Source organism: Urocitellus parryii, chromosome 13 (assembly GCF_045843805.1).
Source record: "Urocitellus parryii isolate mUroPar1 chromosome 13, mUroPar1.hap1, whole genome shotgun sequence".
Classification (NCBI taxonomy): Eukaryota; Metazoa; Chordata; class Mammalia; order Rodentia; family Sciuridae; genus Urocitellus; species Urocitellus parryii.
This window is the reverse complement of record NC_135543.1, coordinates 4219918-4364096: the sequence shown is the minus strand read 5'-3', so window position 1 is coordinate 4364096 and position 144179 is coordinate 4219918. Positions and strand designations below refer to the sequence as shown.

General features: G+C 41.7%; 3 protein-coding genes across 4 annotated transcripts; 1 reads left to right on the top strand and 2 right to left on the bottom strand.

Moving 5' to 3' along the window:
• Nucleotides 1-52430: 52430 nt before the first annotated feature.
• LOC113178436 (cullin-4B-like) lies at nucleotides 52431-56434 on the bottom strand. Its single transcript, XM_077792384.1, has 2 exons — nucleotides 56332-56434; nucleotides 52431-55140 (listed from the first exon to the last, which is right to left on the bottom strand). Exons 1-2 carry the CDS (start codon nucleotides 56432-56434, stop codon nucleotides 52463-52465), a joined length of 2781 nt encoding a protein of 926 aa, XP_077648510.1. The 3' UTR covers nucleotides 52431-52462.
• A 4625-nt stretch (nucleotides 56435-61059) lies between these two features.
• On the bottom strand, nucleotides 61060-90453 carry Cyb5a (cytochrome b5 type A). Of its 2 annotated transcripts, XR_003300778.2 has the most exons (6): nucleotides 90205-90453; nucleotides 68578-68706; nucleotides 66750-66779; nucleotides 63646-63669; nucleotides 62606-62640; nucleotides 61060-61171 (listed from the first exon to the last, which is right to left on the bottom strand). XR_003300778.2 is itself a non-coding variant. In XM_026388685.2 (5 exons), the coding sequence occupies exons 1-5, from the start codon at nucleotides 90400-90402 to the stop codon at nucleotides 61090-61092; spliced, it is 474 nt and encodes a 157-aa protein (XP_026244470.2). In that variant the 5' UTR covers nucleotides 90403-90453; the 3' UTR covers nucleotides 61060-61089. The 2 variants fall into 2 exon arrangements, 1 of the variants encoding a protein (XP_026244470.2); XM_026388685.2 differs by lacking the exon at nucleotides 63646-63669.
• A 4843-nt stretch (nucleotides 90454-95296) lies between these two features.
• On the top strand, nucleotides 95297-137161 carry C13H18orf63 (chromosome 13 C18orf63 homolog). The gene is given in 13 exon segments (XM_026388669.2): nucleotides 95297-95430; nucleotides 98340-98418; nucleotides 102223-102279; nucleotides 109302-109413; nucleotides 109953-109994; nucleotides 111740-111816; nucleotides 118513-118622; nucleotides 122312-122408; nucleotides 122518-122603; nucleotides 123800-123983; nucleotides 135593-136570; nucleotides 136572-136595; nucleotides 137150-137161. Coding segments are annotated over 13 exon segments (1992 nt in total).
• Nucleotides 137162-144179: the final 7018 nt, after the last annotated feature.

Below are 144179 nucleotides of genomic sequence, written 5' to 3'. Positions count from 1 at the left end.
CTCTCCTGGTGAGAGTCAAAGCCCCATGCCCTTGATGCAATTTATGTGGCTTCCCATGTGCCTGAGGGGGAGGGGCAGGAAGGTGAGGCCCGGTTTCCAGACTCTCCCAGCTGAGCCCTCCCAGGCCCCAAGGGGAGGAGCCATTAGGAGTGGGATACGAAAATTAATAGGGTCTTCCTAATAGCGCCACACACACACACACACACACACACACACACACATATATATGTATATATATAATATTGAAGAAAGAAAAGAATTTTTAAAAAAACATAATTTAAAAATTTAGAAGACCAGAAGAAAACCTTGACACTCAGAGCTATTTCATTTTTTTCCCCTTAAAACCGTGAAGCCAGAGCTGGATGACATTTCACAGATACAGTGCTCTCTCCATTGTGGCTGAACAGACATCAGGAGCCTGGATTAGAAGCACCAGGGTGTTCCTCAGCGCATTAGCACCAAGCCACCCCTCTGCTGAGGCTAGAGTACACTTCATTTCCTGCTCAAAGGAGAACTTAGGTCTTTGTTCACCTTACTGCCTTGTACAGCTGTCACCATAAACTCCTTTGCCATCAGTGCCAGAGAGCAATCCCAGACGTGACTTTAGAAATACCCTTGGTTCTTTGTGGAAATGATGATATTATGAGGAAGTGTTCATAGAAACTAACTGTTCATTACCATTCACAGGAGACCCATATTCAAATTTAAACATATTTTCAGAATGAAAAGGAAATTTTGATTTGTTTAATGTGCTTTTAAAAAGAGTTTAGCTTAATTAGATTCTGTCATCTGGTCAAAATAGTTCACATAACAAAAAAAAAAAGAAAAAGAAAAAGGAAATAAATCCCTGGCTCTGAAGGACTTTTAATATGCCACTCATTTACCTTGTTTGAATTATATTGAGCAGAACTATTTGGAGAGGTGCTAAAGTTACTCTGCTTATCTTTTTAAAACCTTGTGATAGAGTCTAACTGTGTTCTAAGCGTTATGCTGGGATTTACCACTGGAAAGGAGAAACGGTTTCTTTTTGCTGTGGAATCTTTTCTCATACATTACACCGTGAATATAACATTTTCCTTTATCACTGTGTTACTTTCTCCCACTGCCTTGTTCATTGCTAAGATTTTCCTTGTAGGAGTCCTGTTCTGCTCCCAGCTGTGATTGTTTTCCCGTTGAGAGAACATGAGCTCCTTGGTCTCTGATGCACAAGGGAGCAGGAGGTCAGACAGTTCTGATCCCATTTCCTTACCCTGTGCTGGACATGAGATCATCCAGTGGGGGTTGGAGGGGACCCAGGAGCTTTCCTGTGCATCATGGAAGGAGCAACATAGAAATCAGTTGTCACACTGGAAACCTATAGTCATATTTTTCAGGGAAAGAGATCTTGATAGTACCTTGAAAATCAGGAGTCTTAGACTATGACTTGCAAATTTCAAAGTTATTATAGTTGAACAGTTGGGGACAAAGCTTAGAGCAAAACAAACCAAGGAATGAAATCCTAGCTCTGCCACTGACTGGAGTGACACGGACAATTTCACTCAACCTCTCTGAGTCTCAGTTTATCTGTAGATAACAAAGGGACCCAGAAGGACATGAAGATCAGAGGTAAAAACATATCCAGCTGAACAAGAGGGCAGCGATGTGCCAAGCCCCATGGACATCAGCTACAGTGTCACACATGCTCACACGTTTCCACAGTGACCGGTGGCACATGAGAAGATGGTCCCAGAAGGTTGTAGAGGAGTTGAAAATTTCCAATGGCCCAGTGATGCCTCACGTTTAGCCACACTGCAATGCACTACTCACCTGTTCCTGGTGACACCACTGCAAACAAACCTACTGCACTACCTGTTGTATAAAAGATAGCAAGTCAACTATGAATAGCACACCATCCTTGATAATGATGATAAATGACTGTCGTGGGCTCTTGTATCTAATACATATACTTCTATAGCTATTTTAATGTATTCTACTTAGTTTTTTAAAGGAAAGTCCCTTTGGAGGAGTTCCAGAAGACCTCACAGGAGGTGATGGATCCCTGCCTGTTACGGTCCCTTAGAACTTTCGGTAGGACAAGACATGGAGGTGGAAGACAGTGATATTTATGATTCTGACCCTGTGTAGGGCCAGGCTAATGAAACTATTTTTGCCTTAGTCTCTTAACAAAAATGTTTAAAAATAAAATATAGATTGCACCATACAGCCCAGGTGTGTAGTGGGTAGCTCCTTCTGGAATGTTTGTGTTAGCATAGTGCACTCCGGGACATTTGCATAAAATGACATCACTGCAGCTGGGGATGTAGCTCTGTCATAGAGGCTCACCTAGCATGCATGAGTTGTGGGTTCAATTCCCAGTACTGGAAAAAAAAAAAGAAGTCACCTAAGGATGCATTTCTCACTCTACTAGTGATCTGGCATTGCTCTAACCTAATCCTACGAAATTACAAAGACAAGAAGTTTTGCAGTTAAAGGCCACATTTTTCCACAGAGCAAAGATGTGTCCACAGATGTTCAATATTATTTTCCAGGGACAGCTTAATACTTGAAACCCATGGGGTCTCAAAATGCAAAGAATAATACAAATTGAGAAATTGGGGGGAAATCTCAACAACAAATCAGTATTTAACTCTATTTAAAGAAAAAGTAAAACCTTTATTGCCTATTTATTTTATTAAACACCATTTTCTAAAGAACTCCCGTGTTTCCTTATTATTTACCTCTCAGATTGGTCTTCCTCTTAGTGATAGCTAACCTGAAGATATTTTTAAATACTTGAAGACTAGAAAAACTTTAACTTATTTAAACTTGAGGCTGTGAAAATCTAATCATTTGTGATCTTATCTTATTTAGCAATTCAGAGCTAACTTCATAACTTACCCAAAGGGAATACATCTTATAAGGAAATTCTCCCTGTAATTTCCTTTTTCAATCAGCCCATTATCAGGTATGCTGCTTCTCTTTCATTGCCACAAATTCTCAAACTGCTACATAAGAGATGACACTAAGAACTTTAGCCTGAACAATTATGGTTAATGAGGCCTCCGACCCAGTGAGGATCTAGGAATGGACCTGGCTGGCAGTAGACACAGGGACAGAATGATGATGTGTTCCTGCTGGGCTTGCTGGACTACAACATCAGGCAGGCCAGCATGGAGGACACCAGTTGTGTCTCTACTGGACTATTGCACAGATGGGACTGGAGACCTAGAATCTTTGTCATCCAAACACATGCTTCAAGTACCCAGTGCTCAAAGCCATGAGAAAGGGAGTAAGCATCATGAGATGGTACACATAGCACAAGAGTCTGGCAGACTCCCTCATCAAGAGCTGACAGTATGTCGGGAGGCAGAGGCAAGGCTCACCTTAGACACTGTGCTCAGTTAAGTAGCATCCCCAACATGCACCAGGAGCTGTGGAATGTGTCCTTAACTGGAAACCAGGACTTTGTAGATGTAATTAAGGTAAGGCTGGAGAGGGAGCATAATGAATCAGGGTGGCCCTGATTAGACATCCTAATAAGAAAGAGAAAAGGACACCGAGACACAAGAAGGCCACGTGAAGATGGAGGCAGAGAATGGAGTGAGGCAGCCACAAGCCAAGGCACACCAGGGGTGCTGGAAAGGACCCTCCTTGGAGCCTGCACAGGGAGTGTGGCCTACCAAAGCCATAATTTTGGACTTCTGGCCTCCTGAACTCTGAAAGGGTGAATTTCTAAATTTTTAAACCACCCAGTTTGTGGTGCTTTGTAAGAGCAGCTCCAGTAAATGAACCCAGAAACCAATACAGTGGGGACATTAGGAAGTGAATGGGGAGCAGTGTCCACGTTTCACAGGGATCAAGCAGAGAAGACTAAGAGTGACATCACAAAAGACCTTCAAGGGGACATTTTCACAGAGCAGAGGGAGGGGCAATGAGGGATGGTGGGGAAAAAGGTGTTGCAAATCAAGGGTGCAACAAAACATTCCTGGTGACTCAGGCAGCAAGGAGAAGGGTGCCTCACTGGACACAGCAGAAGATACTGGGAGGGCAGAGGTGGGGATTTTAAGGTAGACAGGGTTACGTCTGAAGGCAACCAAAGACTTACAAACTTGCTCTAGACTAGACTTGTAAGAGTCACAGAAAAGATGGTTAAATAGCTTGATCGACAAGCAAAGATCAATTTACACTTTTCCATTGTAATCCAGATTCTGTATTTCATGAAACCAAGAATGCAGCCCACCAAAAGGACATACGTATTTCAGCCCTCTGGAGGCATCTCATGTGTACACCAGATTGCCCAAAAGGTGTCTCTTTGTTTCATTTGTGGCTGGTGGAGGGACAGGGAGGTGAAGGGGCTGGTGCATCCTGGGACCACCAGTAGGAGCCTTGGAATAGCAGGGTTCCTGCCACGTGCTATTGGTGACTCCTAGCAACTTTAGGTTCCAGGGTGTTTTGTTCGTTTCTTGGTCTTTTGTTTGTTTTGTTTGTTTGTTTGTTTTGTGTGTGTATGTCTGTGTGTTGTTTGCTTATTTGTTTTGGTGCTGAAGATCAAACCCAGGGCCATGCACCTGTTAGGCTACACCTCCAGCCCTACGATCTTGAATGAGATGTGACAAAGTGAAATTCCAGAACTAGCATATAATTCTAGGGGTGGCCCAAAGCAGGGTGCCAATGAACAGGATGTCCAGAAGTGGGGATGTGGCCTGTGTAGGGACCAGAACCCAAGCAGAATAAGAAGAGCATCCCTAGGGTGGGTGGGGGGCTTCATGGGTATGGAAGCTCAAGTAGCGGGGAGGGGGCAATTGAGTATAAGAGTATCGAGCCTGGACAGGTGAGGAAGGGCCTTAAGAGGGGCTACAGGGACACTGACCACATATGGAAAAACTGGTGGAATGACTGAATCTATGAAAGACGGCAGAAGCTACTCCTCTTGCTGATGGGGAAAAGAGCTGTTAATATGAAAGGGGCAAAACCAAGAAAGAACCCTGTACAATTGGATCAGAATTAAAAATACTATTGAGAACCTGTGGCTGTTAATTCATACAGATAGGTTTGGAGATGTAGATACCAATATGCATGTGTATATACACCAGAGTCCTCTAGAGAAATGGAAGATTCCAGGCCTGGGGCCAAGTTTGAGATGAGCTGAGAACACATTATGTCAAAACTCAAGAGAGTTCTCCAAGAATGATGAGAGCAGGTCCAAGGAACACAGAAACTCCCTGAAAGGAACTTCCACTGGATAAACCTGGGATAACTGGCACATGGAGGTGAACAGGGAAAGCAGCAAGATACAGCTCTTTGAACAAAACAGAATCCTGAGTCCACACTGATGAAAACGCATGAATGAGAAAATGCAAAGTCAAATGAGGAAAAAAAATATATATATATATGTGTGTGTGTGTGTGTGTATATATATATATTTGTTTGTGTATAAATGTCCTCTTCTTGTACCACTATAAATCACATAGGATTGGTGTACACCCTAATTTTACCTTAATTACCTTTTATGGAATAATGTCTTAATATCATTACATTTTGAGGTCCCGGGGGTTGGAACTTCAACATGTGAATTTGGTTAGATAAGGGCACCATAATTCATCTCATAAAAGTAGAAGATCCACTTGGTGTGGTGGCCCATGCCTATTACTTCAGCTGTTAGAAAGGCTCAGGCAGGAGGATCACAAGTTCAAGACAGCCTGGGCAATTGAGTGAGATTCTATCTTGAAATGTAATTAAAAGAAAAAAATCCGGCAGTGCTGGGGGTGGGGTGTAATTCAGTGGTAGAGTTCTTGCTGCACACACAGGAGCCACAGTGCTGCGAAATAAACAGCAGGAAAATACCCTGGTCTGCAGGGAATGTGCTCTAAAGTGTATGGCAGTATTGTGGCATCCTCTCAGAAGTTCACTCCCAGTTGGTGCTGGAACAGGGTTCATGTATTGCATTTACAAATTTCTATAAGAAGATTATATATATTAAAGAAAAATAATTGGTGAAGGGCATGTACAATTTTCATCGCTGGGTGGGTGAGTCAACCAAGCTCAGTTAAATGGCACAACAGCTCTTTGACATCTCAGCTCATCCCATCTTTCTCTAACGTAATTGTTTCTCTCAGTAAAACATTCTTCAGTGTCTCTATTGTCAAACGTTGGCATGAATTCTTAATATTCTGGAAAAAATGATCCTGGAAAGTATAAAATATTTACAGCCTGCTGTCTGTTCTGCCTCACTTGAGGGAAATCCTCATCTGCACACATGTATTCTTTGATTTTGAGGAACAGACGGTGAAGAGCAATAAAAAGACTGAAAAATCAGAAGGCAGCATTGGAGCAGGATGCCCAGCAGAGAGGTTCCCCCCGCCCGCCGACCCCCGGCAGCAAGTGCCTCCATGTTCTTCAAAGAACCTGGACTCAGCTTTAATCCATCAGGCTCTGCCCATGGCTCCTCTCAATTTCATACTCACTTCCTCCCTGTTCCCACCCGTTATCCATTACCCAAGGAAGCTGCTACACTGCCCATTATCATCCTGAAGCCATGGATCAGGAATGTCACATTGTTGTGACATTACTAATGCCCTCCCCTGAGCGGGAAGCCTGGTTTAATGGAGAGGTGATATTTGGTTCTCCTACCAGGAACTGTCCATCCCCCCGCCATGGTCTTCCGCATTCACCTCTTTAAGAATTTCTGCAGCCCAACCCTGAGACCCTGTCCTACCTCCTACTTTCTTCAGGTCCATCTGACCTGAACATGATACTGCCATCTTAACCGGTATCTGCCCTCAGGGGAGCCACTCTCATACAACAAGCTGCCTTTGGGACCTCATAGATTCATGCTCCTCGCAGGTGAAGCAGGCAGGAGGGCTGGGGGTACTTTCCCACCTGAGTCAACTATTGGACGAGGAATATGTTAGATATATTTATTCCTTGCACATCAGCAAGACTTTCTCTGGGATCAGACTCTTAGTTTATTTGGCAGGTGACCAGGGGACACAAGCAGGGCAGGGAAGTGAGACAGAAAAGGCAGGTCCCCTCTTCAGGCCCATGAGAGCCACCCTCAGGCCTCTGGAGGGTACTGCAGAATGTGCTGGGCATTATCCTCCAGGGCAGGGGCTAGGGTGGTCCCCTGCCCAGGTGTTTGGTGGCCAGACCCCTCAGTTTTCAAGTCGCTCTGTGTGGACCTCATCCTGTCCTCCCTGCCCCTCCAGCCATCCCAGCGGAGGCTCCAGATCCGCTCCAGCTCTGCCATTGGGAGGCTACCCCACAAGGCTCCGTCTGCCTTAGCAGTTGACGCAGCCGAGTCCTTTCCTTGGTGTCTGGAAAGCCAGGTTTGAGGCAGGCTCGCTGCTCCTGTCTTTCAATGAAGGAAACAGCTTTCAATTTTTACAAGGCCTCAGTCATGATGGTGTGTTACATTTCTCTAGGCATACTGGGAAGACTCTGCCAGCTTGCCTCATTACTCTTTAGCGCATGCCTCTAAGTAAATGAGCCTTGATTCTCAGAAGAATGAGAAGAAATCCCTCTTCTGGCGGGTAGACAGCTGGCCGACTTGAAGAGGGCAATTGACTTCACCTTATTTTCTTCTTACTTACTGTTCTTCTCTGAAGAATTACAAATGTGCCAAGAAGATTCGCAACTCAGGATTCCTCTCCCCTTCAAAGATTTCATCTTAGTTTATTTTACAAAAGAAAGGCCTTCATTACATTTAGTTATGATTTATACACTGTGATTATATAAATAGTCTTACCGAGGTGTGACATTAATTTCTGTGATGACACAGAAAGGTGGACCTCTTCCCTCACCTGGCAGTGTCCTTGGAGCCTGGAACTGGGTGGCTTACCTCTGCCCATTACAGAGTTTTAGGAAGTTCTGGGGAGCCTAGGCGTGGCTTAGGGTCCTGGCAGCCCCTGAAGACCAGGATGAGCTGGGAAGGGAGGGAGTGTGGGCCTCCTCTGTGGGATAGTAAATGCTGTAATTTGGACATTTTGAGGCTTGGATGTGATGCTTAGAGCCACTGTGAAACAACAAACTTGGGCAGGTCTGTGTTCCCATGGCAGATTGGTATCAGGTTTTGTTAAATAATTTTTAAAATCCCCTAAGATAAGATTCTGCTAGGTAGACAAATGGTTCTGTTTGATTTTACAACAATAATGGGCATATACTGAATATTTAATAAGTAACTTGAGTTTTGTTAATTGTCTCAGTATATTTTTTAAAATAGGCCATGCTGGTGCCATTATTACCTTGACTTTACAAATGAGAAACTCAGGGTGCAGAGGAGGTACCCATGGAAGGTCACAGGGCGGTGGCTTTAGGTTACAGGCAGGGCCTTAGGGAGGAGGTCTGGGAGGCTGGACCACCCTCATGGTGCTCCCCACTGCAACGTGAGCATCGACATCCTCGATAACACGCGTTGCACACTTAGTTTGTTTGGATCATCCCGAGGCCTCCTGGACCCTGACATCTCTCTGCTCCCAGAGTTGGCAATAACTGCTCTTCCCACATGCCCTCCTGCTGTCCCTCTCCCTCTGTCCACTTTGACCCTTTCCCTATTCCCACATCCCCTTCTGCTGTCCCTGTCCCTCTGTTCCTCATCTCGATATTTCATTGATGTAAAATTCATATCATACATTTAGATTAATTTATACCCTCAGAATTTCACAAAATGAAAATAATTTTAAATAAACAATGCATTTTTTGTCTTCAAATTATTTCATTATAAGATTCTTCAGGCATACAAAAAATGTCATAATAATTTAAAAAATACTCACATGTGCACCTAATCTGGCCTGAATATCTTCTAAATCTTCTCCATTCAATTTTCTCCTATGGGATAGCCGGCTCCAGTCATCTTGCCTGCCTGCCGCAGTCTGGCTGGGCACAAATCACGAGCCACTGAAGCAGGAACAAACTTTATTTCTGAACTCCACCAGCACACTCCACACACGCTCCCCGGGAATCCTCCCGAACACCACGCCCGAGGCTCCTCCCAGAACCACCAACCGGAAATCCCCCTCTGGCACTTCCCCAACCAATGGGAATTCTCCGGGAATCCCCAGAGAACTCCAAAGTAGCAGGAGAACTCCAAAGGAGCAGGCCCGAGGCGGACAGCAGGGGTCTAATATAAACAGCTTAACATAACCATTATCATCTCAATGGCTTGCTGGCGTCACCTCTCAACCACTCCGTACCACTCCCTTCTGGCAAAAATGCCATGCGTCATTGAGACTCGGCTGTGGCTCTCAGCACCTGCCTTCAGAAAACTTGACCACATCCACCAGCAGCCATGAGGGCCTTGGCCGTCTTCTCTCATCTTGCACGATGCTATTTTCACAGGCCCCCTGGGTCCTCTCTGCTGTCATTCATCATAGGCTCTGCTGGCTTATCCTTCTCTGTTACCTTTACCTGATGGGCCACCAGTGCCCTAGTCCATACCTTCTCTCTTGTCTTCACTTGCTCCTCAGTTGCTCTCTTTTGGTCCAAATCTGACTCTTGTTTATCATCAGCACTGAGGTTGTTTCTAGCAACAGATTCTATCACATCTGCACTTGGATATTTAAGGGACATCTTTAATTTTAATATGTGCAAAACAAAACAGTTAATTTTTGCTACTCAAAAAAATCCCATACTCAGGCCTTCCTTTCCTGGGTGAGTGGCATCTTGGACCTGACTTTTCAACAAGGTTTACCAGCTTTGCCTTCCAAATGTCAGACCCTCTCTGGTCTCCACCGTGACTTCTCTGGCCAAACTGCCACTGCCCTTTTCCTGCCCAGCCTGCTAACCTCTACCCCTTTCTTCTTCCCTCTGTTTCCACACATCCAAAGAGAGAATCGTGTGAATCAAATCATTGCTCTACACCTAAACTCATGAAGAAAGTCGAAGCAATTAACAGAGTCACACTCCTCCTGGGGAATATTAAAATTCTTGGGCAGAATCCTTTGAGTAACAGCTGCAGTGTCCTGATCACCAGTACAGATACCTGGCAAGAGTTTGCTCTACCAAAGTGCAGCTGGCCTCCCAGGCCTCTGTGAGGAGCCCCTAGTTGGCTTTTAGGAGGGACAGCTCAGGTGGGTGCCACCCTGACTCAGCAGGTACGGTCTCCAGCGAGCCAACACCTCCCTCTTCATTCTCTGCGGAAGGCTGCTCGGCCCTGCAAGGGCTGCTCCCATGTTCAACTGTGGTGGTGTGGATCTGGACGCCCCCCCCCAAAGCTCTGTGTTGAAATCAAGGTCCTCGAGGCAGCAAGGTCGGGAGGTAGGCTGTTAGACAAGGACTCGGCTCTCAGGGGCTGTAACCAACAGTGGATCACTCCATCTAAGAGTTTAAGCACATCACAGAGTGTCAGAGTAGCTACAGTTGGGATAGCTAGAGAAATGGGCACCAGAGAATGCCCTTAGACCCTATCTTGTCCCTGACTCATTCTCCCCCCCTCTCATTCTGGCTGTACTGAGCTGAGCAGCTTTGAAAAGCCCGCCGCCATGGCGCCCTTCCGCTCTCACTTCAGGGCCGCAGCGATGGAGTCAGCCAGCCATGGACTGTATTAGAAACCATACGCCAAAATAAACTTCTTCTTCTCTAGGTTGTTCTTGGCTGGTGTTTTGGTCACATGACAAAAAAGGCTAACTAACAGCATCTGTATCTAAAGAATTTCCCACAAAGAGAGATTCATCTTCAAGAGTACTCCCAAATTCCTAGTCATTATTTATGAAACCTTAGGAGTTGGACACTTTCAATAAGATTAGAATTAAGTATAAAATTTATTAAGACTTTCCCATTCTGACATATAAACCACTTACTTCCCTTCTGAATTGTTATTCTCCCACTCAGAAATATGCCATGGTTCTAAATTACCTCTCAAAGTCAAATATCAACACTTTATCCCATAGTTCTACAAATTTCAAACTCCTTTTATTCTAGATGTCTAACTTTCTACAATATCATCTCAGAGTTGGCTACAATTGAGCCTTACATCCTTACACCTTCTCCCACTCTTTGGAAGAATGCTGTCTTCTTCACCCAGAAACCATACCTTCAGCCAGATTGATCACCCTCATTGCATCTAAAAATAAAACTCAAATCTGTTTCATAAGAGCCTCCATCCTCTGAGGACTCTTCCAATTGCTCCAACAATAATTTCAGCACACACCTGCAAAAAAAAAAAATTTGTCCCTTTCTTTGTGTCACACATACATATGCCCATATGCGCACGCACACACACACACCTTTAACATCTAAAACAAAGAAATATGCACTAACACAAAGCCTGAGTTATAAGAAGTCATTCAAAAACTATCATTGTGTGATTATCTTCCTCAAGTAGTTTTTTAAAACTATAGTTTCAATTCAACCACCAAATCTATAGAAAACACCCCAGAATCAGAGCCAACTAAAAAGTTAAATGTCACTATTCAAAACAATGGTGCAAATAACTACAAAGGTCATCTGCCAACAAGGAATTGAAGCTCTCTTGAGTGAAGTTACAGTATAAAAACTCCTTTGATTCATTCATTCCACAAGCTTTGAGTCCTCACCTTACACCAGGCTTTGGCCTCAGCTAGGAACAGACAGATGAGAAGAATCTGTCTCCATCCTGGGGGAAACTGCACATTCTGTGGGGAAGGCATTTGAGTGGGAGGCAATTACCCTGAGTCTAGCACCTTCTCTAGCAAGGGTCAGTACTGTCACAGCAGGACTGCAGGACTTGGTGGCTTCCACTGTGTAGACCACAGGCATCCACACCAGGGGTACCATTCCCATTGTGGTCAGCTTACACTAAGAACTTTTATATATTTTATTACAATTTTGTTAGTACCAAAGATGGGCATTTTTATATTTATAAAAAACATTCTGACGGATTTCCATCTGTCAGAATGACTAGTTCTAACAAAGAAGAACTAACAATCGCAGCAACTTCCTGAATATGGAAATGAGGTACAGCATTCTAATAGGGGTGAGAGGTAGAGCTAGGTGATCCCTAGCTGGCTAGATGGATAGATCATTTCCCTCCCCAAGGGATGGAGTGACATTGGCAAACCACAGATGACCCACACTCTGAGCACTGCCCATCCACTACATCTGGTACTATATTGATTTTCTTTGGCTGCCATAAAATGACCACAAACTTAGAGGCTTAAACAATGCAAACATATCACCTTGCAGATTTGTAGGTCAGAAGTCCAACACGGATGCTATAAAGCTAAACCAAGGTGTGGGCAGGGCTGTACCCTGTTCTCCCAGCTCTCGGGAAGGGTCTGTTTCCTAGGATCTTTAGGTTGTAGGTGAATTCCGTCTACCAGGTTGTAGGACCAACAACAACGACTGAGTTCCTCACACTGTGAACTGTCCTCTCCCTCCTGCCTCGTCTGTCCCTGCCAGGAGTGGTTCTTCAGTGCTAAGGACTCACAGTGACAGGAGGTAAGCCATGAGGTTTGCCATGAGTCAGGCACCAAGTAAGCAGTGAAACCCAGGTGCCCAGCTCAGAGGCTGAGCCACCCCAAGAACCCACAGAGAAGACTGGGCAGTGCCCTGCCAGTGGGAGATGAGGACAAACAGGAAACCAGAGCTGCTGACCCTGCCCTTGCTTCAAGGATCGATATTTTGCTTATATGTACAATTGGTGTTAATTTTTATTTTTAAAAATGTTTTATAAAAATGTTATCTTGATAACTGAGTTTTAAGCACTTCTTAAATTGTATGTACACAGTGGGTACCTCACCGGCCTCTCACTGAGGGAAAGTCACCCACTGCTGAGCACCTTTTAAGCGAATTGAGGTATGCAAACACCTGTCCCAAATCCAGGTTCATAAACTGCTTAAAATAATAAAACATTTCCATATTACCAAAATGGGAATGAAGCCAAAGGTGTTCACGGTTCTCGGGATCCTGAAACACACAGAGCTTCGGGTTTCCCACGGGCCCAGGGAAGACCAAGAAAGCAGAATCGTTCTGTCTCCCACTGCTGCGCCCAACACCCCAAAGCAGGTCAGCACACTGCTGTGTTTGGTCAAAAGAGGGAGCCATAGCTCGCCTTTGTCGCACCCCCAGTCGGTGATCTTTTTCATTTCTAAATGGACGGGCAGTAGTAAGGATCCCGAGGGAAAAGCTAAGGCACCCGTGAGTCCGTACCACTGTTGTCGCTTTACACATTTCTTTTGCCACTGTTTTACCTGTTTGGAAGCTGATGTGCCTGCTCCATCTCAGCCATCCTGAGAGAAAGGTGGTTTCCAGAACATTGACACTCTAAGCCTCAGGCCACTAGGGGCCACTGCCACCACCCAAATGAGTGGACACCAGATTCAGACGATAAGTTGTAATCATTTACACTGTAGGGGCCCTTGACACACAACTGTTTCTTTAGATATAATTTCAAAGACATTTATTTCTTTAAGACTCATTTTATATAATATTTGTCTAAATTTCAAGGTCCCCTAGTTAGTCCACTTAAATATTTAGGAACAAATTATTTACATAACCTCTCTGCATCAACAAATGTCTAACTCTTACAGCCTGCATTCTCCAAGCCTGTGCTACGCAGTGAGGACACAAAATTGAGGAAGACCCAACCCCTGTCTTCCACAATAGGTGAATTGGAAGCACACAGACTGATCTATAATGAGTGTCAGCAACGACCTATGCACAGGCAAAGGAGGGGCTCTTTGGGGAAAGAGGGGGTTCAGCTAAGTGCATGCGATATTGACCAGTATATAAAGAGACGTGTGTTAATATGGAAAGTCAGGCAGACTATCTGGTCTCAACCTGTTTCTTACATGGGGTGTAGAAAGCGTGAAATCATTTTCCACTCCCAAAGGGCACATTGTGTTCACCATTGGATCTACCAAAGAAGAAAGAAAAGGGGGTTCCTGAAGATCTAATGGCACCAAGAAACACCTCCAAAATGTTTTTCCCCATAAAAACTTAAAAATTATTTGAAAACCTTTTTAAAATATTTTTTAATTTGAGTTTTTTTTTTTTTTTTTTTTCATATATTCTCTCCAAAGTACCTGCCTCACGGGATGAGAAGCCAGCTGACCTAAAAAGGCCTGGAATGCCCTGCCCCAGGGTCTCCAACTTCGGAAGGGGGCATGTTGCCTCTGTTTTGCATGATGAGAGCTAAAAGGGTCACTAAAGTCAAGAGGGAAGAATAAAAAGCAGAAATTCCTGCCAGTCCAAAGACCTGGACACTTCCCTTTGTGCCACTTACCTCTGCCCTGGGCATTGAGCTAAAAATTAACCAGCTCAGAGGAGCACTCGGGTGACTCCGGGGCCCCAGGAGTAGTTCAGTCCTCTCTGTCCAGGAGACTCCCAGGATTGTAAGCCAGGGCACAGGACAGCAGGACATAGGAGACAACTTGGAAGCACTAGGTTGCCCTCAGCCAGTGTTCACGCACCAACCAGCAACCAGGAAGTGCCCCCTGCCATGATTCCCGACCCCAGGGCCATGGGGGTCCTGGCTAGCCACTGTCATCATGTCACTACTGAAGGACATGCTCTTTGTACTTCACGAGCTAAAATACAGTTCAGTTGTGAGTTTGTTCAGAGTTTGGGTTTGTGAGACAGAATGAAATTCGCAATACAAAAGAGCAATACGTGCGCAACCATTGGGGCTGCGGTTCCTGTGGAATTCACAGTGTTTGGGCCCAAATGGTACCACTGCTAGGGCTCCATGACTTTGGGGTAAGCTTGTCACAGTGATTTTAGACAATTTGGCATAAACAAGTAGAGCTTGTTATCACTAATCCTCACAGGGATGGTTTAAGATATGGGTGGGCTGTATACTCTGCTAGTGGGTTTAAAAATCATAGCAATTTTTATTATAGCATAGACTCCTGAATTTAGTAATATGTCTGCAAGAAGTGTGGACCCAGCCACTAGCTTCCACGTGTGCACGTGATAGTCTCAGCTGGAGGTGGCAGAGGGTAACTTTACTGTAAATGCTCCTATGTGTGCCGATCACAGGAGGCTATCAGCAGTGTGGTAGTGTCTGAGCCCAGCAGTGGCAAAGACATAGTAGGAAGTTTAGGGAGCTGGCAGATTAGGGACAAATTAATGCCATGAGCAGAGGTCATGAGCCAGTCAGTGTGAAAACAGGAAGTAAATGATGGTGTTTCCTTGTCCTGGATGACTTCCTCACTAGGAAGCAGTGGTCAGATTGGGCTCAGTGTTGCTGAAAGAGTATAGAATAGAGGCCCTTCCGCTGCCGTGAAGTTCACCAGGAGGGACATCGGCAGAACAGCTGGTGTTTACCAACCAGAGGCCCCCACAGAGCAGGTGTGCCCTCACAGAGCAGGTGTGCCCCACAGAGCAGGTGTGTCCTCACAGAGCAGGTGTGTCCTCACAGAGCAGGTGTGCCCCACAGAGCAGGTGTGCTCTCACAGAGCAGGTGTGTCTTCACAGAGCAGGTGTGCCCTCACAGAGCAGGTGTGTCCTCACAGATCAGGTGTGTCCCCCACAGAGCAGGTGTGTCCCCCACAGAGCAGGTGTGCCCTCACAGAGCAGGTGTGCCCTCACAGATCAGGTGTGCCCGACAGAGCAGGTGTGTCCTCACAGAGCAGGTGTGCCCTCACAGAGCAGGTGTGTGCCCCACAGAGCAGGTGTGCCCTCACAGAGCAGGTGTGCCCTCACAGAGCAGGTGTGCCCGACAGAGCAGGTGTGTCCTCACAGAGCAGGTGTGTCCTCACAGATCAGGTGTGTCCTCACAGAGCAGGTGTGTCCCCACAGAGCAGGTGTGTCCCCCACAGAGCAGGTGTGTCCTCCACAGAGCAGGTGTGCCCTCACAGATCAGGTGTGCCCGACAGAGCAGGTGTGCCCTCACAGAGCAGGTGTGTCCCTCACAGAGCAGGTGTGTCCCTCACAGAGCAGGTGTGTCCCCCACAGAGCAGGTGTGTCCTCACAGAGCAGGTGTGCCCTCACAGAGCAGGTGTGTTCCCCACAGAGCAGGTGTGTCCCCCACAGAGCAGGTGTGCCATCACAGAGCAGGTGTGTCCTCACAGAGCAGGTGTGTCCCCCACAGAGCAGGTGTGTCCCCCACAGAGCAGGTGTGTCCTCCACAGAGCAGGTGTGCCCTCACAGATCAGGTGTGTCCTCACAGAGCAGGTGTGCCCTCACAGAGCAGGTGTGTCCTCACAGAGCAGGTGTGTCCCCCACAGAGCAGGTGTGTCCCCCACAGAGCAGGTGTGTCCTCCACAGAGCAGATGTGCCCTCACAGATCAGGTGTGCCCGACAGAGCAGGTGTGTCCTCACAGAGCAGGTGTGTCCCTCACAGAGCAGGTGTGTCCTCACAGAGCAGGTGTGTCCCCCACAGAGCAGGTGTGTCCCCCACAGAGCAGGTGTGTCCTCACAGAGCAGGTGTGTCCTCATAGAGCAGGTGTGTCCCCACAGAGCAGGTGTGCCTCCACAGAGCAGGTGTGTCCCCCACAGAGCAGGTGTGCCCTCACAGAGCAGGTGTGCCCTCACAGAGCAGGTGTGTTCCCCACAGAGCAGGTGTGTCCCCCACAGAGCAGGTGTGCCATTACAGAGCAGGTGTGTCCCCACAGAGCAGGTGTGTCCCCACAGAGCAGGTGTGCCCTCACAGAGCAGGTGTGTCCTCACAGAATAGGTGTGTTCCCCACAGAGCAGGTGTGCCCTCACAGAGCAGGTGTGTCCTCCACAGAGCAGGTGTGTCCTCACAGAGCAGGTGTGTCCCCCACAGAGCAGGTGTGTCCTCCACAGAGCAGGTGTGTCCTCACAGAGCAGCTGTGTCCCCCACAGAGCAGCTTTTTCCCCACAGAGCAGGTGTGTCCTCACAGAGCAGGTGTGTCCCTCACAGAGCAGGTGTGTCCCCCACAGAGCAGGTGTGTCCCCCACAGAGCAGGTGTGCCTCCACAGAGCAGGTGTGCCCTCACAGAGCAGGTGTGTCCTCACAGAGCAGGTGTGCCCCACAGAGCAGGTGTGCTCTCACAGAGCAGGTGTGTCCTCACAAAGCAGGTGTGCCCTCACAGAGCAGGTGTGTCCTCACAGAGCAGGTGTGTCCTCACAGAGCAGGTGTGTTCCCCACAGAGCAGGTGTGTCCCCCACAGAGCAGGTGTGCCCTCACAGAGCAGGTGTGCCCTCACAGAGCAGGTGTGTCCCCCACAGAGCAGGTGTGTCCTCACAGAGCAGGTGTGTCCCCCACAGAGCAGGTGTGTCCTCACAGAGCAGGTGTGTCCCCCACAGAGCAGGTGTGCCTCCACAGAGCAGGTGTGCCCTCACAGAGCAGGTGTGTCCTCACAGAGCAGGTGTGTCCTCACAGAGCAGGTGTGCCTCCACAGAGCAGGTGTGTCCTCACAGAGCAGGTGTGTCCCCCACAGAGCAGGTGTGCCCTCACAGAGCAGGTGTGTCCCCCACAGAGCAGGTGTGTCCTCACAGAGCAGGTGTGTCCCCCACAGAGCAGGTGTCCCCCACAGAGCAGGTGTCTCCCCCACAGAGCAGGTGTGTCCTCACAGAGCAGGTGTGTCCTCATAGAGCAGGTGTGTCCCCCACAGAGCAGGTGTGCCTCCACAGAGCAGGTGTGTCCCCCACAGAGCATGTGTGCCCTAACAGAGCAGGTGTGCCCCCCACAGAGCAGGTGTGTCCTCACAGAGCAGGTGTGTCCTCACAGAGCAGGTGTGTCCCCACAGAGCAGGTGTGTCCCCCACAGAGCAGGTGTGCCCTCACAGAGCAGGTATGTCCTCACAGAGCAGGTGTGTCCCCACAGAGCAGGTGTGCCCTCACAGAGCAGGTGTGTCCTCACAGAGCAGGTGTGTTCACCACAGAGCAGGTGTGCCCTCACAGAGCAGGTGTGTCCTCCACAGAGCAGGTGTGTCCTCACAGAGCAGGTGTGTCCCCCACAGAGCAGGTGTGTCCTCCACAGAGCAGGTGTGTCCCCCACAGAGCAGGTGTGTCCTCCACAGAGCAGGTGTGTCCCCCACAGAGCAGGTGTGTCCTCCACAGAGCAGGTGTGTCCCCCACAGAGCAGGTGTGCCTCCACAGAGCAGGTGTGCCCTCACAGAGCAGGTGTGTCCTCACAGAGCAGGTGTGTCCTCACAGAGCAGGTTTGTTCCCCACAGAGCAGGTGTGCCCTCACAGAGCAGGTGTGCCCCCCACAGAGCAGGTGTGCCCTCCACAGAGCAGGTGTGTCCTCACAGAGCAGGTGTGCCCCCCACAGAGCAGGTGTGTCCTCACAGAGCAGGTGTGTCCTCCACCGAGCAGGTGTGTCCTCACAGAGCAGGTGTGTCCCCCACAGAGCAGGTGTGCCCTCACAGAGCAGGTGTGTCCTCACAGAGCAGGTGTGTCCCCCACAGAGCAGGTGTGTCCTCACAGAGCAGGTGTGCCTCCACAGAGCAGGTGTGTCCTCACAGAGCAGGTGTGTCCCCCACAGAGCAGGTGTGCCCTCACAGAGCAGGTGTGCCCCACAGAGCAGGTGTGTCCTCACAGAGCAGGTGTGTCCCCCACAGAGCAGGTGTGTCCTCACAGAGCAGGTGTGTCCCCCACAGAGCAGGTGTGCCCTCCCAGAGCAGGTGTGTCCTCACAGAGCAGGTGTGTCCCCCACAGAGCAGGTGTGTCCTCACAGAGCAGGTGTGCCTCCACAGAGCAGGTGTGTCCTCACAGAGCAGGTGTGTCCCCCACAGAGCAGGTGTGCCCTCACAGAACAGGTGTGCCCTCACAGAGCAGGTGTGTCCTCACAGAGCAGGTGTACCCCACAGAGCAGGTGTGCTCTCACAGAGCAGGTGTGTCCTCACAGAGCAGGTGTGCCCTCACAGAGCAGGTGTGTCCTCACAGATCAGGTGTGTCCTCACAGAGCAGGTGTGTTCCCCACAGAGCAGGTGTGTCCCCCACCTAGCAGGTGTGCCCTCACAGAGCAGGTGTGCCCTCACAGATCAGGTGTGCCCGACAGAGCAGGTGTGTCCTCACAGAGCAGGTGTGTCCCCCACAGAGCAGGTGTGCCCTCACAGAGCAGGTGTGTCCTCACAGAGCAGGTGTGTCCCCCACAGAGCAGGTGTGCCTCCACAGAGCAGGTGTGCCCTCACAGAGCAGGTGTGTCCTCACAGAGCAGGTGTGTCCTCACAGAGCAGGTGTGTTCCCCACAGAGCAGGTGTGCCCTCACAGAGCAGGTGTGCCCCCCACAGAGCAGGTGTGCCCTCCACAGAGCAGGTGTGTCCTCACAGAGCAGGTGTGTCCCCCACAGAGCAGGTGTGTCCTCACAGAGCAGGTGTGTCCCCCACAGCGCAGGTGTGCCCTCCCAGAGCAGGTGTGTCCTCACAGAGCAGGTGTGTCCCCCACAGAGCAGGTGTGTCCTCACATAGCAGGTGTGCCTCCACAGAGCAGGTGTGTCCCCCACAGAGCAGGTGTGTCCCCCACAGAGCAGGTGTGCCTCCACAGAGCAGGTGTGTCCCCCACAGAGCAGGTGTGTCCCCCACAGAGCAGGTGTGCCCCACAGAGCAGGTGTGTCCTCACAGAGCAGGTGTGTCCCCCACAGAGCAGGTGTGCCCTCACAGAGCAGGTGTGCCCCACAGAGCAGGTGTGCCCCCACAGAGCAGGTGTGTCCTCACAGAGCAGGTGTGTCCCCCACAGAGCAGGTGTGTCCTCACAGAGCAGGTGTGCCCCACAGAGCAGGTGTGTCCTCACAGAGCAGGTGTGCTCTCACAGAGCAGGTGTGTCCTCACAGAGCAGGTGTGCCCTCACAGAGCAGGTGTGTCCTCACAGAGCAGGTGTGTCCCCCACAGAGCATGTGTGCCCTCACAGAGCAGGTGTGCCCCACAGAGCAGGTGTGTCCCCCACAGAGCAGGTGTGTCCTCACAGAGCAGGTGTGTCCTCCACAGAGCAGGTGTGTCCTCACAGAGCAGGTGTGTCCCCCACAGGGCAGGTGTGTCCCCCACAGAGCAGGTGTGTCCTCACAGAGCAGGTGTGTCCCCCACAGGGCAGGTGTGTCCCCCACAGAGCAGGTGTGTCCCCCACAGAGCAGGTGTGTCCTCACAGAGCAGGTGTGCCCTCACAGAGCAGGTGTGTCCTCACAGAGCAGGTGTGTCCTCACAGAGCAGGTGTGCCCTCCACAGGTGTGATGTCTGAGTGATGAGAGAGCTGAGGAATGTAGACTTACAAATGACTGCAATGTTCTAGGGATAACGGAGACAGGCAGTCACAGAAGAGCTTGGTTTGGAAAGTGGTGAATGAACAAATCTGGGACAAGGGCTAATATAAAGCCCTGAAAATCCTGATAAATAATGTCTATCAAATAGACATCAGTGATAATCATAAAATAGTCCAGGAGAGTGTTAGGGCCCTGAGTTAACGTACACATCACATATCAGAAGATCAGTAGATGACACACCAATTATAAAAAAATGCTCTAACCAATTTAAACAGACTAAAACATTCAATTCATCCCTTCAGCACTTAAAGATACTTTTGAAATTGCATGTACATCATTAAGCTTTTCTGTCAGTGGAAATAAATTTCCTGGTCAAAGCTGAGCTTTAGACCATCCACACTGAGACAAATCCATGAAGACTGAGCTTACTTCTCTGATGATTTGACAGACATCTCAATGAAAGCCAAAAGGAGACGCCCTGGGCTACTGGAGAATAGAATTCTGGTCATGCAACCAACGGTTAGAAGGCAGAGTGAAGAATCTTACGTTTCACATCCCAAGGTCAAAGTGGAATCCTTATTCCTCTAAAGACAGAATCTTTGTTCCTAGAACATTTTTTTCTTCAATTTTGAATTTCGTGTGCTTATTTTCCATTTTAATATAATTAAGTCCCCCCAAAAAGAGGTTTATAAGCCCCCAACATTTCAATTAGGGCCCCAGCCAAGGGCACTAAGGATGGCCAGCAGCCCCCAGGAACTAGAGGAGAGGCCCGGGACAGTCTCCCCTGATCTGGAAGGAGAGCTCTCTGCCCACACCTGTTCTCAGACGTCTGCTCTCAGAGCTGTGAGAGAGTGAGTCCCTGATGTTGAAGCCAGATGTGGTGATGGTTTCTCTGGCCAGTTCCAGAAAGAGACACCCCTCTGTGGGCCTCCACGGCACAGATGGAGTTGGCAACAGAGGAGCTGGGGGGTTAGCGAGCCCTGGGATCAGACCCAGGCCCTGCTCGGCCTGGAAGGTGTAAGCCTGGCCACTACTCCGTGCCTCCGCACCTGTGACCTTCACCTGGCTGACAGGATCGGTGTGAATAAAGTTGCATAACGTATACCTTTCATGGCCCCCACGCGTGTGTAAGATCACGCTGAACACTCTTCTAACCCGTCAATGCTGGAGAAAGTCTGGGAGTAGTATTTTTGGTACAGCAACCTGAGCTGGAAAATGGCCCCTCTGGCGTGGAGTGATGGGGGTGAGGAGGGCTGGGGCTGGGGTGGAGTGTCTCAGAGTGGCGCTGAGTCCTGCAGCCACCGCAGCCTGGGGAGCATTCCAGACAGTGCTCAGGGAAGGAGCAAGGCGCCCTGTGGAAACCTTCCTTACCCTTGGCACTTCCTCAAGACCTGTTTCTGTGGGAACTTAAGAGGCAGGGGATCCCAGGACACTCAGGACAGTCATCGAGGTTACCGCTCAGCTTCAGGGGAAAGTAGGCAGCTCATCTGAAAACATAAGAAAACACATCCAAGAAGACAAGGCACTTGTGAAAGCAAGTTGATGTGTCGGGAGACCTCTAGTTTTCTATAGTTGAGCAGTTAAATAACGTGCCATGGAGAAGGGTTCCCCAAAGGAGATTTCTCTCCTGAGCAACAGAATCATGTCAAAAGCTCACTGCTCACTCACTCCCACTCAGGACAGACCATTCCTAAACGGGCCACACTCCCCTTGTGGACCCCACACACTCAATTCAACGAGTTCTTAAATTGAGTTCTTAGAAAAAGGAAGGGGTTGGAGTTGCAGATTCTTTCCTGCTCCCTTCTGGAACCCCCGGGTCACAGTATGTAAGGACTGGCCCCAGGATCGCACAGGGTGTGATTTATGGAGGAAATTATCAGTGGAAACACGGCCCTGGGCAGCAACAGCAGGACTTCTCGGATCTTTTCAATTTGGGTGAGAAGGAGAGGCACGTTCATGGGTTAGGACAAAAGTGACTGCATTCTTGCTGGAATGTACGTGGTTTATCTTAAGGTTATCAGAGGTCCAGGCACGTCCCTGGAGCCAGTGTCCAGATGTGGAGCGCCATGGTAATGGGTGACACCCGGGCCTGGAAGTAAGAATAGTGTCATGAGATTTAGCGCCTGGGACAGTAGCGTTTTTCACCCCTTCCTAGTATCTGACTTCCCCTGGGAATCTAACTACTCCTTAGAAGTGTGAAGGCCTCTGTGGAGGCTACACCCAAGGCTAGAGATTTATCTAAGGCCTCCTAAGAGGAGCCGGTCCTTCCCTTTATCACAGTCTGCTTCTGTAAACATGCTTCCAGCTAGAAACTCATTTAGACTAGAAAAGTTATGACACTATATAGCTTATTTAAAAAAAAAAAAAAAGAATTGATCTTTATTTGTTTACGTGTGGTGCTAAAATTGAACCCAGTGCCCCACACATGCCAGGCAAGTGCTTTACCATTGAGCTACAGCCCCGGTCCCAAGAGAGCTTATAAATGTTACGAAAACCTAGTGATGAGCACTCAGAATTTGGAGTCTGATCTCCTTTGGGCCCAACAGTGTAAAATAAAGTTTGGAGTTCTCTCCGAGGGCTGCTTGCTGCTTCTCAACCAGTCTGTTTCCTGCAACAGAACCACTGCAAAAGTTTTGTCTATTAGAGTTTGCTGGGAAGCTGCAGAAAAAACTGACGAGGACAGTCCTGGCAGTCACAACCAAGATGGCTGTGGCCATGTCACCTTGGTTCACACATGCTCTTACATGGCTTAATTGATGTAGTAGGGTCTGAGACGACAGTCACGGTGAACCCACATACCAGGAAAAAAGATTCAGTCCATCCTGAGACGATTCCTGCGTGAGCTCTCTAAAAGAGGCAAGTTCAACGTCTTCTCTCAGAAATGAATCGATTCATTTTAAGTTGCCATTACATAATTGGTAAATGCAAAAGGTACACATTTTTTGACAGTTTTGCTGAATTCTAGGCACATCCATTTACTACAGAGGGCTCTTCAACCGCCTTGTCTCCCCAACCCCATTCTAGCTTATTGAAACTTAAAATTTCACCACTAGAAAATGATTGCTTTATCTTAACCTTAACACAACATTTTTGCCTCTGTTATACAAAAGCTTCTGATATTAGACAACAGAAATCTTATCTCCTATTTACATCCTTCAAGTTCCCAAGGGAAGGATTCAAACATGTAAAGCTTGTGGATAAAGGATACAGAAATGCGAATCATAGGTGTATTTCTACATCCTTATTTCTATGCTGTTCGTGTTTTTCAGAAAATAAGCCAAAAATTATTCACAGATCTCCTCAGCAGGGCTTCCTCCAGGCAATTTCTTAACAGGAAAAGGAAATAATTTTTAAGGAGCCCTGAATGTTTTTTTTTTTTTCCCTGTGGTAATAATGCAAGTTAAAATCTTTGGTTCTGGTCAATCCATCCTCACTATTTCTGGTGCAGTGGGTGCCTTTTTGCCCCCTGTCTCCACTAGTGCTTTTTCCTAACTGGAAGTTTCTGATATTTTTCTTTCATGTTTCCACTGTGCTTTTATTGGAGTGAACCACTCATAAAGTCAGATGCATAAGGCTCGGTGAATTTTCCCTAAATGAGCACCCTGTGTATTCACCTCCCAGAGCAGATCTCCAGATCCTTCAGCACCCTAGAAACCCTTCTGTGGCTCTATTGTCTTCTGAATGTGGGACATGCTAATTAGACCAGCAAAAAACAGATTAACAGGATTAAAACACTGAGCTTACTTACATGTGCAATGTCCATGCCCACGGGAAAAGAATCAGTGATGAGTGCTGTGGTGGCAGCACCGGTTTCTTCCAAAATTCATGTGTTGGAACCCAATTCCAATGTGAAAGTTCTAAGAGATGGGGGCCTTTGAGGACTTGATCAAGTCATTAGGGCTCTGCCCTTATGAATGAGATTAGTGCCACTATAAAAGGGGTTGAAGGGATCTGTCTTGCTCCTTCGGCTATGTGAAGGTCCATAGGTGGTGTCATCTAGGAAGAGAAGTCCTTCACTAGCACCAAATCTGACAGTGGATTGACATCTTCCCAGCCGTGAGCAATACCTTTCTGTTGTTCATAAATTACCAGTCTACAGAATTCTGCTACAGCAGCGTGGATGAACTCACACAATGGGAAACTCGGAGGGTGACTGGAATTTGAGTCTTACGTGCCATCTTAACACAGTGGATAAATTGTGGCAACGTGATACCTCCAGGTACGGGTGACGAGTCCTGCTTCCTCAGACGTTGAAGTATAACATTAGAGAAGCCCGCCAAGGCAAGCATATAAAGCAGGATTCATTTAAAAAGGGGTAACATAGACTTCTTCTGGGAGGGAGAAGGGGGCCATAGCTGGTGTCCTGGTGTCCCCAGAATTGAAGGTGTTCTGCCTTTTTTATATGTCCTGGGCTTCCTTAGCTCTCCTGCTCTCTTCCCCTTCTCTCTCTCCCTCCTGCATACTTGACTAAGCCCAGGAGATGCTCAGGTGGGATGGCCAAAAGGGGAGAAGCATATGGGCTGGAGGGGCCAAGCAGGAAGGGGGCATAACAACTCCCTGAGGGACAATCCCTGGGACAGGTTACCTTAGCAACAGGTAAGAGCAGGGGCAGGTCACCTTGATTAGTGTGGAGGAAGGACTCTGAAGGCATTATTATTTCAATCTCTTTCCAACTTCCCAGACCCAGATTGGCCTCCCTGATAGGATCTGACCCCATGTACCTACCTCTACTGACTGCCTCTTTTCATTCTGGCTTCAATATGACTAAACAAAAGAAGAGGAGGTGGGCTCCTGGGGGTGGTAAGTTGTGAAAAGGTGACTGGGAAATGTATGGTGGATGGGGTTTGCTTATTGGGATGGTTGTGCAGGTAAATCACACTCTTCCTTACCTAGGAGAAGGGAACATCTTTATCATTGGAAAGAATGTCACCTTTACAAAGAGAATCCAGGCCTGCTTCTTAGGCAAACGGGGGAGACCAGAGAGTTTACCCTGTGCTTTCTAAGCCATCCTTCTGCTAAACTGGCATTTTTAAGGTGGCACATTTGATCCCCCTCATCTTTCAGTTTCTAGCACATCCTTCTCCCTCATGGTGATCACTAGCTGAGCATCTACCATGATTGTTCCAACTGCTTTTGAAACTTATTCAACAGAAACATAGAGTATGTGATTTTTCTAAAAAAAAAAAAAGTATTCCTTCTTTTTAGTTATACATGACAGTAGAGTATATTTGACATATTTATAGATACACGGAGTAAATCTTATTCTAATTAGGATCCCAGTCTTGTGGTTATACATGATGTGGCGATTCACTGTGGTATATTATCAAATATACATTTTAAACCAGGTCTAAGTGGAAAAGGATGTTATTACACCAGGAAACGTGTGCAGAGGCAGGTGAGCGGCATGGCACCTGCAGCAGGAATGGCTCTGGTCAGCGAGAACATGCAGGTAGAGAAGCAGAGTGTCTCTGGCGTGTGTAACCTTCCTCAGAATGCACCACAGGAGACACACAATGCTGCTCCCTAGAGTGCTCAGACCCCTCTCACCTGCTAATCCCTAGCTCCATTTTTCTGCTCAAATACAGCAGGTATGCCTCTCCAGATGCAATTTAATAATAAACTGCTGACATCTTACCTGACCAATTAATCTTGCCTACATCAGGCATTTTTAGTTTCAACTATCAGAAACCCAAATCAGGCAAACTCAGTATTAAAAGAAATTTAACAGCCTCAGAATCTAATAGGAAAGGTTGGAGAGTCAAAGGCACAAGGCCATGACTGCAGCTGGACTCAAGGATCACTGGGAGCAGCCTTGACGGGGCCAGAAATCTCCCTGCACGTGGGCTCCGCTCCCTGTCTGTGCAGCTAGCTTCCTTGGCTGGCCAGAAACAAGGACACCTGTGAGGCCAGGGTCTGGCTTCTCCTCAGTCCTACTTCAGTCACAAGTCCTTGCAGATGCTGCAGCTGTGGCTCAGGGACGGGGGTCAAGGAGAAGCCCATAGCTCTGCCAAAGCCACATGGTTAGACCCAGGAGGAGCAGGAGAGGGAGCCACTACCCAGATAAGTGACAAGTTCTTGGGTGGGGGCCAGAGAGAGGGGGAGGATTCCAGCCAAGCAACTGAGTGGACAGCCACCAGTCTGTGGTCAGTCAGCCCTGCTGCTCTTGGCCCCCAGGAGAAGCAGCCTATCATGGTGGGGAGCCCCTGGCTCATAACTATAGAAATATGTGTTTTTTAAAACATGGCACCTCATGGCCAGGAAGCAAGAGAGGAAGAGGAAGGGGCCAGGATCACACCACCCCCTCAGGGCCCACCTCAGACAACCAGAAGACTTCTCCCTAGACCTCATCTCTGTAGTGTCCACTGCCTCTCCATGTTGCCAAGCTGGGCACCGAGGCTTCCACACACAGGCCTTTGGGGAACACTTCAGATCCAGCCAGAGCAGGCAGGCCTAGCGACTGCAGGTATTAGGGCAGCTGCCTGGGGTCCAGGAGGAGGATCATCCTGTCCTCAGGATGCTCTCTTGATGGTCCCTGGGAAAGTTACTGATGACCTCATTGTTTTTCACCAGAAAAACTGAGATAACTGACCCCACCTTCCTAGTTGCAATTGGACACCATCATTCATACCCACTCCCCTCTAATGCTTCCCAGATCATTTATGACTTACAACTTGTCCACGTTTTTTTTGTTTGTTTTATTTGATTTCAATTCCAACTTATGGCACAGGCATGGATAAGTGAGTTGATAAGGAAATTAGATGAATTACGACTTGTCAGTGTTATTCATGTAATGTATTTACTAAGGTATTTCAGCTTTGGAAGTCCAATTATGGCTAATCTTGTTTTCCTGCAGTATCCCACAATATTAATTTGTAACACATACGTGATATTTCAATTGCGATTGATAGTTTGGGACATTTTACCTAACTAAGCCAGTTAATTGCCCCAACTATTTTGAATAATGAGAGGCTTAATATACTAATGGCAGAATGACATGAAAAATTAAATTGTTGGAAATGAAGTTAAAGAAATCAGAGTTTAAAAACTATGTAGAATATTTTTAATTTTCAATGTGAACAACATCATCCATGATAAGAAAATCCACATGTGTGCAATGAGGTAGACTTTGACCCTCTTGAATTATGTTTAATTTTTAGCCAAAACTTAATAAGAAATTTGAAAGGTCTTATTAAGAGGTAATTGGCTACAAACATCAGGTTTTAAGAGCATTTCTGAACTTCCTGGTAACTAAAAGCTGCCACACCTACGAGATAGGCGAGCCGAGCATCTCACCTTCTCTCAGGCCATGCCATCAACAAGAACTGTCTTTCATTGGCTGTGACTGAGCACCAGAGAACTCTTCTAGAAAGTTCCACTTTATACAGGGGTTGCAGCAATGATGGGATTGGGGGTGACATGATAGGCAGTGGATAGTGGAGTTCCCCAGGAAGCTTACAGAAAGACACTGACAGCAATCAGATTGTAAGACGTTTTGTGGGGGTTTCCCCTAAAAAAAAAAAAAAAGACAAAAAAAAAAAAAAAACAGCTGCTTTTAGATTCTCCTGAGTGCTGTTAACCCAACATGAATTAGTAGAGAGAGTGAGAAATGGCATTCTGCAAAAACACTGTGCTACCTGTGGGAACTGAGAATATTATGCCTCAGCCCAGGAGGAACAGACCGTGAACAAGCTAAAGAGGGCAGCCGTGTTGTGCTAATGAGAAAATCTGGAACAACAAGGCCCAGCAGGGTTGGGTCTGGTCAACAGGGAGCTGGGAAGCCAGAGCCAGAAGCAGAAGCAGCTTAAGAAAATCAACATACACATTTCAAAAGGAAAATCTGGTGTGTTTCACAGTAGCCTTGCCTGGTCCCTTGTAAACAGTCATCCAAAAGGTGGTCTCAATTCACTCTGCTGCACACACTCAGGATTAATTGAGCATCTTCATGGGAGTGAAGTAAGTCAAAATGATCAAATTCTTGCAAAATTTTTAAGTCAAGCTGGTGCAGGCTGTATAATTCATATTTACTTTTGAAAATGCAACTATATATCAAAATAGACATTGTTTTAACTACGGGAGATGATGTATTAAAGAAATCCTAGTTTCAGATTTGAATGTCCAATAATGGTCTTGTTATTTCAATCTTAGCCAGGATTCCAGATTTAGAATATTTTCTACTGTCCAAATATGACGTGTATAGGCATATGAAATCCTGCTCAACAAAGGTGTTAAAATACAAAGTCCCAGATACAGTACACGTACATTCAAGGGGAGTCCCCTCGGCCATGATTCACTGTTTAGGTCCCACAAGTATAAACATGGTAGAATTCTGACCCAGAATGGGTACAAAGATAAATGTCACCTCATGGCCAAATCCTGACAATAACATTGAACACGTACTAAGAACCCTGGAATGTTCCAGGCACCTCTCATGAAGTAACTCATTTAATTCTCTTCTCATGATGACTTAAAAACAAATACCAAATGACTCCTTTGATATAAGGGGAGTAAACAAGGACAGGGTAGGGACGAAGAGCTTGAGAAGAAGATTTACATTAAACAGGGATGAGAGGTGGGAGGGAAAGGGAGTGAGAAGGGAAATCGCATGGTAATGGAAAGCGATCCTCAGGGTTATACAAAAATGACATATAAGAGGAAAGGAGGGGTAAGACAAGATAATACAAATGGAAGAAATGATCTACAGTAGAAGGGGTAGAGAGAGAAAAGGGGAAGGGAGGGGAGGGGAGGGGAGGGGAGGGGGGATAGTAGAGAATAGGACAGACAGCAGAATACATCAGACAAGAGAAAGGCAATATGTCAATCAATGGAAGGGTAACTGATGTGATACAGCAATCTGTATACGGGGTAAAATTGGGAGTTCATAACCCACTTGAATCAAACTGTGAAATATGATGTATTAAGAACTATGTAATGTTTTGAATGACCAACAATAAAAAAAAAAAAAAAAAAAAAAAGAAGTAGGTGCCTCTTTTTCTGTGAGAGGACTAAGAATCGCCACACCTTACCCAAGTTTGCACAGCTGGAGAGGGATGAGCCAGGCGGCGTGGCCCCAAGCACAGGCACTGACGTCCCCAGGTGCAGGTCCTGAGCACCATGCAGGTGCCCATGCTTGCTCCGCACCCCCAGAGCCCTGCCAGAAGCTCCCAGTGGACCTCACCCATCCCCACGGACTGTGCACCCTTTCAAAGCTCACCTGGAGATCACAGAAGGACGCGGAGCTGGGCATCAGAATGATGGATTCTACAGGAAGTAGCTGTGTGGTATGCAGTTTGGCTTGTGGGGACAACATCTTAAACACTGGGGACTCCAGCAGAATGACTTTCTTTCAGGGTAGATGCAGGCCACAGTCTCCCTATGGGAACAAAGGACCCCAGAGCCAACCTCCAGCCTCTCCTGACTCCCAAGGAACCCCAGCAAGCCCACCTGTACCACAGGCCCCTCCCTGTGGCCGTCACCACTGCTCCCCTGGGGCTGGGACCCCAAGGGAGTCTGAAAGAGGAAGCAGGCCTTCCCCTCCCTGTCCGGACCCCAGCAAGAGAAGTTGAGAATGGGGCCTTGGCACTCTTGACCTGGCAAAGGCTGCAGCACTGGGCAGGGCCTTGCTCTGCTCTCTGGCTCTGCAAGGGCCTTAGAGGCTGAGGAAGCCACACCCACCCCTCTTCTCAGCTGGACCCCAGTGTGACATGGAGTTAGGCATGGTCCTTTGTCAGGTCCTTTGTCTCCTGAATTCAAGGAATGAAACCCCAGGGCCCAAGTGTGAGAGCAAAGTCACAGGATTTTTTAGAGGAATAGAAAGAAAGCAGAGCTCCTGAGGGGAAAGTTCTGAGAGAGGGCTGCCCAAGGTGTCTGTTGTCCAGGGGTTTTAAAGGCATATCTGATGGCCCAGTGCAGGTGATTGGTGGGGTGAGGGATGCCAGCGTGGACCAGTCAAGCTCTTCAAGCTCCAAGCCAATCAGAAGTGTATAATCCCCTATTTACATAATTAGGAGAATGGGTCCATCCTTGCAGCTTGACCCGTCTGTTGGAAAGAGGGGGCCTTTTACCTTACCATTTAGGTGTCTGCTTTGTGGTCGGCCGTTGCTAGGGGTAGGGGCAAGGGTGACTGGGGAAGGGCCTCTGCGGCTGCTGTGGTTGCAGCTGTGAGAACAGAGGCAGGTGTTCTGACTCAGAAGGAGGCCTGTGGTCATCGCTGGAGGGAGCAGGAGCCGCAGGATGTCTCACCTGCTGTCTCCTCTCAGGTTGGCATGATGTCCCCCTCCCCACGTCCTTCTCCAAGGCCCTCGTCCTGGATGCCTGTGGGAGACCTCTCTTCCCGCCTCTGTGGGATGCTCAGCTGGTAGAGCTCCCTCACCAGGCGGTGCCTCCTGGAACTGTAGTGAAAACCAGCAGCAGTCAACAGAGACCGGCCTCCTCCCTTGCCTGAGCTGACCTCCTGCTGCTGCCCTATCTGTAGCTTCTCTTCCATTCAGCTAACTTCATGTGGAGGCTGAATGACGGTTTTCCAAGCTCAGCCTTTCCCCCAGGTGATCAAACATGGCATTACCCCAACTTCAGAGCTTCACAGATGCCCAAAACATAGATAGGCAAAGTTGGAAACGCTGCTTTCATTTCAAAATAAAATGAATAAAAGGTCAAGAGAGCAAAGAGGGAACTTGCAGAAGCTGAGTGGTGGACACACTGGGTTCTCCTGTGCCCAAAGGTGGCCCAGCTGAGTTGCTCCCTGTTCCGAAGTTCTGAGGGTTTCAAGGACGGAGCACAACGGCAGCTCTGGACAGCTGCATCCCACAGGGCATGTGTCCTTTGGCCTCTTCTACAGACAGTGTTTGAAACACACATGCTCATTACCTCCCCCACACCCACACACACAGAGAAAGAACAGATAGAGAGAAAACCCCTCTTCTCTTGGGATTCACAGATCCCTTGCTCCCCAAACTATCCATCTCATAAAGCTCTCTTCTGTGAAGGTCGATGCAATTGTAAATACTTGACTTACAAATGCTTTTTTAGCCATTAATTTGTCTGTAATACCAAACAGTGAAAAGAAATAAACTTCCAAAGGGTATCATGGTTCTTGCTGGCTGTATTGCAGAAAAGACTGTTCAGTAAAGAAATAATAATTTTTAAAAACATAAGTGACTCTGGATGATTTTGTTTGATTAAATTAGGGGTAAAATATAGATATTCAGCTTAATTTGAATGTCAGGTAAACAACAAATGAGATTTTCATATAAGTGTTCCTAAAATATCTATTAGCCAAATATTATATGGGATACACTCATGCTAAAAAAAAATCATTGCTTACCCATAATTCAACTTGAACTGGAAATGCTCTATTTTTATTTGCTAAATCTGATATCTGTCAATAGCATTTTGTCCTAAGATGTTCCTGACAAAGAAGAAAAATTTTTGAGTCTCAGAAACAGAAAACTGATGTGTGTTCTGAACTCAAAATACACATTTACAAACAAATAAGAGTGTCCAAGCCAGTTGCGGATCGAGGCTAGCCCCACAGATGCTGCCCAGCTCCATGTGTGGGTGAAATACCACCTGACATTGGAGGGAGAGTTCAAAACGGTCGCCGATTTAGTAACCAGATAAAAGAGGGCTTTTCCTTTTTTACGTACTTATTTTTTAATTAGTTTTTAAAATCTCGAGTGCTGGTTTTGAGGACAGGCAGGTTTCCCTGAAGGTAAGTTGGTGTGCTAGAGACGTCTGCTGTGGGAAGAGAACTGCTGCGCCTCACCTAGGACTCCCAGCTCAGTCCCTGTCCCCTTCTTACTGTGCCTCGCCTTGCTCCTTGGGCCACATGGATGGCCCTGGGAACAACACAGCGGAGAAGGCAGGAGGGGCACATGACTGCCGACAGGCCCAGGGCCAGCCTGGTGACCCCTTTAATCCTTAGGGCCGATTCCTCCCCTGCTCAGTGTAACTCACACCTCCACAGCACAAGTGGGCCACTGCACAGGTGGAGGTCCCACCCCTATGAGGGAGGGGACATGCACACCCTCCTGCAGGACTAACAACCAATCAGTGAAGCCCTGGGGGTAGGCTTGCTAGAACCAGAGGGACCAGCCTGGCAGAGGGACAGGCAAGGGCACGGCCATGGTGCCACCAGTCTGAACGGCAGCTGGTCACAAAGCCAAAGTCATGCAGTCAATCCTTGTTGGAGAATTCGTGTTGCAAATTTACCCTCTCCATAAAACTTACCTGTAAGCCCAAGATCAGTTCTTGGAGAATTCCACAGTCATTCGTGGACATGCGTAGAGCGGCGAGTTGTGTTTCCCAACCCGCCCCTTCCCCTTCTGCCCTCTTGTTTCAGCTCAGATAGCAAACAAGTGTTCTTTTTCAGTCTGTTTAGTGCCACGTTTTACACATTTTTGTGGTTTTGTTGTTGTTGGTGGTGGTGATTCAGTTTTTTAAAGTGTCCCCAAGTGAAGTGCCAAATGCTGCCTAGTGAGTGCTCCTGAGCACAAAGAGACAGGCATGTGCCTTAGAGCAAAAGCACACGTGTCAGATAAAAGCTTCATTCCAGCCGAGCTAGGGCACTCTGTGTCCTCAGTTCAGTGCTTGGGTATGGATGATATCTGGTGCATGGGGGACTTCCAGCAGCACCCATTAAACAAGGTTACCCTTAGAGCACTTGGCGACCATGTGACCAAAGCTCCCAGGAAGGTAACCCTATGCTCAGTGTTCACAGTCACTGCTCAGTGTTCACCGAGACTTCAGGAGACAACGGTGCATGGTGAGAGTCGGCTGCAATAGCTCTTTCTTTTTCTCCCATCCCCTCCACTTCCTTCCCTTGGCAGTGCCTGCAGCTGCGGGGCTCTTTACCTGGGGTTCTGGCCCTTTGTGAGCCCGTATCTATCGGGTTACTGAAGCGTCTCACTACCTGCACAGTACATGGAGCACGACGAGGCATCTCAGTAATTCCCGGCACCCCGTCATCCTCCTCCCTGTCCCCACTGGGGAGTGGCAACCCCATACCTCTCAAAAGTGGGATCAACCAACCAAAGCTTTAGAGCACCCCATCTGGGACTTAGGATCAGTGGCCCATGGAACTCAGGAATGTCAGGTGGGGAATCTGGCTTCCAGAGGGATGAAACTGTGGCGCTGAAATGAGCACACGACACTCAGCCTCGGGTTTGAGGTTGTGTGGTCACTGCTCTCAGGTACGTGTATTATCCTGGAGACCCAATCCCAACATTAGGGTGTTGCCCCTCAGCTGTCAGGACTGCTCCTGTCACTCTAGGGCCCTGTGGGGTGCGTGGGAAGGTGTGATGCCCGTCACTGCAGGTGTGCATTTGTGCAGAGAACGGTCCCGTGCACAGGACACCACAGCCCTGCACAAGGCCTGGTGCAGTCTGAAAGCTTTTCAGTCCAGGAAGGTGCTGTGGTTTGGACATGGTTTCAGTGTCCCCGAGGCTTCTTGTGTTGAAATTTAATCCTCACTGGGAGATTTTGAATGGGTGGGAACTTAATCCAACTGTGCTGTTTCGAGGTGGGACTTTGGGAGACGATTAGGGTTACATAAGATCATTAGGGTGGAGCCCATGACTAAATCCTAGTGGCTTTATAGGAAAAGGAAAAGAGACAGGAGAGATATATGTGCACACTTCCTGTGCCACCTCAGGACACTGCCTCAAGAAGACTATCATGAGAGGCTGGCCTTCAACCTTGTGCCTCTAGAACTGTGAGCCCTGATGAACCTTCTTTCTTTCTTTCTTTCTTTCTTTCTTTCTTTCTTTCTTTCTTTCTTTCTTTCTTTCTTTCTTTCTTTTCTTTCTTTTTTTAATTGTAGATGAAAACAATACCTTTATTGTAATTTTTTAATGTGGTACTGAGAATCAAACCCAGTGCCTCACATGTGCTAGGCAAGTGCTCTACCACTGAGCCACAACCTCAGCCCTAAATATCCTTTCTTCACAACTCACCAAGTCCCTGTTATTGTGTCATTAGCAACAGAAAATGAACTATAAAGGTAAATCCTAAAAGGATGCCTGCAGCCACAGATGAACCAGCAAGGGTGTGAGCAGACGAGTCCCAGGGAGTCAGCTTGCCACTAGCTCTGGCAGCAGCCCACCCTGGCCACGGGAGTTCAAAACCCACGAACACTGCAGAGCTTGAGCCACTGCCTGTGAATCAGGGTGAATCCTAGCCCTGGCCATGTCCCCCAGGCAAAAGGAACCAACAGGCACCCGCCCCAGAGTTCTGCCTTTGGGGCGTCTCCTTCACCCCTCACTCTCAGGGCTGACTGGCTCAGGCTATGATGAGATGGCAGTCTCGCCGAGCACAGTGGAGTCGGCCTCCGCTGCACCCAGAGTTTTCTCATTCAACCAACAGGTGAGAGCCATCGCATGCTGCTTCCTCTGGCACTAAATCTTGAGTCTCCCATGAGTGTGTCCAGACCATGTGCGGTCCACTCCAAAGCTACCTGGCATCCTACTCAGTATAAGACCCAGAGGATCTAGTCCAGAATATATAGCCTGGGGTTAAAAATTAGCAAACTTGTTGGTGGAAGAACCTGCCTGCTGGGGAAGGAAACCTTGAAATCCTCCCTTCCAGAGGAATTGGGACAGAGTGTTGGGTTCTCAGCTCCACAGGCTCCCCAGATGTGTCTTCCCATCTCCTGTCCACCTCGTCCCCCCTGATGCCAGTCCTAAGGATATAAGAATGTCGTTGTTGATGTAGCCACACTACACACCCACCAGATGCCCATCAATGCCTGCCTGGTGCTTCTAGTGATCCATGACAGTTTTAAGACTAATATCTGGAAACATTTGTGCCTTGAACCAGGAGTTGCAGCTCTGAATCACCACTGTTTTTCTGAAACTCTCTAGGATAATAAGATATCCCATCACCCTGTGACCATCATAACTGGAACATCAGTCAAATGCCGCCTGTATTTGGTCTCCCGAAGCCTTGACCCTGGCCAGCCCTTCAACCCAGGCAAGTCAGTGATGATGTGGCAATCGTGATGCAACTCTGTGCAAGTTTCCGGGACCCCTCCTCCATCTATCAGATAGAACACTATCTCTTGTGCTCAAACAGGTGGGCAGCCTAGACAAGAGCCTTATTACTCAACATCCAACTTGAGAAACACAGATCATTCCAGCATTTAAAACAGAAGGAATCTAAGGAAGGGATTTGGTTACACAGGTGACAGACGAGCAGAGAAACCAAACCAAAGATTCAACCAGAGATTAATGACAAAACTAGACACCACTCCGGGGTGGAGGGAGGGGCTCCTGGAGCACAGGGTGCAGGGTCACCTGGTGGGGGTGGGGACCACAGCAGGACTAGCAGACAGAAGCTCAGACCACAGACATGATGCCACAACTAACTGGGACGCGGCGCCAGATGCAGAGAGGAAAAACACTGGCTTTCCCTCCCTCTCTGTCCTGTCGCCTACTGTTGACCCATTGGACAAATCAGCTGCTCTGAGAGTTTGGGAAATGCAGCCTGAAAGGGTTACCCCCAAAGGATGCAGAGTTGAGTTGGGGACAGGGGAGGAAGATCTGGTGGATGGCAGGGTGCCAAGGACCAGCACCCAGGTGGCAGGAGCAGGGTGGCTGCAGCCACACTCCTGCAGCATTTACACCCCAAACACTTAGCAGTGGCGGGTGCAGGCCCTGGCGGGAAGGTTTGAACAACAATGCAGCAAATCGGGAGGTTGAGGCAGGAGGATCCCAAGTTCAAGGCCAGCCTCAGCTTAGACTCTTATGACTTGTGACCAGAACGATGACATGTGAATAAATCAAAGGCAAGAAAAATATCATGTGAGAGAAATCAAACAAGCCAATATCTATGTTGGATAGAGTTTGTCATTTCCAGTGTGGTGTTCTGGACACGGCGGATCTCTTTAGTATGCAAAATAGGTGAGGTGGACACTGCTTAAAGTTGAAATGGCCTGGGGGTCTCACCACCCACCTCATGTCCACAGGGTGCTGCGGGTATACTGTGACTCCAGGAAGGCCCCTCCATGTCAGGCCTAACGCACAGTTTTGGCAACACTGTAGGTAACCTTTTCAAGACATACCAAGAATCTCAAGAGATGTCAAATTAAATCCTTGGGGTTTAATACCACGTGGGTTTAAAATAGTGAGAGCCAGACAGAAAGCTGGACTCCGTCTTCTGTGTGAACTTGTCTGTGAATGCGCAGCTGATGCCACAGAGTCTAACTTCAGGAGGAAGAGATGGCGAGTATTGAGCTCCAAGGCAGACAGAATGGCAATTCCTGGCTTTAAAAGTTTCTACTTCTGATTGGGTAGAGAGAGGTGATGGGAGAGGAGGGGAGGGGGGATAGGAAGGGCAGCAGAATACAACAGACACTAATATCTGGAGGCTAGTCCTGCTCGCCGTAGATCCTGAAGAAAAGCTAGTGGAAATCTCTTCATTCAGACATCTTTTTTTTCACATTAGAAAGCACATCTCAGATATCAGAATCATTTTCACCTAATTTTATGAATCACTTCAAATCCTGAAGAAATATTATCTTACAAGTTTCAAGTCTTAGTTTAGAATGATCCATGTATTCATTCAGCAAATATTTGAATCTCTGCTATATAATAAGCAGCATGCTGGATCCTGGTGAAGGAAACCTGAAAAGTCCAACCAACTCTACCTCCTGGAATTCAGGATCTACCCAGATGATGCCATGGGATATTTTATATATTCTTCACAATCCAGGGCAATCTGAAAACTATGCTTTATGCCTTTCCTATCTACACAAAACATTCGGCTATTGAATTGACCTCCAGCAGAGGTGCTTTGAAAATCGGAAGCAGGGAACCTCAAGTAATCCCTTTACATAACTTTTAAGCACATACAAGGAAATTGAGGTTATTGGCTAAAATTACCTTTATGTCTCAATCCTGTTCAATATCAAGAACAATAGTGTGCCACACAGGAGTTCATTTAAATATATATATATATATATATATATATATATATATATATATACATATGGAATGAACTTCAAAATTATAGAAAAGTTCTAAGAAAAATAATTGCTCAAAAAACATCCTTATCCCCCTCAACCCAGGTGACCCACGGTTCACATTTATACATGGAGTTTCCTAAACCACTTGAGAGTAAGCTGCGTTCATCTGACCTTTCCCCTAGAATATGCTTCCTCAGAACTGAGGTGGTCCTTACGGGACTGAGGTGCCACCTTCACCAAGGTCACTGCACACACTCTGCCTGTGCCTGTGCTCTTCCACTTCTGACAGTGTCCTGTCTCCCTGGCCACCTGCAGTCTGGGACATTCCCGCAGCCCTGGTTTAACTTTGTGGCATCACATGCTGAAGGAGAGCCCTCCTCTCCCTTCCTTATCAGAACCACCCCCACTGGGGAGCTGCCGGGTGCTCCCTGCTTGTCCGCACTTCTGGTCAGTAGACTACCCTAGAGCTGCTGTCCTGCTGGGCGTCCTGCCTGGAGACATTCTGTGGGAGCCCGAGCCCCAGCATCCCTCTGCGCACAGTAGCTATTGGTTCCCTGCAGGGATCAGCAGTCCAGGGAAGCACCAGAAAACCACACAGACTCTGATCCTCAAACTCCCCTTGGGCTTAGCATCCTTCCAAGATTCTTGCCTGAATCAGTCCTCAAGGCGATGGCTACAAATAATTTCCCATCTCCTGCACCCCTCCACATTTACCAGTCCTGTGAGTAAGAGCCCCCCTGCTCTTCCATCTATCCCTTTGATTATCACTAATGAATGCGGGGTTCCATTTCTCTTCCATGGCTTGTAAGTCATTTCTTTACTGTTCCAGTGCTACCGTTGTGCAGGTTCGGCCAGTGGGAGCCCCTCAGGCAGGCCTGTGAGCTTTTGGTGTTCTTCTTTTTAATCGCTCTTTATGTTGTGGCACGATAAGGCCTTCCACACCCACACTGCCCTGGCCAGGAAATTCCTGTCTCTGCAGGGAAGAGCACTAACCACCACCACAGTCTGCACCCTAGGTGAGCTTGTGGCTGTGGAGGCATAGTGGCCTCCAGGACCTGCCAGAGGACACAGAGACCACAATTCCTGGCAGAACAAACACATCAGTACATTTCTGTTCGTCAAGAGATAAACTTTCCAAGGGTCAAGTTTATCTGAACCAGCATTATAAAACAAGTCTGTGTTCTTTCTCCAGAACAAAGAGTACGAAAGTTCAGGCTAAGAAAGGAAAATCAATGAAAATGCCGTGATAATGGGCCAGAGCTCACTGGGCACAGGGTGTTGGCATGTATGGCTCCACAGCAAGGGAGTCACTGTGACACGAGGCCCCCGTCAGAACAAAGCTTTCACAGTCGGATCTGGCTCTGCTCACTGGGTTTTTGCCTTTGCAGGATTTTGGGCCACAAGGCATTGGGTTATTTGAAATAAAAAACAGTGATGCCCTTTATGGGACCCTCTGGGAACACGGGAGTCTACTTGATTCTTCATTTGCCCTTGTGTGGATCAAATGAATTCAGTGACACCCAGGATGCTCCATGCCACATGCACCCTCACAAGCATGAATTGAAGCAAGCGGAAGATGCCAGGGGACAAGAGTTAAGGGCAGAAGAGGAGAGGCCCTTGGGCAGGCATCACTGCTGGCTGCTGGGTCAGCTCTTGCGGTCACCCAGCTTTTCTGACTGTCTGTGGAAGGAGGCAGGCACAGGCTGTGTCAGGTTGCAGTGAGGACTGGTTGAGATGACAGACACAGGGTGCTGACCTAGCTCACAGTGCCCTGCAGCTGGGGTGCTCACCTACCTCGGGGCAGCCCAGGAAGGCACAGAGGAGGGTCAAACCTGACCACAGGACACACCCCCCGGAGGGAAGGGGACCCTGCTTCCTCATGGCTCTCAGGGTACCCTGAGGTGGCGAGGGCACTGCCCAGACAGGCCCAGCGGGGTTGTGATTCCTGTGGTGGGCAGAGAGGACCCAAAGGAGGGTGGCCTCACTCAGCCCAGCTGCAGGTCAGTTGCAGGAGCACAGAGAAGCCACCAAGATGTGTGTTTGTTTGAAATGAAGACCCGTACGTAGGAACCATCACAGACCACAGCACCTCGGCCAGCTGTTCTCGGGGGAAGCTGAATCTGAGGTCTGCGCTGTTGGATGGACATGGAAAAACCGAACCCGATTTCCACCTAACTTAGGTGTGTGCAGTGTGTGTGGGAAAGGTGAGAGAGGCTGTCGTGGTGTGAAGATATTCCTGAGGGGAAGAGCCTGGTCGCCCAGAGGAGCAAGGTGGGGAGAATGGAGTCACGGTGCCCGTGCCTGCAAGGACACAGACACAGGGGCTGTCCACGGCGCTCATCAAGGGAGGCTAACAAGGGGAGAGTGGTCTCGAGATGTGTGGTCACTAACGCACCTTCTCCTCTGGAGCCACAGACCCCACGCACACAGAAACGAGCCAGAAGCCCAAGAGCTGCAACACCAGGGCAGAGGGGGCAGAGTGAGTTCGCAGTCTGCACCAGGTGCTTCAGGGGCTCATCCCAGCCAGCCAGACAGCTCCGGCAGAGCAGGAGTTCACAACGATGCGTGACAGACCAGCCTTGTATCAAAGGTCTAAATGACAGGACAGGAACCAGGAGCAAATAAATAACCACCACACTGCTAAGAAACAGGTATAAAAAAATCATTCCCCAGTGCCTCCACCAACCCACCTGGCTCAGCACACATTATTCCCACCCAAATGACTCACCCCGCGGCCCGAAGGAGGTCACCTTACACTCAGCACCTGGAAATCAGAGGTCTGCCACAGATTCCAGTAGAAGAGTCTCCCCAAAGTGTCAGAGGCTTTTAAAACTTTAGGGCCCACACCCAAAACATAAGAAAAAGGGCCCTGGTTCTTTGAAATAGTTCATATTCATACATAACAGATGTGTGAGCTACAAGTTCTTCTGAGGTCTTTCTAAGGCAACTATTTTGTAATTCCATCCTAATCTGAAATGAAATTTATAGATGATATAACTTACATTCACTTTTTTTCTTGACCTAAATCTAACATCAATGAAAATCAACATGAAGGCAACTTATAATTAAATGATATTATTGGTTTCAACGTGTGAGTGCTGGGGTACAGTCATACCAGAAGACAAAAGGTTCCCACACATGTCCACGGGGCCCCAGGAAGGTGGAAGACCCACCGGGGAGTGAGCTGCAGGGAGTAGCCTGTGGCCGATCCGATCACGTGGCCAGGAACAGCAGGCATCGTGGCAGAAGGTGCCAAGCCAGTGACTGGCAGAGCCAGGAAGACAGCACCCCAGGCAGGGTGCAGGGAATGCAAAGCACATCTGCCTGCAGGTCTAAGGAGAGAACCTGCTACAGGTAACACCCAGGAGAGAGGCTCAGCAGGGAAACAGAACACTGGCCTTGGGCCCGGCTCCCGTCCTGCTGGTCTCCAGGGCTATGTCCTCCCTTTTTAAAAAGTTTGCTGACTCACGTTCTGTACTTAAAGCCCACATGGTCAACATTTTAGAGTGAAAGGGAGATTTAGTGAGTTTCTTTCCCAGACGGTTGGAAAGCCTGTCCTGAGAACTCATGGTAACAGGCAGGTGGCCTCCAGCGGTGGCCGGAGGTCCTCTTTAGTTCTTTGTCAAGAACTAATACAGAGCTTCAGGCAGAGTCCTACAGTCCATCATGACCCATGCCCCTTCCCCTTCGAAGGACTGGAACTGGGCGAGCTGCCTGTGACTGCCTCCAGGTGTTGGAGCCTCCCGGCCACGCCTGCACACACCTGCCGTACACAGGGTACCCACGAAGCCTGGCCTGATCTTGCCCATTGCCACAGGTGCTTCTGGAAACTTTCTGCTCCAAAGTAGGCACAGGGTGGGGACTGCCCTGCAGGGGACACCAGGTAGGCACAGGGCTTTCCACCTGGAAGGAGCAGGAGAGCCCAGAGAAGTCACCTCCGGCTCCAACCCAGTAGAGGCCGATTCGCAACACGGCCGTGTGGGGATTGGTCTCAGTGCTAGGCAAGGTGTTCAGCTTTTAACCTCCAAGGGGAAGAAGTTACAACAAGAATGATTTCTTCATCTGAATGTCACACACTGTCACAATTATGGGAAGTCCGATTTCCACACCAAACAGGTAAGTGCTGGGACGCTGAGAACCCAGGCGCTTCTTCATGCTGCTCCCCGTAGCAGTGGACTGCGTAACTTGTAATCAGTTTTGAACTTCAGCCCTTGCCTTGAAAGTGATTTCCTAACATAGATATCAACAAGGTAAGCTGTCTTTTGTATGTCTTGGCTCAGTAAGGAGCACATGAACTTTTCCCTGGGGTTAGAGGTTGGAAACAGGCAAATCAGAAGGTGGACAGAAAAGTGACAATGTTTAACTAATGAACACAGTTGAACCTCGTCTTGAGTCGAGCCACAGGGCCCTTCCATCTGAGAGGCAGGAGCTCCTGGGTGTGTTGGCAATGTCCTTTGATGGCAGGGAAAGCAAGAGGCACTAGTGGCCTCTGCTGACCTTTGTCAGGCTGAGAGCCAGAGTTTCACCCATCAAGACTCAGCAAACAGGTTACTGCCCAGCTGCTCTCCCAACAGGGCCGAGGGGAGATGGGGAGGTGTGTGGCCCTTCGGGAGGACCATTTCCCTCTTCCCAGGAACTCCAGCCTGCCCTGCGATGGCCTGGGATAGACTCTCAGGAAGCACAAATGAATCGGGAGATAAATCACCCCGAGAAGCGCTTCTAAACTCCGACATGATCTCTCCTCCCAGCAGAAGGCAAAAGGCTGCGGACCTGAGAGACGAGGTGTGTTCACCACACTTAATTTTGACTCCCAGCTCAGCCTGCGGTGCCTTTGGTGAAAAAGAAACCGGTTGAGCAACCCCAGGAGGAATGATGACAGTTTAAGTCTCTTGTACCCTAACCTAGAGAAAACGTCCCTAGGCCCACAAAACTGGCATGGGTCTAACTCACCACACCCAAATCCCCTCCGGCCATGACTCAGCAGGAACCTGAACACCCTCAGGTGTCTGCTGGCAACTCCAGGTCCCTTCTGTTCATTCTCTAAGGAGTGTATGGAAGGCACGGATTTCAGGCTGTACTGTGTCTAAGGTGAGGGGACAGCCTCATCAGCCACAGTCCCAGCAGAGGCTGGCTGTCATCTCTTACACAAAATGGAACTCTTGAGCGTCCACTTGCTCCCGTTGCTAACCTGAGCTGGGTTTTTGCTCAGTATCATCTTCCATCTGGGTTGGGACTGACTCCCTGGGGACCACCAGGACCAATTCCTTTGGAAACCTGAGGCCAGCTCAGCGGATCCCTGCTCTTGGACTTGGCCATGGGAGCCAGTGGTCGTCACTGCAGAAGCCATCCCTGGCACTTCTTTGCTTTGCCAGAGTTTCCACAGCAAGCCCAGAGACAGCACCGCAGCACAGGCAGGCTCTGGAGCAATCAGCCCCGGGGGGTTGGAGCTCCCGCCTTTCTCCCCTGGAGCTGGAGGCTAAGTTCTAGGTTGTATTAGCCAGAGGTTTTTGAGTTGCAAGTGATATATAAACAAATAACAACAACAACAACAACGAAAACACCTTCAATCAACTTAGAAATCAAAAGAATTTATGAGTTTCAGCTCTCAGGTTAAGCTGAAAGGCACTGACATTCTTATGGTCGACATTCACTAATTATCAGCAATATCTTATGCTTTCGATCTAATAAAAATCCCCAAAGATGGAGCCTCAGGAAAGCCATGATCCAGCCCCTCAGCCAGTATCCCCATGGTCTTCATCTTCTCAGTCTTTCTAATCTGCCCTTTGTGGGGAAAGGCTTCGCCTCGATGTCCCTGAGCTCCTCCCCAGAAGACTAGGCACTCATCATGTCAAAATGACAGCAGAGTTCCAGACATGCAGGGGAAGGAAAGCACCTCTTTTGACAGCACTCGGAGAAGGGGGAAGCGGGTTTCCCGTCCCATGAGCAGTGGCCAGCACCTCTTCTGCCTCCTTGGTTCCCACAGAATGGAATGGTTTCCCACTGTGGCCAGGAGATGGGATAGGTGTCAGCTCAAGTTCCTCCCAACTCATTGCAGAGTTGGGGGTGGGGTCCATGGCCGAGAAGGAGAGCAGTGGGCTTCCTGAGGTTAATGCAGAGTGGACATCTGGTGACCAAGAGATGCTCAGGCACCGGCTAGCACTGAGACGAGCACAAACAGAGCTAGTCTTCGGCCCAGTGAGACTGCTGGGGGCTAGGAGGCACTTCAAGGAGGAAGACCCCAGGGACAACGGACCTGGCCTCCTGATAAGGGGCATGTGGAGCCTCAAGCTGGTCTGTGAGTAGAAACAGGGTAAGAAACTTGTGCTCCGGCTCCGGCACCAGTGCGCACCATAGATGGTGGTCTCTGATCTGTGGGCCTCATGGAAATATCCCACATCTCTGTCACCTGTCCCCACATTTGCAGAATTGTCACAGCCTCCCCTTCCTCTCTCTACCATCTCCCCCTTACGCTTGGTGGGAGGCTTCAGGAACGGAGGAGAATGGGGGTGAAGTGCCAGTTTCCCTTTTCCTTCATTCCCCAACACCAGGGACATCTTGCTTCCCTGGCCTTTCCAGGACAGAGGGCGCTTCTCCTCCGGAGGCAGAGTCAAGCTCCAGGACTGTTCTCCTGCCCAGGGACCTTGACTACCAGGCAGCCTCCCCTTCCCCAGCCTCAATGTCAGCATGGAAACCTACATGCAGATCTCCTGCCTTTGGAATCAGGCTGCCACTGGCCTGCTCATCCCTGCTGCAGGTCCCAGTCCTGGTTCTTGAAGTCACAGCCCTGCTACTCCAGTCTCCTGGAACCTGCCTCCTGGCCCTTCCTCTGCCCCTGCAGGCTACCTGGGGCAGACCACTGGGCGGTTCCAGGAGGCACACAGGGTACTGGCAGGGACTGAGGAGCCACACTGCAAAGCTTGAATCTCTGGGCTCACTTAGGTGGGATCTTGGAAGACTGCACTGTGCCTTTGTGGCTGTGTTCTTCAAATGGAGATAACGGAAGGTTCCTCCTCTTGCAGGTGCTACGAGGATTAGATGAGGTCATAATTGCAGCACCTGTCATGGCTGCCGGGCTCTGTCAGCTCTGCACCTTGCTGTGATATGGCACGCCCCCTTCTCTCTGGCCTCCCAGTGGCATTGAGTTCTGCCCAGCACCTGTGCAGCCCTGGCAAGATCTCTGCAGCCCAGAGCCCCACTCTCCTGCCTACCTGCCCTGGGGCCACCTATGCTCAGCACCCTCACCCCCAGCTCTACCTCTTCCTTATCCAGTTTCTTCTCAAAGGCTAGCATGAGGTTCCACACGCCCTTAGCAGTAGGTCAGGTCTCTTGTCCCTGGGGCCTTCCTCCTTGAGGTGCTCCTGACCAGGGTCCTGCTGAGCTGGAGGCTTGCTCCTCATCTGATAGGCCTTCCCTCCTGGCCTCTCGCATCTTCTCCTTCCACACTCTCCTCCCAGAGGGCAGCAGCTTCACCAGGCTTCAGTGACCGTGGCTGATGTCCCTCCCAGTTTCATCCCCAACTGTTGAGGCTGTTGCCACCTCCCGGAAGTCTTTCCCATGTCTGACCACCTCCCGGAAGTCTTTCCCATGTCTGACCACCTCCCGGAAGTCTTTCCCATGTCTGACCACCTCCCGGAAGTCTTTCCCATGTCTGAAACAGCTCCCGGGCACTCAGGGAGACAAGCCTCTTGATCATCACCTGCCCTCGGGAGCTTTCTACGAAAACTAACATGGAAGTTTTTGAGCAAGTTGGCTGGCTGGATGGTTGAGGGCTGGGTGGATGGACAGATGATGGGTGAGTGGAGTGTCTGGGTGGCTGTGTGGATGGCTGGGAGAATGGAGGGCAGATGATGGGTGGAGGGATAGATGACTGACTGGCTGAATAGTGGTTTCTAGTTAAGATATTCAGAATAAAAATATCGTCACAAGATAATACTTGAAGTCCTAAAAGAAGTTGATATTGTCAAGGAAGGATGAATAGAGAAGAGCAGATGCCACAACAGACAGAGCCTCAGGGAACAGCTCCCTTGTGGGAATGGAAGAAGATTCCTCTACAGGCCTCCTGGCAGCCACATTGAGGCCAGGGACTCTCCTGCTACAGGCTGGGGCCCCAGGCTCCCCAGGCCTCTGGACCAGCTCATTGGTACTCAGCTGCTGGGCCGGAACCCACTTTGGGTAGCCAGGGTTCACCCTTGCTGACCTCCTTTAAAGATGAGCACATGTACACTTTAGCACGTAAGAAACAATAACGACACAAAATGCACTCCACCTGATGATAATGTAGCCCCTTGGCTTGTTTATAAAAGCATATTTCTATAATATATTGTTAAGTAAAAAAACAATCTTTCCGATATAATTTCATTTTTCTAATGGAGTATGAAAAGTAATTCTGGAAGGATATACATTAAAATAATCCAAGTTGTCATTTTCTTTAGATGACGAACAAGTGATTAAGATTCAAATTTCTTTTTATACATTTGGCTCATGTCTTTTTTTCTATTACTATGTATAAAAGTACTAATTCTATAATTTAAAATTTCCATTTAAAATTTTAAATACATGAAAAATGTCTTTCTTTACAAATACAAATATTTCTTCCTAGACTTAGCGAGTATTTCCCAGCATTTCATTGTGCTTGCTCTTGGCCTCCTACAGTCTATGGACTCAGCTCTTCCCATGTAAACCAGATGGTATCTGTTAAAGTCAGGCTGACCTCCTTGTTCTTCTTCAAACGCCAGGTGTGCTGCTGCCTCAGGCCCTTTGCACCTGTGGCCCCTCCCCTCAGGACTGATTTTCATCAGATATTTTCATGGCTCATTCTCACCCTTCATGATCTCCCATCTGGTCTCCACCCAGATGTTCCCAGTACACAGAGGACTTCCCGGTCACACTAATGAAAATTGCATTCCTTCTGTCCTGATATCAATCCCCAAATCATTCTGCTCCAATGCTTTTCACTGACCGATGTCCCAAAAATGTCTCTTTGCTGACCTAGACCTTGCAAGCCTCTCTGCTAGAATGTAGCTTCCCAGGGGCAGGGACTGTGGATGGATGTCTTGTTCAAGGACTTGTCCCCATGCTGAGGATAAGGACACTGAGCACTCAGTAGCTGCCCAATGCAGGGCTGGGGGTGAATTTCAGGAACAGTTGTGAACCAAAGAGGGATTTTTCCCTCCATTCTTTATATATATATAAAATTTGGTGGTGGGGGGTATTAGAGGGGATTGAACCCAGAAGTGCTATTAACCTCTGAGCTACATCTCCAGCCCTTTTTATTTATTCATTGCTAAGTCGCTGAGGCTGGCCTCAGACTTGCAACCCTCCTGCCTCAGCCTCCTGAATCTCTGGAATGACAGGCATGTGCCACCATGCCCGGCTCTTTCTTTCATTCTTAACAAGCTCTTCTCAGTCTTAATGGGAGGAGGCTCAGCTGTCAGAGTCACTGACACCACCCAGTGCTTTTCTTCCCTCAAAAGGACAAAGCCACTTACAGGCAGGGATTCTTGTCTTTAGGGTTCACAGACGCCTTAAGAAATGCCATCAATATTCTTCTTAGAACACTTCAGGGCTTGTGCCCTGGAGCTGCGTTTTGAAGCTCATATCTGCTGCTCTACGTTTCAGGCTGTACTCACTGAAGCATAACTGCTATCTGACTGGGCAGGAAACTACTAGAAAGATCACTGAGAGACAGATAACTACTTTCATAGGATGGCAATAGTTTATGAGAGAGCACACAGAACACCAAAAATTACAAATGCAAATTTGGAAGTGGAGCTTGAGATGGTGAGAAAAAATCAATAACCCAGTTCAGCAGAATAAACTGTAGACACCCCACCAGCTCATCTCAGCCTACTCACAGGATCACCTGTCCCCACATCCTCTGGAAGACAAGCAGCCAAGCCACAGCTCACTGCATGGCACGGTCAGGTCTGCCTTCTTGGTGGCCAGCACATGCCTGGTTTAACTGGCCCGCTGTCAGCGTATCATTCACAACCTGCTGTATCAGCTCCAAATGTCACTGCAGTTGCTCAGAGCACAGCAGAACCGGGAAACAAAGATGGTAAAGGAGGAAGACCCTAAAGAGGAAGCTGAATGCTGTTGGGAGCTTTGACAGGGTGGTGAGAGGCAGGTAGGAGACTCCAGGACTGCTGGGGTTTAGAGACGGCACCTCACGCCACCTTCAAGAAAGGGAAAGGGGACTTTTAAAGGCTGCCCTATGGATACAGAGTTCTAATCTGGATCCAAACTCAAAGAAAAGTTCCTGACAAACAAATTAACATTCAAATGAACTTAGGATGAGTTAAAACAAAGTGGTCCTGATTTTCTCCTTCACCTGACTCTGAGCATCAACCATCTACTATAGAGCTGGGGGGCTCCACTGCCCTCTGAAAACAGGGGGAGGAGACAGCCACCCTGAGAATCAGGGGAAGGAGCGGAGCTGGAGCACCTGCAGCAGGTCTTCTGAAGCAGAAGTGCCACCAGGCTGGTTCTGCACTTGTCCTGGTGCAGTCCTGGCTCAGGGAAAGGGCAGAGGGGATCCATCATCCTGAGGACAGAGCCCTGCAGCTGAAGGGAAACCAATGAAAGGGAACAAGAGGAACTATGTATTGGAGACAAAGTGGAAATTCTGCTCACAGTTTCCCTAAAAGGATTTTGTTTGCTCTAATATATGAAACATCAGCCCAAGCATTGAGCTGTTTGAATTTGCATCCCCTGGGATCCCGAGGTTGCTCAGTGATCAGCTCCACACCAACAGGAGACAAGAGGGCCTCTTAGCTATTGCCAGGCCCAGCAGGGGGCCTTGAGCTGGATGATCCTGTTGCATTTCCATTTCCTGGAGGAGGGTTCACTTGAGAGCTCCAACAACCAGCAGGTTTTAATTGAAAGCTGTTGGGACAGGGCATGTGGCCTGACCTTCTCAGCATGGACTGAGGCCTGGGCTGGCGTGCGTGAGGGAATGGGGAGATAGAGCGGCTCTGCAGAGATAAAGAGTAACTGTGCAGAAGTTATCACACTCAGGTCCAAAGCACAGAACTTCCTTGACCTCCCTGAACTTACCAGGCCCTGCCCTCCTTCTTGTTCGCTGCTGATAACCTCCCAGCCTCCCTGGCCCTCCCGATAACGGACAGATTCCAAGATCCAGGCAGGCGCTGAGCCCTCCTGCATCTCACACTGCAGGTGGATCTCAGAGCCCACCTTTCCGCCTCCTGCCATGCTGAGAAACTACTCAGTCGAAACTCAGACTAGGGCTTCTGGCCTGCCGTTCTCAAAGTCTTCATCCTTAAAGGATAAGGAATATTCTGAGGGGCAAGGAGCCTTTAGGTGCAGCTTGAACTTGGTGCCCTCAGCAAAGCCTGCGGGAAAGAATGATGTCAACTAAGAATAACCCAGTGATAATGAGAATGAAAGACTGGAAATACAGACTAGAGGTGAGAGGCCCATTAGGAGACTTGGGTTATTTGTTAGTTTAGCTATTCAGTCAACAAACACCCTCCAAGTCCCTGGAGGAGACTGAAGATAAGGAGACAATGGCCGGGACAGATCAGGTGAGACTAGTGAACACCTGTGGCGGTAACCGAGAAGGGATGAGCTGAAGACTTGGTCTAAGGCCAGGGCATTGGAGGCAGAGAGGGGAGATGAGTGTCAGAGTGGACAGACCACCAGGGCCATCTAAAGAACCTAGAAATGAAAGCTCTGTCCTCAATTGCAAAAGTTGTCTTTTCAAGACTATATAAGTAAGCAAGGCATAAAACAAAGGGCTTCCCTCCAGCTTTAGATCTGACCCTCAAGGAGGCCACTTGGGACAGACTGGGGAGAGTAGGAAGCAACGCAGAGGGGGAGGACCAGAGGAGGAGGACTCCCACTGCTGGCATGGACTGGATGGATGACCAGGGACAGGGAACACTGGAGAGGACGATTTCTAGGGCACAGATGAGTTTCCTTTGACATGTGGAATTTTTGTATAAGAGCTTTATTGAAATAAAATTCCCATATCCTATAGTTCTCCCATGTAAAGTATGGAATTCAATGACTTTTAGTATATTCTGAGTTGTATAACCATCAGCATAATCATTTCAGAACATTTCCATACCTCCAAGAGAAACCATGCCCATCAGCAGCCACCCATTTCCCCAGCCCTCCTTCCTGGCCCTAGGTAGCCACATTGCCCCCATGGATTGGCGTATTGTGAACATTCATATTAAGGGATTCACACAAAATGTGGCATTTTATAAATGACGCCTTTCACTTAGCATGCTTTAAAGATTTAGCCATGTGGTGGCCTGTATATAAACTTTATTATCAGGTAATATTTTGTTGTGCAGATAGAATACATCTTGTCTATCCTCCCACCAATAGATGATATCTGGGTTGTTTCCACGTTGTGGTTATTGTGAACAGTGCCACGAGCACTCGTGCACAAGCATCTGTCTGAACACCTGTTTTGCCTTCATTTAGGCCTGTACCTAGCAGTGCAATTGTCGGGTAATGCTAATTCTACGTGTCTTTTTGTAAGGAATTGACAGTTTTCCACAGAGGGTGCACCATTTTACCCCCCAAGCCTCCATGCCCACTTCTTTGTCAAAAATGTTGTCTTTTTAGATAACAACCTACCTAGTGGGGGTGAAGTGACATCTCACGGGGGTGAGACTTGCCTTTCCTCTGTTTAATGATGTTGAGCATGCTAAGGATGTTGACAGGTCTTCAGTGTAAGCTCACTACAGAACTTTTGCCTACTTTGAAATTTGGTATTTTATTGAGTGATAAGTTTTTTAATATATAAATTAAAGCTACAAGTCCACTACAGAACTTTTGCCTACTTTGAAATTTGGTATTTTATTGAGTGATAAGTTTTTTAATATATAAATTAAAGCTGCAAGTCCCTCAGATAGTCTGCAATTATTTTGTACAGTACTGTGCTGTGTACTGTCTTCTCACTTACTTGAGGGTGTCCTTTGAAACGGAGGTTTTTTTAAATTTTGAATTTTGAATATATTTTTTTGTCGTTTGTGCTTTTGGTGTTACCACCTAAGAACCCTTACCTAACCCCAAATCACTAAGATCTAGGTCTCTGTTTTCTTCCAAGATTATGAATCTTTCCTCATGTCCCTGAATTTATACCAACATTAAAATGTTTCCATCTGTCAATTCTCAAATGAGCCCTCACTGAACAGCTTTTGGCTTTTAAAACGTGACAAGCATAATCATAAAGGTGAAGAAATTCAATCTAGCAATAGAATGTTAGAATAATGAACCAGAAGTTTTCAGTTACAGAAGGTCCTCCACAGAACAATGGCAGTTTAAATTATTATAGGAATCTCAGATTCTTTTTTTTTTTTTTAAATAAAAGTTTTATTGGAGAAAAATAGAACCACCACGTACACAGGGAAAAGAGCACAAAAATTCAACTGATACAGAACAACTGAAAGTCACAATTATCCAATGTAGTCTGCAATTACTTTTTAGTTTTCTTAAACAATTCCCCTTAATTTTTAATAATCTTGCTAATTTTTCAGCTGAAACAGCATCAAGTTTTCAAAGAATTAAGAACTTCAAGGAAGGGACCCACTTTCAAGATACTGAAGGTGACATCAAGAGTCTCCTTCTAATAGGACCAACTCTTTCTAAAAATCGTTCAAGAGTAATTAGTGATTCTGGTGTAATGGTCTACATATCTCAAAAGACCATCATGGGTGAGTTAGAACACTGATGGAGATAGATGGTTCAGTACGGAGAGGGGGCAAACAAAATAGCCACATTTCCTTGTCAGATGAGCTCCTGTGAGGCTGAAAAAATATAGGCAATGGCAGCTCAAAAAGAATTAAGAAGGAATTCTAAAATACTATATGCAGTTAGACAACAGTGTGCAAGTTGACGCAATTAGAGAAAAAAGAGGCAACTTAAAAAATATATATATATATAGCTGGCCACAGGTCTTTGAGAACTCAATAAAATAATCAATAGTAGACAGAAGAGTCCCAAGTCTCCTCAATTGAAGGTTAGGAACTAGGCTTCTTTCCTAATGGCTCCAAACAGGAAGGAAATATGCTGTTGCCAAAAGCATTAAAGAAGTTCTAATTAAAAAAAAAAAAACAAACAAAAAAAAAACTTTCTGCATCTTCCATGACTGATACCCTTCAAGGAAAAAACAAACGAGGAGACAAAACAAAATCCCACTGATGGTAATGAAGCCTTTTACTCACATTATCAATTGAAGAACAATACTATGTGTGAACAGTCTTGGGACATTCCCTGAAAAGGTGTCCAGTGGCTATGAGAACTCTTTAACTTCAAGCAACTTTGAAAGGAATACAGAACTTGAAATTGAAATTTCCAAATAGGGGTTGTGTGGGGAAAATGAGGGAAGACCTTTATATCTAGGGTTTTAAGATGTTAGCAAAATGGTTTAAAAGGCTCATTTATCAAAGAGAAGAACTGGGATGCTTAAAAAAAAAAATCCACACTTTGGTAGAGAAAATTGGAATGCTAAATCCTAGGAAGCCTGTAACAATCTACAATTGGTCCAAGATAAAGACAGAACTGTCCAAAAACATTTAAAGTCTAAATCAAGTTGAAAACTAGCTGATGAATTTTCACTCCTGTAATAATTTACAGAACATGATGATTTTGGTCTCTTTTGCAATTTTTATATTGTATGCACTTTTAATATGAAGAAAGAGTTGGATTTTTCTTTCCTCTGATGTTCCTCTAATATGACTGATCAGCGATCTTTTAATTTTAGCTATTTTATAAGTACCTGTTAATCAGCACAGTAAACTTGGGGCTAAACCATATATACACATCCCATACTCATAAATGGAAAATTTTAGGATGTGAATATACAAGATACTATGTAAGCAACTGTTACCCTACTTGAAAACTTGTTTCCAAATAAGCTTTTTTTAAAACATCCCCTTCAGTGTAACAGAACATTACCTAGTAAAATATCAATAGCTATGACAACTTATTTTTCTTTTCAAGGGAAATCACGAAACAGGTGAACAACCAAGTCCAGGGTGGTTTTTCTATTTGATAAATACATCCAGAACTCTGTACAGTAAATAAAGTTTGCATGCAGTTTAAGTATCTTTAAATGAGAATTTAAGCAAATAAACATTTTGCTTCATAATGGTGTATAAGAACCCCCCGCCCTTTATAATAGCCATAGGGACCTCTTCCCCAGTTCCAAAGAGGAATCACGAAGACCGGGTACTTTCTTAAAGAGTTTTCTGCACATCATACTAAATAACATGCAAAGAGTTCAACAACATTCTTCTTAAGGTAAGTATTACTCTTTAAATGGGCATGTTAACCACTGAGAAAAAGTCCACTCAACTATTTCCATTACAATGCTTCATTTGGTCATCGGTAGTATAAAAGAAGTCAAATAATATAGGATCAACAAGTTAGTTTATCCACTGTCTACTGCATATGATACCAAGGTCAACATTCTATGCAATATAGTTGTACTGGTTTGGGTTTTCTTTATCTCTTTCCATGTAGTCCCGGTCAATTAAGGATTCTATTCTCTTCTTAAGATCAGCAGGCTTAACTGGAAATTTTAACTGGTTGTACACTTCAGAAACAAGGAGATTGTGACTAAGTGTCTTCCTCATCTTCATAATCCGAACAATTGCAGCATCAATTTGATACTGTCTATCTTGAAATACTCTTTCTGTAGTGCTTGCTTGCTCCTCAACCGTTTCTTTCATCTGGATTTGATTGATCTTTATCCTGAAAAGTTTGTGTTTGAAATCATCATTACAAATGAACTTGTCACCATCTTCGATATCTTTGCCCTTTGGATTTTTTGCCAGAACTCTAGCTTTGCCACAGACTAATGATTGCAGTGTTCTCCTTAACTCTCCATCCTCTATTCCAGTAGCTTGCTTGATCTCTTCTAAACTGAACTCCTCTCCCTCATTAAACATTAGCAGCACCAGTGTTTGAAAAAGAGAGACCTGGAGTTCTTTTTTACCCTCTTTAAATTCTGCTTTTAGCACACAGTGACCTAGGGTTGATTGCCACTGAAGTTTCCTGCCACTATGTTTGCCTAGGTAAAATGTCTTGAAAATTTCCTGAAGTTTTACCATCTCCTGTGGCAAATGGACTTCCATAGGCACATATGTTGGCCAATAACCCATTGTCAGGATATTCACAGTTAATTCAATATTCCCAGGTACATTCTGATTCTGCATATACTGTTTGAACTGAATCATGATGTCTTTAGAAAGTTCCATGTCTTTAAACATTCCTTCAAGTTTGCTGGTAAAAGCAGCTCCACATTCATGTTTAAGTTTGGACAGCATTGATTTTTCAGCATCTACGGATGCACTCTTTCCAACTAATAGGCGCTTGGCTAAATCCTTCTTATAGAAGGCTTCAAAAACATCCTTCCCATAGATAAATCTAAATATGATCATAATTTTATCCAACATTTTCTCAAGTTCTTCATCTGTAGCTTCTTTGTTTCCTGCACGAAGCTTTGAATCTACATACTTAGCTATAAGTTCAGCAGGTTTATTTGGTCTTTTGTTAATGAATGTTTCAAAAGCTTCTTTCATAGCATTGATAAATTTTTCATTCTTCAGAAAACAGATATCAATTATATGGTCAACCTTATCTTTAAAATCTAGCAATTCTTGAACCATAGTTTTATCTTTTTCAGGATTAATAACAATAGTGCTCCCAAATGCCTTGATATATTCAATCCATTGTTGCAAGAGCACCTGAACGCCACCTCGAACTCTGCTAAAGAGTTGATACAGGAGAGATAAATCTTGAATTCGGTTTTCATCAAGAAGATTATTTAAACCTTTTTGAAGAATAGCTGTTAAGTGTTCACCTAGAAGTTGTTTTTCTACAGTAGCAATTAATGACTTCTGGGTAGTCTGATCTAAGTAAGTAATAAGTCTGTCTGCTTCTTCTTCTAGACGTTTGTTAACATGATGAAGATATTCAGGAACCTCTCTTTCTTGCATCAACTTTTGGCCTTCAGCTGCATAGAGCCGATTAGTTTCTTCCAAAAATCGTTGTTCAAAAGAATCTTGATAAATTTGCAAATCAGAGAGCATACTTAAAAGACTTCGGAGTAAACTTCTATCAATTGCTTCACCATTTCTTTCTCTCTCGATCAAGAGAAGAATGCCATCAATTGTCTTATTTTGGACTTTCTGATCACTTATAATATGAGCCCTAAATAACTCCAGTCCCATGTCCCAAATAGAGGGTAGCATTGAATTCTGAAGAACATAAGTTCTATCCAGAAACAAAAAAATGCTCCTGATCATGATCATTTGCCTACAATGATTCTGCCAGCATCTGTCAATCTTCTTTAGAAAAAGAACACTATCCAATGAATCCTCTCTGAACTGATGAATCTGTGCTTTGATATGATCTTCACAAATCTGTCTCAGCTGTTTGTACAAGTTTGCAGAAATCTTGTAAGAACAGAGATTTTCTACAGCCTGGTAGAGTTCTTCTAAATTGTATTTAATTGAAGTACTATTCTGAATAGCTTCCACTGCTTCTTTCAGTTTCTGCCATGTTTCATCTGTGTAGTTTTCTGGTAATTTAGGTTTATCTTTAAAGTTCTTGATCACTAACTTCTTAGCAGAGCCAGGCTTGCTGTTAGCAAAGCTAGAGACGGTGGTAGATGATTTGGCTAGGCCGTTTGCATGATGCACCGAAGCCACAGAAGAGATTAATATACTCTTATTTTTAAGTTGCTGCTGCTGCTGAGATGTTGCAGCAGTTGGTGAAGATGAGGAGGAGGAGGAGGATTCCTCAGCCATCTTCGCATCAAACCCTACAAACTCCAGGGTGTCTTCAAAACGCAGCTTCTTCTGTATCGGTACGTGGCTGGAAGCAGCCACTGAAACCCCCAAGCAGTAGGACGAGGTTGAAGGGGATGCCGAATCCCTGGGTTGTAAAGGAGGAGTGGAGGAGGAGGAAGACGTGGAATCAAAGTCTTCTCTCTCGTTACTACTGTTACTGCTGCTACTGCTGCTGCTGCTGTTTAACTTTCTCTTCTTGGCAGAGGTGGGCGGAGTGGTGCTGGTATTACCATCAGTGGCAGATCTGACCTCCTGAGCAGCAGCAGCAGCTGAGGGATTGGGGGAAGAAAAACCTCAAATGCTCTTGTTAGTTCGTTCCGGCTCCTGTTCTCTCTCCCCTTCCCTGCCATCTTCCTCCCCAAACCCACCCATAACTCCCACCCCTTCCTTAACGGTCCCGCGGGGAGCTTCGCCTCAGATTCTTTCTACTAGAACTTCTAATTATCCAGCTACTAATTATCCAGAATTCTCACAGTGCTCCAAGGACATTAAAACAGATCTTTCTCATCTAAAAATGACAACATGGCATTTTAGTGGTTTTGTATGTTATTGGGATTGGAGGTTGAATTTTTGCAACAACTCCTTCACATTGTTTTCCGGAAGGGTCAAAGTTGTAAACACAGATTCCTTCCACTTGCTCCTTTCTGTTTTGAAGGCAATGGTGATCTTGGAGCACTCATCATGCCCAGCCCTGCATGGATACTTGCTTCTAGACCAACCCAGAAACCTCCAGTCATCTCTGGCCTGGCCTTCGAGGTCCCAAGCACAGCCAGATGCAAAGCTGCTGCCTAGGAATGGAGAACCCCCCTGGGTCAGAGAGGCCTGCTGCCCGGCCCCCCTTCCTTTACTTAAGGTGCACTCCCAAACTCAACAGGCTTTGGTGCACGTAGAACCTCATAACTTCGTGGGTTCTTTGTGTTGTCAGCTTCACTGGGGGAAAAAAGTGACCAGAAAGACACCAGGGTGGGAGGAAAGAGAAGAAAGCAGGAAAATCAGCTTCGTCTGTTTTTGCCTTTTTAAGGACTTTCCCTGAAATATGTCTTCTTCCCACTCACAACAGGGGTTTCATTTTCTTTTTTCTTTTCTTTTTTTTAAAATATTTCTTAGTTGTTGGTGGACCTTTATTTTATTTATTTATATGTGGGGCTGAGACTCTAACCCAGTGCCTCACGCATGCTAGCCAGGCGCTCTTCCACCGAGCTACAACTCCAGCCTCAGGGGTTTCATTTTCTATCTTGAAAATGATCATATTTCAATCAAAAAATGAGTACAACTGCGACTTAGGTTTCAGGACTTACATAATGATCTCATTGTCAATCTCTCAAACATATATTTATTGATTGATTGCAAAATACATCTTATAGAAGCCTCTCAACCCCACCTCCACACCTGTGGGAGTTCCTGGTGCCCCTTCCTGCTGCTCCTGAGACTGACTGTAGGCTGCCGAGGGACAGCAAGCGCCTTCCTTCCCGGTGAACCCTCACCTGAGTGCACGGTCTCTAGGCGGCTAGATGTGCAGGCATGGACCACCGACTCTCGCCTTCTGTGTCCACTCCTGGCAACTTGAGCTCTGCAAACAGGAACCATTTCCTTCCTGGTCACATTCTCTATAAGCTTCCCATTGGGAAATGCTGATGACAGTGCAAAATGATCTCCTGTGAGCGGCCACGTGACATGACAAGCATAATGCAAATATAAAGCAATTTCTTTATTGAATATTTTGAAAGCAATAAAAATGTTCAGGCACCCTGATGTTTAAACATACAGCACATAACTCCACTTAATATACACTATCAAGGAAAAATGTAAGGACAGGTCTACAAGAGAGGGTCTCCACATGTTCTACCTAAAATCACTCCTTAAAAGAATTTGAAAAATACTTTCAATTGTCATTTACAATTTTTCATCTTGAGTTTAAATCTTTACAAATAGTTCTGGTGTATTTTAAATATTGACTTAAAATAAAAGCTGTGACTTGTTTAAATATACTCCGTGGCATTTAAATATCATGAAGACTTGCCATCACTGCCCTTAAGAAGTGTTTGCTCTTTCTTGGTAGACAGAAATGACACTGTTCCTTTTTCTATTTCCATTTCTTCTACCCAGAATTAGAAATTCTGTTAGGCCCTAATGTCTTTTTTCAATCCATCATACCTCTCAACAACAGAAATACACACCAGGGGAATAAAATTCTGGTTTTCTGTGAACCTGTCACCAAAAGACGACCATACCATCAGCTGACACAGTCTCCTGGGGCAGTCTTCAGGGGGTGAAGGAGGCAGGGCTCTGGCTCAGTGCAGATTGCTTCCCCACTGCTGACCACGTGCCACATCTGAAACCACAACCAACAGGCTGCTGCCCCATTCCTGCACCACCCCAGCCACGCAGGTCAGACAGGAAACGGGAAGGGCAGAGCCCACCTCGAGGGCACAGTCTCCAGTGTGCAGGGTTCCCACTGCCCCACTCTTCATGCCCCAGGGCAATGAGCTCTCAGCTCCAGATGGAGGGGAAATCTGCCTCCCCAGTTCACATGTGGGACCCTCTTCCCCACGAGAGGGAGGTGAGGACTGTGTGTAGTCAGGAGGGCCACCCATGAATGGCATCAGTGTCCTTACAGCAGCCCCAGGAGAGCCTGCTTCCTCTCTCCCCACTGAGGACACAGGAAGCAGCCCTTGGCAGACCCAAATCTGCAGGCACCTTGACCTTGGACTTGCTATCTCCAGAACTGTGAGAACAAATGTTTGTTGCTCACTCTCCCCCTGATCCTGTCCCCCAGCAGAAGTTGAGACAGCCTCTTTCCTGAAAAGTCAGGAGAGAGGGAGCTCAGGGCAGTAAATAGAGAGGAGTTGGCATGACTGCCACATCCATTTCAGAAGAAAATGTTCCATGGGTTGATCTGTGTTCCCAGAAGATGCCAAGTCCCAACCCCTGGCACCTTATTGAGTGGAGATGTGATCACTTGAGATGAGGTCACAAACTGGTAAGAAGGTCTATGCAACAGAGACAGAGGGGGCGGAGTCAGAGGAGGAGTCCACAGCACCCGAAAGACCACCGCCTTGTTGAAAGCTGCAGCTAGGACTTGAGTGCTGACGTGGGTGCTGCTTTGCCCAGGCAGCCCCGAGACACTGACAGATTCCACACTGAGGGTGTGGAAAGAGATCCTCTCCACACCAGCAAGTCCACACAATGTTCAGAAAGGCTACTCTTCATAAGGGAATCAGCTTCCAGAAGGTTCCAGAGATCTCCTAATGGAAGGGAAGCAGACACCTGCTCCAGTTTCTCACTCGGAAGTGAGAAACAGAGTTTTGGGAACCTTCACACTCTCCTAAGGGAAAGGAAGTACTTTTTTTTTTTTTTAACCTGACATTCTGGCTGCACAAACTCTAAATGTTGAAAGTACCATAAACAATTTCCTTCTCCTTTATTCCACACACATAAAGAAAAACCAACAGCCAAGGCAACAAACTGCTAAGTCAGCAATAAAAACACCAAAGCTCAACTGTAGATTACGGCTCTGAAAGTAAACAGAAGTTAAAAATTACTTACAAACTGATCCTTTCCACAGAGGGTACGTTACACTCACTTCAATTCACTTCACAGCCAATTTAGGAGCAAGGGCTTAAAAAGTACTAAAATTTGAAGACTTAAAGCTAGAAACCACAACCTAAAAAACTTAACTATCTGCAGAGGTCCTTTAACAAGTGTTGTGGTTTATTTTGAAATACACATGGGGTCATCAATTTCAGCCCTTTATCCTACGGTGTGCTTTATTCTGGGCAGTACACCTGGAGGTACACGTTGAGGGCAGAGGAAATGGGGTGACTGCACAGAGCAGAGCAGAGACATCAGCAGTGTCACCCTGTGCAGGACAGGCCCTTCCCCATCTCCTCAGCCTGTCCAGAGTCCAAGAGGCAAGCAGCTTCTCTCAGATATGCCACGGCATCTTATGACCTGGTTCACCACTGCCTTTACCTACTCTCACAACTACTGTGCAAAGGCAGCTTCTGATATCAGGATTCCCGAAGGCCTCCATTCTGTGTCCCTGCATCACACCCAGCACCTGGCCCCTGGCCCCAGGGCGCGAGTCAGTAATGAGCACACAAGCCTCCCTTGTTTTTTTTTTTTTTTTAATAGAGGTAAAGGAGTCTTACAAGCCTAAGTTGAAACTCCCCGCTCTGCTATTGCACCCCAAGAATTCTGCAGGGATTATGAGGACAGATGACAGGACCACCTGAGACAGGGCGTGACTTCCAGACAGGACTCGAAATTGTCAGCTAATGAAAGTGATAGTAATGGCACATATAAACCCAATGACCACACACATTGTCATTAGAGCACGTTACATTCACCTAACCGTTCATGAACACAAGAGTGATAATACAAGACATTTAGAGTAAAACGTACTTGTATAATCTCCAACATTAGTAAGTTCTTGAGGATAAACTTTAGCAAACTAAACCAAGTTCACAACCAAACTCTTCCAGATAAAAATAAAGGGAAAACCAGCGACAACAAAACTCTCACCAGGAATAATTATAAAACTTGAAAATAATCACTCAAGAGAAATCTTCAAGCGCCTCAGAGTTTCATCTCCCCAGCATGGTATTCACCAGACACCCTCTGCCTTCCTGGGGGTCCTGGAAGTGTGGACTACAGAAAGCACTGGTAAGAAGCACCCACTGATGACCTCCAGGCCTGTGGTGTCCCACTCACCTCCCAGACAACCCTTTCCTAATGATGCTGAAAGGTCATGTCTGAGAGGAATTTTGCATGGACAGCCACACTGCATCGAAGCTTATCCAGTCTGTCGTCACAGGCATTTTTCATTGACTGCTGTCCTACTGTGACTAACAGGCCTCACAGCACATGCACACCAGAGCTTACTGACTTAATACCTGCCAAGTGTCAAAGTTCAGAGGTGCTGGTGTCAAAGAATGCCCCCAAGTCCATGGTTTTGTTAGAGACATGTTTATTAAAATCTGAACATGAAATCCCGTGTCTATGAGATGCTTTCTCCTGAAAGATGTTTCCCTTGCGATACAGCCACCTTTCCACATCCCTCGCCCAACTTTCACTGCTTCAGTGACACAAAAGGCAAAGGGTAATGCATGCCATTGATTATAAAAACCCATACTCTATTATAATAAAATTTCAATGTATTTAGCTATTTTTGAAGAATGTCACCAATGTCCAGTCCCCTAATAGGCTAGCAGAAATGTGCAGGATAGATCCCATCTTGTTACAAACTTACTAGTGATCAAGAAAATTACTCCCGTGAGGTTCTATTTTTGAAAGGAAATAGCCTAACAATAATACATGAGGCAGAGAACCACAAATGGAAAAGGAGATGACCCAGTCAATCCAGAGCTCTAAAAAGGAAGTAAGCCAACCAGGGTTCCTCGTGGCCCATCACCTACAGCTACACTGCTTCAAAATTAGATAAAATGTCCCTAATCTCCTCCAACTGTTTTGACAAGTCAGGTAATTAGCACCTCCTCAGGCGAGGAAATAAACTGCTTTCACCTCTGAAGGAGGACTCTCAGAACTTGGGAAAGGGTAACGCTGGGAGCCTCTTTGGGGTGATGTTTTTAAAGTGATAGAATGAGCAGCTGCCGGGCTCTCACAGGCCGTGGGTCCTTGTTATGCTGCTGGCATTTTTCTATCAAAGAAGACAGGCAGTCTCTCTTGTATCCTGGAGACTACTTTCTCTTTTTTCATGTGTTTTAAGCAAACCAATTATTATAAATTCTTGAGCTATAATTTCTGAGCCTTTATTAATATCCTTGAAAAAGAAATGGCATTGGAAATAGGGGGTGACTGCATATGAACTGCTCAACAATGTCGAGGATGCTCCAAGGGCTGTGCCCTCGCCTCAAGTCACATATGAGCTGGACCTCCATGACCAGAGATCTTAACCACTGAAGAAAAGCCCACACTGAACAGACAGGCAACATGGTGGTATATTTTAAAAGCCAGATATATTTTTATAAGATCATGCTTACAATAAGTAAATTACACAGTGAGAAAACATCAAAACAAAGCTGATGAATAAAAAGGCACATTTGAAAAGTTTAAGAGTAGAAAGAACAGTTCTTTTCATTTTGTTTCTAGTGTAGGAAGAAGAGGAACATATTAAAATTATTTTTTCAGGCGAAGGTTTCTATCAGTCGAAGTAATTAACATTGGCTTCTTTTCTCCTTTTTCCAAAGCAGCCTTTTCCTTCTACGGCTTCTGAGAGTCATTCAGTCCTCTGCCATGTAGAGGCGATACATCAGGGCTACAGCCAGGGCTGAGATGGCTGGGATCACCCAGTTGGTCCACCAACTAGAAAGATGCAGGAGGTGTTCAGTGCAGGAACTCAAATCCTTGCTCCTTATAATAAAAGGTTACTGTGGACCTTTTCTCACCTCTATAACCAATTTAGCTAAAAAGGCAACTTAGCTTTGCTAGAATTGAAGTGAGCACAGTTAATGAGTGCCTGAGAACACTGGCAATTGCTTTATCCTGCTAGCTTTAATCTATTTCCACAAACTTTATACAGAGAGACTCTCCCAGGAATAGGAATTTTCTTGTGGGCATGGACTACAGGTTATGAATTACAAGGTAATAAAAGTGAATATTCCTGACATGTTTTATTCTACTCACATACATTAAGAATTTCAAATGACATGAAGTGGAGAATCAGAAGGCCAAGGTTCACAGAGGGGTGGGCCGTCAGCCAGCTCGAAGCCAAGGGCAGGTCAGGTAGCCTGAGCTGCCCAGTGAAGGCCTCCGGGCCACAGGAGTGCTCCGGTTGCTACCTTCACCTCAGTTTCAGCACTCTGAGATTCTGTTTTTAAAACCTAATCTTGACACCTGTGCTTGGTGGATTTAAACTTGAAGAACTGAACACATAGAGTTCTGAGTCAGTGATCTACAGGCTTAAATTCACAAAAATGCATGGCCTACATATTGTTCAGTTTGAAGCATACAGTTTGGATTGACTATCAATTACAGATGATGGGTCAAATCAACAACAGAATGGAAAGAGCTTCAATTTAGACATGAACCTTTAAATTAATTAGCTCACTCGAAGCTCAAGCTCAGTATAAAGAGTTGAAGTACGGAAGGAACAAGTGCAACCTTGGTCTCAATGAGGCTTTTCAGTTCCCTTCAGGAGGAAGCCACACGTCGGTGAAGAGCAGGTGAAGTACTGGCAGTAGGAATGGGAATATTGCAGAACACCAGAGATGGGGCAGTTATATTTGACAGGGCCAAATACAAATATGTTGTTTTGAGCTTGGTCAAAAAGGGGCTGGGAGCCATAATATAAGTCAATAAGGTAGAGCTGCCAGAAATGTTAATAAAGAAATCTGGTCTTGAAAGCCAGTAACATGACACTCAGATTACTGGTTCAGCTTCAGGGCCTACTAATGACAAAGGAAGGAATCATGCCCAGGGAAATAGGCACCACAACTGAAGCTGACCATGGGCCAAGAGGGAGGACAAGGGCCTCCGTCTGGTGGAGCAGCCATGGGACTGGTTACTAGAAGGGCTGTCACAGGGGCAAGACCTGGGGTCGCTGTGGAGAGCGTGTGCCACCGCTGCAGCTGACAGTTCAGAATGGCAAGCCCCACAGAGCAGAGCCTGTCGGCCCCAGGATGATCACTGAGGAAGCCATGGGAAGTCAAGTACACAAGTTATCGGGGAGAAGCCCTGTCCACCTCTGACTCAGGAGCCCTCCACCCACCACCGCTGTAGAAGAAAACCACCACATACCTGGAATTAGACTCAACAGTAGTAATAAGAGATTCCTGGAACACAAGAGAAAAAGTTAAAGCAGTGTCCAAGCATTTATTCCATTAACTGAACACCTGTTTTAAAATATGACCAGAGTACTTTATTCAATGTCATTTTTAAAAAATGTTGAAAAGGAAAATTATATTATAAACCTCTTTTCACTAAAATCCTAGCTTCATCAATTTCCCCAGAACACAAAAGTTTAAGAATTACGTATTTAAATTATCTAAGAATATAATCTAGATAATTTTAAAACGTCAAATACTAACTCTGATTTTTAAAAACATCCTGCACACAATAGGCACCTAAAAGCTTTGACAGAAACTAAAAACAGAGACACGGAAACACACACACAACCCCACTGTCATCTCTACGAGGGTCAGTTCAGCTCTTCAAAAACAAGAAGTACTAGTAAAAACAAATTATTTTGTTCAAATCTTGCAGGATATTAATGTGTATCTAATTTAAATTAAATATATGTCAACCAAAAAGAAAAAATAAGAGCTATCAGTTCAAGTTCTAACATTCTACCACATTTTCCCAGCCTGCTTTGACTCTGACCAGACAGTACCAGCAAGATCCCTGATGGGCCTCAGGGACTGCTCTGCCTGACTGCCAAATAAGCCCTGTTTTATCTTCCAGTGCCTTTCAGAGCAGCTCCTCTCTGAGTACCATAAAGTGAGCTGACAACGTCTCTGGAAAAATGCTAAGTTCTCCAAACAGCTGAAAAACTAAGGCTTGGTAAAACATGAACTTCTCTGGGCTCAAGGTCATGTTAAAAAGCATTTTTAATATTCCACACCAGCAAAAGTATTAGTGCTTCAAACAAAAGTGGCCATGAAGGAGGCAGCTTCATCAGGTCCTGCCTGCGGTTCCCAGCAGCACAGGTATAAGCATTAGTGAAGCAGTCAGCGGTCTGCAGGGAGCACAGCTACACTCTGCAAAGCACCTGGAGACTCCAGGAAAAGGCAGAAGCCCCTCAGGAAAGTGCAAGCAATGCAGCTATGAAACCGACCAACCTTGAAACATCGCCTTTAAGATTCCTGACACAGTGGGGAAAAAATTAGTCATTTAAAAGTAAAACTTTATGTTTATTATCTATTTAAGCAATTTTAAATCTCAGTGTCTTTAAGAAGTATTCATAACTATTACAAGATTTTTAAAATTTTGTTTATGCAAATAAAATTTGTAAGCATACTAAAAACCATCAAAATATGCAAGTAATGTTACTACAGTTAAAAGAAAAACACACTCAGTTCTGAAACCAACAAGCTCACTAAAGGTCAAACAGTACTATCACACTGAAAAGTCAGGCATAAACATCAAACAGAGGGCAAACATCAACACACACCACGTCACACCAGGCACAAGCATGTACGTTTTACCAAACTTGCTGAAAGCTCTGTATAATCTCTCCCTTCCCTTCTTGGTTGCCATAAGAACTAATGTGATAACACTGCTATAAAGTTAGATTGCTGCTATGTTAAAACACAGCTAGCACATCACCACAAAGAGCAACAGCAATTCTATAAGGAACAGAACCTAAAGAAAATCATGTAGCTTTTTTCTTATTATCTTAGCCCTATAACCCAGGATGCTTGAGAATCAAAGCAAGCTCGAAGTACCACTTAGCACCTGGATGAAAAGCAAGTTGCTTTAGTGACCACTGCTCTGTGGTGCCTCAGTTGAGTTTGGAGATGAAGCTATCAGATCCATCCACGATGAACAGGGAGAGAAGACTCTAGCCTTTATGAAAGCTCCCCACCTGTTTACTCCTGGAGTTAATACAGGTTAACAACTAAACTGGTTAAGTCATGTATAATGACTTATGTAAATCAATGTTATGACAAGCTCCATATATAAACATGCAAAGCCCAACAAACCTTTGCTAAGCCAGTGTCATCTCATGTATAAGTTCATCTAGCTTAGCTCGGTCCTTGGTCTTTCTATGGCAGACTTTCTCCCTGAAAATACTGAGAGTGATGCTTCATGTGAAGCCCAGAGCCTTCAGAAGCTTAAGCCATTGTGTCCCATCATCCCAGATTAAAGCTTAAATATAGTATATATTGGATTTACATAATAATGAGAGTATAATTACAATACTGCAGATGAGCTCTAAATTATTATTTCCAACCAATTTTAATGCACCTTCTCTCCCTGAAATAGTTGTAGAATTGCAAACTTGGGACTTTATGGGTTAAGAGTCTTCAGCTGACAAGCCTTGGTTGTGTGCTAGACTCCATTCTGGATCTGACTTTGAGCAAGACAAACTTCATTGTCTTTATCACCCTTGGCAAGTCTGAGAGGATCTTACTGGGACACTGTAAGAGCCACAGAGAAATTCATATCACAATGGTTTGAAAATTATAACCAATAAAGGGTACTTTCTCCATAAGCAAAGTTGATAGATTTAATTAAAAATGTGTAATTTCCCTGTCTACGAATATCTTAAACTTGGCAATCTGATATCAAGCTTTCCCTTGGGCAGATTTAAGCTAATAATCTTTGGTACATCTCGGTACATCTCACTTCAAAACTCAACTAGACATTTTAAGAAGCAACGTGGTTCTTTTTTTCTCTTTTATGTGGTGTTAGGGATCATACCCAGGACCGTGTGTGTGCCAGGACACCATTCGACCACCATGCTACATTCCCAGCCCAAGCAGGTAACATTTTAAGATCAGACCACAGAGGACATTTTCCAGACTAGAGACAGATGGCAACTCAGATACATAAGTAAAAAACATCTAAGGTCCCTCTTTTCTTCTGGTAAACTGAAAGCACAAGGAAGACAGACCTAGAAAAAGTGATCATACTTCATCTGCCTCTCAGACAGCCAGCAAGTTCTTGCCACACCCTCCTTCAGCTTTGTTCTAATTTAAGCAAAAACTCCATAGAGAGGCTTAAAAAAAAAAAAAAAAAAACTCAAAAGTTGATATACCTATAAAGTCTCTGAAGAGAGTAACTGTATCTAGTTTTAAAAGTTCCTGTGCTTAAGATGGGAGTCAGATCTGGAAACCATAGAGTGGTGAGGCTCCTCACACCCTTGTTTCCTGCAGCTGAATGACTTTGCTTCAAGGTTATTAACACCCTGAACACCAGGCAGGAAAATCTAGGGTTCTATGTAACTGTTGCAAATGCCATTTAAAGTTTGAAGTCTATTCTTCCTGGAGTACTCATATCACCAACATGGAACTTAAGACTTTTTGAAGAGGGAAAAAAGAAAATATAAATGAAATTTCATTGTACCAAACAGCACTACCCAAGGCTTTCATTGTACTGAGTGTTGAGGTGAAGATGGCCTTTACACTTACGCTACTGAATTGATAACTTTGTGTTATAAATTAAAGACAAAGTCCTGTGGCCACAGCTAGGCTGTGAGTTCACCAGTTTTGGGTACAAGCTTAGTAGAGTCTTGTTTGTGCTCTCTACAGAAAACCAACAGTATACCAAAATGGAAAAATCATACTTTCCCATCATTTGAAGCAGATTTTCCTCCTCAGTTCTTTAATCACAGGCCTACATGCACGTCTCAGGATCTTCTGCTATTCCCATCAATTCTTACCCCAGGGTTATTTTCAAATACAAAAGAGGTGGTCAGCTCAGAGGTGAGAGCTAGGAATCAGAGTGTAAATGAGCACATACTGCACACTCAGTACACCCCAGGAGATGCCGAGAAGGAGACAAGGGCAGTGACCTCAAGGATCTAGGTGGAAAGGCCTCCACTCAATCACATTTTACCTTCTCTGAAAGAAAGGCTTCTGTCAAATCTTCTAGTTAAGAAGTGCTAATAGCTTTTCATAGTTTTAAAATCTATTTATTTAGTTAGTTTTTGCAGTGCTGAGGTTTAAACCAAGTGCCTCCTGCATGCTAGGCAAGCACTCTACCACTGAGCTGTACCACCAGTCCTCAAAGATATTTATTGATAATTACAATGAATAGCTCAAGTATTGAGAGTTATATAAAATAAACACACAGCTGTCCTCAGAAAACACCAACTGATCCATACTAAAGTACACAAACCTTTGCAGGTCTCAGAGAGGTAAAAGACCTTTGTCTGACAGATTTTAAATATAATGAAGATACTACCATCCTCTGATACATTTGAGAAGGCCACACTTACCGAAGGCTTGGCTAACTTAGATCTGTCATCCTGAAAAAAAAAAAAAAAGAAAAAAATTAAAATTAAGTGAAAAAATAAGGAACATTGAAAAATGATAAACTATCTACAAAAAGTGCTCACTTTTAATGAGATTTTTTAAAACATTATTTAGTAACTGGCAATTTGGGTTTACTATTCAGCTGTTAAACACAAAGTTTGATAAATCAGGCTTAACAGCAAAAAGGAACAGCAGATTCAGTGCCAAAGGTATTTTCTATCTGGAGTTTCACAGTTCAGAATGGCACTATGACAGTTCCATTACTCTGTCAACCGTGTTTTCATTTATTAGACTTGGACTGAGATCTTTAACTTAGGGAGCAGCTGAAAACACAACTCTTCCCCTTTCCTCTTGAATTCCCTTGGAGATGCATATCTATCCCTTAGTCATGTGATGTCCTCCATGAATCCCTGCGATCTCCGGATTATAGGGTCATAAACTATTTAAACCTCAGTTGAGGCTGTCAAAAACCCAGGGTGTGCAAAGGCTGAGTCAGGGAAGCCCTGCAGGCTAGTGAAGCAGAAGCACCAGGGCCCAGGCCTGAAACCTGCCCTCCAAACCCTGTGGCACAGGACTGCACAGAATAAGGATGGGCTGGGCCATGTTTAAGGACAGACCTCACCAATTACCACTAATTCACTTCTGGGACACACGACGATGAAAACATGGGCAAATAAACCCCCCAGATAATGAAGCCAACTCCCTCACTACATATGTCCTACCACCAAAAACAACAAAATCTTCGCTACTCAGTGGAAGTTGCTCTAAAGGATTTTCTATTCCCAGGCCTTCGACAAAGCGCCTCTTTAACGTTTCCCTCATTCAGTCATTACAGGAAGCATAGTTTACATGAAATAAAACTTTTCATATTTTATTAAAAAATAGTTCCTCAGTTTGCTCACTTAAAATGAACTGGAAGATATTTGTTTCTCTTTAGTAAGAGCCGGCTCCTGGCAGCTCTTCTGCCCCTGGCTGGCTACTTGTAACACACCAGAGCCAGGGAAGCAGGAAGGGGCCAGGCACTCTCTCTCAAGGGACAGAGCCTGAGTCCCCCTGTCTACTCTGAAACCCAGGGAACTCAGAGACACCCTCCCAAGTTTTCAGTTACATTCCCACAATTTAGGTGATACTTAGGTGATAGACAAGTAAAGTTCCACAAAGTCATTTAAAACTGCCACAGAAGGGCCTAAGTTCATATCATAGCCCCGAGTTTATATAAAATGCAAAAGCAGCCAGTTTTTTTCCAAAAGCCAGCCAATGGACTAGAACCAAAGCCAACACTCCCAAAAGTCTTGGGTAAAGTGAGGAGGATAATATGCTAGTTTCACATGAGGCACAGCTTATTCATTTAACAGAACACAATTTCAGAACCATGTTTAGAATTAAAATATTCTCAAGACTAATGAAAGTAGAAGGGAGGTTCTTAAGAAAAATATTTTGGTGGAAAAAAAAAAAAACAAGAAACAAAAAATGTCATACCGGGTTTGATACCTCCACCTTTTAAAATTTACTGCTCCATGGACTTTCAAAGACTGAGAATTGCTCCCTAGAACAGGGCCTCGGCCAGGACATTCGGACTCTAAGTGTCCATGAAAAACACAATCATGAAATGCAAAGACTTTAAGATCGATTTACTGATGCCAAAAATGGTGTTCTAAAATCAGGAGGATTTGTTTTTGCTTTATTCCTTTCTAAGTTCTGTGCAGATTCAAATCTAAACTTAGGTAAGGTCAATCAGTAGCCTTAAAAAGGAATGAGAAAAACTCCCCTTCCCCTAAAAAAAGTCCTTACTGGATGGAGCTCCCCGATGATGTATGTCTTGGACAGTTCTCTAGCATCAGTAGAGTGCCCGACATCCTCGAAGTTCTCCGTAGCATCACCCCCAGCTTGTTCTCTTAAGACCTCTTCTCCACCAGGATGCTGTTCAAAGGGCACATAGAATGCAAATCAGTATTTTTTCATACAAATGAACAAAGGAAGCAGCCAGCTTATTTAGCCAGTGCCTCCTCCAGAAGTCACAGGTGGTGATGTGTGACTGTGTCCATGTGTAGGTTAGCCATATTCCTCTGCATTCAGTCTGCTCTGTGAATGTGTAGAGCTTTCCTCCATTACGATGTCACACCTGGAAGAACTTTAGGCAGGTTCAGTTACATCTGTTTTGCTTTTCCATTAAGTTCTCAAAACTGCCCCCTTTCATCTGGCCCAATCTATTTCCTACGTCTTCCACCTGAGACTCCACCTCCTACCTGTGACTGCTTCAGTCTAAGTGTGGACCTGGGAGAGGCCACTGGTCTGAAATGATAAGGGGTGGGGCAGGGTGGGCAGGCCGTTTCCCTGCACAGGTGGCCCTGCTGGACAGACTGTTGACGCTCTGCCTGGGCAGTGTAAGCTTTCCAGAAGGAGGAAAAGGAAAGCAGGTAATTTGTCCAAGAAGCTGCCATCAGGATAGGGAAAAATAGGGCAAAGAGCTCAGAGGTCAGCTCTACTGGAGAAGCGTGGGAAGCGCCTTTTGTGTGACAGAAGCATTTTAGTGCTTTTAGCTGCTTTAATTAGTAAACAAAGGATGGTCATAACAGCTAGGGGGATTTTTTTTCTCTAAGATGATTGACAAGGGGGTCCAGTCACTGAACATAAGTGACAAGATCTAGAGATTCTCAGGCAAGGGAAGGAGTTCTCGGACAAGGAAAAAGAAAATGAACTTCTTTTTTTTTTTTTTTTTTTTTTGAGAATTTTTAATATTTATTTTTTTTAGTTCTCGGCGGACACAACATCTTTGTTGGTATGTGGTGCTGAGGATCGAACCCGGGCCGCACGCATGCCAGGCGAGCGCGCTACCGCTGAGCCACATCTCCAGCCCGAAAATGAACTTCTTAAACTGAGTTTGAGTATCATCTCAGATTCAAATTCACCCTGGCTTTAAGTAAATCACCTAGAAGAGGCCAACAACTGAACAAAACCAATCTCCTCTGTATAACTGACTATAGTCAGTTCTTAATTTCTCCCACTAATGGGAGACAGAGGCTCTGCTACTGTAGAAAAGTGGATAATGATTCTGTTTTGAAATTTGTTCCTGCTCCTTCTGGGAGAGACAGTGTTGGCTAGTAATTATCACTCACTATGTGAACTTGGGAAAATAACAGCATTTAGTTCACATAGTTTTATAGGCTAAGTATGAACATATGTGTCTGGTACATATCATATGCTTGATAAACGTTACCCAGTATGTTTTTAAACATTTCCAACATCACTAAGGCTCTTTCCTCTATGTATTCTGAAATAGTGACATATTGGGTCAGCATTTCCCAATTTCCGAAGTGTCTTCCACGGGGGTCATTGAGATTACACACCCCCTGTGATGAGCACACTGGAGCTACAAGCAGCTGAAGGGCTTAACTTGAAGCCAGGTTGAAGCTTCTGGATGCAGCTCCCAGGCTGGGGCAGTCAGAACAAGGCTGGGTTGATTCTGCAATAGACTGCACAGAGAAGCAGTGAGGTGGGATTCAGAGTGACTCACTTACCCAGCACCCATTAGTCATGAATCCACAGACTTGCTCCTCACCTGATGGCTCACGAGTCAGTAACTAGTCACCCCCCCCCCCCCCCCCGTTCAGGACATGAAGATACAGGGGGAGGGACCGAGGAGCAGAGATAGAATGCAGAGCCAGAGGTAAGAGGGTCAGAGTCACAGCAGGAACGTCCTGTAGTACAGGGCCTCCCTGGGTTCAGGAATGGGGAAAGGCCAGCCCTGGAGCCCAGTCAGAGCTTCCAGGCCACTTTAAAGATTTTCATCTTCTCCTGTGACCCACAGAAACCACTGAAAGAATCTAAGCAGAGAAGGTAACAAAATCAAATTTAATTATGAAAATATAACCCAGTCATCAGGATGCCAACAGACACATAGGGAAAGAGAGTATGAGGGAAGACTATTCTCTAAGGCCAGTACAGTGACCCAGGCAAGAAATGATGGTAGCTCAGCCCAGGGCATGAGACATAGAATGAGATGAAAAGGTGTGAATGGGTGAGAGATGGAGTGAGATGAAGAAGGGTGAATGGGTTAGAGAGAGATGGAGTGAGATGGAGGGGGTGAATGCACATGAGAGATGGAGTGAGATGGAGAGGGGTGAATGGACATGAGAGATAGAGTGAAAAGGAGATGGGGGAATGGGTGAGAGTGATGGAGATGAAGAGGGATGAATGGACATGAGAGATGGAGTGAGAAGGAGATGGGGGAATGGTGAGAGAGTTGAGATAAAGAGGAATGAATGAACATGAGAGATGGTGTGAATGGACATGAGAGATGGAGTGAGATGGAGATGGGGGAATGGGTGAGAGTGATCGAGATGAAGAGGGGTGAATGTACATGAGAGATGGAGAATGATAGAGAGGTGTGATTGGACATGGGAGTGAGATGGAGATGGAGGAATGGGTGAGAGAGATGGAGATGAAGAGGGGTGAATGGGTTAGAGAGAGATGGAGTGAGATGAAGGGGGTGAATGGACATGAGAGATGGAATGAGATGGAGATGGGGGAATGGGTGAGAGAGATGGAGATGAAGAGGGGTGAATGAACATGAGAGATGGAGTGAGATGGAGAGGGGTGAATGGACATGAGAGATGGAGTGAGATGGAGAGGGGTGAATGGACATGAGAGATGGAGTGAGCTGGAGATGGGGAAATAGGTGAGAGAGATGGAGATGAAGAGGGGTGAATGAACATGAGAGATGGAGTGAGATGAAGAGGGGTGAATGAACATGAGAGATGGAGTGAGATGGAGAGGGGTGAATGGACATGAGAGATGGAGTGAGCTGGAGATGGGGAAATGGGTGAGAGAGATGGAGATGAAGAGGGGTGAATGAACATGACTGATGGAGAGTGATAGAGAGGTGTGAATGGACATGGGAGTGAGATGGAGTTGGGGGAATGGGTGAGAGAGATGGAGATGAAGAGGGGTGAATGAACATGAGAGATGGAGAGTGATAGAGAGGTGTGAATGGACATGAGAGATGGAGTGAGATGGAGATGGGGGAATGGGTGAGAGAGATGGAGATAAAGAGGGGTGAATGAACATGAGAGATGGAGTGAGATGGAGAGGGGTGAATGGACATGAGAGATGGAGAGTGATAGAGAGGGGTGAATGGACATGAGAGATGGAGTGAGCTGGAGATGGGGAAATGGGTGAGAGAGATGGAGATAAACAGGGGTGAATGAACATGACTGATGGAGAGTGATAGAGAGGTGTGAATGGACATGGGAGTGAGATGGAGTTGGGGGAATGGGTGAGAGAGATGGAGATGAAGAGGGGTGAATGAACATGAGAGATGGAGAGTGATAGAGAGGTGTGAATGGACATGGGAGTGAGATGGAGTTGGGGGAATGGGTGAGAGAGATGGAGATAAAGAGGGGTGAATGAGCATGAGAGATGGAGTGTGATAGAGAGGTGTGAATGGACATGAGAGATGGAGTGAGATGGAGATGGGGGAATGGGTGAGAGTGATGCAGATGAAGAGTTGTGAATGGGTGAAAGATGGAGGGAAATGAAGAGGTGTGAGTGGTTTTAGAGACGAAGCCAGATGAAGAGGTGCAAGTGGGCTCTAGAGACAGAGCAGATCATAGGACTTTCTGATAGAGTCAAGGTGGTGGGACAAAGAGGCAGCACCAGGATACCTCCAGTGCTTGTTTCATACAATTGAATGGACAATGGTACCAACTCCTGAGCAGAGAACAAGAGTCTTGAAAAGAGACCAGGTTTAGGAAATAAGCTGATTACTAGAACACCTCCCAAATACATGGTGTCTACATATATCATTAGCTTGTAATTCCTTTGGTGTGCTTTTTCAAAATCTCAACTTTATGTTACTCAAATATATTTTTGCTCCTAATAGCACCTATAAATCAGGAAAACTAATATAATACTGGAAATAGAAGAAGTAGTTTTATTTTTCATCTATTATTTAAGGGTTATTTATAGGAAAGTAAAACGAAATAGGTTTTAAAAGATTAAAGGTTAGAATCATCTACAATTCATAAGACATTAATTTCCACATTTTGACCCAGTAATAGATACTCCCAAAGAAGACTTAGTACAAGCTGAGCATTCCTAATTCAAAAATCCAAAGTCCTCCAAAATCCAAAACTTTTTGAGCAACAACATGATGCCACAGTGGAAAAAAACACATCTGACTTCATGTAATGGGCACAATCAAAACATAAGCACACTAACAATATTTTAGGCTACACATATACCTTCAGGTTACATGTATAAGAAGTATATGAAATAAACAAACTTTGTGTTTAGACTTGAGGTCCTATGCCTAAAATACCTCATTATATGTATGCAAATGCTCTCATCCCAAGCATCTCTAATAAGGGACACTGAACTTATACCTCCCATATTATAAACATTTAATGTTGGCTTCCAGCTCCTGAAATGACAGCTGGCTATACTGTTCATGGTATGAGAGTGTTCAGCAAAATTTCCCACAGTGGAAAGGGATGATGATAGTGTGGTCTAGGCTGGATGAACAAAAGAGGTGCAGAGAGGAAGAGGTTGAAATGCCTTCTTCACCTAACTTCCAGAACAGGCTCTCCTAGCTGCTACCCAGGCCACCAGGACAAACCCAGTCTCTACATGCAAACACAGGAGCACCCTGGGGCTCAGTCCTTGGCCATATGCCCTTCTCTACCCATAGGAGTTTTCCTGGTCATCTTATCTAGTGATCCACTTCAAAAATCATCTAGCCCCTATTGAATGAAGTTGAGTAAAAACCTCTGACTTCCCCAGCTCCAGACTCCTCCCATGTACAAGTCTACTTAACTCCTTCATTCAATATTCAATACACATCATATACCATGACCCAAATGTTTCACAGACAAGCCTTGGGTGATTAACTAAAGAGGACAGGTTTCCATCCAGTCTTTGCCATTTCTTACACAGCCCTCCTGTTCACTGGGCATTCCTGGGGGCTGCCAGTTTATGCTTCGGCAGTCCTCAAATTTGCCAAATTCATTTCCCATGTCAGAAACTTCCTGCTTGGGATGCTCAGCTACCAGACCCTTGTAAAACTTCATCTCACTCACACTGTGCTCCAATGGCAACTTTTCAGAATCCTGCCCTGACTTCCCCATCCCAAGTGGCCCACCCCATAACCCTGTAACACCTTCTCTGCCTAGTCTTGTTTTTCTTTCTATCAAAGCACTTATTACTGTCTGACATTATATTCCATGTCAATTTCTTTGTAAGATTCATGGGGACAGAGACTTTTGTCTGTCTTGTTCATCACTATTTCTCCTATACCTAGTTCAAAGCCTAAGTATTTGTTAGATAAATGAAGGAGATAAATAGGTCTTTACACATTGATTTTGGAACTATAACATATAACCAGCTCAGTAGTTGATATGAACTTGCTCTTTCATTTCAACCAGTTCATACAACCCTCCTTACCCCAAACTAAAATAGTTCTTACCAGTCAGTTCATGACTTCATACTTAATCAAAAGAATGCCTTGTACTGCCTGCTATACACAAGGCATTGTGTGGGACACAGGAAGTACATGAAAAACTCAATGTGATGGATTCTGAAGAAGCATGCAATTCATTTGGGGTAAAAAAAAAAAAAATTAACAGAAAAGACCTGTGGCCTTCTCTGATACAGCTTCACAGTTTTGTCTATCCATGAATGACCCAAGGGGTCCTAAAAATGGAGTTTCTATGTGTGCACTATTACCACTATGGCACAAATAAACTGTGCTCACTGTAACAGCACAGAAGAGCCCCTCAGCTCCCTGGTATGTCATACTCTCTCCAGCACCCATGTCACAGGGCAGGCAGATGACTCTCATCTCTTTTCTAATTAAAAAAAAAATTCCCCCCAGCTTTATGAAGGTATAATTGACAAATAAATTTATTTATACCTCTGGTACACAGTGTAATGTTCTGACATACATATACATTATGAAATGATGCAATCAACCTAATTATCCTATCCATCACCTCACACTTATTGATTTTTTTTTTACAGGGAGAACATTAAAGATCTACCCTCTTAGCAATTTTAAAGTATATGCCATTATTAACAACGTCACTATGCTGCACAATACATCAGCACAAAGCAAACTGCTCTGGAAGAAAAAGCTTCTGCCAACTGACTCACTCCACAGGAGAGGCCAACATACAAGGAGCAGATGGCCAAGGACCAAATGACTACTCTGAGACTATGGTACAGGTTTTAGATCAAGCCAGACCTGTTTTGCCACCTTGCCAATCCTAGGGCATTAAAAGGTAAGAAAAAGTTCTTGCCTATATCATGCAATAAAAGCTTACATAACATCATTTATTTATATTAATGTAATGCAAATGTAAAAATTTATGGCTTTAGTTGTTATAGTCACTAAAGGTCTAAAGTAGTCTCTTAACCTTTTCAGTTACACTGTATTTGAGAAATACATCTGTCATCATACTTGTAATACAAATAAATAAGGCAAGAAACAGAATGTTAAATGAAGGATATCAACAAATTCAAAGAAAAGATAAGTCATTTCAGTTAGCAACAAAATAAATCTCAATATGCTGAATGACAGGGAAAATAAAGTTATCCTTCTGTTCATTAACTGGTCAATCCAATTAATAGCATTTGTTGAGCCTGTGTGGTATGTGATGATATAAAAAGTACACACTTGGCTTTCCAATTTAAGAGCTTTTAAAAAAGAATAAAATATTATAAAACTGAGGAATTATTCCACTGCATACAAACATCCACAATGAATTAAACACTATTTACAGACCTCCATACAATGCTAACAGATTCCCATTTTACCTTTCATTAACAGTGCCATGCAAATATTTTCTGATAAACACTGTTGAGTAACCTGCTGTGAAAAATCAACACTCTTGGAACTATGATCAACATATCACCTTTCTTATAAAGTACGCTATGACCCTACCTGCTCCACCTATTTCCAATAAACCCTAGTGGTAAAATTTTGCTTTAATCTGAAAAACACTGAATGTGGGAGGAACCCTTCAAGGGAGATGTCAAGGTTATTAGGGTTAGCTCCAAACATACACATCCCTCAAGGACTGTAAGAATCCTTCATAACCCAGTTCTAGGAACCTCAATGAGAAGACACATGGCCTGACTGAACTACAGAGCTCAAAAGAGCCCAATTTTTCATACACAGAAGGAAAAAATGAGTATCAGAATAAAATAGCTGAAAGTGCTCCATAAGAGCCCAACTGTACAAATACATTAGGTGCCAGCTACAGAATAAGAATAATTATATAGAATAAGTACAATTATAAAGACATGATCTTGGGTTACTTATGTATGTCAAGAGGCCAAAAATGATATAATAGCAAATGAAAGTGATGCCTCAAATCCTTTTTAGAATGAGGTCAAAGAGAAATGTTAATTAAAAGAATGTACCTTATATGATAAGTCAAGAGCTTTGTAATGTTTTGAACAACTAATAATAATAAAATAAAATAAAATAAAATAAATTTGCAAGTGTAAAAGGAAAAAAAAAAGAATGTGCCTTGTTAGAGATTTCACAGTATCCAGGATTTTTAAAACTGCAGGAAAATTCTATTTCATAATTAATAGCAGACACTAAAAGAATATCTATAAAAACTGAAAAGACATAAAATAAATTTAGATGCTACTCCTGATACAAATGATTTCAATAAATCACAAATTCTTAATATGAAGGCAATAATCTCAAGAAGAAAGATGTTGTTAGTATAGTCAGACACCCCAGATTCAAGTATGCAGCCTGCAACCACCATTTATTTACTCAGAAACTGCAAACAGTTTCTAGGCCCATTCTTCACTTGTTTGTTTTTACCATCATTTGAAATTTCCTTAGACTCTCTATAAATAAAATGATTATATTTTTGTAATTATCCTTGCATATATGTTCCCCTTTATCACAAATAACTTAAGAAGACTGTCTCTGACTTGATTCAGAAAGGTATTTTTATTTAGTGGTTGTCCTTAACCCCTAGAATTCCTATACTTAAGTAGCTTTGGGAAAACGCCAAGGTGAGATGGTGTTTATGCAACAGGAAAGCCTTGAACTCTTGTAGATGAAATCAAGTGGGCTTCTCATACAATGCACTCCTTCAGTCACCAGCTGCTGTCCCTCTCTCCTGTCCTTACCCACTAGTAGCCCTCTTACACATCATGGCTGGAATAGTCATCCTAGAAGTATTCTGAATTTTTTTGTACCCTACCCCAAAATAATGAATTTCTGCAGCCAAGGCAAATGCCTCTTGAATTTTTCATTTAAGTGATGACTTTTCTAAATGGCACAGGTGTCTTCAACAGAATAACCAAATCCAGTTGGGCAAGCCTGCTCCTTGTTGCTCAAACGTGTTTCTCCCTTCCTCCACAATACTTTAAACTTTTAGTTGAGAACAGCCAGTCAGGAGAAATACTAAGTTATTTTCCAGCCTCCCCTGCAGCTGGGTATCCATGTGATTACGTTCTGGGCAATGGAGGCAAGCAGAAGTCTGTGGGACCTTCACAGACCTCCCATTTATTGCTGCTTCCCATCTGCCCTCTTCTTCATCCTGCTGCCTGGGATGGGGATGCTACCCTTAACATCAGAATGAGGGGCTTGCCCCAGGCTGCTGGGGAAGGGGGTGAGACCTGCGGACCCACAACCTGATGACCCAGCTATCACATAGCCTTGGCAAGCAGCTGGCTTCTTGATGACAATGCATTAACTCCACCCTTGCTTAGGCACAGTTATTTGGGGTTCCTCTGAATTATACTACACCAACTATTTACCAAAGTACACTGATTGTGGGAGGAACATAAGACTCAAAATGTGAAAACCCAATTCAGAGCAACTGTCTTGACACAGATCAAACCATCCTAACTGTTAAGGGAACATCTGGATGAGTGACTCAACAGCTTAGAAGTCTAAAACTGAAGGAAGTTTTGAAAAATGATCCAGGCCCCTTGGGACAGCTGGAGTTCGGAGACAGGGAGCAGACGAGGCGAACAGAGCTGGAGCTTGAGCGACAGCCGGCAGGCTGCAACGCGCCTGGAGTCACGGTAGAGGTTAGAAGAAAAGCAGCTACAGAAGGCCGGCGCCGTGTGGGGCACGAGCAGAGCCGCACGGACCCCGACCTGGAGCGGGCCTAGGGCGCCCGCAGGCCTACAGGAGGACAACACAGTCGGCCAGAGGCGCACGACACCTGGCGCGGCACTCAGCCGTACAGCGCCCCGTCCCAGGGCGGCAGAGCCCTTGCGGCACGGCAGGTCGTCGAGCACGGCACCATGGCGGCACGACACTGTCGCTCACCACAGGTCCATCCCTGGCTCTGGCCCTAACAGTGAATCCCTCCTAACTTCCTGAATAATCTGACCTCACTGCAGCTATAAACGAGGTCTAGAGCCAAAATCTAAGTGAAGGTTAAAAGCCCCCAAAGTTTACAAGGGCCTCAGAGACCAACATCCTAAATGTACAGATAGGGAAAATGGGACCCGGAGAAGTGGCGCCCACGGTTAATTCAGGCGGGAGGCAGGGCCAGACCAGGTTTCCGATTTTTGGTTCCCTCTCTCATATTTTTAATATGCAAATTAAATGTTCATTTTTGTTCCTGAACAAGGAAGTTTTTACGTAAAAGTTATATCTTATAAAGTTCCTCAATAAATATGCTATGGGAACTTCGGAAGGAAATCTCTCTTACTTTCTCTAAAACTCAAAAAATTCTTAACTTGCTCTACGTTCCTGAAATTTATCTACAAAGAAAGATTCAAAAGATGCTTCTAAATTAGGGCTACAACTGGCTACAGGGTGCCCCTGTAAAAATGCCAGAAGTCACAGACACTTATTATACAGTACTGCAATGTGCATCAAGTCGTGTCCTGTCCTCTGAGGGTCTGCTTAAACAAGCAAAGACTGAACAACACACGTGCACCAACAAAGGAACAAACAAAACTTTTGCCACTTAAATGTAATCCTCTGTGAACCCAAAGTCCAGCAGTTCTGGAGTTTTACCTGGGATCTTTCTTTCCAAATACTTAATACTGCCAAAAGAGGTGAAGCAAATAAATTGTCCAAAACCAATGACTATGCAAAAAAAAAAAAAAGTATTTAAAGAGATAGCTGCACTAGTTAAAGCAAAAAATACAAGAGTTTGGAGGACAAACAGTTCATACAAGATTTAAAATGAAATAAGATAGCCTATTCAGTTTTTTTAAAATCATTTCTGGATTCCATTTTCCTAAGACAGCAAAGGATTATGGCCTCAAAACTGAGTTGAACTTCATGAGACTGCCACCTGCTCAACCTGTAGAGGATTTACCACCTGAACATGGCATGGATTCACTTTCTCACTGAAGGCTAACAGCATTGCCTGAATTACTTCTTCCCATTCTTTTTGAAGATCCAGGATGAAACTTTTTGCATGAGGCTCATCTATGGATTCAACCAGCTGGCTCATGAGGCCCACTCACTGAGACTGCTACAAGACAGTAAAATCACAGCCCCACCCTCAAGGAATGAGACGAATAAGGGAACTGACAAATAATAGCTAAACATAGTGAGTACTAGGTATAGAAGCCATAGCACAAAAGACACAGCAGAGAAAGGACCAGTAGGAGTTTGGCAGGTGAGAAAGGAAACATATCACAAAGGCCCAGAGGCAGAATATAATGAATGGCCTTGTTGTGGAGGAACCACAAGCAGGTTATCTCTTATAAAGTTCCTTATAAGTTATCTTAAACGTTATCTCTTATAATTTATCTTACACATAAGTAACAGTAGAAGACACATGGGTGACTTTATGTGAGGCAGGTCTCCAGTGGAAATTAATCTGAGACAATGAACAGGAAGGGAGCTCCCTAGAGTTTTGCTTGGGATATTTGCATTTCACAGCCCAAAATAAGTCATCCAAAGTCTCCCATTCTGTTATCTTCTAGTTTCTAACCTGGTGGGGAGTGGGGTGGGGGGGAGGGTTAGTCCTGGGAAGTAATGAAAAGTAACGGTTGATAACACTTAGCAAAGGCAGACTCTGTATCAGAAAATGTCCTGAGCATATATGTCGCCCTTTGAGCACAGTAAGCATGAAGCTGGGTGTTTTACAGAGGCAGAAGCTGAAGTACAAGGTGACAGAGCTGGTCAAGGACAATCTGGAATTGAGTCAGTGTGACCCCAATAAGTCTCCACATCACTGTGTTCGCTGAGAGGACCATACTTCTCTGAAATCTGCCAGCACAAACTGAAATACAGTTAGATCTTTGTCCCTCCCCCCCAGGAAGTCTATCTGGCAGCCACACACCCTCCCTCCAGCCTCTCCAGACATTTTCTGGGCACCTCTTTCCTGTTTGGGGTTGCCCTTGACATCTTAACCAGATCCTACAAGTATAAAAATGTGTTGATAGTTTATTCACTAATGTTTGGTTTTCAGGGGAGTAGGACGTACTTGGAAGGAAAATTAGGCATACATCACCCAATACCTTGCACATAACTCTTTGCTATATAAATTATCAAAATGTTAAACAAACCCTTCTAAACTACAGAGAAAACTAAATGATATAATTAACAGAATGTAGAATATCTGGCATATAATATTGATTTGGTTTCTTTCTTCCCTGCCAACACTTTGTACTGCCACTAGGAATTGTGTATACTACCTGGCACATCCTGGCTCCTATGAGTTGTTGAAGGACAAGTCTAGCACCAAGCCCCAGTGGACCCCCTTCTTACCAACTCACTTCAACATTAAGAGATTTCTATGAATTTAATCAGCTAACCTGATTCTACTAAGCCATACAACAAAGTCACAAGATATCTTAAGAATAATGAATCTTTCTACTTGAGATTATTCTTCAGGGTCATTTAGGGTGAGGACAGAGAGAGAATGCAGATGCTAGCTTGTGAGTTGGCAGTTATCCCAACGATAATTGATAATTTTTTCCTTGACAAGGGGAAGCAAAACTCTTAGTTAGTTTTAGAATTGAAATAGTACATGTTTGGCCTAAAATGTATCATGAGTCAAAGATAACTTTGTGTTTGTTCAGTATACCCTGACCAATAATTTTTAAAATTCCACATTGTAAACTTGTTTTTTCAGGTAAGATAAAGCAAATGAGCTCACTGGAGATGTAATTACAGCTCTGCTTCCTGAAGCCCCCAGTTTTGACGGGACGACTTTGGCGTGCAGGGAAGGACTGAGGCCAGGCCAGCTTCTGAGGGACATGAGCAGGGGAGCACCATGCATCAGGAGACTGGCAGGCTGGCGACAGTCAGAGTGTGCCTCTTGATCTGTGGCTCTACCTTACTAAGAATAAACAAAACCAGTAAAACCAGGACCCAGAAGCCAATGATAATGACTTGGAGGGGAGTGTTACTCTGTCTAGGATCCATCTTGAGAGAGAGTGGCCAGATGATGAGATGAGAGAACCAGCTACACTCGGTCAAAGGTGGAAGGAGAGGAGGGTCAAAGAGGCACATGTCTACCTTTTCTTGATTTTTCCCTCCATACCAAATAATTAGACCTTTTTCCTTTTATGTCCAGTATTAAGAATATAAATTGAAACTGGCAGTGGGGCAAGACAGAATAGAAAACAAGCTGCCAGGAATCAATCTGGCCCAACAGCCATTTTGCATCAGATTTCTAGCACTTCATACTCAAACTATTTGTTTAATCAATCAGTACTTACTGAATCTTTTCTATGTGGAGCATCATTCCAGGAACTTGTATATATCAATGAATAAAACAAAAATTCCAGCATTCATGGGGCATACATTTTAGTAGGCGACAGATGAGCAAAATCTTACTAAGTAAATTCCACAGTATGTTACAAGGTGATATGTGCTGTGGAAAGAAAATAGAGGGCTGGGGGTGTAGCTCACTGGTATGCTGCTTGCCTAGTATTGGTTCAGTTCTAGCACTGGGAAAAAACAAACAAAAAACTACAGGGTAATGAGGCTGAGGAGTACAGGGGCTAGAGAGACTTCCAGCTTTAAATGAGGTGGTCAGGAAATATCTAATAGAGGAGATAGTTATTTCTCAAAGGAGAAAAAGCAGTCATCCGAGCAGGTTATTTGCAGGGCACAACTCTCCAGGGCAAGGGACTTAAAATGGATGGTATTTCCATTATCATGTCTAAGTACTCTTTAATCCTTAATCCTAGTCTTATCAAAAAGTTTAACCTTTTTTATTTAGATCTCAGATCCATTTTGAGATGATTTTTATATGAGGTATGGACCTGTTAATACAGGAAAAAAAACAGAAAGTGGCTGAAGAAACGTCTCAGTGTGGGATCAGAACCCAGTGCACACACGAGGCTTTGTGAGGAAGAGACAGAAATGTGTTCGCTCTGAACTCTCTTTTTTTTTTACCTCACAGAAGCTTTGCTAATGTCAATCCTGTATTCCTTGCTTTGTGATTATGTCACAATCCAGACTTTTCTATTAAAGTCCTATTAGTGCTAAGTGCTACATCAATCCTTGGTACAGAACTTCAGACAGTATCTGTAAGAAGAGATCACATAATAATACTAGCACATGCCATCTGTGTGAGAAAAAGGAGAAAAAGGAAGCACAATGTAGCAGTACAGAATGGGTTGGCCTCTCTACTCCTCCACAAGCCTCTCCTCTTCTCCCACTTAAGGATGACTGGCACCTGCCACGTGCAGGGGCACCCAGCAGCAAATAGGACAGCCAAGAAGCCATAGATCTGGCACAGAAAGACAAGCACATCAACCAGGAAAGCATCAGATACTGACTGCGGTGGTTGCCAGCAGAGACAGAAGACAAAGACAGGGCAGAAAATTCTTCATGGGAAGGAGCTGCCACCTAAAGGGGGCAGGGACCAAGGGGCAAGCAGAGAGGAAACTAGAACAAGGTTTCAAGGTGGAAACAAGCTCTGCTGGTTTAAGAAACAAAGAAAAGGGGATAATATTACTAGCTGAGGGGGAGAGGCAGACAGAGTCCAATCACCCAGTGCTGCCTAAACCGGGGCACAGATATGAAATTTGATTCTAAATGTACAGGAAGTCACTGAAATGAATTAAGCAGAGAAATGACAGTGCTTCACAGATGGAGTTTCTTTGTTTTCCTTCTAGACTACATTCTTTTTTTTAATATTTATTTTTTTGGTTTTAGGTGGACACAACATCTTCATTTTATTTTTATGTGGTGCCAAGGATCGAACCCAGTGCCCTGTGCATGCCAGGAGAGCACGTTACCACTTAAGCCACATCCCCAGCCCCTGGGCTACATTCTTTATTGTAATTATAGCATCTGCTACACAAGCTGAAAGCTCATAAGGTCATCACCAACTTGAGGAAACCAATGAAATAACTGAGGGCTTCCTCCAAGGATCCCGTGACAAGAGCAAGAAATACAGGCAGGACACATCAGGCCATCCACTGCAGGCTAGAGAACCCTGTCCCGAACCGTGGTGTGGAGAACATGAAATGAGGGTGCTGCAGGAGGCAGGCAGGACGCAGCTGGTCCCAGTGAGGGGTCACCAGATCTCCACAGGAACCAGCCCTCCCAGGGTCTTTCCTAAAACAACTTATGACCTCCCACACATGCCTGACGTCCCTGTGAACAATCTCCTTCCTATCAAAACCATTTAGAGGCACAGAGGGTCCAGGACTCTTTGTTGACAATCCTCTGTGTGAAGCTGGGATGGCTGCTTCCTTCATCTTCTAGAAGGCAACACAGCAGAAGAGAGCACATGGAAGAAAGGCCCATCTCACCCCTGCTTGTCCCCCACGGGTTTTGTTTTTATTCCATTTTACATCACCACTGGCCTTTGCTCTCTGGTTCCCAACAGGGCGCTCCCAAACAGGGGCCAAAAACCTCAGAGCATAGAGAAGTAACTCGGTGCCAGTTGACGGTCTCTCTCTTTAGAGCGTCTCTCTTTAGAGCCGTGCTGGTTGTCTGCAGATCTCAGGTCTCAGGGGTGCCGGGGCTGTGCTCCCTCCTTATTGTGATTTGAACAAGTTACAAACTTCCCTTGGCCATGTTTTCTCACCTTTAAAAAGGATAAAACCACTACAGTGACCTCGGAGAATTGTTTTGAAGATTAAAAGGACAACTGCAAAAACAGTTTTATGCATAAACACTCAGGGTACAGCAAATGTCCTCTATTGCTTTTATAATTAGCTCACTGGATGGAGATCTTTATGGGGGAGGGAGGGATTATTGAATGGCATTACTTAACACTTCCTAAGGAAGACAGAGGGGGAAAGCAGGGGATAAATTTTGTGTTGTGGCCAATGGTGGACATAAATAGTTCTGCCAATAACAAATGGGTGAGAAGAAATAAGTTGTAAACTGATCCTGTTCCCCAGCCCCCAGTCCTCTACCTACAGAGGGACTAGAGCTGTTCTGTTTCAAACAGGCTGTATCCCCAGCCAGCCAGGAGGCACCCTTGACTGAACCTGGAAGGTGTAAGGTCACCTTCCCTCTTCCTCTCAGTCTCCACCCCACCCCTAATATACACCCAACTTCTGACCCTCCCCAGCATTAGTGCTGGTCGGAATGCCATTATCTTGTCATGGGCCCAACTAGAGACAAAATTGTACGGATAGCAGAAAGTAGCTTCTACCATCACCCGCAGAGGTCAGCTCTCTGACACCTCTGAAGCCATTTGACAATAGGCTGCACAGGCCGGATTCTATGTGGCCAGCAAAAACTTGAGTTTGCCCCACCCAATCTTTAACTCATTCTCTTGGTTCTCATGTTAGAATTGAGCAAAAGGCACAAGAGGCCAGTTAATAAATACACTTAAGTGTATACTCCCAAGGAAACTAAGTATAAAAGTAATAGAAAAAGTACAACATACTTGATTAAGAAAGACGGCATGGCTTTGAGCCACCGCTAATGAGATTCCCGTTCAGTTTTCCATCCCCTCAGGCCACTTTTCTGATTTGGCTTTGGCCCTTAGACAGGGAAATGGACTGGTGCTGGTAATGATGGCCAATTTTTTCATAGGATGGGGCAAGGTATTTTGTGTTGTTGCTGCACTTTTAAGATAATTTTTATGCTAAAGATGTTAAAATTTTTTTTCCATATATTTCCCCAAAAATATTCAAGTAATTTAGGAGAAAAGGTGGCTGAATCACATCAGAATCAAGTTTCTCAGTTACTAGGAGAACTAAGACCCAGGGAAACAAACCTGCTGGCGAGTCACAGCCTAGGGAGCCTTGGTCATATGCACCCAGAAACCCCACCCAAGATTCGCCATAAGGAGGCAATCACAGATGGGAAACTACATGGCAAAATTCACATGAGAGGAGTGGTCACCTGAGTATGACCATCTACATAATGAGGAGGCAGCCAGGAAGGTTATGATCATTGAGGTGGAATGGCATCCTCAACACAGCCTTCAGATTCCAGATCGGTATGGAGAATATCTGTGTCTATGTTAAACATTTCATGAGCAAGCATGTGTGCACAGAACTGTCTGGAAAGAGCTTACCAAACTGTTCAAGGCAGCTGCTTCTGGGAAGTGGAATTCTGAGCAGCTTTGATTTTCTTCTCTGTACTTTTCCACATCATCCATTTCCTTACAAGGAGCATGTATTCCTTTTTCCAAAAGCATAAAGTTGTACATTTAAAAGCTCCAGAAAAGGGATGATTTCCCATTATGCATAGCACATATTTTGGGGAAATCATGTTTCAGGTGGATATTTGTATTCTGAATTATTTCTTTTACTGGTGAACACTATAATTCCTGAGAAGTGCTGGTGATGAATCCTAGGCTCTCCTGCATGTCAGCTCTCTGACACCTCTGAAGCCATTTGACAATAGGCTGCACAGGCAGGATTCTATGTAGCCAGCAAAAACTGAGTTTGCCCCACCCAATCTTTAACTCATTCTCTTGGTTCCCATGTTAGAATTGAGGTAAGTGCTCTACCCCTGAGCTACAGATCCAGCTTTAAAACTTTAAAGTTTTGTTTAAACAAAATAGAGTCATTTGAATGCCTCTCTTTACATACTTTTTCAAGTATTTCCACACATACACTTCTCCCAGTGTTCCCAGACTTGAGGTAGGCATGGGTGACAGAACAGTCCCTGCTCCATGTTCACATTCCCAAGGAAAGTAATTTGGGAACTACCTACCTTGCTCAAGTTCTCTTCGAGAACCCTGAGACCAGGGCAGTTTTCCTAACCCCAGTTCAATACCTTCTCATGAATACTGAGTGCCACAAGGGTCGCTCAGACCCCACTTAACTAAAAAGGCACTTAGCAGTTGTCTTCCATGGTTTGGAGGGACTTGCAGGATAATAGATACCCACAGAAAGTAGAAAGTAGGGTATTCCCTGATTTATCCAAACTGGCTAAAATAACCTGTTTACACTTCCTTATTTACAATTTTCATCCACTTTAAAGATAACCAAAAAGCAAATGTTACCAGTCTCAAGTGGTTTTTGTTGTTGTTGTTTTGTTTGTTTTTTCCTGTTTCAAAACAAAGTAGCAAAGTAGCCTCTTGGAACCTCTCCTCAAATGTAGCAATGGTTCACAAAAAGTTTTAAAAATAAAATATAACACAGATAACATAGAACAGACTCACAGGTTCACATTCTCAAGGTGGCCATTGAGATGTGATTTTGTCACCTGTTTACCCAATATGTCTAAGCCATTGTTACCAACAATCCCTGAATATTTACCTCCTGTGGACTTCATATTAAGCCAAACTATGTATCTTAAATAATAATTAATAATATTCCATTTTATACTCAAAGGCACATGTAGCAATGGCAGCTTTTATAACATGAGAATCAGAATCCTATCAAACTTCCTTGTAAAAAGCAAAACATTTAGTATTTTAGCCCTAAATATGATAGCCCTATCAAGGGTAAAAAGATATGTGTCCTTGTGATTTTCAGAAGTAGAGGTATGAATCTTAAATATCACACTCTTGTCCTGGATCTCAGGGACACTCAGAACCCTTGGTCTATGCAAGATAGACAGAGACCTTCCACAGAAAATAACACAATGTGAAGTTCCTACAATAAAACCTGTTGAAAACTCTAAACTCAGACAGGAGTCAACAGCTTTTGCCATCAAAAGAACTTTCAAGTCAGCTACAAGACTCAGAATCCCAGGATTGCTACACAATGTTCCATAGAAACGAGTTTCCATTTTTAAAATAAAGGGAGGGGAGAAAACTTGCTTTATAAACATTTTCAGGGAGGTATTTCCTTCACAAGTTAAATACCCCTTTACCTAGTATAACTGTTATTACATGAAGTTTTCTTTTCTCCCTTCCACAGCTCTTGGAAAACTGAATAAATGCTGCTGCCCTAATTACAGAAGAGGATATACAAAACTTTTTTTTTTCCCCTCGTGGCTCTAATATTTAAGTTTTCATTTCATGAAACTGTTCCTTAAAATTCTAGAATCATTAACCTAGCTAATAATATAATCAGATAAGCCAAGACTTGATTATTTATAAATATAAACTAGATGTCAGGGCTGAAAAAAAAATCTTTTAGTTCAAAATAGGTAGGCAATAAGGCTCCTAATCTGGTCAGCAGGTATCAGACAGTAACCAAACACCTGCTATTTAAACTGCCATTACCAATCAGCTCACCCTCCCTCTTAGCTTTCTGTCCCTCCCCCTAAACAACAGAACAGCTTTATTCCAGGACAGAGTTCACATTGCCCAACAATTAAACATCAACATGTGTTCCTGGCCAGAGAGATAATTTTTATAATATTCTCCTGTTCCCACATCATCTGCCAGATTTACACTGTTACCTACAAGATGTATGTTAAACACAAAGCCATATATGATGCTGCGGAAATAAAATCATAGCCAACATTAACCCCTATTGAGGCAGGAGTAATAAATGAATACAACACCTGCCAATGAGGAATGTGTTTACTACGCATGGTTTTGTTTAATTCTCATCATAACCACATGGAGTAGGCATACAATCATCTCTTAATTTCACAAATGAGGAATCTGAGGCACAGAGAAGGTAAGCAGCAGGAGACTTCTGACATTACACCCCAAGTTTTCTCAACAGGATGTGGGACATGAATTTAACCCTGACAGAAATGGAAACAGCCAGGAGAAAGCTTGTTCATAGGGACAGGTGAATTAAGAGTATATGAGGGCTGTGGCTGTGGCTCAGTGGTAGAGCACTTGCCTAGCAAGTTTGAGGCACTGGGTTCGATTCTCAGCACAATAAATAAATAAATAAATAAAATGAAGTTCTATCAGCAGCTTAAAAAAAAAAGTATATGAGACAAATGACATGCCTGAGAGTTTGTTTCAGAGGCAGGAAGTCCCTGCCAATCATATCAGATAAATTAGGGAAGATAGAATATTCTTTAGTTAACAGGCTTCATGAAATTTCTGGAGCTTAAGTGTGGAAAAATGGGAAAAGGTCAGGGAAAAGGGGAAGAAAGCCAGACATTATGGGCTCTTTTCTCTGTTTTCAAGTTAGGTCTGAGATTAAACAGCTAACAAAATAATGGAAATTGGAGGAGGGGTCTAGGGAGAAGGGAACTATCCAGCACAGTGAAAAAGAAGATGCATGTCTGTGTTTAAGACATGATCAGGTGCAGGAAGCAAACCTGGAGAACCCTAGAGGCCTGGTATTCCCAGAGAGAAGCCTGGAGGCCATGGCCATGCTGATGGGTAGAAAGCCAGTAATAGGACACTGCAAGAAGTAAGAAAGTGTCACAGAAAGGAAAAACAAAAACAGGAAATGGTAAAGCATCCACAACAGGCAGAATCGGGAGGTCAACAGATCCTGATCCAAGATCAAAAGATCCTGTTTGAGGAAAGGTATAAGTAAGTTAGAATGGTTTCAAGAGCATCAAAACACTCGCTGTATCTTAAAATCTCAGAATTCCACATCCCATGAAAGAAATGAAGAATAGAGATGCATGTGGAGACTGAGTCACAGAACCTGATGTCCTCAGGCAGGACTGTTAGTTCAGAAACTGTAAGGGCAAACACACTCTGTAGCTCCTCAGAGGGGAGGACAGACACACAGATTAGATTCCACACTCTAAACCACTTCTAACTAAATCAGAACACTATTTTATCTTCAAATACTCTACCAAATAACAACTGAAGAATAAAATAACTTACCAAGAAATATCAACTTCAACCATTCTTAAAAGAAGACTTTTTTGTTTGTTGTTTTAAATTTTTAAAATATTATCTGCAAAACAAAAGTCCCTTGGTGCAAATTGTAATCCTGCTAAAATCAGCCCCCCCACACCAAAAAAGAAAAAAAAAAACCTGAATAATCCATATCTCTAAACATTCTCATTTATTGTGTTGGGAGGGGATGGGGAAGTGTTCTGATTCAACCTGCCATCCAGAGACAAAAACAGAGGTAGTAAAGACAATTACCAGAAACGCCCCTTAGATTTTACAGCAAAAACTATACTATAACGCAGTGAATCCAATCAAAGAGATGTCGTCCTTTAAGTTAAGCAAAGTGACTTTACAATTCCCCACGTTGCTCAAGGATCAAGTCCCCCTGGCAGACTTTACAACTCTGCCTATCTCCTTGGTATTCCCAAAACCAAACGCCAGAGTCCACCTCTCGCTTCAGGAGTCACACCTTGAACCTCACTGACAAGTAAGAACCTGGGGTGAGGTGAACCGTACTAAGCCCCTCCCAGGTGAAGACGGTGGGTGTAGGCATGGAGGGTAAAGTGGAACTGCGGGTGTAGGAGAGAAGAAGGCCAGACCGCACCCCTGCCTCTGACCCCAGGACCCCTTCTGAAGATCCCACAGCTCTCTGGGTAGGTGGTCTCCAACGGGCTGGTACCTGAAGCTCACTCCGGGAATAACACTGGTTGGTGGACCTTTCCTAGATGGGGATCATTCTATTAAAAACACTTGAAAATAAAAGGGGATCTTTAAAATTTCTTGCGTAGCTGCGCCCTCTCCTAGGAAGTAGGGGTCCAGGCCACTACGCAGGGTCTCCGGAGCCAGTCCCCGCCCAACAAGTGCTCCAGCCCACACGGCGGGCTACTGAAAAGGCTCGCGTGGCTGCTCCTCGGGGTTCTCCGAGGTGCGCGCACAGATGTGCAAACAGGATCGCAGGTGTGCTGCCGCGGGACTCGCTCCCAGGTGTGCACTCACTCGGGGCGCAAACCCAGCGGAGTACACTCAGGCGCAGGTACAAGTGTGCAGTCACGGGGAGCGCTCCCAGGTGCGCACGCACACAAGCGCACTCGGGGTGCAGACGCGGACAGCGCTTCCAGGTGTGCGCACGAACGTGCGCACTCAGAGGCAGACGGGGAGTCCACTCGGGAGAGCAGATGCAAGTGTGCAATGAGTGTGGGGAGCGCTCCCCGCGTTCACACTCGGGGGCAGACTGGGCCGCGTCGCTGCGAATAACAGGTTACGCCAGGGAACCCCAAACCCCGGACTCGGTCCCCGTGCCCCGGACGTTCGCGCCTTTCCTACTGACCTCTTCCAGAAATTTAGTCAAGTCGTACACCTTGTGGTGCAGGATCACCCAGGTGCTTTTGCTGTTGTTGTGCTTCTGGATCTCTTCCAGGGTGTAGTACTTCACAGCCTTGTCCGACTGCTCGGCCATCACGTACGAGTCGAGCCTCCAGGCCCTGCTCACACAGCCGTCACGGGTGGAACACTCACAGCGTCTCATGCAGCTCCGCTCGGGACATTCCCGGAGCTCCCGGGCCGGGTGCCCCGGAAGGGGCGGAGGCGCAGCGGAGGAGGCGGGCGGCGCACGGCCTCCGAGGACTGGCCGGCTTGCTTGTCACTCAAGAGGCCTCGCCCTCTGCCGACGCCCTCCACCACCCCGAGCGTGCGCCCGCCCGTCGCGCGAGTGTTGATTGGCTACAGGAGGCGCCTTTCGCAATCACCCGCTGCTGGAGCGCGCGAGGAGGGCGGGGCTTCGCTGAATCTGCGCAGAGGCAGCGGGAAGGGCTCCTGGGCGCGTCCGGCTCCGCGCGGTGGGGCCAGGAGGGCCAGGCGCAGCGTTCTCAGCCCCGAGAGGAGAGGGAAGGTAGTGTTGGGCCGCGCAGACTGCACCGAGTCAGCCCTGGGGCCGCCCGTTTGTTGGTACCCAAAATAGCAATGCTTCTGTCCACAAAGTGGACGTCGTGGGGAAACTTGTTAACAAGCACAGATGTGAAGGAGAGCTCTGGACGTCTTCAAAGAAAAAAGAAGTTGCATGGCTTCCCTCAATCATGTGTTTTCCCAAATAAACTTCACCATAGTTTTACTTCCCTAACCTCCACGGGGAAGTGGGCCGGGTTGGAGGATGAGGTTTGGGTTACCTCATTCTCACAGGATAGCAATTCAGGGGGGAGAAGTTTCTCTGCTGTTCATCAGTGACTTGGCAAGGACTTGTCTCAGTCTCTTATCTGTCTTATCTCAACTGTGCTGTCCAGATAAGACCTAAATGATGAACAGCACTTCGAACAGTCTATAATATTTCCCCAGCTTGGCCCTCCACTGCCACTCTTGATGGGAGGTAAAATATCACACATGAAGGACTACAAATGTTTGCGAGAGAAAAAACAAAAATAGAAAATTCCAGGATATTCAAGTCTTCTGGTAGTTTAGACCTTTTCAGCAATAGCAGTTGTTATGTCCACAGTCCAGTTGTGCCAGGGTAGTGGGGTAGGCTGTGAAAAGGCCAAAGACAATGCCCGAAAGACAGTATGGGAGACAGACAGACAAAGCTTAGGAGAGATTAGTGACTGCTTCAAGAAGAGTGCTGTGGCTGCAGGATGAACAGATAGCATCTTCATCCCTCGGGGCACTTTCCTAGGTAGTGCCTTTTTCCCAAACATCACCACAAATTGTTCAGCAAGACAATCCTTTCTGCAGTTTCCTCAGTCTGGCATCAGTTCCCACTTTGAGAGGAGTTTTATATGTTAGTCTGCAGAAGCAGTGACAACAATATTAGCTTGCTTGAATGAACTACATTCCAAGGAGCACCTATCCTGGTGTACTTGCAAGAAAGTAGCTTTCCTACAGGTGACATTTGCCTTGTTCCCAGTGTGCATAAAAGAAAGCTTAGAGTCCTGCAAGATAGGATTGCTCTCATTGTTCCTTTAACTTGACTAGGCTTTTGAGAACAGAAAGGGGGTGTGCAAAGACATGGTGTTTTACTGTCCCCTTTTCTTTAGAGATGCAAAAGAGAGCAACACAAGAGGTTGCATATGTGGGCCATCCTCCCAGGAGGGTCTCAGAGGTCGCTGCACATATTAGGTGCTTGGTGATTATTAGTTTTCCCCCTAACATACCTGTCCATAGGAATATGTGCCCACTGAAAAGAAAACAGTGCTCAAAGCATTTCAAAATATTTACGTTTTTTTCCCCCACAAGCCAATATTTCCAAGTGTAACATTCTGTTGTTCAGGAAATATTTCTAAGTACTATATGTGGCTAAAAGAAAGTAAATTATTTGTACTACCCTCTAATCAGTTGTAGTTCATATATTTGAATGTTTTACTTCACATTAACCAACAAAAACTATGTAAGAATAATTTCCAAGGAAGTTCTGTACTTTTTTTAACCTTTGATTTTTAACACAACTTTAGGTTCACAGGAAGTTGCAAATATAGCAGAGAGGTCCTGTGTCCCTTCTCCCAGTTTCCCGCAATGATTCATGTTGATGCAACTGTAGTTCAACATCAAAGTCAGAAAATTGACACTGGTACAGTGTACACGCATTGTTCCACCCCGCTTGAGGATTTACGTAGGTGTGTATCACTACCACAATCAAGCTACAGAACTGTCCCATCACCACCAGGCTCCCTTAGTGCTATCCCCTATAGTCACAATCACTTCTTTATAGGTTTCATGTGACCTTTTTATTTCTCAAGGATCAATGGGTTATGCGTGTGGCAAAATGGTCCCCTTGGACATCCACAAGGTCACCCACTCTCTTCACGCCTTGCACTCCGACATCACGTCTCCGAGGCCTTCCTGACCACTTTACTAAATACACACAGTGGCCTCTAACAGCACTTCAGGCTTGTCTCCCAGGCACCCTTACCATCTTCCATACTAAGACTTCTTTCATTCATCCTCCTTCTTGTCCCTCCAAACCCCTGTCTTCCTAAATTTCTGCCCGCGTATTGCACGGCAAGGGAATGGGTGACAGAGGGGTGGGCTGCTGAGAGCTGGAGGGGGGGCTGCTGGGAGCTGGGGGGGTCTGCTGAGAGCACGGGGCCTGCTGGGAGCTGGGCGGGGGGCGCTGCTGAGGGCTGGGGCGGGGGGCTGCTGGGAGCACCAGGCCTGACAGGAAAGCAGGTCAGCTGGGAGCTGGGGGGAGTCAGCTGAGAGTGATGCCTGCTGGGAGTGCGGGGCCTGCTGGGAGCTGTGGGCGGGTGGGGATCCGCTGAGAGCGCGGGGCCTGACAGGCCTGATGGGAAAGCAGGCTGGCTGGGAGCATGAGGCCTGCTGGGAGCGCAAGGGCCACTGGGAGCTGTAGGGGTTGTGAGGAATCTGGTGAGAGCACAGGGCCTGGCGGGGAAAGCAGGGCCTGCTGGGAGAAAATACCTGACAGGAGCGGGGAGCACCAGGCCTGACAGGAAAGCAGGTCAACTGGGAGCTGGGGGGAGTCAGCTGAGAGCAGTGCCTGCTGGGAGTGCAGGGCCTTCTGGGAGCCAGAGAGGGGTGTGGAATCGGGGCCTGGCGGGAAAGCAGGGCCTGCTGGGAGAACACACCTGACAGGAGCACAGGGCCTGCTGGGAGCTGGAGAGGAGGGGGGAATCTGGTGAGGGCGCGGGGCCTGCTGGGAGAACACACCTGACAGGAGCACAGGGCCTGCTGGGAGCTGGAGAGGAGGGGGGAATCTGGTGAAGGCGCGGGGCCTGCTGGGAGAACACACCTGACAGGAGCACAGGGCCTGCTGGGAGCGGAGAGGAGGGGGGAATCTGGTGAGGGCGCGGGGCCTGCTGGGAGAACACACCTGACAGGAGCACAGGGCCTGCTGGGAGCTGGAGAGGAGGGGGGAATCTGGTGAGGGCGCGGGGCCTGCTGGGAGAACACACCTGACAGGAGCACAGGGCCTGCTGGGAGCTGGAGAGGAGGGGGGAATCTGGTGAGGGCGCGGGGCCTGCTGGGAGAACACACCTGACAGGAGCACAGGGCCTGCTGGGAGCGGAGAGGAGGGGGGAATCTGGTGAAGGCGCGGGGCCTGCTGGGAGAACACACCTGACAGGAGCACAGGGCCTGCTGGGAGCTGGAGAGGAGGGGGGAATCTGGTGAAGGCGAGGGGCCTGCTGGGAGAACACACCTGACAGGAGCACAGGGCCTGCTGGGAGCTGGAGAAGAGGGGGGAATCTGGTGAGGGCGCGGGGCCTGCTGGGAGAACACACCCCACAGGAGAGGCCCCTGAGGGTGACCAGTAGGGTGCTGAGGAGGAAGGCGCTAAGGTGTGCTGTCCTGTTTCCAGGGAGGCAGGGCAGGGCGAGGCAGCCATGTACCCTGCTGCATGGGGCCTGGGCTGGTTGGCCCCCGGGACAGCCCACCAGCTTCACTGCCCTGCAGGGGGCGGAGGACAGGCTCCCTCCCTAAGCCCGGGTGCAGGGGGCTTTCCTTGGAATTGCGGGGTCCCTTAAAACAAATCAGGCTGGAAGAAGCTCTTGGGGCCTCCCCAGTTCCCCTGCCTCAGGGGAGCAGGAGCCGGGTTTCAGCTGCCGAAGTCCCCAGGACCACCTAGGGGACTTACCTGATGGGACCAAGCAGCCACACTTAGGTTTCTGGGCCAGTGTGTTTACTGTCCTTAAACAGGGACAGTCCTGTGATGCTAAGTGGGAAGTGCTGGGGTCCAAGCTGCCTTCTGCCACCTGGGAAAGTCGGGTGGACAGCACTCACACTCCCTTTCTCCGCACTCCGCCTGCACTGCCAAGGTGTGAATTAGGACAGCAGCCCCAACAGAGATTTCAGACCTTTCCTTTCATCACAAAGTGAAGAATAATATATTCCTCAGACTCCTCAGCCTCGAATTGCTTTACAGAGATAAACGATTTTGTTTCCTGAAAACCAAACAAATTTGAAATGAAAGTTAAGATTAGCCTGGACTTGTAGAAGGAATTTATTAAATAATATGGTAGAAGCATTGCAAGAACCTAAATAACCTGGTGTTTGTAGTATTTCTACTTAAGTTACTGAGTTTGTGGTACGAAACTAACAGGTTTTAAAAACTCTGGGTTAGCTTGAGATGTGATGAAAATGTTCAAAATGTATTGCATTGGTAGTTGGACAACTCTGAAGATAGTAAACAAAAAGGAATTGGGGCACTTTAAGTAGGTGAATTTATGTTGTGGGAATTATATCTTAACATGTAGCAAAAAATTTTAGAAAAATCACTAGAAAACCTTAAAAGTAAAATGTTGGTAATATATAACTGATTAAGTTTGCTAATTTTGTTATCTTTTTCTAACATGACATCAGCTACATGATGAGTTGGTATTGAAACCCTGTTGGTGAAGTTATTTACTTCACCAACTTACTACCTTTTTATTACTGTTTTCTTTAAGGGTCTGATTGCTGAGACACATAGTCAACAAGAAGATATGAATGAATCTAGGCAGCAGTCACTGTTCTTCATGACACTTCCAGATTTGCACAAACTCTGTGCTGTCCAGATAATATTGAGTAACAGGATGGCAGATACTGAGATTAGGAGTACACAAATGAAGATGTGCAGGTAAAAAATACATCATCTAGGTCAAATGGTGGTTCCATTCCCAGCTTTCCAAGGAATCTCCATACTGTTTTCCATATAGGCTGCACCAATTTGCAGTTCCACCAGCATTGTATGAGTGTACCTTTTCCCCCACATCCTTGCAACTACTTATTGTTATTTGGGCTCTTAATAGCTGCTATTCTGACTGGAGTGAGATGAAATCTTAGAGTAGTTTTGATTTGCATTTCTCTAACTGCTAGAGATGTTGAACATTTTTTCATATATCTATTGATTGTGTATCATCTTCTGAGAGGTGTCTGTTCAGTTCCTTGACCCATTTATAGATTGAGCTATTTGTTTTTTGGGTGTTTAGTTTTTTGAGTTCTTTATATACCTTAGAGTCGTGCTCTGTCTGATGTGTGAGGGGTAAAAATTTGCTCCCAAGATGTAGGCTCTCTTTTTACCTCACTGATTATTTCTTTAGCCGAGAAGAAGCTTTTTAGTTTGAATTCATCCCATTTATTGATTTTTTTATTTTAATTCTTGTGCTATAGGAGTCTTATCAAGGAAGCTGGGCCCTACTTTTTCTTCTAATATGCGCAGTGTCTCTGGTTTAATTCCTAGGTCTTTGATCCATTTTGAGTTGAGTTTTGTGCAAGGCAAGAGAGAGAGGGGTTTAATTTCATTTTGTTGCATATGGATTTCCAGTCCTAGCATCATTTGTTAAAGAGGCTGACTTTTCTCCAGTGTTATGTTTTTGGCGCCTTTTGCCAAATGTTTTCTCTGATATAAGGAGGCTGATTCATAGTGGGATTGGGAGGGGGATCATGGGAGGATTAGACAAACTCTAGATAGGGCAAAGGGGTGGGAGGGAAAAAGAGGGGCCATGGGGGTAAAAATGATGGTGGAATGAGATAGATATCATTACCCTAAGAACATGTATGAAGACACAAACTGTATGAATATACTTTATATAGAACTAGAGATATGAAAAATTGTACTCTATATGTGTAATATGAATTATAATGCATTCATATATATATAACAAATTAGAATAAAAAATTTAAAAATACATCATTTGAAAAAGTTTTTAAAACTTTTTAATCACATAGGAGTCATTGTAGAAGTTTCGTCCTTTAAAGCAAAATATTCATTTAATCTGTATATATAATTTTAAAATAAAGGAATTCGTTTTGACAGGGTATGTGGGATTACATTTAAGGAGGGATTCAAAATACTTCAGATGTAACGTACTGTTAAGTTTTTATATTTGTGACCTCTTATGTGCTTTTTTTAAAATTTAAAATCTGTACACACATTCTTGAATTAAATTATATTCCTCAAAAGTTAGAGATACTAGTACATATTAATATTCATCCTTTTATAGTTACATGTTTAAATACTTTTTGCAAATCATATGACATATATAATGTATAACTATTATACATAGTAAACATTTATAGTAGTCTTTACAGGGCACTTAAAGGTACTATAAACAGAACAAGAATAATTTCTTAATTTTCAAGTCAATAAAAGATACTGAAGAGTATTTCTTCAAGAGTTTTCTTGAATATTTGACCCAGGATAGTCTTTGAAAACAGCTCAGTTGAAGCCTAAAGTATGATCCATAGTAATTGAGGACCCATCTTGTATTAATTCCTTAAATGATTTGAGGTACTTAAAGGATTCATAGAATACATGAGAAGATTTTATCTTTAAATTAATTCCCTTTAAACAAATTTTCTTTATATGCAGATTTCCAGGGGCAAGAAGTGAGGTATTCCTCCATTTTCCTCTCATTTACAAGACTTTGCTCCCCATTATGTTTTCCCACCCAAGTTCATCAAGGAGCCTATAACTTTCTACTTATGTGTAATTTTATGATACTATTGAGGACTTAATTGTGACCCCTTTGGGAAATAGGTGGAAAAGTGAGATTTTATGCTGTTTGCCCTTGAATTGCAGACAGCAATGCCCATAGATTGGGGCTGTCTTAACTTGCCCACCCACTAATGTCAACCTGGAACAGCAAGCAGAGACCTGGCTATATTAGATAATGGCAGGCCTTGTACCCGTTTCATGTGGGTTCCAACAAATATGAAGCCAACAGAAATAGGTTGGCCCATTTTGTATTTTGAGATAACCTCATACACATACTCATGGTTATCTAAATTAGTATTTTTGTAATGATTAGTAATGTTGAAATTTTCAAATTTCCATCTGTATTCCTTTTCCTGTTTTCTTTTTTTGGCCATTGAAACAGGATTACTGATAATAATTTGAATTATGATGATTTTTGTTGTAAGGCCAATTTTTTTTCCCTGTTGAAAACTAAACTGAATCCACTATCTACTTCTTTCCGGCTTGGGAAGAATTTCACTTTTGAAGGAAAATAATATTGTTAATAGTTGTAATTTGGAAGTAACTGCTAACTTCACTGATAGGTGAATCCTTAAAGACTTTTATTAATGAATTTAGTGCCCTGTACTCACCATTGCTTCCGGCCATCCCCAGCCCCACAAAAAAGGAAAGTAGAAGAAACAGGAGTTAAAAGAGAGATTCTTCACAATGTTTAGACATTTTCAAGTTGACATGGGACAAAAATGGAATTTTGAAAAAGGAAATTAGATTCACAAATGAAAGAGATTGGGAAATTCGGATTTAGGAAAAACTTCTCAGATTAATATCAGCATATAAAACTTCATAATTCTCTAATTCACATATTGGCTGAGTCCCTACAATGTTTAAGGGTTCAAGGTATTACTTGTGGGGAGTGATATAGAAATCTTAATACCTTCCTTTCCTAGAAGAAATCAAATATTAACTAAGTAGATTTCCTATATATTCCAATAAAGTAAAAGTAGTAAGAAAGCCTACTTTGTAAACTGTGATCAAATTCACTGTGAAATTAATACATTTCTTATCCACAGGCAATTGCTGTTTTTGCATGAAGATATTCTTACATCACCTGTGCCTGGGATACTAAACCAAATTTGGGTGGTGATGGCGGTTGGTATTACTAATTAGTGGGAGTAAAATTGACAATTACTTAAGTGTCATAGCTGAATTTGAAGATTAAGCACTCTATGTTGTAGTTTGCTCACACCAGCAACAGACTAACTTTGATATACCTGATGTTTAAAGTCCATTTTTGTGATTCTAACTTACTATTTAGTTTTCTCTGTCATAAATGCTAAAATAAAGACTATTAACAAATAAAACAAATGCATAGTACAAATTTTAAGATAGTAAAGGCTTAATACCTTTCATCATATTTTACTAGTTATGCCTAATATAAAGGAAGAAGTCTTCATTTCAATAAATCAACTATATATAAAGAACTCAGATCAATATTGCTTTCAATTTAGAAATTAAATATTTTGTATCAGTTCATTTTTTATTGGAGCATTATAGTTATACATAATATTGGGATTCATTTTGACATATTTATACATGTATATAACATAATTTGATCAATTTCATTCCCCAATACCACCCTTTCATCCCTCCTCCCTACCTCTGTACCTGTTCCTCTTCTTTACTGGTATCCCTTCTATTTTCATGAGATTCTTTCCCTATTTTTTTTTCACTTTTGATCTCTGCCTTTCATGTATGAGAGAAAACATGACCATGACTTTCTGAGTCCCATTTATTTTGCTTAATGATGCTTTCAGTTTCCATCTGTTTTTCAATCAATAAATGGGCCAAGGAACTAAACAGACACCTCTCAGAAGATGATACACAATCAATAGATATATGAAAAAATGTTCAACATCTCTAGCAGTTAGAGAAATGCAAATCAAAACTACTCTAAGATTTCATCTCACTCCAGTCAGAATAGCAGCTATTAAGAGCCCAAACAACAATAAGTAGTTGCAAGGATGTGGGGGAAAAGGTACACTCATACAATGCTGGTGGAACTGCAAATTGGTGCAACCAATATGGAAAACAGTATGGAGATTCCTTGGAAAGCTGGGAATGGAACCACCATTTGACCTAGATGATGTATTTTTTACCTGCACATCTTCATTGTGTACTCCTAATCTCAGTATCTGCCATCCTGTTACTCAATATTATCTGGACAGCACAGAGTTTGTGCAAATCTGGAAGTGTCATGAAAAGACCTAAGTCAAAATTAGAGAAGAAAAAGGAGATACAAAGACATTTCTGAAATTCAGAGGATTGTTACAGAATATTTTGAAAACTTGTTTTTGCAATAAGTTGGATATGGGAAACCTAAACACACCAGCAACAAGGAATAAGAAGATTAAAACAACAATAAAAAGCCTTTCAGAAGATTAAAACAACAATAAAAAGCCTCTGAGAAGGAGATGAAAAAAACTACCCATTTACAATAACCACAAAAAAAAAAAGATACTTGGGAATCAACTTAATGAAAGAGGTGAAAGATCAATACAATGAAAACTACAGAACCCTAAAGAAAGAAATCAAAGAAAACCTTAGAAGATGGAAAGATTACCTTGCTCTTGGATAGGCAGAACTAATATTATCCAAATGACCATACTACCAAAAGCACTATACAGATTTAAAGCAATTCTGATCATTCAAAATAGCCTCAAAAACAAAACAAACAAAAAAACTGGGAATAAATCTAACCAAAGAGCTAAAGACCTCTCCGATGAAAACTATAAAAAAATGAAAAAAGAAGTTGAAGAAGACACAAGAGTATGGAAAGATCTTCCGTGTTCTCAGATAGGCACAATTAATATTGTTAAAATGGCCACACTAACAAAACCAGTATACAGATTCAATGTAATCCCTAACAAAATACCAACATCCTTCTTCAAAGAACTAGGGAAAAAAAAAGTTGTATAATTCACTGGGAAAGAATAAAGGACCCCGAATAGTCAAAACAATTCTAAGATAAAAAAAAATACTTGATTTCAAATTACACTACAGAGTTATAGTTACTACAGAAACTACACGGTACTTGTATAAAAACAAACAACATAGACCAATGCTTCAGAATAGAAGATGCAAAACCAAACCCACCTAAATAAAGTGGGTTACCTTGACAAAGATGCCAAAAACATACATTGGAGAAAAGATATCCCTTTTAACAAATGGTGCTGGCAAAACTGATTACCATGTGAGATTTCTGTAATATGTTTACCATATATAGAAGAATGAGACTTTTCTATCTCCCTGCATAAAGGGCAACTTGAAATGGACCAGAGACCTAGGAATTAGACCAGAAAATATGCAATTCCTAGAAGGAAATGTGGGGTCAATACTCCAGCCTATAGGCCCAGGCAATGACTATCTCAGTAGGAATCCCATAGCTCAGAAAATAATGCCAAAAATTAATAAATGGAATGAAGTCAAAAAGCTTTTGTACAGCAACGGAAACAATTAAGAATGTGAAGAGAGAACCTACAGAGTGGGAAAAAATTTTTGCTAGCTACTGTTTAGATGGAGTATTAATATGAAGAATATATAAAGAACTCAAAAAACTTAGCACCAAACAAACAACCCAATCAATAAATGGGTAAATGAACTTCACAGACACTTCTCAAAAGAAGAAATAGAAATGGTCAAAAAATATTAAAAATGTTAAACATCTTTAGTAATAAAGGAGAAACATATCAAAACTACACTGAGATTTTATCTCACTCCAGTTAGAATGGCAGCTATTAAGAATACAAAGAATAATATATGCTGGGAGAATGTGAGAAAAAAAAGAACACTTCTGAACTGTTGGTGGAATTGTAAATTAGTATAACCACTATGAAAATTGGTATGGAGTTTCCTCAAATGACTTAGCTATACCACTCCTTAGTATTAATCCTAAGGAATTAAGTCATCAAACTATAGCAGTACATGCATACCCATATTTATAGCAGCATAATTCACAGCATTGAAACTATTAAATCAACCTAGGTGTTCATCAATGGATCAATGGATGAAGAAAATGTGGTATATATACATAATGGAGTTTTATTTAGCCATAAGGAAAAATGAGATTATGTAATTTGCAGGAAAAGACTTGGAACTTGAGAACATTATGTTAAATGAAATAAGCCCAAATCAGAAAGTCAAGGATCATATGTTTTTTTCTCATATGTGGAAGTTAAAGAATAAAAAGGAAAAGAAAATGGTTGGGGGGAATCTCATGAAAATCAAAGGGATGTCAGTAGAGTATAGGAAAGATACCAGGGAGATGGAGGAGGAGAGGGAAAGGGAAAATACTGGGGAATAATATTGGCCAAATTATATTGTCATGTTGTGTGCATGTATGAATATCCCACAACAAATTACAACTATAATGCACCAATAAAATATATGGAAAGAGGAAGGAAGGAAGGACAGAACTAGACCTAGGTCTTTTTCTCTCCCTTAAGAACACAGGATATTATCATCTTTAAATATTTGCTAATCTGTTAGGTTAAAAAATATTTTCCTTTAAATTGTATTTCTTTCATTAGTAAGTTACATCAATTAAGTGTTTTGAAATTGAATTTCCATTTATGTACATTTTCCGTATTTGTGTCTAAGAATCTATTATACAATAAGGAAAGCGTTAGTCATCTATGAAATGTATTGGTCTTTCCCTTTATGTGGCTTCTGGGGTCATGTCACTGCCAAAGAGATTTTCCTTACTTTGAGAATGTGCCCACAAATTCTAAATCAATGAGATAATGATTATCATTATTTCAAGGTATAGAAACTACTAGAATGCTACCCTGACTCCAGGCTCTCTGTTATGTTATGCTTAAAATCTTTAGGTATTTATTATATTATCTAATTATATATCACTTATGTCCTTTTTAATAATGTGGGTTTTTGTTACAGATACCATTTTTTAAAGCTGGGAAACTTAATGCCTATATTGAAAAATATGGAGCTAAGGTAAGTTGTTTTTTTAAAGAATAATAATTCCAGATGTTTTTATATTGATTATAGTGTATTCAGCTTCTTTTGCTAGCAAAAAATATTGAAGTATATTTCTCATAAGCTATTGGTATGCATGTGAAAGAACCCTACAATTTTTTTCCAAACAATTTTTGTGCATACTTGGTACAGAAAGAAAAGACAAGTCTTATTTTGTTGTTGTTATTGAATACTTACCATAGGCATTTTATGTGGCATAATCTCATTTAGCATAGACATCTTTAAATAAATGAACTTCCCCATTTTTTTCAGATGAAGAAAATGAAATCCAGACAGGTGGAATTATTATCCACAGTTATATAGTTAGTTGTGGAAGAACAAAACATAGGTTGTATTCTCTATGGTGATGAAATTCTGAGTCTTAGCAATGAGGAAAAACAAATTTTTGCAGTTGATCACATCTATATATTTGTAAACCAAGTTATGGAGTGTTGGCTAATGCTCACTTTATGCCTCTGCAAGTACCTCTGCAGCACTGTATCATTGATGATTCTCATCACTGCTGTTCTTTGTCTCAAGATCTTCTGGGGTTCAGAACAGTGAAATTTCTGGTCAGCTCCAAGGTGAGATGCTTCCTTTAGGTTCCAAGAGGATGGTGGTTCAGAATACCTGGAGGTGCTTTGCAGTTCCCTGAGCAATCTTTAAATAACCTGAAAGTTTATTTCAACCATGAGTCACAGTGTGTGGGAAAACAGTATTGCTCAGGACCAGTGTAGAAATCTTACAATTAAATCTTTTTATTAAGATAAATCTTTGTTCACCAAAAGATTCTTGTCATCTTTGAAAAACTACTTATGAACTTTGAGAACCAAATTTATAATATATTGTTTACCTAAAATGAGGACCTATGTCTTTCAGCCATCCCTGAGAAATTTTCCTTTTATTGTGGAAAGTATTTCATGATTTAATGCAGACCTCTTTGCTGTCTTCCTGGTTTGTTCTTGTAGTATTTAATTTTCTTATTAATATATTGATTTTAAAGGTCAAAATTATGTTATTTTTGGACAAGGTCATGACAAATAACAAAAGGACTTGGTGCAATATGACTTTTAAGATGAACTCTAAATTTTAAACAGTTTTTTTCTGAGCATAAAATAGGTAGCATTTCAGTATTGATTTAATAAAAGAATGCTTATACTAAACATTGTAATTTTATATTTACATTAAAATTATAAGAAAAATTAAAATCGAGAAAAAATGTCACATGTAGTCCTCACATGCCATTAAAAATGCATATACTATTATGTCTTTTCTTCTAGGCTTTTAAATCATACCTTGAATTTCATCAGTGTAAGCTGTCACATCCACAAAATATTTAAAATATTTTCATTAATAGTCTTATCTTTTTTCCATATATACTAGTTCTCATTCCTACTAAGTAAATTTGCTTTGCCCCTTTCAGACTTCCAAACTCTGAATTCCTTACTATTTATGAATTTTTCCCCAGCCTCTCATTTCCATATCCTCACTGATTCTTCATGGTTATGTTCAATTTTCCTTTATGTACTTGATTTTGTATAACAGCCAACATGATCAGTAGATATTTATTGAACACCTATAATATGCTGAGAACTCTACTTATGTCATGTGACATTTTTCTCAATTTTAATTTTTCTTATAATTTTAATGTAAATATAAAAATGACAGTGTTTAGTATAAATATTCTTTTATAAATAAAACTATAGATCAGACAAAGTCCCTGCATTCAGGAATCTTTTTTTAATTGGTTCATTATAATTATACATAGTGATTAGATACATTATGCCATATTTGTCCAGATACATAATTTGATCAATCTTCTACCGATTGATTTATCTTCCCTTTCCTTCCCTTACTCTTTCCCACTGATCTCTTTCCTCTACTGATCTATCATCTATTATTATTATTATTATAAAATTATTTTTAAAAATTAGAACATTGTAATCATATGTAAAAGTAAGATTCTTTGTTGTAAATTCATGCATGAATGTAGCATAATTTGGTAGTTTGTGCTCCCTCATACTTTCTCTCAGTCCCCTTCTTCCCCTCTGTTTGTCTCCTTTCTATTTTTGTGATATCCCATGGTATTCATTCTCCCCCCCCCATTCCCCACATGCCCCAGCTTTCACATATGGGAAAAAATTTTGACCCTTGACTTTATAAGTCTGGCTTATTTCATTTAGCATGATGTTCTCCAATTTCATCCATTCAACAGAAAATGATATAATAATTTTATTCTCCTTTATGGCTGAGTAAAACTCCATTGTGTATGTATACCATATTTTCTTTATCCATTTGTCTGATGACACCTAGCCTGGTTCCATAACTTGGCTATTCTGAAATCCACTACTGTAAACTTTGGTATGCATGTTTCACTTTAGTATACTTGTTTTAATTCTTTTGGATAAATACAAAGGAGTGGGATAAGAGGTCACATGATGTTTCCATTCCTAGTCTCTGAGGAATCTCCATACTGCTTTCCAAAGTGGTTGTGCTAATTTGCAATTCCATCAACAACATATAAGTTTATCTTTTTCCTCATATCCTCACAAGCAAACATTGTTACTTTTATTCTTAATGATTACCATTCTAAGTGGGTTGAAATGAAATTTCAGTATAGTTTTGCTTTGCATTTCCCTGATTGCTAAGGATGTTTAACATTTTAAAAATATTTTTGTTGGCCATTTGTGTTTCTTCTTTTGAGATATATAAACTCTAAATAAATCAATATCAAGCAATAAGATTAGATCTAGCAGAAGGGTGAGAGTGGAAGGGAGGGGGCAGGGGGTTAGAAATGTTGGTGGAATGTGATGAACATCATTATCCAAAGTATATGTATAAAGACACAAATTGGTATGAATATACTTTGTATACAACCAGAAATATGAAAATTGTGCTTTATATGTTTAATATGAATTATTATGCATTCTGCTGTCATATATTAAAAAATAAATAAAAATATTTTTTAAAAAAATGGTCTGGGGATGCAGCTCACTGGTTAAGCACCCCTTGGTTGAATCCCATGTACCAAATAAATAAATAAATAAATATAAAAATAAACTTTAAAAAAAAGTGTTCCAACAAACAAAAGCCCAGGACAAGATAGAGTCTCAGTTGAATTATACCAAACCTAGAAAGATAAAATAATACCAGTTCTTCTCATATCATTCTATGAAATAGAAAATGGAGTAACACTCCCAAATTTATTCTATAAAGGCAATCTTACCCTGATACCAAAACCAGATAAGGACAAATTTAGAAAAGAATAGACCAATATTCCTGATGAACATAGATGCAAAAATTGTTAATAAAATATTTGCAATCTGCATTCAGAAACATACTGAGAAGGTTGTACACCAGGATCAAGTTGGTTTTATTTCAGTGCAAGGTTGGTTCTATATATGCAAATCAATAAAAGTAATTCATTCCATAAATAGAATTAAGGGGGAAAAATCTCATGATCCTCTTGTTAGATACAGAAAAAGGCATCAACAAAATCCAGTGCCCATTCATTTTTAAAACACTGAAGAAAATAGGGATAAAAGAAACTTACTTCAACCTTATAAAGTCTATATATGACAAACCCAAAGCCAACATCATACTGAAGGGAGAAAAACTGAAAGCTCTTCCTTAAAACATCAGGAACAAGACAAGGATGTTCTTTCTCACCATTTCTACTCAATATAGTACTTGAAACTCTATCCAGAACAGTTAGGCAAAAGGAAATCAAAAGGATATAAACTTGAAAAGAAAAAAAATCTCTGTTTGCAGATGATTCTATACTTAGAAGAAACCTCCCCCGCATCACATACACACATAAAAAACACTCCATCAGAAGACTTCTAGAGATGATAAACAAATTCAGCAAAGTAGCAGAATACAAGACCAACACACAAAAATCAATAGCTTTTCTATACATCAATAGCTTTCCTATACACTGCTGGGAAATAAACGAGGAAAACAATTCCATTCACAATAACCTCAAAAATAAAATAAACTGTAACCAAAGTAGTGAAAGACCTCTACAATAAAATTATAGAATATTGAAAAAAATAAATTGAAGTTCTTAGAAAATGAAAAGATCTCCACATTCCTGGATAGACAGAATTAATATTGTTGAAATAGCCAGTTTACCAAAAGTGATCTATAGATTCAATATGATCTCCATCAAAATATCAATGCCATTCTTCACAGAACTAGAAAAAACAGTGCTAAAATTCATATGGAAGAATAAAAGACCTAGAATATCTAAAGCAATTCTGAGCAATACAAACAAGGCTGGAGGCATCACAATACTGTGAATTATACTACAGAGCTATAGTAATAAAAGCAGCATGGTATTGGCATAAAAACAAACATGAATACCAGTGGAATAGAAGATACAAAGGCAAACCTACACAGATAAAGTCATATGATCCTTGATAAAGGTATCAAAAACATGTTGGGGAAAAGACAGCCATTTTTTTTGTCAAATGGTGCTAGGAACACTGAAGAATCAAACTAGATCCCCCCCCCCCGCACAAAAATTTAACTCAAAATGGATCAAAGACCTAGGAATTAAATCACAAACTCTCCAACTGCAAGAATAAAACATAGTGTCAGCACTCCAACATGTTGGCATAGCCATCAACTTCCTTAATAAGACACTTAAAGCTCAAGAAATAAATCCAAGAATGAGTAAGTAGGATGGCATCAAATTAAAAAGCTTCTGCACAGGAAAGGAAATGAGAGCATAAAGAGAAAGCCTACAGAATGGGAGAAGATCTTTGGCAGCTACTCTTTCTATAAGTGATTAATATTCAGGATATATAAGAACTCAAAAGCTTAACATCAGGAAAAATTAATTAACCCAGTCAATAAATGGGCAAATGATCTATCAGGGAAAAAACCCCGCTCTATCTAAAATTTTTGGAAGAGTTTGTGTCCAGTTTTATTATTTCTTCCATAAAGGTGTGATAAAATTCACCAACAAAGTTATCTGTCCATTAACTTATGAGAAGGTTTTTAACTAAGATTTTGATTTTTTGAATAAGTAATAGGGCTACTCAAGTTATATACTTCCAGGAAATGGAAAAAGAACATTTCATCTAAGTTGTCAAATTTATTGCATAAAGTTGCTTATAATATTTTCTTCTCTTTTCCATAGAATCTGAAGTGATGTCACTTCTCATTCTTATCATCTCCCCCACTTCCCTCCTCCCTCATTAGTCTAGTTAGAGATTTGGCAATCTTATTGCTTCTCAAGGAATAAACTTATGGGCTCATGGATTTTTTTACTCCAGATTTACTGTATTATGTTTCAGTGATCTTCATCTTAGTCTTGGTTATTTCCTTCTGCTTTGGGATTAGTTTGCATTTTTATTTTGCTTTTCCCTCATTTCTCAAGGTGGAAGTTGAGATTATTGATTTGAAAGCAGCCTTCTTTTTGTTACTGTTGTTGAAAATGTGCTTATTGCATATGTACACATTTATGATATAAGAAGCCCATAGGGTTAACTAACAGGTTTTCAAAGGGAAATTTTAACTAAAATATTAGAATTTCACTTCTCACACCCTTCTTTTTAAATTTAGAGACATGTTATGCTATTTCCTCCTACATGTATGTTTTGTTTTGATTTTCTTCAGTAAGAAATGCTTTCTAACTCCTGTCTGATAGCTTTTCTGATCTATGCATTGTTTAAAAGTATGTTTTATAGTTTCCAAATACTTGGGGATTTCGCAGGGATCTTTCTACTATTGATTTCTCATTTAATTGTTGTTAGAGAATATGTTTTATATAACTTGAATTTTAAAAAATTAGTTGAGGCTTATATATGCTACAGAAGATGAATTATTTTAGTAAATATTTCTTGTCCCCTTGAGAAGAATACATATTCTGATCTCATTGTGTGAAGTATTCTATAAATGTTAATCATGTCACAGTGGTTGATGTTATGTATATTATGGGGAGAAAATCTCCTTGGTTCACTTTTATGCATGTCTTTCTCATATTTGCAAGGAAAGCCTTTTCTTCTGGACTGTATTTTCAAGGATGTTTATATAGTGAACAGTATGGTTCTTGCCCACCTTTGTCACATTCATCTATACCCAGATGAATCCTCAAGAGGGATTTTCTGCTGATATTTAGAGTTTGCTCTCAGTGTAGCTCTCTCCTCTCCAGTATAACACCCTCAAAAGTAGAAAACTAGCTTCTTTAGCCTCCCTGGGCTCTTGGCTCTCTTTCCTCAATGCAGAGAAACTACCAACTTCTTCTTCAATTTCCCTCCCTAATTGCAGCCTGAAAACCCTCTCTAATCAATAAATTGAGGAAGCCACAGGCTTATCTTGGGTTTCCCTTCGCTTGGAGATCACTCTTCTTTGTTACCTGATGTCCAGTATCTTATGAATCATTATTTTATATAACTTCCAGTTGTTTTGCAATATAGAGATTCAACACAGAACCCTGAACATGCCAGGCAAGCACTATATCACTAAACTACAACCCTTGCCCAACTTGCCTAGGTTTTTAGACATTTCAAGTACAAGGATAAATCTGGTTGGTCAGAAGTGAAAATCCTGATTTAAAAAATGATTTATAAATAGAGATAATTTGTTGGTTGCATATGTGCCCATCTAAGTAAGTGCTTAACCATTTCTAATTTTGAATTAGAGTGAATAATAATGAAAAAAAAAATCACAAAATCATTCTGCCTGGATTTTTCTGTGTGGACCAGAAAGCAAAGTTGAAGGTTTTCAACAATAGGAGTTCTCAGGATTTAGGTTTCCTGGGCCAGGGTAAATAAGAAAATTTGGCGATGTTGCCTAGCAGTACTGATGGTTTCAAAGTGAGTATCTTTTAATGTTTCTTTAACTTAGAACCATATAGCACAAGCTGTAGCAATGACCATAATTTTTCTCTAGAATATCCCAGTTTGCTGAGTGGTGATCTCAGCATGCAGACATTTGCAATGAATTTATAAGGAAATAGTAATTGCTCTCAATTTGCCCTTTGATATTTTTAGATGGAGGCTCCACAAAGAGTAATTCCTATAATTCTTCAAAACTGCCTTTTGTATTCATTCACGGCTAGACTTGCACCAGCCTGGAATAGAACTGGCCATCTCTTGGTGCAAGGTGATTATGTATGTGAGTCATTGGGACTTTCTGAACTAGATTACTCCATTGTGTACAGCTGTTTTTAATTTAAGGTATCTTATTTTAAGGGATTAGTTCTTAGAATAGCTCCAACTAAACATTCTCAAGCAAGCCAACAACAAAAAAATGTCATCTCCTTCCTTTGGAATTATACAGAGGCCTGCTGATAGATCTTTAAAAATAATTTTATTATATAGTACTTGGTATTTAGGAATAAACAAGCTATGAAGAATTATAAAATGAACATAGGTTCTTGGTAACTTGCATTTTGTTGAAATCTGATGGTTTTCTAAATATTTTATAGCAGGAGATAAATATTTGAGAAAAAAATTGGGCATTTCTGTCCTTTCAATTGAAGAGATTTTTTTTTCTAAGCTGCGATGATATTCCTTTATATAATTTTATTTTAAAGTATTTTTTATACCTTGGTAATTTCAAGTTATATTTTCAAGTTATATTTATCAAGCATGATTATTTCTGAGTTATAATAATATGGTGTATTCTATGACTTTTTTAAGGAAGAGATTTTCTTTCTCAAATGGGAAAGCAAAATGCTGTTGGTAAGTAAATATGCATGTTAATAGATAAAACATTAATATAATTAGTAGTTGTTAAAACAATATTAAGATCATTGGGTTATTATAATCTTGATGACCAAGTTATAACAGAATTTAATCAGATAGAATTATAATCAGAATTTTACCTGGGAAATCACTTCTGATTTAAAATCCATATTTACCTATTTGAGGAAAATTCACTCATATTAATTGGAAACACACTATATTTTTATTTTCTTAAAGAAAATTATGACTGTTTAGGAATTCAATTCTGCATGTAATTATAGTTTCCAGTCAAGTCATCAAAACTTTTCATTAGTTCTGATGTAAGTCAAAGCTTTAGTTTAGTTTAGGTTAGTTTTGTTTGGTTTGGTACCAGGATTTGAACTCAGGGGCACTCAACCGCTGAGCCACATCCCAAGCCCTATTTTGAATTTTATTTAGAGACAGGGTCTCACTAAGTTGCTTAGTACCTTGCCATTGCTGAGGCTCGCTTTGAACTCATAATTCTCCTGTCTCAGTCTCCTAAGGCGATTACAGGTGTGTGCCACGGCACCTGGCCAAAGCTTTAGTTTTATGAAAATATTCTTTTTTTTTTCTTAAAAAAAGATTGTCTAAAGGGACATAGATAATCTGAAATATATGGTTTACTATAAGATCCAACCAAGTTTTTTTCAATTGATTTGCATTGTTGTATTGCAGGTGGACAGTAGTCCTGAAGTAGCAGATGGGTGGGAATCCTCAGCAAACAGTAGAAATTATTAATCAGTCCTGGTAGCCTTTTCCACCTTTTGGGAATAACCTTAAAACCCTGCACATAATCCACAACTATTGGAGTTGAGGAAACTGTCCAGCTGAGAACCATTTGCTCTCTGGCACTAGTTTTATTTTTCAGTAGTGAAGTGGTAATTGCTGTACTCTAGGTCTGGAGGAATGGGTTCATTACCTTAGTTTCATCCCCATACACTAGCATGAGACTATAGTTAGAGATTAAAGATAACAGTGTAGAAGAGCAAAATTTCTTACTCTGTGTAGACATATTTTTTTTACTTTCATTGAAATATACCAAGACATAACTTAGAAATTGTAGGTATATACTCATTGAATTTTTGCAAACTAAACATATTCTCATAACCAGTTCTCAGATCAAGAAACATTGCCAATACTCCTTACTCCCCTAATTCTTCTTCAGATAATATTCCTTCCCAAGGTTACCACTATCCTGACTTGTCAAAAGTAATTTTATTTATGAAAAAGTAAGGAAGAGGCCTCAGAGCTCTAGGAGATCTGGAATATATCTGCCAGTATATTTGAGGAAATTTGCTAGTAAAAGACCATTCAAGTCAGAGGCCTAGAAAGAAGACAGTCTCCACTCTTAGTTTGTAAGACTTCAGGTTCGTTAAGGTATTTGTAGGCTTTCATCTTGACTGGAGAGTGCCTTGTTTTTCTTGTTGTAATCCTGTCTGTCTGTCTGTCTGTCTGTCTCTCAATCTCTCTCTCTCTCTCTCTCTCTCTCTCTCTCTCACACACACACACACACACACCCATATTTTTTCATACCTTTGTCTTCTTTTAGATATCTGTAGACTATCAAATATCATATGGTAATTATTTGAATTTTACTATGTAAAAATCTGTTATTAACTTAGTTTCTAACTTGAATAAGTTAAAGTGATTTTTGTTACTAAAATAGTTTAATGGGATGTAATAATAATTCCAAGCAGTTCATAGTTAATTGTATTTTTCAGTATTGGACATCAATGTAACAGAAACTCAAGTTTGTCTAAGTATAGAAGTTTTCACCATCAGACTGCCACCACCTGAGGTATCACATGTTTTGTTTCTATAATTTATTATATTCCTATGTAATTAATATATTTGTTAATATTACCAACATGCTATTAGATTTTAATTTTTAATATGAAGTATGATGGGAGGGTTTTTGTTATCACAGAAGCAAAAAAAATCCATACTATTAAGTGCTTGATATATTTATATTGTCCTAAATATTCCTTCTCAATGAAAATATAATTTCAGTGTATTCAACACAGGTTCTATCATATTATCCCTTGTTCAGAAATATTTTTAGATGGCATCCAAAACTCCATAACCTTATCCTGTCTCAAGATCCATTTCATACCTCTCTTTTATACCTCAAAATGATAAAAGCACAATTTTAGCTCATACTAAATGTAATATTCACCCCTTACCCTTGGCATTCTGGTAGCATTATTTTGTTGTGCATCTATGTTTTATAACACTCTCTGTTGTCTTTGTGGACATATCTTCTATTTTGCTAATTTCCATAGCACCTAGTATAGAGTACTATACATTAGTTGTCTCTTAAGAAGTGTTATTTTCTTTCCTTTACACCAGTTATTCCCAACAGAAGAGGACTTAGGAGAAAATGAATGATTTTGCTTCCCATGAAATATTTGGCATTTGTCTGGAAACAGTTTTGGTTATCACAATGTGTGGGGGAGGTGATATTGCTACTGGCATCTAGTGGATAAGAAGCCAGAGATGCTGCTGAATATCCTACTGAGCACAGGACAACCACAACCACCCTGATACCACCCAACAAAGAATTATCCAGCCCGAAGTGTCAATAGTGCTGAGGTTAAGAAATCCCAGGCCTAAGAGAGATGACTCTTCCTTTGCTTAGGATGTCCCTTCTAACTGGCCATATATGTGCTCATCCTTTAAGGGCCCCTCAAATGCTATTCCCTCATTCATTTTTTTCTCTTTAATTTTTGATATCCTGTTATGGTGAGACAATGGATAGGTCAGAGATGAATAGAATCTACTTTTCTGCCTTCACGGATTATGTAAGTTAGTAGGGAAGCTGGCTTGTATATAAACTGAAATGTGTGATATTCCATGCTTATCTTGGACTGATGAGAAACTTTTCCAAGGCTTCAAACCCTATCTGATCTCATTTAAACCCTCCTATCTGCTGTGCTATACTCATATACTAATTACATTTTAAGAATTATATTATTTTTTGTAGTTTTGAGTTCCTTTATAAGCATCATGAGTATTAATACTGTATTTTCACATTTAAATTTTCTTCAAATGATACTTTATACCTATGTTTGAAACTAGATTGACAAAGAGGAAGAAGAAATTTTGAGATTAGAACACCTGTACAAATTATCATTCCAAAATGGGACATTTCTGTGAGTGGAAAGGGTTAACCTGATAAAATATTGGCCTAATTTACATGAACTGGTCATACCATTTATTATTGGGAAGACAAATCAGCTATTAGAAAAAGTAGACTATCTGAACCCTAGAATTAGGCATATTTACCCACCCACTTATGGCATAGTGGAAAAACCACAGTCTTTTCTGGAGAGATCAGGCCCTGTACTGTATATGACAAAGAGAACAGAGGACATCAATCTGTGCCAGCAAGCCAGCTCCCAAGAAAAAGGAGGGGGGCTGGGATTGTAGCTCAGTGGAAGAGCACTTGCCTAATATGTGTGAGGCCCTGGGTTCGATCCCCAACACCACATAAAATAAATAAAGCATTGTGTCCATCTACAACTAAAACATATATATATATATATATATATATATATATATATATATATATATATATATATATATAACAGGCTTCTTAAAAAAAAAGAAAGAAAAAGAAAAAGAGGGAGGAGTTCAGCCAAGCATACCTGCTTATTTATCCCAATTTTACCAACCACCTACTCTACCTTAGAGAATAATGGGTGGTAGAGCAGAGTGATACCAGGAATGTGTGTTAGCAGAGCTTTCTAGACATGGAAGGAAAACTGGAAATGGGACAGACACATTGTTCTCCTCTTGTCAATACTATATACTGTGTTAGTTAGCTTTTCATTGCTGTGACCAGAATTCCTGACAAGAACAACTTAGATGAGAAAAGATTTATTTTGGCTCATAGTTTCATAGGTCTCAGTCCATGGTCAGCTGACTCCATTGCTTTGGGCCTGCCGTGAGGCAGAACACAAGGCAGGAGACTGTGGTAGAGAAAGACTGCCCAACTCAAGGCAGCCAGGAAGCTGAGAAAGACATCAAAAGTCCAAGGATACTGGGCTGGGATTGTGGCTCAGCGGTAGAGCGCTCCCCTAGTACGGACCCAGGTTTGATTCTCAGCACCACATAAAAATAAAGGCATTCTGTTGTTTTTATCTCCAGGAAAAAAAATCATTTTCTCTCTCTCTCTCTCTCTCTCTCTCTCTCTCTCTCTCTCTCTCTCTCTCAAAAAAAAAAAAAAAGTCCAAGGATAGAGATAAGGACACACCCCAATGACCTACCCCAATGACCTACTTTTTCCGACTAGGTTCCACTCCCAGTAGAATATTCAGATATCAGTGGGTTAACTCATCAACTGGATTAACTGATGAGGTCTGACCCTCATGATCCAATCATTGCCTAAAGCCCTACCTCTGAACCTTGCTGCACTGAGGACCATGATTTCAACACATGAGTTTTAGGGGAATATTCCAGATCCAAGCCATAACATACATTCAATATATGCCTATCAAATTAAATGAATCCCCTAAATAATGATTGATGATCACTTTTTCTGAATTTCATCTTTATTTACCTGTTTTATAATGGCATTTTCAGCATCGAATTGCTATAAAAATTAGTTTCATACATGTTTATGTTTCTACTAAATTGAAATCTTTTGTAGAGTTTAGTGTCTGCCTTGTTCACCTGTGTCCTCCATAACTAAAGGATAATTGAATTTAATTTTTTTCTTATCAAAGCCTAATATTGGTTATTAGACCAAGTGAGGGAAATATGAGTGAAGAGGGAAGGATGCTTTTTGTCTCTCTTCCCTCCAGTTCATCTTCTGTGCTTTAATTTTCCTTTTTAAAATCTACTGTAACCTCCACTGTGTGGAGATGAAAGATGTAAGATGAAAACTCAATTGTTTAGTGTGACATACAAGGACCTCAGTGAATTCATCCAAACTACTTTATATGTAGCTTCATCTACCATCCCTCCTTTCCTGTAGACAAGTTGTGAATTTTTTTCTCATCTTTTCATGTCTTTGCTCATACTGTGCTATAAGCCCTCACTGCCCTTTCTCCAGCTTATTTTTGGAGACTTAACTGGATTATCACTCATTGTGAAAACTTTCCAGCTCGCAAGGCTTCTCTCTCTTTGTTATTGTTTTCTATGCAAATATCTTATTAAACTGAAAAGTCTTAGAGGAGAGGGTCTGTATCTTACTAACTGTTCCATCAAAGGAGTTGTGTTCTATTGGACAGCTGCTTATTGGGCATCATAATGTATATGTGCAAGATGCTGGAGAGAGATATCTTTTCCTTCCAAAAGTTTTATCTATATATAAATTTACCAGAAGATGAGAACATTTTCTGAATACTGGTTAATATTACACCATAGGTTAGAATCAAATTGAAATTCCCAGTTCTTAACTTAATAGTAAGAACACTTTGAGCATGTTATTTATCTCTCTGAATCTCACTTTTTCTAGTACATTGTGGATGATATCTACCTCATGGGTTAAATTATATTAAGTGCTTCACACACCATGTAGCCTATAATACAAGTTAAAAAGTGATAGCTTTTAATATTATAAGTAAATAGATTGAGACAGAAGTTAGATAATTGCTCTAGACCTTAAGTGTAGTAAGTAAGCAATTCAAGGTTTAGTTTGTACCTCAACTTTTTTTAAAAAACTATACTATGCTTCCTTCATTTAGATTTAGGTTCCTTGGCTTAAAGATTATTATTATTATTATTTTGGTGCTAGGTATTGAACCCAGGCCTCATGCATGCAAGGAAAATACTCTACTAACTGAGTTATATCCCAGCCCACCTTGGTTTAAATTTGTATGCTTCATAGAGCCTTACAGAAGTGGGTACTATATATATAATCTACTTATTTACACATTTGTACTTAAGCTATAGATAGCCATTTATTGGTGATCATAATGTATATGACACACATATATTACATATATATGGTATCTAGTTATATTACACACATATATGTGTATATATATATGACAGTTATGTAACAATGTTTGGCAATGTAGTATCAAGTTTTATAGAAAATATATTATTAAATTTAGGGATTCAGATAAAAAGAAGATGTCTGAGAGAGTTCATCCTTGAAACCTTTGGAACTAATACCTACTATTTTCTACCATTTTGTTCTTAAAAAATCTCCTTTCTCCTTTTTCCAGAATTTTATATCATTTATTTGTGGTTTTTCTTTTACTTACCACTTCGATGTTGCTATTTCCTAGGGTTCCATTATCAGCCCTCCCTTCTTTCCTGTAGCAGGTTCATCCATTCCCATGGCTTCAACCTATACACCTCTACCTCCCAAATAATCTAATGTATTTCTCTGTTCTCTCATAGACATTTTCACATAAATATACCAATGGTACTCAGACTCAATTATGATGTCTAAAACTGAATGTATTTTTTGTCACCTTCCCCAACCCAGATGTATTCCTTCTTTATATTTATTCTTTGACAACTGCCAACAAAAGTCAGTAAGTACCTTTTAAGAGACTTCAGAATCAACTTTCGCTCATCCTCTTCCTCACTTCTTCTATTTGTCTTTTAAGCCTACCTTGGTCTCTGTAATTGGCTCCTCTCTCTCAATTTCTATTACTGTTTTATACCAGTCTTTCCCCCTTCTATTTTATTATCTACTTCTCATAATGTCACAGAGTTCTTCTTTTAAATCAAAGGTCCCCAACTAACTATCTCTAGTATTTCAATGTTGCCTAGAAAATTAAGTTCACATTCTTTAAATTGACATTCTAAGGGAAAAAACATTTACTGAGTACCTGTTTATCAGTATGGTTTTAGTAACATAAGGATACTTCATAAATATTTGTTTCATAAATAGATATCATAGGTTAGCATTCTCTTGGGTAGTTTGCTAGTCTTTAGAATAATCTTTGTTGAGAAAGACCAGTGTGGACAAGTGCTGGTATCATGGAGATCCCAGCAATAATTGGCTTGAGTCTCTGAGCAGTGTTGAAAATTCCCACTTGAATATAAACTCAAGCTGTATAAATATATATGCATGAGAACTCGTAGACTGAATATTTGAACCCAAGAGCTACCTTTTTCCCGCATTTTTTAAAAATATTTTTTAGTTGTCAATGGACCTTTATTTTATTTATTTATATGCAGTGCTGAGAATGGAACCCAGTGCCTCACACATGTTAATCAAGCATTCTGCCACTGAGCCACAGCCCCAGCCCCCTGATAGCTACATTTTTAAATTCCATTTTAGGTTGTGTTTTCCCTCAGTCTAGTCATCCACCAGTCTAACATTCTTGGCCACCCTGTCTGCAACCATCTTTTTATCATATGGCTTAAGCAACTGATCTCATAAGCATAAGATTAAGATATTATCTATCTTTATGTATGTTCTGAATGACTTGCTCTTATCTTATTTTTTTCCTTTTTTTTTTTTTTTTTTTTTTGTGTGTGTGTGTGTGTGCGGTGCTGGGTATCATACCCAGAGTCTCTACCACTGAGCTATGAGCTATTCTTACTTTCCTCTTCTTGCATTTATATTTTTCTTTTCTGCTCCTTCATTCCCATTAGTCTTAAGGAATGCTGTAGAAATTCTGAAGATACCCACTGGACGTATAGGAGATGGGCCTAGATTCAGGCCTGCAATGGTTGGAGTCAGATAAATCAGAGTTTGGGCAATGTTTCAAGTATATTGTTAAGATGCTATTGACTTGACCATATAATAAAAGTTGGCCAATTCAGCTGGAATTCCTTGAAAAGCAATAGACACTAAAGTTAGAACATTGTTTCCCAAATGATGTTATGGATATTAAAATGGGTGAGAAACAGTGAATCATTCTCCCTAATCTTAATATAGTGTCAATTCACCCATTAATATTTCTTTTTTTTTAACCTTATCTGAGGCCTCTGAATCTGACTAACTATAGGAAAATATTTCATAGGAGCTTTCTTTCAGGGTGAGAGAACTGTAAGTGGATACACATAAGCTGATGAAATACCATACTGTATTGTTAGGGAACTGAAGAAACAGGATAAAGCATTCCAGGAGTCAGAAAAGGGATATAAAAGAAAAATGGAGCATTGCTTCTGTCTTCTGTCCTCCAAAAGACCAAGTAGAGGTCTAACCACCTATCCTGCACTTAAAAAAATGTTTAAAACTGATTAAGCAGCTATGCTTACAAAATGTAAATAGCTTCCTTTAGAAGGAATTCAACTCCCTGTAAATTAACATAATGAAAAATCCTAAAAATGAGTTGAAAAAATTACAAAATAGGAGTTTGGGTTGGAAGGATAAAAGGGAAAGTGTGAAATACTTGATACACTGTACTGAGAAGAAACAGTGGATTGCATATTGTAAAGCGGCTATGCATGATTCAGTGAAGCTTAAATCTTTAAAACTACTGGATAAACTACCTGTGCATATAGAGATTGTATTTTTAATGTTTTTTTTTTGCCAAATAATTTAAGGACTTATGCATTAACATCTTATTTCAATTAAAAGCTAAAGGAGTTTGATATTTCTCAAAGTATTATAGAGAATTTTCATTCTAACAAGAATGCTGTCATTGAGAGACATTCCATTTTGAACAACTGGTGCTACATTTTACCAAGGTGAGATTTCAATTTGTAATGTTGAAGGTGGGTTCAGAATATAGTAATTTCCTCAACATTGATATGTGTAAAAGTATAGATAATTTTGATGAATTTTAAAAACTGAATTGTAACTTTAAAACAGTACTGGAATAATATTGTCATACTTACAGAAGTCAAAATTTTCTTTATTAAATTACCAAAATAATTTTATTATGTATTTACATTTTTATTAGATCTAGTTTTAAAAATCAGTACAGTTTCTACATTTCTCATTATAAGATGACAATCTCATAATACTATATCAAAATTTTATAAATTTGTATCTAAGAATGATTCATTATAATTTTATATGAACTAAGTTTTAAGTGTGTATTATCTTCAGAAAAAATGATTACTTATCAATGTAAATGTATAAGATGAAATTTTAACCTGCTCAGGAAAATGAATTAGTAGCATAATTTAAATGTTGAAGCAGGGAAGAGGTAGATAGGGAAAAAATGTAACTGTCATTTATTAAACTCTTAGCAGACTTTTCCCTAAACAATTACCAGTCATAATTTTATGTGGTGATATTTTACTAATGATCATTTTGTATTTATAATTGGCACATTGTTTGCAGCAATTCAACTTAGTTTTGCTAACAATTTTAGTTGTTAAGATTTAATACAAATAAAGGCTATAAATGAAAAATCTGCAGCTAATGTCAATCTCAGGGCACAGCTAATGTCATTCTCACTGATGAAAACTTGAAAACTTTTCCTCTAAGATCAGGAACAAGACAAGGATGCTCACTCTCATCACTTATATTCAGAATAGTACTGGAAGTCCTAACCAATGCAATTAGGAGAGAAAAAGAAATAAAAGACATCCAAATTAGAAAGGAAGTAGTTAAATTGTCTCGTTTGCCAATAATTTAGTGTGATATATAGAAAGCTCTAAAGACTCCACCAAAAAGCTTAGAACTAGTTAATGAATTTAGTGGAATTGGAGAATACAAAATTAACATACAAAACTGTACACTAACAATGAAATATCTGAAAAATAAATCAAGAAAACAGTCCCATACATAATAGTGCATGCTATTGCGCATGCACAATAGAGAGAAGAAAATAAAAGCAAATTACTTCAGTAATAAATTGAACCAAAGAGGTGAAAGACCTATACATTGAAAAACTATAAAATACTGATATAAGAAATGAAGAAGATAAAAATAATTGGAGAGATAACTCATGCATGGATTTTTTAAAAAACAGTATTTTACAATGTCCATACTATCCAATCTACAGATTCAATGCAATTCCTATTAAAATATCAATGACATTCTTCAAAGAAATGGAAAAATAGAAATCTTAAAACTCCTATAGAACCACCAAAGACCCCAAATAGCCAAAGAGACCTTAAATAAAAAGAACAAATCTGGAGGTATTACATCCCTGATTTCAAGCTATACTGTAAAACTATAACTAAAATAGTCTGGTACTGGCATAAAAACAGACCAACAGAATAGAGGGACCAGAAATAAATTCACATTTTTATGATCAATTGATTTTTAACAAAGGTGCCATGAATGTATGATAGGGAAAGGAGTATTTTCCATAAATGGTGTTGGGGAAACTATACATCCACATGGAAAATAATAAAATTAGAATGCTATTTCATACCCTATAAAAAATCAACTCAAGAAGGATTTTGTAAAACTACTAGAAGAAAACATACTGGAAAAATCTGGGGATTGATTTCTTGGATCTAAACAAAAGTTCAGGCAACAAAAGTAAGAATGGACAAATTAAAGAACTTCTGCACAGCAAAGAAGCAGTCAATAGAGTGAAGAGATAACCTATGAAATGGCAGAAAATGTTTTCAAACCATGCAATTATAGGGGATTTGTCTTAGTCCATTTTGTGCTGCTGTAACAGAATAACTAAAACTGGTTAATTTATAAATAATACAAATATTTCTCACTGGGCTGGAGGCTGGGAAGTCCACAAAGTGCCAACATATTCATTATCTGGTGAGGAGTTTTTTTTAAATTTATTTATTATTTCTTACATACATCACAATAGAGGAGTGCATTACATTCATAATTTTTTTGCATTGTAATTCTTAATACATCTGTTGCATCATTTCCATGGTGGAAAGGCCACAGGCAAGAGAGAGATACGCCATAAAGTAGCGCCAAACTTGTTCTTTTATACTAAATCTACTCCTGAGAAAATGGCCTGTAATACACTCATGAGAGCAGGCCTCTGGCCTAATCACCTCTCAGAGTTCACACCTCTTAAAATGTTACAATGGCAATTAAATTTCAACATGAGTTTAGGAGGGGACAAGCATTCAAACCATAGCGGGGTTAATAACAGACAAACAACTTGATTAGACATTTCTCAAAAGAAGACCTACAAATGGCCAATACATATATTTTTAAAAATGTTCCACATTAAGGAAATGCAAATTGAAACCCAATGTGATATCACCTCACACTGATTAGAATGGCTGTTATTGAAAAGACAAAAGGTAAGTATTGAAAAGGAAGTGGAGAAAAGGGAAACCTGGCTTATTGTTGGTAGAAATGTGAATTAGTATAACTGTTATGAAAAACAAAGTGCAGGTTCCTCAAAAAGTTAAAGGTGGAACTACCATATGATCCAGCAATCATACTACTGAGTATATTTCCAAAGGATCTACAAAGGAAATGAAATAAGTATGTCAAAGAGCTACTGCATTCCCACATTCATTGTAGCATTATTCACAGTAGCCAAGATGGATACAACCTAAGTATGCCTCAGTAGTGGACTGGATAAAGAAAAGGTGGTGAATATATACAATGGAATACAATTCAGCCTTAACAAACAAGGAAATCCTGTTATTTGTGACAACTTAGATGAGCCTGGAGGACTTTATATTAAATGAAATAAGCCAGACAGAAAAACAAATTCTGGGTGACCTCATACGTGGAATTTGCGATTTTAAACCCATGAAGCAGAGAATGGAATGGTAGTTGCCAAGGAGTAAGGTGGGGGTGAAGAGGTAGATTAGGGAGATGATAGTCAAAGGGTACAGAATTTCATTAGGAGGAATAAGTTGGAGAGATCTATTGTACAATATGGTGACTATAGTTAATGATATATTCTTAAAAACCACCATGAGTAGATTTTAAGTATTCTCAACACAAAGCATGTGTGTATGTGAGGCAAAGCTTATTATGTTAATTACCTTGATTTAGCCATTCCACAGTGTATACATATTTTAAAACATCTCGTCATACTTGATAAGTATATGTGATTTTTATTTGTCAATTAAGACAAAAGATTTAATACAATGTGTGTTTGAGAAAATGATTAGGGTGTTTTTTTGTTTTGTTTTTGTTTTTGTTTTTGTTTTTGTTTTTGTTTTTAACACAGAGGCACTCAAACACTGAACCACATCCCCAGACCTATTTTTTTATTTTATTTTGAGACAGGGTCTCACTGAGTTGCTTGGAGCCTTGCTTTTGCTGAGACTGGCTTTGAACCCACGATCCTCCTGTCTCAGCCTCCCAAACCACTGGGATTACAGGCATGCGCCATCACGCCCAGCTTAGTTTTTAAATTTATATGTGGTTAGTGAGATAATTGCTAAACCTTTGAGCACTTTCTAAATTGCAAGTTAACTTATCAAGCTATATTTAGGCATTGGCTCATATATTTTACCAACTCTTATTTTCACAGTATGAAAATGGGACAAATAATAAATATTCTTCATGTCACACCCTCTGACTGTCCATTTCACTCATTTGAAGATTTCCAAATGCACTGGGATGACCTGGTAGGAGCAGAAATATATGTTATATTAGAGTTATCTTTTTTTGTTTCTTGTAATTTAACCAAAGTTTGGCTTTCTCCAAGATGATTTAAATTTTGTGCTTAATTTATAGTATGGCTATAAACTTCCAGAAGATTGTGGAGATGTTAAAATATATTGCAACATCTACTTCAAAATGGTCCGAGAAAGAACCTTCACGTATCCTTTAGGCACCACTTGGATCAGACGTTGTCTGCCCACCTTTTATCTAGTCTTATTCCCACTACCAGTTTGTCATTAGCTAAGTGAAACTACTTTTCCCTCTACTTCCCTGCAAGAGTGGCTTTTGTTTTGCCTAGAATTTCTCCCTATTTACTTGAGGATGAGCTTAATAAGGCTAATTTTTTCATTAAATACTATTTCAACAATTTAGATAAAAAAGAAAACAGAGTAGACAGACAAAATATTTTCATATTTGTTTCCTAGTTTAAAAAAAAAAAAGGTGTAAGTCTCCTTAGCCAAGAGCACCCTCCAGTGGTGTGTTGGACATTATTGGAAGGGTTGAATTAAAGAAATTAACGAAGATTTTTCTTTCTGGAAGATTAATTTTACAGGCAGTTTAGAGGATATGACTTGCATTTAATGCATCAAATTAACGTAAGAAAATAGTTAACAGTATTTTTTAAAAATTCAATCATAAAAAGAGCACAAGTGCTCAGGTAGAACTCTAAAATCTTAATAAGCACTGAGTTCACCCTTCCTGTCTCTTACACTTTATATTCTGGCCAACTGGAATTTAGAAATGGAATAGCCATCACCTGCTCTCTCTATTTTACATTTCCTAACCATCTGCTGTAAAACTGAGGTTTACATATACCAGTTACACCCTTTCACTCAATGTTAAGACATTATTCCAAGTCTTTAGAATATTTCTCATGAGAAAAAGTAACTTCTTCCCTCAGAGAACTGCTTTTAGGATTTGATTATAATCCATATGTGTTGGCTCTCTGAATATTTCATTGATTTTTGAGATATGAGATATTCATCATTATAATCTACAAGTGTTATGTTTTCCTTATAAATTATTTTTTTAATATCTTAGTTTGCCAGCTGTATAATTAGGGAACAAGAGTTGCCTTGATTGTGAATGTTATATTAAAATATCATATACCCCCATAAAAATATGCAACTATTATTAACAAAAAGTTAAATTTTAAAAAAATGGAAGGAATGAAGAAGGTCTCTGAGGAAGTGTGCTTTTTGGCTTTGAATAGTATGGGACAGGCAATATAAAACTAGCTAGGATTTATTTAAGTATCTTTTCAACATTGCTATTTAAATACTTTTTAAAATTCCATGACAATTGCTATCTCTTGTATACAAAACCCCTCACATTGTTCTTTAACATTGTTCAGATACCCTCTCAGTTGCATTAGAAGTCAGCCCATACAGTTCTTTCCAAGGGTAGATTTGGAAGGAGTATTGAAAAGTTTTCTTTCAGACTTAAAGTCTAAACTACCCCAGATATGTGGATTTCCCATAAAGATGACAAATAAACCTTGCTACTACACACATGAACTAACCAAACCTCATATACAGGTAAGAGATGTTTTAATCTTAACTTAAAGTTCAAATCATATAATGCAGCCATCTTACTTGGATCTCTTGCTTTCTTTGATGACCCAGTCCCTGTGTAAGGACTTTTTCTCCTAGTTCAGTGTTTCATTAATACTATATGCTATCATCAATGTATTTAGCCATTTATTCTTGCCATTTGTCACTGGTGTATTTAACATGGTATTATAGTTGTTTACTGAAATATTTCACCTACATTGAGGATATAAATGTGTTGGGTTGCTAAAGATTAAAGAGGGCACTAAAGAGTATTTTTTGGAGACCGTGCTGTTGGTACAAACTCAGTTCAGTAGAAGGCGGGGTGCCTGCTGCTCACCAGGATAAGCCACTGGAGGTCTTCTCTGGAAGCTGCAGGAGGAAAGCAGTACTGGCTCCTATCTGACTTTACTGAGAAACCACTATGTCTGCTGGTGGATAAGTGAAAGAAGAGCCATTCGGGGTTTATTCTATACCCTAGAGTTTGTTAGAACAAGGGAGTAAAAAACTTAACTTGAAATCAGATTTAGAGTTTTAAGTTTTACTAGAAAACTAGAAAACTTTGGGGGAATGAGGACTGCTTCTTCTGGGTTTGTCCTCTTTGTATTTTTAAAATCAAATTTTATGGTGACATATAGCATACATATAGAAAATACATATATGTACAGTTTATTTTTTCCTCTGTTCTTTTTATTTTTAATTTATTTTTATTTTTATTTGTTTTACTTAATTGTACATGACAGCCGAATGTGTTTCAATTCATCAAACACAAATGGAGCGCAACCTTTCAATTCTCTGGTTGGACACAGTATAGAGACACACCATTCGTGCAATCATACATGTACCCAGGGTAATGATGTCCATCTAGTTCTACCATTTTACCTACCCCTTTACTCCTCCCCTCCTTCCCTTTGCCTAGTCCAAATCTCCTCCATTCTCCCCATGTCCCTCCCTTCATCATAGATCAGCATCCACCCATCATAGATCAGTATCCACTAATTAGAGAAAACATTCGGCCTTTAATTTTTTGTGGTTGACTTATATCGATTAGCTTACTATTCTCTAACTCCATCCATTTACCTGCAAATGCCATAATTTTATTTTCTTTTAATGCTGAGTAATATTCCATTGTATATACCAGTTTCTTTATCCATTCATCTAATGAAGGACATCTAGGTTGGTTCAACGGTTTAGCTATTGTGAATTCAGCTGCAATAAACATTGGTATAGCTCTGTCACTATAGTATGCTGATTTTAAGTCCTTTGGGTATAAACCAAGTAATGGGATAGTTGGGTCAAATGGTGGTTCCATTCCAAGTTTTCTGAGTAATCTCCATACTGCTTTCCAAAGTGGTTGCACCAATTTGCAGTCCCACCAGCAATGTATGAATGTACCTTTTTCCCCACATCCTCTCCAACACTTATTATTGCTTGTATTCTTGATAACTGCCATTCTAACTGGGGTGAAATGAAATCTTAGAATAGTTTTGATTTGTATTTCTCTAATTACTAAAGATGTTGGACACTTTTTCATATATTTGTTGATTGCTTGCTTGTATATCTTATTCTGAGAGTGTCTATGCAGTTCCTTAGCCCATTTATTGATTGGCTTGTTTGTTTTCTTTGGTATTAAATCTTTTGAGTTCTTTATGTATTCTGGAGATTAGTGCTGTATCTGATGTATGTAAGGTAAAAATTTGCTCCCATACTGTAAGCTCTCTATTCACCTCACTGATTGTTTCTTTTGCTGAGAAGAAGCTTTTTAATTTGAATGTATCCCATTTATTGATTCTTGATTTTATTTCTTGTGTTTTTGGAGTCTTGTTAAGGAAGTCTAGGCCTAATCCAACGTGATGAAGATTTGGGCCTTCTGTTAAGTGCAGGGTCTCTGATCTAATTCCTAGGTCTTTGGTCCACTTTGTGTTGAGTTTTGTGCATGGTAAGAGATAGAGGTTTAATTTCATTTTGCTACATATGGATTTCCAGTTTTCCCAGCACCATTTGTTCAAGAGACTATCCTTTCTCTAATTGGCACTTTTGTCTAGTACAAACATTAGTCTACCAGTCTATTTTGATGCCAATACCATGCTGTTTTGGTTACTATAGTTTAATATCTGGTATTGTGATGCCTCCTTCTTCACTTTTTTTGATATGGATTGCTTTGGCTATTCTGGGTCTCTTATTTTTCCAAATGAATTTCCTGACTGCTTTTTCTAGTTCTATGAAGAATGTCATTGGGATTTTAATAGGAATTGCATTAAATCTGTATAACAGTTTTAGTAATAGGGCCATTTTGACAATATTAACTCTGCCTATCCAACAGCATGGGAGATCTTTCCATCTTCTAAGGTATTCTTCAATTTCCTTCTTTAGTGTTCTGTAGTTTTCATTGTAGATGTCTTTCACCTCGTTTGTTAGATTGATTCCCAAGTATTTTATATTTTTGGAGGCTATTTTAAATCAGATAGTTTTCCTAATTTCTCTTTCAGTGGGTTCATCACTTACATATAGGAATGCATTTGATTTATGGGTATTGATTTTATATCCTGCTATTTTGCTGAATGAATCATGTCATCAGCAAATAGTGATAGTTTGAGTTCTTTTCTTATGCATATTCCTTATTTTGTCTGTCTGATTGCTTTGGCTAGAGTTTCAAGGACTATGTTGAATAGAAGTGGTGAAAGAGGGCATCCCTTTCTTGTTCCAGTTTTTGGAGACAATGCTTCCATTTTTTTTTTTTTCTGTTTAGAATGACGTTGGCCTTGGGCTTAGCATAGATAGCTTTTACAGTGTTGAGGTATGATCCTACTATTCCTGGTTTTTCTAGTGTTTTGAACATGAAGAGGTGCTGTATTTTATCAAATGCTTTTTCAGCATCTATTGAGATAATTGTGTGATTTTTGTCTTTAAACACTATTGATGTGATGTATTACATTTATTGATTTCCATATGTTGAACCAACTTTGCATTCCTGGGATGAACCCCACTTGATCATGGTGCACTATCTTTTTAATATGTTTTTGTATGCAATTGGCCAGGATTTCATTGAGAATTTTTGCGTCTACATTCATCAGGAATATAGGTCTGAAGTTTTCTTTTCTTGATGTGTCTTTGTCTGGTTTTGGTATCAGCGTGCTGCTAGCCTCATAGAAGAGTTTAGAAAGGTTTCTTCCTTTTCTACCTCAGGGAATAATTTGAGGAGTATTGATATTAGTTCCTCTTGGAAAGTCTTATAGAACTTGGCTTAGAATCCATCTGGTCCTGGGCTTTTATTGGTAGGCATTTGATGGTCTCTTCTATTTCCTTGCTTGAAATTGATCTGTTTAAATTGTGAATGTCCTCCTGATTCAGGTTGGGTAGATCATATATTTCTAGAAATTTGTCAGTGTTGTCAAAATTTTCTTTTTTGAGTATAACTTTTTCAAAATAATTTTGAATTATCTTCTATATTTCAAAAATGTCCATCATGATATTTCCTTTTTCATCACAAATTTTAGTAATTTGAATTTTCTCTCTCCTTCTCTTCATTAGTGTAGCTAAAGGTTTATCATTTTATTTATTTTTCAAAGAATTAACTTTCCATGTTGTCATTTTTAATTGTTTCTTTTGTATCAGTTTCATTGATTTCAGCTCTGATTTTAATTATTTCCTGTCTTCTACTACTTTTGGTGTTGATTTGTTCTTCTTTTTCTAGGACATTGAGATATAATGTTAGGTCATTTATTTGTTGACTTTTTATTCTTTTGATGAATGAGTTCAATGCAATGAACTTTCCTCTTAGCACTGCCTTCATAGCATCCCAGAGATTTTGTTATGTTGTATTGGTGTTCTCATTTACCTCTAGAAATGTTTTTATCTCCTCCCTGATGTCTTCCATAGGCTATCCATTGCTCATTCAATATCATATTATTTAGTCTCCAGGTGTTGGAATATCTTCTATTTTTTATTTTATCATTGATTTCTAGTTTCATCCCATTATAATATGATAGAATACAGGATAGTATCTCTATTTTTTTTATTTGCTGAGAGTTGCTTTGTGGCATAATATATGGTTTATTTTAGAGAAGGATCCATATACTGCTGAGAAGAAGGTGTATTCATATATGTACAGTTTAATAAATAATTATCAAATGCCCATGTAAATAAATCCAGGCATAAAATATAATATTGTTAGGAGTTTGGGAACCTCTGCTTACACATTCCTAGTTATTACTCAACATACTCAAAGAAAGGTAACCACTATCCTGACTTCTTTGAAAATTATTTCTTGTTTTCTTTGTTTTTTAATCTTAGTATGATCCTTAATTCTATATTTGAGTTTTGCCTCCTTTTGAACTTCATGCCAAGGAAATTGTAGAGATGTGTTCCATTGGGTCTGGCTCTTTTTGCTCAGCATTGTATTTGTGACATTCATCGATGTTCTTTCATTTAGCTGTAGTCAATTCACTTTCATTTCTGTGTAGTTTTTATTGTATTTTATTATACCACAGTTTGTTTATCCAGAATACTATTGATGGACATTTGGATTGGTTCTGTTTGAGGGCTATTAGTAGTCATGCTGTAGTGAAAATTTCTGTGTGTCCCCTGGTTGTATGGACATGATTCTTCCAGCAGTGAAATCAGTATGCTTCCAACTTTAGTACCTATGCCAAGCTATTTTCCAAAGTGGCTGCGCCAGTTTATACAAATCCCCTCCTGACTCATCAGCATAGGAGAGTTATATTGCCCCACATCCTTGTCCACATGTGGTAGTAGTCTTTACTTTCAACCATTCTGGCAGATGTGTTTATTATCATATTTTTAATTTATATTTTTCTAATTATTAATGAGGTTGAATACCTTTTCATATGCATATTGACCATCATTTCTGAAGTGTCTTTCCACCATTTTTGTACTGTGTTGTATGTTTGTTTTTAATCCTTTTAGAGGTATTAACAGACAACAGGTATGAATTCTTTATCAGTTATGTGTTTCACATTTATCTCCTTCCATTCTATGACATGTTTCTCATTCTCTTAATGGTGTATTTTAATTGACAGGAAGTCTTATTTACAGTCAAAATTATCCATTTTTTTTAATGATTGGTACTTTTTGTGTCTTTTTTTTTTTAAAAAAAGTGTCTGTACCCAAAGTGATGAATGTATTCTCTTATAATATCATCTAATAAAAGGGTTATTCTTTTCCATCCAAATTTAGATATACATTCCCATTGGAATTTATTTTTGTTTTATGGTGTGATGTGGGCAATAATATTTCTTTGTTAATATGGATATCTCTTTGCCCAAGCAATAGAATTGAAAAGACCATTATTTCCCTGCTATTTTTCAGTGTACAATCTCTTTTGTAAGGTGTCTTATGTGTATGGGACTATTTCTGGGCTCACTCATCTTTCTCTGGTTTGTTTATTTATCCTTGCACCAATACTATACTTTCAGAATTATAATTAATCTTAATCTTTGCATTTATTACAAATATTAGTGTAAGAACAGTAAATTTTATAGATTTATTAAATCTAGTGAAGCATCTTATTATTCTTGATTCATGCATTTTCATTCAAATTTAGTTTCAGTTTATCAAGTTTTACACACATATACACACACATACACACAGCCTGTTGGGTTTTGATTGGAGTTTATCGAGTCTTATAATATTTTATATTTCTCCTCATATTTAAATATGTCTAATTACTCTCAATAATAGTTTATAATTTTTATAGGTAAATCTTGTACACCTTGTTAGATTGGGTCTTAAGTATATATTGTGAATGAACTTTTAAAATTTATTATCTTTTATTTTAAAATATTTTCATATTTACTATAATTTCTTTTATGACCCATGAATTATTTAAAGGTATATTTCTTAATTTCCTAACTTGTGAGAATTTTTTAGTTGTTTTTTTCTTTTTGGTTTCTATCTTATATTTGCTGAAGGGGTGTTCTGATCTCCCACTATGATTGTGATTTGTCTGTTTCTCCTACTTTTAGCTTCTGCTTTCTGTATTCGGAGACCACAATAGTAGATACATGTAAATTTAGAATTGTTTGTCTTCCTAGTGAGTTTAACTTGTTTGCATTTTGTATGACTGGACTTACTTGTTGCCAAACAGTAATAAGAATTCTGGGCCTGCTGTATCTTACCCAGAAACACAGAAAGGGCTTTCCACTGAAGGCATTTGAAAGGAAAACTAGTGTTGCTTTGTCTTCATATGCCACAAATCCTTCTTGAAAAAGCTTCTGTATTCCATTAAGATTTATGGAGATTTTCCTGAATGTAACTGTATTTTTCTGAATTGGTAGATAGCTAACAGATAAACTTGTTTGTTCTCATGGAAAAGAGCATCTGTCCATTATTACAGCATAAAATAGGAATACACTTATTGCTGGAACCACTGTGTATACTTAAAAAGTAACTACATTCGGATGCCCACCAGGAACAGAAGTGCTCTAGAGATCATTCACAGGACTACAGTTTCTCTTTCTGCATAGCTTGTCTGCTCAATGTGCCTTCTTGACTTACTTACCAAGGGTCTCTGTTTAGTTTCCACTGCTATAGTGATTTGGGCTTTATTTATTTGCCCCAAACATCATACCTTGTGACATTTTTTCAGGTTTTATTTCCATGTGAATTGTTTGAGTTTCCTTATACTCCTCTACTAAGATCCACCAGAGCTGGTATCTGAGACCATTCTCTTCCTAAGCCCAGTCACATCATCTGTCACTAGCCAGCTTATGAATTTGGTATCCCTGGGTCAGGGGCTATCCACCCCCTCTACAATTAGCTGGGGAAGATGGCACAAAAATATGGTAAACTAGACATCAGGAGCTATAAGCAAGGCTCCCTTAGAAGGACTATGGATGGACAAATACCACTGACATCTTTATGATACCATGTCTTAACATTTTTCCTAGACATAACCTATTTTATAGTTTAGTTGCTAGCCAAGATTACATTCAGAGAATTTGGAAGAAGATATATAATTACATCATGTGTTTTTATTTATTTATTAAATACAATTCAAATCTGTTTTATACATACTAAATCAGGACAATGTACTTGTGAAAATTGCTTCATAAATGTAAAAGAATAACTGGAAATTTTGATCATACATTATACCTTTTGCTTATACATTTTCTTCTGAAAATGGAACCCTGATAATAAGTAAAGACTTATTGTAATGAGTCTACTCATTCCTTTCTTTCCTTTTATTTTTCTAGTTTAAGTGCTTTTCTAGTCATTTCTGTGCTTTCTGTGTACCAGATACCTTTATATGTATCCTCTAATTTAATTATCAAAATTGGCCCTAGAGATAAAAAATTGTTTTCTTAATTTTGAAGAAGAAGGAACCAATGCTCAGGGAATCCAAGTATTTAACTGAAACCACACAGTTTAACACCCTGCAAAATTAGAATTGAAATCCAGGGGGCTGGGGATGTGGCTCAAGCGGTAATGCGCTAGTCTGACATGCGCAGGGCGCTGGGTTCGATCCTCAGCACCACATAAAAATAAAATAAAGAATGTTGTGTCCACAAAAAACTAAAAAATAAATATTAAAAAATTCTCTCTCTCCCTCTCCCCCCCTCCCTCTCTCTCTTAAAAAGCAAAAAAGAAATCCAGATAGACATTCTGAGTTTTGTATTTGGAAAAAGTTTAGATTTCCTGTTCAGAGCTCAGGTTCTAGAAGTTGTCTGGTTTTGAATCCCTTATTACTTGTATAATTTGGGGCAAGCTATTTGATCTCCCTGTGACTTAGTTTCCTCACTTGTAAAGTGGTATGAAGAGACAGTGGTGGTGAGACACCACTTGTCATGGATGAAACACTCTGGGAGCAACTCTGAAATGTAATCTAGTTCGTGTCATGTTTGTCAGGGATTGTCTTTCACAGGAGCAACACCTGTGAAGGATGGGAAGAAAGCAAGGTTGGGTAAGACAGATGTTGAAGCAAGGTAGGCACTAGACAGCCTTGGCCAATCCTCCCAGCCGTCTGAGGTTAGACTGGCCCACCAGAGTTCTGCATTGGCCAGAATTGCCAGGCCTTTGTAAACTGTCCTGAGTTTTTAAAACTCAGCTGATTTTTAAAAATGTTCTAATTAGCAGGAGTGCTTAGCCAAACTAGCTGTTTTAAATTATGGAAATTTCTAAAGATGCTTGAAAGAAACTGGTATAATGAACACTCACATGCCTGTCATCTAGCTTCCCTTGACATATTTTTAGGTAAGGGATAAACCAGAGTTATTTTGAGTCAAATTTCAGATATGTTATTCTTTTACCTTAAAGACTGTGGTATGCATTTCTACTTCATAAGAGCATTTTTATACCTACAAGAATTAACAACAGTTCCTTAATATCATCAAAAAACAGTTCATACTACAATTACTCATTTACCTCAAATATTCATTTTTCAATCAGAAAATATGTCTCTAAATATCTTTTCATCTATACCATTATCTATAGCAGTTATTTGCTAGAAAATCAGAATCATTTACTTTGGAGAATATCCCTACACTAAGCTGGTGCCATGCATATATATAGGTCTTAATAGATGAAGTACATTTGTTCACACATTTTGGTTATTTCTCAAGTTTCATTTAATCGTTACCTTAATACTAGGCCTCCATTAGATATCCATTCATATCTAAATATAGGTTCAAGCTTTTGGGTTTTCTCTATAATTTTATATCAGTGTGTAATGTTATATACATTATATATAAATTCTAGAAATTAAAGGTCCACCAAAGCGCATTTTCCAATGATACCTAGGAGAATAATTATAATGATATAATAAAGCTTATGCTTTTTGTTGGCTCATGACTTCACAAAGCTTTGGTTTGTTTACCATTTACATATATTTAAGTTCTGTGAATTATTTATGATCTCATCTGTTGTTTACATAGTTTCTTTTTAGTCTTCTTATAAATTTTGAATATAAACCTAGAGATTCCCCCCTTTGGGCTATTTATATTATTTTAAAAATTGAAATTATGAGTAAATAATATATTGACACAGGCCAAGGGGCAAAACAAACTCCTGGAAACTATTTTCACTAGCAGTGAATATCTGAGACAGGCAAGAAGAAAACAGAGTATGAATATAAACATATTTCAAAAATAAGACCCATATTCTGGAAAAGTTTTATGTTAGAACAAAAGTAATTTATTCTTACATGAATCTTTCTAGAGTGCATTTTTCTTTTAATATTTCAGGTTGTAGGTATGTAGTTTAAAAGTTACTACAGTTTATGAAACCCAGGGTCCAAGAAATGAATGTTTTTCACTTTTCTATAATAATTTCATCCTAGTTCTTGAACCCTTTTTTCATCAAATGGGGAAAAAAAATTCAACCTGGACACTTCAGGGTAACTCAGCCACTTCAGATAAAATCATCTTCTTGAAGTAGAATTTCAACCATATTTAAGAATCCTTCTCACATGCTTAATTGGTGTGCATAAGATGAGGGCAGTGGTGCACGGCGAAATTCACTAGTAGGTTTGCCTAATAGGGTCTATAGCAAAAGCACATGCTTTAAGCTTCATCTGCTCTGGATATTTGCAGGGCTGGTGAGTGATCACCTGAGCTTCTGCTAACTATAACTGAAAGTCAAAGAAGACATTTGTAATTAAGCCTTTCATCAAAAATAGCAGAAGTGGGGCTTTACCTTACTTCCTCCTTCCAAATTTTGTATATGTGTACTGATTGGCTGGTCCTAAATCAAAACCCTGAATGCAAAGGAGAAAATGTCACTTTGAGATTTCCAGGCTCTTTCTCAGGAAAGAACACCAGGAAGAAAGTTGAATGGAGGTGAATACCAGCATATCATTCCCACTGGGGATGGGGCAAGCCTTCACTTCTTGATCGATCTGATGGTAATGGTCTCTTCTTGTGGTATTTTGACAAAGATGGTATACAAGATTACTCAGAAAATTTTTACCTTTATGTTGGCTCCCATATATAGAGGACTTTAGAAGAACAGCTGTATCCCACTCTTTACTCTCTAGAGGTATTTGAATTGTGTCCCCCAAAGTGTATGTTAAAGTTCTATAGATTTTAAAATTTTAAACCACTACAATTTTATGTAAGTTATTATGCCTCATAGATAATTGGGTCCATCTCTTATTTTTCCTATTTACAGGTCTGATCTCCCCAAAGTCTCTCCTAGTTTCTTCTTAACCCTATTCAACAACTGAACTTGAGTAGGCAGGAGAAAATACAATTGTTCTGGTTTGAATGTTATTCCTAGAAGCTTTTTAAATTTTATTTTAAGCTGTGAGATATTTTTGATGTAGAAAGGTGAAAAATCACTGTGTTCAATGTTTCAGATTATTACTACATTTCACTCTTTTATAGACACTAAAATTTAATTGATATGTATTTTAAAAGATTATAAACACTTCCATCAATAGACGAATTGATAGATAAAATGTCATATGTGCATTCAATGGAATAGTCAACCATAAAAGAAAATGAAATTCTGATATATGTTACAACATGGATGAAACTTGAGAACATTATGCCAAGTGAAATAAGCCAGACACAAAGGGAGAAATACTATATTATTTCATATGAAATATCTAGAATGGGCAAATTCATAGAGTTATCTAGACTAGGCAAATTGCTCCCAGGAGCTGGGAGGAAGGGGAAACATTTTTGTTTGGGATAAAGAAAATGTTTTAGAAATCATAAGATAACATAAGTTCAATGTAAATTGTACTTTCAGCCAGTAAATTGTTCACTTAAAAATAGTTAAAATGGTTAATTTATTATAAAATTTTTGTTTTATTTATTGTTATGTTTTAAAAAGAAAACATGACTTTTAATTTTTCAAGCTAACCATAAATACTTGGCTCTCTTTGATGCATCTGACCAGTCAGTTTGACAAATACTTGCTGAAACACTGTGGTAGGCAACAAAACTACAAACACAATTAAGACAAAGCCCTGCCCTGTAGCCAAAATCCCACTTATCTTAAAAGGTTTAGTGTGGACAAAACATCTCCTTTTTTCAACAAGTACTTTTGAGTAAGTATAAAAGATATAAGAAAAAATAAGTCATGATTCTTCCTCTCCAAGAATGTACTATCTGTTTAGGGAGGTGAAACATTCTCACTAAACCATAAGACCACTTCCCTGTACTAGTTTTTTGTGAGAGGTAATTGTTAACTGGCAGCAGATCCTTAGAGGGTTGAGAGAAAAACAGTCATTCTGTGGTAGATTGACAGGTGGAGGATTTGGAGGAGGTGGGACTTTCAAGACAGGGAGAACCACAGCTGAGAACCGATTAGAGAAGAGGGAACATTCTTAGCAAGATGGATGCATGAACACTTCTGGAGGACAATGTAGCTCTGTGTGTGTGTAGTTTTCATAGCTATTTATATAGAATTTAGAATATGCCTTCATCATAAGACATTAATTTGAAAGGATGGATACAAACCATAAGAAATGTACACACTATACCAGAAGGCCTATTTGCGTAGTGTTTTTCTTCACCTGTTCTACATATTATAGTATTACTTTATATTCTTTTTTTGATGATATTTATATTTTTATTTATTTTCAGTTAAGGACATTATTACTTTAATTTTTTTTCCAATTTCTATTCTTTCAGGAAAACAAAGTCAAGCCGCCCAATTTGACTACTAAAAAACTGTTCAGGGCTTCTCTGACTCAAGCCACTTCCTTAAAACCTTCCTGGGCTCCCAGTCTTCTACCATGTTCAGTAGCAACAGACCACAAGGTGGAGCTTTCCACAAGCCAGCCACAGTCTGGCATTTTCTCATCTCTGCATGGCTGGCCAGAGTCTGCTCAGGATAGAAAGCCATCCCTGTCTCACAAGGTTCCACAACTTTGTTTTAAAGAGTCAAAACTCAACAGAGGAGACAATCAAGTTCAGCAAACAAGCCTTAGCTCCCAAAATAACATCACCCCTAAATTTATACCAATTTTCAAAAATAAAATGTTACAGACAAACAAAAATATCTCAGCACTTGGCAAACTGAAAAGAAAACAGCATGTTTTTACAGAATCTAAATTATTTTCACTTAAAACTAGTATAATCAAGAACGACAAACTAAATTTAAGTCCAACTATTAAAAAAACACCCAATGGTAACATTCAGATGCATGCTAGAAATTTAAATCAGAAGAGCTCCAGATCTCTGCAAGAAATAAATATTGAGTCCTATGAAAGTATGACAAAATATTCCTCTTATGGAAAATCAATGGTGAGATCAGATGAAAGCAAACAGCTATCTAATAGTGAAGTATTTCAGATGTCAAATAATAATTTAAGTATGATAAAAAGCTCTGTTAATTTCCATGAAAGAGAAAATTTAACAAGTAAATGTATAACAGAAATTTTAGGGAAAAGCCACAAGTCTCTAAAACTGGAAAGACAGCCACACATTTTTGAATCAGACATAGAAACTAAAGATCCCCAACTACAGCAGCAATCAGCAAATCAAACTAAAGAAGTCAATGTAAGTGATCATAGGTCAATAGTAAGCAGAACAGCCCGGTCTAAAAGAAAATTACATCTGGAGCCTTCAGACACTTCAAAGAAGCATCATTCCAGCACTGCTCATCGGGCGATCCAGTTCTTCTAGGGACCAGGTAAAAAATAAAATTTGGAAAAATTGTTTTAATCTGATGATATTCATGATGTACTAGACTTTTAAAAAGTAAGAATTTAAATGATTTGCCCAAGATCATCTAGAAACACAAGTATTAAGAAACAGAATTTCCACCCAAGACAAGTGTAAGTATACAGTTAATTTTTAATAAAGTGTACTTCTTCAGTCTGATATAGATATCTGATTTGGATAAACCAAAATCTAAGAGATCTCTCACCATTCCCAAAACTTAGAACACAGATGTAAAAGGAAAGAATATCTACCAGGTAACTGAGATGACACCTTTTATTTGTTTTTCTTTACATTATTTGAATTGTTTTTGCTACTTTGGGGGCTCCCCAGTATTTTGGTAAAAGGGAGCTATTCTTAAATTTCTTTTTAACATCAGCAAGGAAATACGGAGAGGTGGAAATGGCACATCCCTTGAATAAGGTCTATGTGCAGCCACTGTTTTGTATAATAAAGACTCCAGAGAGGGAATGACACGGAGACAGGCCCTGTGGGCTGCTTTTCACTCTTCTGGGGTCCCTGCAGACTAGGAAGTGAGGACAGCGGCAACCTGCCTTAAGATATAAGGTTATATGCCTCCAGAATACCATCCTTCTAATGGCACCTGAGATAACAGACCTCAAGGGAGACCAGAGGTTCATCACCAGGTCAGAATTCATTCTGAAAGGGATGTAGTATCAGCTAAATTTAAACTTGAGATCTTTTGAGATTTAATTGACAATGCTGAGTCCATGGCACTGAATTCATAAACTTGTGCATCTGGAAATTATATTTTATTCTGTGTTTCCATCTGTTCTTCTCTAAGAACAAATATGTTACTAAAATATCCACAAATACTTTTTTTACATAGAACTATTGGAATACTTTCAAATTCTTTAGGAATCAACTAGAAAACATTCTTTCCTCTTCCAAATGCTCTTTCTTCCTATAACTAATAGAATTTTTATCCTAATTTGAATTAACTAAAAAAGGTATGTTATAATGTTGTATTTTATATTGTTTTAGACGTTTTACGTTTTAATGCACTCAGTAGGTGGTTAAGGAAATGTACCTTAAAACTTGTTATTTGTATTTCTGGAAATAATGTAATATATTCCAGATTTTATATTTTATATTATTTTTAGAAGTATAGCACCTTCTTACTTTGTTTACTTAAAATCTGACATAATTTTTAACATAAAGTCATTCCATCATCTATAAACAATAACATAATGAAGATGATTATAGAATTTCATTATAGATAACAGTTTCTCCTAATTAAAAAATTAATATGTACTCCTGGGAAAAGTTTGATAAAACAGCACTATCAAGAAAAAGTTAAAAAAAAAAAAAACTGCCTACAATTTCTCTTTGCAGAGATGCATACAGAGATGACCATTCCAAATGCTGATGAATGCTCTTCTAGATGTGTCTCATGGTCACTCCTGTGAGCATGAGTCAGGTTCCATGTGCTGCTATGGAACTTCCTTATTCACTTGTTAATTTTCTCTTTAATTTTATACAGATCTTTGGAAAGTTTCTAATTATTTTATATAGTAATTTGATAATAAAAAATATATTTTGCCTTTACTATTTTTATTATTGAAACTAATTTGAAGAATTATTTTTTATTATCAAAATTTTTTTTTTTTTTTACATTTTTTTTTTTTTTTTATTGGACGTTCATAACATTACATAGTTCTTAATACATCATATTACACGGTTGATTCACGTGGATTATGAACTCCCGCTTTTACCCCGTATACAAATTGCTGTATCACATCAGTTTCCCTTCCATTGATTGACATATTGCCTTTCTAGTTTCTGATGTATTCTGCTGTCTGTCCAATTCTCTACTATCCCCCCTCCCTTCCCCTCCCCTCCCCTCCCCTCCCCTTTTCTCTCTCTACCCCTTCTACTGTAAATCATTTCTTCCATTTGTATTATCTTGTCTTGCCCCTCCTTTCCTCTTATATGACATTTTGTATAACCCTGAGGATCAAAATTTTTAAATCACACAAAGTGCAGATAACAGTATGAACAAACACAGTCACCCAGATCCACCAATTATTAATGTTTTGCCACTGCTCAATCTGGTCCTCATAGACAAGCATTTTTTATTGTAATATTTTAAAGCAAATTCAAGGTATCACATAAAATTTCACTGATGAACACTTCAGGACCTATCTTGAATGTAAGGTATGGTGTATTTTTTAAAGAAAAAATCAGGATGTATGTATACATTACATTTTGAGGATATCTACTGTGTCTCATTGGCTCACTAAATTTCACTTTTGTTTTTACATGTGAACTAACAGGAATCCCTGAGTACGTAAAGCCTATTTTACAGCAGAAGGAGAGCTTTTATTGGAGTGGAGATTTCTTTTTCCAGCAACATTTCTTGTCCCCTGCAGTGTGCCAGGCAGTGAGTTAAGCCTTGTATCCACTGCTGAAACCAAGGAGACAGCTACTACCTGAGCCCCAGGACTAATAGTCTCCAGCAAACTCTTCTGACTCCTGACCCAGGCCTCAGGCTACATATGTATTGAAGCAAAAGTCCAGAATGACCTTCTGGTCCATATTACAAATAAATTTTCTAACATTAGGAAAAAAAAAGAGAAACACAAATAGAGCTTCTCACCTAATGAGTGTTATTCTGGCTTTCAAACATTTTGGACATTTATTTTATAAAACATGATCCAATTGTTGCAATACATTTAAAAGAAACCAAAAGTCTTCATTGAGAATCCCACTGAAACAATCCTTCATCAAAAACTAGTAGAGAACCAAGTTGAAGTTGAACTTTGATTGTTTAAATGTGGTCTGTCCCCACTATTTCACTAAACCACTTCAGTTAAACAAAAATAGGCATAAACTCTCCTTTGAAATGTAAATAGAACTCTAGCTCCTGAAACCTTTAAGCATTTTTGTTTTCCCAGAATTTTCTCTATTTCCCAAGTTGCCATTTTCACAGGCACATACACTTAGTTTAAAGCCTGTTTTGAGTGTTCCTTTCTCCTTCTGAAGCTAGTATTATAGATAAGTAAGACACTGTAGTAAAGAATGGGACATCATTTGTCAGTGAGGCTGTGATGACAGGATTTGTTTGTGAAAGTAATATTCACAAATATGTATATGTGGTTAGCACGGTCATCCACACATGTAATCATTGTGAAGCCAGACTTTCCACTGCTCTGGATTCCCAGTCTGCTTCCTGCAGTTGCCCTATCATTACTAAGCCTTAGGCAGTGAAGACTTAACATTGTAAACTAAACAGAAGAGCTAAAAGAAAGTCCACTGCTAAAGTGATGTGTAATATCTCCGAGTTCTTTATAAAGAGAATCTTGGTTGCTCCTCCTTCACTTCATTAGTATGTAAAATTTAGAATTTACAATATAGTATTTCACTTTGATAAATGTAAACCTATGTGGCAAAACTTGCTGTGTTAATATCAGCTAATGTTCTTGTGTAAAGTAGGTTTATTTTTCTCTTATAATTTTATCCTAATGAAAGTTTGAAATATATATATGTGTATTTATATGTATGTATTAATCTTGATTGGTAGATAGATTGTTGATATAACATTCCATGTTCAGAAAAAAAGTTTCTAGACCAAACTTTGTGCTCATATTTGCAATAATGAAGATTTTGGTACATTTCAAAGATTATAATTTCTGAAAGCCAAGATAATTCCAAATCTAATTAAGGAAAACTAAATTTTACTTGTTTAAGTTTTTGTTGATTTATACACAATGTGAAATTCTCCCCCTGAAAAATCATTCTTCACATTCCAATTGTGCATTAGTTTTAGAATCATGATTTCTTTTTGCCTATATCCAGAAGTTTAAGAAATCAGCCATTATATTTAAAATACCCATGGAAATAGGCCAAAATTAATTTCAAGAATCATACTTAAAGGAGTACCAAATTCTTCTCATGTAATACATTTTCAGAGTATATGCTGCTTTTACATTTGTATTTGGTTTTATTTATACTTTTATTACATGTTATAATTATATCATTTATTGTATTTACTGCTTGTTATAGCAAAAAGGTAAAAATGTGGAGCTTCTCAATGATTAGTTTTTATTTGACTAACCAATCAACCAGATTTTGCTTTTTTTTCAAATTGCATATGATCTGGTTTATGCTGGAACTGACAAAGTATTGAATATTTATTAATACTTAAGAGTAGCCAGTATTTATAAAGAAAGATTTAAGGTCCTTACGCATTGATATTTAAAATGTTCATGTCGTCATATCCTTTATAGTGTTTTATTTTAAATAAAAAAAAGGTATTTCAAATTACTGTATTTTTTCGTATGTCAGAGTGATTGTATATAGGACTGGAAAAGCTTAGACACATTACAAATTCCTTTCCCGCTGTGATTCCATTTCTTTGCATGCATTTGCTACTGGGCCTATGTAAACTACCTTAGTGCCTTAGCACTTGCTCAAACTGTTGTTCTCAAAAGGCCTTTGTGATTTCATTCAGTAGGTATTTAGTACTGTGTTTGTTGTGTGCCAAGCACTATTGTAGATACTTCGGGCATATAAAAGGTACTGGGTGAGACTATGTCAAACAAAAAAATTTTCAATTTGAAGCTTTTCCTGTGATTTTTAAAATTTCTGGAACCTGCTACCATTCAGCTTTAACAGGAAAAACTCAAACTGTCAACCATCTTAATTTATCAGCTTTTTTGACGATAGCTGATATGAATTGATTTTATTTTTATTTTTTTTTTTTGATATTTAATTATTTATTCTTTAGATGGTTCATGATTTATTTATTTATTTATTTATTTATTTATTTATTTTTTTTATTGTTGGTCATTCAAAACATTACATAGTTCTTAATACATCATATTTCACAGTTTGATTCAAGTGGGTTATGAACTCCCAATTTTACCCCGTATACAGATTGCTGTAGAGCAGATTATGCTAAGTGAAGCTAGTCAATCTTTAAAAAACAAATACCAAATGACTCCTTTGATATAAGGGGAGTAAACAAGGACAGGGTAGGGACGAAGAGCTTGAGAAGAAGATTTACATTAAACAGGGATGAGAGATGGGAGGGAAAGGGAGTGAGAAGGGAAATCGCATGGTAATGAATTGATTTTAAATGCTTCATTTCTCTTTTCTACGCTTGTTTTCTACCAGTGAAATTTTTTCTACTTTCCACAAGAAATAAAATGCTTTATGTTTTGTTGTATTCCACAAAGAGCATCCTGGCTACTACTGCATATTGATTATATTATGAAATTCCTGAATTTAAAACCATTCAAGGATGTTTTGCTATTTGCATTCAGAGATGAAAGAATATATATGGGGTGTGTGTGTGTGTGTGTGTGTGTGTGTGTGTGTGTGTGTAGAATTCACATATTTTTTAAAATTTTGCTTCACTTGTTTCTTTCGAAAGCTTCAAAATGAATTATTTCTAGTTGGCAGCGTGTATTTCCTGCATCGAAAATATAAATTTGCAGTCATACTTCAGGAGAAAACTGGCAAAACATATTTGTTTCTGTGTTTTATTATATATCTATTTACTTCACCACTAAAATAATTTTGAAATAAAATCTTTAAATCTCTGAGAACAGGAGTTAAGTTACCTTAAAATAAATCTTGGGTCTGCACTTAAGGAACATTTGTCAGTATAACTGTTCAACTAAAGTGAATAATGTCACAGAATTTCATAAAAAAATGTTTAAACTCTTATTATAATTTTGAGAATAAGAACATCATATAAATTTTCTTTTTCAAATCCATTCTTAGTTCTGCACCTTGCCAGTATTGTTATTACAAAATGAGTACAAGACTCTTAACAAGCAGAGGACACCTCAAGTCCTTCATTCCCTCTTCAGTTCTAAACTTGGTAACTTTTATTTTCATCTGAATCAGAATTTTAAAACTCTAGATAGGGCAAAGGGTTGGGTGGGGAAGGCAGGAGGAATAGGGGTAGAAAAGATGGTGGAATGAGATGGACATCATTACCCTGAGTACATGTATGAAGAACAAATGGTGTGAATATACTTTATATACAACCAGAGAGATGAAAAACTGTGCTCTATATGTGTAATATGAATTATAATGCATTCTGCTGTCATATATAACAAATTAGAATAAAAAATTTTAAAATAAATAAATAAATAAAGTTACCAGTCTAAATCTTAGAGGAAATGAGAAACCACAAAAATAAGCAATAATATTCAAAATTGCTTTTGCTCTTAAGAAATTTGATAACCCAGACACAAAACTGAGCTGAGGATTTGATGACATAGAGGAGTGAGGGAAAGACAGAAGAAGAGAGACTGCCAAAGGTGGGTGTCTGACTGGAGCTGCCCACTGCCCCTGCAGCACACACCTATTGCTGGGACCTGAAAGGCGATGTCCTCAGCACCCAAGAAGGGTAACAGGGGACTATGGGCTACTGCTGAGGCAGTGTGGGATAAACATTCCTAAGAAGTCCCCCACCCCCAAAAGTGGATTTCAGCCCAAATTTGCATCAAGTTATCCAATAAACCTCAAATCAAGAATTCTGTTTAAAAATATATCAGAAATGTCAAAAACTTCAGGGAGAAAAATAAAACATTACCAAGTGACATTAAAACGGATCCAAGTAAATGGGGAGGTATATCTTGTTTACAGGTTAGTTGAGGAGCAGGTCACCTTCAACCTCAGGTTCTGTGCTGGCAGCCTGACACTGTCACCACAAAAAGGACACAACTGGTCTTCTTGCCTTGGAGGCCCAGTAAGAGGGTGTCTGAAGCCAGCTTTGCAGTCACAGAGGAAAACCTTTCCTTTGGTTTTATGATTGTTTCAGTTGAAGGTTTTGGCGTCTTGTGACTCAGCTTAATTTTAAAAAGTTTATTCATAAATGTAAAGAAGGAAACAAGAAATCACTCCAAACCATACTCCCCAGAAAGAATCCTTGTTTACATGTTTGCATTGGCCCTTACAGACCTTCATGTATATATTTATTTTTACAAAACTAAGAACATTCTTGCTTTATACCTGATTTTTTTCAGTTACCACTGTTTTATATGGACCCTTAATCAGGCTTTAGGAGCTTTGTTGGTTGGTATCTGCTCTGGAAAGATTAGAGGGACACCCCCTAAGACAAGGAAAATGGCTATCTCTGTTAGGAGTCTGGATCTTGGGAGCCTCCCAATAATTCCCAATAATGGCGAAGGGGAGCTAACCCTCCCCACGGGTCTCACACATTCTGCTACCCATGAATATGGCTTTCCTAGGCTTAGTTCCAGAATGTTTTCACACCTGCTTGTTCAGTTTCCCAACCCTCTTCAGCTGGTCACATGACCCGCCAGATTCAAAGGGAAAGCAGGTTTCATTTCCCTCCATATCTCTGATTTAAATTCCCCTGGGCTCAATCTTGTCTGTGCCTATTTTACTCATGTTCTGCTAAGTACATCCTAGGTCATATGGTAGGCCCTTGCCGGGTCAGTGTGGCAGCATTTGCTATGATCTCCTGGGCTTCTCAACAAGGATCCTGCCTCATCTCTCCACTCATCAATTCAGAAACACAGCATTTTTCCAACTCCACTTCACTGCATAGCCT

Excerpts from the sequence above, each read along its gene's own strand:
- Cyb5a (XM_026388685.2), bottom strand. The coding sequence starts at position 90,402 with ATGAGACGCTGTGAGTGTTCCACCCGTGACGGCTGTGTGAGCAGGGCC. Across the intron at positions 68,707-90,204 it reads TGACTAAATTTCTGGAAGAG|CATCCTGGTGGAGAAGAGGT; the intron begins GTCAGTAGGAAA and ends CCCTTTGAACAG. Across the intron at positions 62,641-66,749 it reads CTAAGTTAGCCAAGCCTTCG|GAATCTCTTATTACTACTGT; the intron begins GTAAGTGTGGCC and ends CTTGTGTTCCAG.
- LOC113178436 (XM_077792384.1), bottom strand. The coding sequence starts at position 56,434 with ATGGTTCCTGTTTGCAGAGCTCAAGTTGCCAGGAGTGGACACAGAAGG. Across the intron at positions 55,141-56,331 it reads CCTAGAGACCGTGCACTCAG|GTTTTTCTTCCCCCAATCCC; the intron begins GTGAGGGTTCAC and ends AGAGCATTTGAG.